Here is a 144,179-nt window from a genome sequence, read left to right as displayed (position 1 = left end):
CTCATCAAGCTATACCAAGCTAATGGGGATTGCATCATCAGCCACTGGGTCTCATTATGGAAAAGGTTTTCTTCTTTGGTTCAGTTCAGTTCATTTCAGTTCAGTTCATTCACGCAGTCGTGTCTGACTCTCTGCGACCCCATGGACTGCAGCACGCCAGGCCTCCCTGTCCATCACCAACTCCCGGAGTTTCCTCAAACTCATGTCCACTGAGTCAGTGATGCCATCCAACCATCTCATCCTCTGTCGTCCCCTTCTCCTGCCCTCAATCTTTCCCAGCATCAGCGTCTTTTCCAATGAGTCAGCTCTTTGCATCCAGTGGCTAAAGTATTGGAGTTTTGATTTTTACAAATTCAGCAGCTTCCGCAAGTGATTTTGCTGCTTCTGTGTTTTCCTTATAACCGCATCACCCTTCACAGTGCATCACCCCGGGAAGACACGACCCATGGACGTCACTCAGACAGCATTCCACCGAATAAAACGTTTACACAAAACCACATATTCTGTTCACAGAGGCTCCAAGCCTTCCTACACAGACTGACTTGTGTGGGAGTGTGTGTGCTCATTCACACAGTCATGTCCAACTCTTTGCGACCCCATGGAGTGTAGCCCAGCAGGCTCCTCCGTCCATGGAATTCTCGAGAAAAGAATACTGCAGTGGCTTGCCCTTTCCTCCTTCAGGGGATCTTCTCCACCCAGAGATCAAGCCCGCATCTCCTGCACTGGCAGGTGGCTCCTTTACCACCTGAGCCACCTGGAAAGCCCCCTTGTATGGGAGAGAGTCCTGAGAAAGTGAAAATGAGAGTCGCTCAGTCCGACTCTGTGACTCCATGCGCTGGGGCACGCCAGGCTTGCCTGTCCATCACCAACTCCCAGAGTCGACTCAAACTCATGTCCAGCCACATATATATATATATATATAATAATTATTATTATTATACATGATTCCAGAGAGAGGCAAATCAAAGATCCACAGACTTCATTTCCAGTTCAAGTGCAAAGGCCAGAAGCAACTGGCAAACCAGGGGGAGAGGTGCCAGTGACACCACCATCGAATACAAAATTATCTCTTCTTTCAGGGAAGGTCAGGCTTTTGTGCGAGCCAGGCCTTCAGCGGATTGCATGAGGCCCACCAGGATAAGGAGCGCAAGCTGCTTTACTCAGTCTATTGATTTAACGTTCATCTCACCCAGCACAACCTCACAGAAATACCCAGAATAGCGTTTGACCAAGTGTCCAGTCACCTCATGGTCCACAGAAGCTGGCACATACTCTTAACCATCACAGGAACGCTGACTGACTAATCACCCATTCTTTCATCATCCAAGGTTGCAGAAGTCAGGCAGTAGGTGATTTCTGAACTTAGGCATTCAGCACTTCTAATCGGCAACTCCGGCAGACTTTACCAGAGCCGAGGCAGTGTCTTAGATGAACATATATAAAGTCATTCAAAGTCTCAAGCCTGCTGAAGTGTGTCTGAAGCAAACACCAATGCACAGAAATCATTATTTCTATTATCGGTTAAACCCACAAAACAAATAAGCCTATCCCACTTTTTGAAAGCATTTCATCCTCTGCCTAAGGTGAAGAAAAATTTCAATTTATATTGCATTCAGGCCATAAACCTGCTAATAACGGTGTGAAAGTGAAATTTTCATAGAAATCGATTTCAAGATGCTGAGAGATCTTCTACAAAACGCCCGTGGCACTGGTCCTTCTAATACTAATTTTGCCATTTTAATAAACGTTTTCTCTGTTAACATTCTTACATCTACCTTTTGATATGAATTATTATTATTATTCTACTATCCTAACTCAAGCAGGAATCAAGATTGCTGGGAGAAATATCAATAACCTCAGATATGCAGATGACACCACCCTTATGGCAGAAAGTGAAGAGGAACTAAAAGAGCTTCTTGATGAAAGTGAAAGAGGAGAGTGAAAAAGCTGGCTTAAAGCTCAACATTCAGAAAATAAGATCATGGCATCTGGTCCCATTATTTCATGGCAAATAGATGGGGAAACAGTGGAAATAGTGACAGACTTTACTTTTTTGGGCTCCAAAATTACTGCAGATGGTGACTGCAGCCATGAAATTAAATGACACTTCCTCCTTGGAAGAAAAGTTATGACAAACCTGGACAGCATATTAAAAAGCAGAGACATTACTTCGCCAACAAAGGTCCATTTGTCGTAGTCAAAGCTATGGTTTTTCCAGTAGTCATGTATGGATGTGAGAGTTGGACTATAAAGAAAGCTGAGCACCAAAGAACTGATGCTTTTGAACCATGGTGCTGGAGAAGACTCTTGGACTGCAAGGAGATCCAACCAGTCCATCCTAAGGGAAATCAGTCCTGAATATTCATTCAAAAGATGGATGCTGAAGCTATAACTGCAATACTTTGGCCACCTGATGCAAAGAACCAACTCATTGGAAAAGACCTTGATGCTAGGAAAGATTCAAGGGGGGAGGAGAAGGGGATGACAGAGGATGAGATGGTTGGATGGCATCACCGACTCAATGGACATGAGCTTGAGTAAGCTCTGGGAGTTGGTGATGGACAGGGAGGCCTTGCATGCTGCGGTTCATGGGGTCGCTAACAGTCGGACACGACTGAGAGACTGAAGTGAACTGATCCTAACGCTCCTTATTGCTTCTGCTTCCGGAGACTTCCCACCTGCACTGCGCTAGGAAAATCAAAGTCAAACTCGTAAGTTCCATGTCTCTGAAGTGTACTATTGTCATCCAGTCACTAAACCAGTATCTGACTCTGTGACCCCACGGACGGCAGCACGCCAGGCCTCCCTGTCCATCACCATCTCCCAGAGCTTGCTCAAACTCATGTCCACTGAGTTGGTGATGCCATCCAACCATCTCATCCTCTGTTATACCCTTCTCCTCCTGCCCTCAATCTTTCCCAGCATCAGGGTCTTTTCCAGTGAGTCAGCTCTTCGCATCAGGTAGCCAAAGTACTGGAGCTTCAGCTTCAGCATCAGTCCTTCCAAAGAATATCCAGGACTGATTTCCTTTATGATGGGCTGGTTGGATCTCCTTGCTGTCCAAGGGACTCTCAAGAGTCTTCTCTGAAGTACTTGGCTTTAACTTGCTTTTCTGATACTTTTGAACACCCAGTTTCACAGGATAGATAAACAGGAGCCTGTGCTTTGCAATGTGGTGCTTAGTGGCTCAGTGGTGTCTGACTCTTTGCAACCCCATGGACTGCAGCCCACCAGGCTCCTCTGTCCATGGGGATCGTCCAGGCATAATAGTGGAGTGGGCTGCCATGCCCTCCACCAGGGGATCTTCCCAACCCAGGGATCAAACCCAGATCTCCCACATTGCAGGCAGATTCTTTACCATCTGGGCCACTGAGGAAGGCCAAGAACACTGGAGTGGGTAGCCTATCCCTTCTCCAGGGGATCTTCCTGACTCAGAAATCGAACCGGGATCTCTTGCATTGCAAGAGGATTCTTTACCAGCTGGGCTACTGGGCAAGCCAAATTGGAGCACAGGTTTAGAAATCACGCAGTGAAGGTTTGAATCCTGGGACCTCGCTGGTGGTCCAGTGGCTAAGAATCTGCCTTGAAGTGCAGGGGACAGAGGTTCAGTCCCTAGTTGGTGAAGTAAGATCTCACAGGTCATGGAGTAATGAAGCCCTCGCACCTCAACTGCTGAGCCTACAAACCACAGCTAGAGTCTGCGCGTCTCAACAAAAGACCTTACATGAGGCGTTGAAGATGGCATGTGTGCCAACTGAGACTGGATGTCGCCAAATGAAATAAAAAGATTTGAATCCCGAAAGACTGTCTACAAAGCAATCTAGGGAAATTTTTGTTTTCAGTGTAGCAAGAGAAAAGAACCTTATTCGTGTCAGCAGACACTTGGTCATGTCCAGAACATCCATCCTGTTTGGTCCAGGCCAAAACATCTTTGATATCTGATCCTGTGCAAAACACCAATAGTGTATCTGGTCCATGACAAACGTTTCTGGATTTGTCTCAGATATCAAGCACAAAATATCAAGGACATTTTGGTGTGGACCAAAGGCCTTAAGGACCTTTTGGGCAGGACCAAATATGACCAAACATCAAGGACCTTTTCCATGGACCAAATGACTCCATGGACTTCTTGGACAGGACCAAACATGAGCAAGTATCCAACAACTTGTGGCATGGATCAACTGACTCCATGGACGTTTTAGACAGGACCACATGTCTTGCAAGGAATTTTAAAGAAATGAAGAAAATGAAATGGAACAGAGGTGATGAAATATGAAGGTAGGCCAAGAAGTTCCTATGTATGTACCCTGTACAAGGAGCTGTCCCATGCATTATCTTGGACTATTCTTGCACTATTCTGCAAAATGATTACCCTTCTCCAACCTGCACAGAGGAAAAAAAACCCTGAAGCTGGAAGAAGGGAGTGACTTGCCTAGAGTCACAGAGCTGGTGAATGCCCAGATCTTCTGACCCTAAATCTCACATCTTTCCCATCAACATAACAACGATTGAGATTGTTATCATAAAGTCTCTATTAGAGTCACTTCCATCATAATGAAATTTCAGACTGAAACTATCAAAAACGATCAGAATACCATGCCTTTTCTCCATCAGATTACAGTTTGTACAACTGAGGTAAGCTTTAGAGAACTCCTGGAGTCACGAAGTCATCGTCTTTTTAAAAGCCGCCAACAGTATCCCACACCGAAAAATAATCACTGACGGTCAGAAGATAGTGGAGCGGGTAGTGTGAAGAGGTCTCAAAACCAGAGTTGATTTTCCTCACCAAATGGTTGGTAAGGAAAGACAGATAGCTCTTAAAACTGTAGCACCACGTTAATGGAAAAAATACGAGAAGCCTAGGACTGTGCCATTTATTTCCTCAGCAATCTGCCTCAACCTTATCTTTGCAGGATCACTGGGGACACTCAAACACCGCTGGGAGTTGGAACTGCCAGCATCAGCTCCCTGGTTTTCTAATTCGATGGGGATTATTAGCTAACGGGCTGTGTGTGCACAGTAATACAGACTTGAAATATGACAGGATATGAAACAGGGTATCGGCACTTCATTGTATCCCTTTTCTCCACATGGTACGGTTGTCCTCTTCCTTAAGTGAGATTTTTTAAGCCATCATACTTTTACTAAAATACAGGTGGTTCTTAAGATAGATATCTAGACGCCTCTAAGAATGACTTTAGCGTTTCACTTTTCAGACAGAAGGGAATGAAAAGCACAAGATATCAGTGAAAATCTAATTCTAGTAACGACTCCAAGTTGCCACGATTTATTCTACCCTGTGTTCAGCCCTTTCTTCCTCTGCACCTTCCCCACCCATAACCAAAGTTCAAACATCCCTGATGCTTTGCAAGACATGGAATCTCTAAGCATGTCATAACTTTTGCTATATGCGATCTGTTTAATAAGGCAGGAAGGCAGGTGAGAATCGTTCCACCGAAACACCCACATCACCATGTGTGAAATAGAGGGCCAATGGGAATTTGTTGTATGACTCAGGGAACTCAAACTGGGGCTCTGTAACAACCTAGAGGGGTGGGATGGGCTGGGAGGTGGGAGGTTCAAGAGGGAGGGGATGGATATATGTTTACCTATGACAGTGACTGCAGCCATGAAATTAAAACATGCTTACTCCTTGGAAGAAAAGTTATGACCAACCTAGATAGCATATTCAAAAGCAGAGACATTAGTTTGCCGACTAAGGTCCACCTAGTCAAGGCTATGGTTTTTCCCTGTGGTCATGTATGGATGCGAGAGTTGGACTGTGAAGAAGGCTGAGTGCCGAAGAATTGATGCTTTTGAACTGCGGTGTTGGAGAAGACTCTTGAGAGTCCCTTGGACTGCAAGGAGATCCAACCAGTGCATTCTGAAGGAGATCAGCCCTGGGATTTCTTTGGAAGGAATGATGCTGAAGCTGAAACTCCAGTACTTTGGCCACCTCATGAGAAGAGTTGACTCATTGGAAAAGACCCTGATGCTGGGAGGGATTGGGGGCAGGAGGAGAAGGGGACGACAGAGGATGAGATGGCTGGATGGCATCCCTGACTCGATGGACGTGAGTCTGAGTGAGCTCCGGGAGTTGGTGCTGGACAGGGAGGCCTGGCGTGCTGCGATTCATGAGGTCGCAAAGAGTCAGACACGACTAAACGACTGAACTGAACTGATGGCTGATTCATGTTTCGGTTTGGCAGAAACCAACACAATTCTGTAAAACAATTATCCTTCAGTAAAAAAAATAAAATTAAAATTAAAAAAAGAAATAGGACTGGAAGGCACTGCGGATACAATCTCAGATTATTTGCAAAGACCAAGAGTAGAAGAAAATATTTCCATACTTTAAACAGAATATTTGAATAAACGAGTCAATCCAGCCCCCGAGCAGAGCAGCGGCTACATTTGTAGCATGTAAATGAGAAGGCGGTTTGATTTTATGCTGTGTAGGTAGGTGGAGAAGGAAATGGCAACCCACTGGAGTGTTCTTGCCTGGAGAATCCCAGGGATGGCGGAGTCTGGCGGGCTGCCATGTATGGGGTGGCACAGAGTCGGACACAACTGAAGCGACTTAGCAGCAGCAGCAGCAGCAGGTAGGTAGATGGAGCCTCAGAGACAAGCATGGTTATGTACATTTTAGGCGTAGATGCAGACGGTAATACGTCATTTGCACACACAAGGCTCAGGGCCCTTTGGGCGTGTGAGATTTAGCCAAGCGTCCCTGCAGTGAGTTAAAATTCTCACCAAGAATGTTCAAACTCTTGCAAACACACAGGAGCCTCAGGCTTTACCCTCATCTATTTACACAGGCATCTTGGTCTCTCCAGAAGAACAAATGGAAAACTCTGAAGTCGCATGCGGATGACCGGCCCGGTTATAGCCACTGATTTTCATAAAACTAGTTGGGCTTAGCAAACAAACCCATGGAGCTTCTAGAAATCACAATTTGATTTATCATCATCTTTTAGAAGATCTCTTCCAGAACATTAAGATTTATTGTCTAACTGATCAGACTGTAATTTCCAGAATGCTATCATCAGCTTAAAACAAACAAACAAACAAAAAAAAAAAACAGCGAAAAAGAAACCGGGTCAACATTCACTCACTTCTAACTCTTTCACATTTTCTTATGAACCATGATCATTCAACAACTCAAGTAGCTACTAGCCTTGGTCCCAGAGTTTGAATTTATTTTATAAAGCTGTAGCCTATCGCTGTTTCCTCACTTGTCAACTTCCATGCAACTCTATTTGCTTTTGGAGAAGGCAATGGCAACCCACTCCAAGTATTTTTGCCTGGGAAATCCCATGGACGGAGGAACCTGGTAGGCTACAGTTCATGGGGTCGTGAGGAGTCGGAAACGACTGAGTGACTTCAATTTCAGTTTTCACTTTCATGCACTGGAGAAGGAAATGGCAACCCACTCCAGTGTGCTTGCCTGGAGAATCCCAGGGACGGGGGAGCCTGGTGGGCTGCCATCTATGGGGTCGCACAGAGTCGGGCACGACTGAAGCGACTTAGCAGCGGCAGCAGCTATTTGCTTTTAACTTTAAAATGTGAATACCATTTTCTTCCGCAAAAAAGGCAGAGGAAAACCAGGCTTTGAAGCCGTCCTGGACTCTCTTTCTATCTGTTAATATACCATCTGCTGTCAATAGCGGGCTTGGGTCTGCTGGCTTTTCCTGCTGCTGCTGCTAAGTCGCTTCAGTCGTGTCCGACTCTGTGTGACCCCATAGACGGCAGCCCACCAGGCTCCCCCATCCCTGGGATTCTCCAGGCAAGAATACTGGAGTGGGGTGCCATTTCCTTCTCCAATGCATGAAAGTGAGAAGTGAAAGTGAAGTCACTGAGTCCTGTCCGACTCAGTAACCCCATGGACTGCAGCGCACCAGGCTCTTCCATCCATGGGATTTTCCAGGCAAGAGGACTGGAGTGGGGTGCCACTGCCTTCTCCAGCTGGCTTTTCCTACCCAAAGGCCAACTCCAAAGTACTGTTTAGGTTTCCCGAGCACTTTCCATAAGCCGGGGATTCAGCGTTCCGGGTGTCCTCTTATTATGATCTTACCATTGCACATTCGAAGACATTCTTTTCCTTTTCATTTTCATCAGGCAACATGTTGCATTGCCAAGTCTTCTCAACCCCAGAACCCAATGACGCCTGTCATCACAAAACACAGCATAAAACTCCCACTCCAATAAGAGAAAAAAGCCAGCTATCGTTCCAAACTACTGCTTCTTTTGAGAAAAAAAAGAAAAAGTATTTATCTTTTTAAAATTATCTTTAGTGTGGAGAACACTGAATATATGGAAATTAAAGACACCCCGAGGAAACCAGAATTGAAAGAGACACGTGTACCCCAATGTTCATCGCAGCACTGTTTATAATAGCCAGGACATGGAAACAACCTAGATGTCCATCAGCCGATGAATGGATAAGAAAGCTGTGGTACATATACACAATGGAGTATTACTCAGCCATTAAAAAGAATACATTTGAATCAGTTCTAATGAGGTGGGTGAAACTGGAGCCTACTATACAGAGTGAAGTAAGCCAGAAAGAAAAATACCAATACAGTATACTAACACATATATATGGAATTTAGAAAAATGGTAATGATAACCCTGCATGCGAGACAGCAAAAGAGACACAGATGTGTAGAACGGACTTTTAGACTCTGTGGGAGAGGGAGAGGGCGGGATGATTTGGGAGAATGGCATTGAAACATGTATACTATCAGGTAAGAAACGAATCGCCAGTCTATCTTTGATATAGGATACAGGATACTTGGGGCTGGTGCACGGGGATGACCCAGAGAGATGATATGGGGTGGGAGGGGGGAGGGGGGTTCAGGATTGGGAACTCATGTACAGCCGTGGCTGATTCATGTCAATGTATGGCAAAACCAATACAGTATTGTAAAGCAAAATAAAGTAAAAATAAAAATTAAAAAAATAAATAAAGACAATGATGTAATGAATGGAAAAGGAAATGGCAACCCACTCCTGTATTCTTGCCTGGAGCATCCCACGGACAGAGGAGCCTGGTGGGCTGCAGTCCATGGGGTCGCAAAGAGTTGGACGTTGACGGAAGCGACTTAGTACGCGTGATATAATGAAATCCCAAGAAGCTTTCTGTCCACTTCCACAATTATCGATATTTTGCCAATCTGTCATCTACCTCTCTGCCCACACCCACCTTCCATGTAGCTACCACTTAAACAACTTTTACTGTCGTTAGTATTACTTGGCTGGACGTGAAGGTTGCAAGATCTTAGTGTCCCAACCACGGAGTGAACTCGTGACCCCTGCCTCGGAAGGCGGATTCTTAACCAATGGACCAGGAGGGGAAATCCCTGTAGTTATCATTTTCACAGTCCTTTTTCTGAGCTACACTACGCATATCTTGAAATACACAAAAATTACCAGCACAGTTTTGATGGATGCACGCACACCATGATCCAGAATTCTAACACCATAGAGAATGCCTTCATCTCTTCAGAAAGCTCTCGCCACTCCGTAGTCAGTCCTTCAACAAAGAGGCACCGCCTGTTGAATTTCTTTTCCCCTGTGGTTAGTTTTGCCTGCTCTAACATCTAAGTACGGCATCAATTCTTCAGTAGGAAGTTTCAGTATCAGCATTTATCGTTCAGTTCAGCTCAGTCCCTTAGTCCTGTCCAACTCTTTGCGACCCCATGAACCGCAACACACAAGGCTTCCCTGTCTATCACCAACTCCCAGAGCTTGCTCAAACTCCTGTCCATCAAGTCGGTGATGCCATCCAACCATCTCATCCTCTGTCGTCCCCTTCTCCTCCTGCCTTCAATCTTTCCCAGCATCAGGGTCTTTTGAAGTGAGTCAGCTCTTTGCATCGGGTGGCCAAAGTACTGGAGTTTCAGCTTCAGCATCAGTCCTTCCAATGAACATTCAGGACTAATTTCCTTTCGGATGGACTGGTTGGATCTCCTTGCAGTCCAAGGGACTCTCAAGAGTCTTCTGCAGCACCACAGTTCAAAAGCATCCACTCTTCAGGGCTCAGCTCTCTTTATAGTCCGACTCTCACATCCATACATGACTAGTGGAAAAAGCATAGCTTTGAGTTTTTATTTGTTTTATCGTTAGGTCTGTGCTTCATCCCAGTTGTAGGATGTTTTCAGCGGTTCGTCCCTTGGGACTGTTGAGCACGACCACACTGTATGATATACAGTAAACATACATATCGATCGGATGACTATGACAAACAGCTCCCCCCTTCTCCTGCTGGGCACCTGGCTTGTCTCCACTTTGGGGCACTTGCAACTAAAGCTCTTATGACGGTTCTTGCATAATCACTTTTCAAGAATAAACACCTGAAAAGAGAACGGCTGGATCAAAAGACAGATACGTAACCCATTTTAGAAGAACCTGCTCAACCTCACTCTGAGGTTGCTGGACATCAGTTTCTCCCACAAAACTGTCGCTGTCATTTTTAAAAAATATTTCAGCCATTCTATTTGCGGTATAAATAGTGTCTTGCTGAGCGTTTCATTTCTCGCATAACCAGTGATGCTGAACACATTTTCATGTGCTTACCAGCCGTTTGTGTATCATCATTTAAAAAAAAAAAGCTTTTAGTTTTGAACTCATGTTAGACTTCCTGAGAAGTTGCAAAAATAATAATTACCTTTTTGCCCTCACCCTGCACTCTCTAATGTTAACAATTTGTTGTTTAGTTGCTCAGTTGTGTCGGACCTTATGCAAACCCATGGACTGTAACCCCCCAGGCTTCTCTGTCCACAGGACTGTCCAGGCAAGAATACTGGAGTGGGTTGCCATGCCCTCCTCCAGGGGATCTTCCCGAGCCAGGGACAGAACCCAGGTCTCCTGCCTTGCAGGTGGATTCTTTACCACTGAACCACCTGGGAAGCCCAATATTGACATTTTACATAAGCCTAAATTATCAACTATAGGGAATTAACATCAATTAAATGTCAATGAAATTAGATCTGATTTGTTGAGATGTATTTGGATAGGTGAAAAACCTATCTGGTTCAAAGCAAAAATTATAGTAAAATTAATGATATTCATTTAATTATATTAAAATTAAATTGTATCGTAGCCTTCTGCCTCCTCAGCCTTCACCTTCACTTCTGACCACTCCTTCTGCGTCCTTTTAATGTTTCCGTATTCAACAAAAAATATTAAACAGAAAGTAGCATACTATATAAACTCTCCTGTTCCTCACTGCTTTATTTTTTTTACCTAACAGCTTTCTGGAGATTTTATATACCAGCGCGTAAAGCACTTTGTCATCCTTTTTCCAACCACATTTCATTGTGAGGCTGTACTCTGGTTGACGGAACTACAAGTCTATTTTAAAGATTCTTTCCATCCTCATATTTGTCAGAGTGATCTTTTTGGATGACGTTGCCAGAATCTCAACACCACCCAGTTCCTTTCAGAATTTCCGAGCCGGAGATCATAACTGAGGACGTTCTGAAGAGGCAAGGACAGTCAGGGTGACCTTGTTGGGTGCTGTCCATCATGTGAGTGTGTGTCTTAGTTGCTTAGTTGTGTCTGACTCTTTGCAACTCCACAGACTGTAGCCCACCAGGCCCCTCTGTCATGGGATTCTCCAGGTAAGAACACTGGAGTGGGTTGCCATTTCCTTCTCCAAAAGGAACTATAGAAAGAAAGAAAGTGAAGTCACTCAGTCGTGTCCAACCCTTTGCGACCCCATGGACTGCAGCCCTCCAGGCTCCGCTGTCCACGGGATTCTCCAGGCAAGAAGACTGGAGTGGGTTGCCATGCCCTCCTCCACGGGATCTTTCCAACCCAGGGGTCGAACCCAGGTCACTTATGTCTCCTGCATTGGCGGGCAGGTTCTTAATCGTCAGTGCCATCTGAAAAAGCTATCTGGGAACTCTCAAGTTGGAACCCCCCAAAGTCATAGCTCCCTCCCAGCAGATGGCCCAAAGGCAGAGAAGATGAAATTCACAGTCAAGGCCTTGCAGGGCTCTTCTGAAATCCACAGGAAATGGAATGCCCCAAGGATGACCCCAGCCCATCTGATAGAGGAACCAGTCCAGACTGGCTCCGATTTCAGAACATTCTAGAAAGACGAGGACCAGCCCTCCTACTTCTGGGACCTGTTGCTGATGTAGTAAGTGCTTCCAAGGATAGAGAATGTCCGCCCCACCCACCGACTCCTCCACATCAGATCTCACCAGGTAACTCAGACCCACACACAGAGGAAGGCCATTCCTTGTCTGCCAGCCAGAACCGAGCCAGAAGGGCCCCCTGAAGACACCCCGTCTCAGACAGCCCCATCCATCTGCTTTGTCTTCTCAAGCTGGCCCCAAACCCTGAGACCCTGCCAAAGCTTTGGAACCTGGTTCATTTTCTCTCCTCATTCTGCTGACCCACGGCTTCCAGGAAATTCCTCAACCTCTCTTCGTCTCCATGAGCTCAGCGTTTGTGTTGTAGGCTGCCCCACGTGGGAGGCGGGAATCTCAGTTCCCCCACCGGGGACTGAACCTCTCTTAGGGCTTTGCTATCACAGTCTCAACCACCAGACTGCCAGGGGAGCCCCTCATCTTTAGAATTAGTGTTAGTCACTCAGTCGTGTCCGACTCCTTGCAAAACCCACGGAGGCCAGGCTCCTCTGTGCATGGGATGTCCCAGGCAAGAATACTGGAGTGGGTTGCCATTTCCTCCTCCAGGGGGTCTTCCCGACCCCAGGGATCAAACCTCGGTCTCCAGCATTGCAGGCAGATTCTATACCACCGAGCCACGAGGCTAAAATATTTCACGGAGCTCCCAGGAAACGCGAACCTCATCACATCCGTCTTTCCTGCTGAAATCGCTACAGGGAGTCCCTACTGCCTTAAGGATAAAACTCCAAGCCTGAGCTGCAGGGAAATATATGGTATCACTCAATGTTTATGAACACTGAAAATGTGTAAAACCCAAAATCGTTACGGAATAAATGTCTCTGTTACAAAAGTATGAAGCTGTGAATAAGGCTGGCAAACAATAGTTCAGGGCAGTGCACACATCTGGGGCATGAGACGAGGCGAATAGAGTCAGGGTGGGGTATACAGTAAGTGGCACTTGTGTGTGTGTGTGTCTGTGTCTGTGTGTCTGTGTGTGTGTGTCTGTGTGTACACGCTGTGTGCTCAGTCCTGGCCAACTCTTTGACCCCATGGACTGTAGCCCGCCAGGCTCCTCTGTCCACGGGATTTCCCAGGCAACTTCCCTGGCGGCTCAGATACTAAAGAGCCACCCATGGCAGGTTGACCATGTCCTCCTCCAGGGGATCTTTCCGACCCAGGCATCGAACCCACGTCTCCAGTGTCTCCTCATTCCCAGGTACATTCTTGACCACTGAGTCACCCGGGAAGCCTCGTCACTGAATTCATAGCATCAGACAAAGGAGAGCCTGTCCCCTCACGTGGGTCCCTGGACATACACCCTTTCACGGCTAACCATCCTTTTGGGTCTATCACTCTGACGCCTGGACCAGGTGTTATTAAAGCAGATATTCACACAACGCTCGGATGCTACAGACGGCATTTTCTGCACGACCAACAGGATGGAACGAAATCCCTACAGGGGCACAGAAAAGTTGTTGTTGCTAAAAGTGAGGAGACGCCAACTTGGAAGTTCAGATGCCATCAACAGCGGGAGAACCGAAACCATTTTTAATTTAAGCTTGATGCAGTGAATTTCAAGCATGGGCGTGATACACAATTCACAAGTTGGTGGGAAGTAAGGCTTCAAATACATTATTTCGCAGAGAGGTCGGGGGAGACGTGGCATTCCTACTGTGTTTCCATTTATTTAGTCAACTTCATCCCCTCCCCCCAGTAAGTATTTGAGTTGAAACAAAAGGAAACATTTTTCAGTCTCGACAGATTAAACCCGTATCTTATTATTCTTTTGTTTCCAACGTGCATAAGAGTGGAACAATTTTGTCCCAGGCAGGCTGGAATGCAAATGGTTTCCTCGGAGAACACAGTGTCTCTGCTAAGTCCTTTGCGTGTGGATGTGGCCTTCGCAGAGGGAAGGAACTGAAAAACTCTACACTGTCAGCTTTTAGTTACTTTGTTCTAAAGACAAGAGCCAGGGAAGGAAGGAAGCAGATGGGGCAGGGTAGAAAGGGAAGAATAAGAAAAAGAGAAAGGACTCGTCCAAAGAAAGGGGGGAGACTGCACTGGGTACCCTGTGAGAATTTCCCACTCTTGTGTATGGTGTTCATAAAGTCAAAATACAGCAGCATCCTGCTGTGGGTGAGGGGAGGCTTAAGAGCAGGGGATATGTATGTATGCATGTATGTATGTATGTGTGTGTGTGTGACGTGTGTGTGTCTGTGTTTGTGTGTATTTCCCAGGTGGCGCCAGTGGTAATGAACCTGCCTGCCAATGCACCAGTCTTAAGACATACGGGTTCGATCCCTGGATTGGGAAGATCCTCCGGAGAAGGGAATGGCAACCCACTCCAGTATTCTTGCCCGGAGAATCCCATGGACAGAGGAGCCTTCCATATCATCGCAGTCAAGTGAAATGAAAGTCACCCAGTTGTGTCCGACTCTTTGTGACCCATAGACTGTATAGTCATGGAATTCTCTAGGCATCTCAGAGGCAGACACAAATGACATGACTTAGCATGCACACACACACACCTATATATACATGTATATACATATATACATACATGATACATAGAGTTATGACTGATTCTCAACGTTGTACAGCGGAAATCAACACAGCATGGGAAAGCAACAATCCTCCAATTAAATATTTAAAAAAAGTAAATTTCGCTTACTTAAAAAAAAAGATATTAATAGCATGCAGGCAAAAACAACATCCTCAGATACAAGTCGTTAAGATTTAGTGAGCACCTCCTCATGACTGTGCAGGAAGCTGGCTTAGGAGGGGTGAGGGAGGGGACAAGCCAGGATTTCCCCCACGAGTCCAGCTGATGGGAAGTGGAGGACAAAGGGGTCTGTTGATGCGGCCAGATGTCCGGAGCCCCGAGCACAGAGGGAGACGGTGGGGAGGGGTCTGAAGGGGAGAACGCTCAGCCTGCTTCGCCAGCATCGCTGCAGGTTGCTGAGACCTTTGCCATTGGCACTACTCGGTGTGACGTCAACCTCCACCCCGCCGTTTTTACCTGAGACCACCTCCAAGGAGATCATGCCTGGGATGTGGGGAGGGGCAGAGGAAGGAGCCCACCGACATGTTTGATTGATTTGCTGGCTCATCATTTATTGTTTCCTCTTAATATTAGACCCTAATTTATCCATCACCCACCTAATCCATTCTTTCACTCTTGATTTCTTCTTTCACTATTCATCTAATTTACTCTTTCACTCTCATTTGCGATCTATGTATTTAGGGCATTCATCAATCTACAGATCTATAATGTGTCTACATACCTATCAACTATCTGATTTATTCTTTCATTATTTATTCTTTCCTACTAGCCTCTATTCTTTCACTATCATTCATCAGCTATTCTATCCATTATCTATCATCCGGTTCCCTCATTTATTCTTTCCTATTAGGCTCCAAGGAAAGCTGAGCACCGAAGAACTGATGCTTTTAAACTGTGGTGTTGGAAAAGACTCTTGAGAGTCCCTTGGACTGCTAGGAGATCCAACCAATCCATCCTAAGGATATGCATCCAGGAGATCAGTCCTGGGTGTTCATTGGAAGGACTGATGCTGAAGCTGAAACTCCAATACTTTGTCCACCTGATGCAAAGAGCTGACTCATATGAAAAGACCCTGATGCTGGGAGGGATTGTGGGCAGGAGGAGAAGGGGACGACGGAGGATGAGATGCTTGGATGGCATCACTGACTCAATGGACATGAGTTTGGGTGGACCCCGGGAGTCGGTGGTGGACAGGGAAGCCTGGCGTGCTGCGGTCCATGGGGTCACACACAGTCAGACACGACTGAGCGACTGAACTGAACTGACGAGGCGCTAATTTATTCTTTGACGACCTGTCTATTATCGATTTATCATTCATCATCTATTCTATCAGCTGTCTCTCCATGAACTATCATCCATCTAATTCACTCTTTCATTACGTATTCTTTCCTATTGGGCTCTAATTTATTCTTTGACTCTCTCTCCATCTATCTATCACTTGTCATCTATTCTATCAGCTATCTGTCTAGGCATTAGCTATCTACCACCTATCTGCTGATCGAATGTATCACTTCACTATTCATTGTTTCCTATGAGGCTCTAGCTTATTCCTTCACTATCTGCCTACCTATTTGTCATCTACCCTATCAGCTCTCTATCCATTATCCGTCTACTATCTTATCTGTCCGATTTATTCTTTCACGATTTATTCTTTCCTACTAGGCTCTAAGTGTGCTATGCCTTCTGTTTCCCGTAGTCCTTTGTACTTCTGAGCAAAGTGCTTGAACACCAAGTAAAGTTCAAAAAACACAGGTCCTGAGTTTGGGCATGAATTCAGAAATACGCACGTGGGACCATCAGACACAGACACAGCTGCCGTTTAACAGCTGGCGTTCTGTTCTAATTGTATCTCCACGGCACGCCGATCGGCTGCTACAAAAGCCAGTCTGTAGACTGAAGGTCCGGAATGTGCAGCTACCAGGGAAAACCACATCCTTTCCTAGCTCACAGGAGGAAGCAACACGCAAGACCAGGGTTGAGGTTTCTCCATTCTAAAGCAATTATCAATGGACGACCTGCTTAAGAAGATGCGGTCCATGTACACAGTCGACTATTACGCTGCATAAAAAAGAGTAAAATCATGACATCTGCTGCAACGCGGATGGACCCACTGATTATCATACCAGTGGACAAATTCAGTTCAGAAAGACAATTATATAACATCAGTCATACGTGGAATCTAACAATAATGCAAATAAAAGTATAAACAAAACACAAGCCCACAGGCACAGGAAATGAACTTACGTTTACCACTGGTGGCTCAGACGGTAAGAAGTCTGCCTGCAGTGCGGGGGACCCAGGTTCGAGAAGATGCCCTGGAGAGGGAAATGGTAACCCACTCCAGTACTCCTGCCTGGAGAATTCCGTGGAAGGAGAAGCCTGGCAGGCTACAGTCCATGGGTTGCAAAGAGTCGGACAAGACTGAGCGACTTCACTTTCGTGTTTACTGCAGGAGAAGGGAGGGATAAATTAGCAGTATGAGATTAATACTGCTGTTAAGTCGCTTCAGTCGTGTTCGACTCTGTGCGACCCCATAGACGGCAGCCCACCAGGCTCCCCCGTCCCTGGGATTCTCCAGGCAAGAATACTGCAGTGGGTTGCCATTGCCTTCTCCAATGCATGAAAGTGAAAAATGAAAGTGAAGTCGCTCAGTCGTGTCCGACTCTTAGCGACCCCATGGACTGCAGCCCACCAGGCTCCTCCGTCCATGGGGTTTTGCACGCAAGAGTAGTGGAGTGGGTTGCTATTGCCTTCTGCGATGAGATTAATAATTACACACTATTTTACATAAAATAAACAACCAAGACCTACTTGTACACCACAGGGAGCTATATTCACTGTCTTATAAAAACCTATCATAGGAAATAATCTAAATAACTATATACAAGTGTGTGTGCGTGCAGGCATGCGTGCTAAGTCTCTTTAAGTCGTACCTGACTCTGTGCAACCCTACAGACTGTAGCTTGCCAGGCTCCCCTGTCCATGGGATTCTCCAGGGAAGAGTACTGGAGTGGGTTGCCATTCCCTTCTCCAGGGGATCTTTCCAACCCAGGGATCAAACCCGTGTCTCTTTTGCTTCCTGCATTGGCAGGCAGGTTCTTTACCACTGGCTCCACCTGGGAAGCCCTGTGTGTGTGTGTGTGTGTGTGTGTGTGTGTTACTAACTCAGTCGTGTCTGACTCTTTGCGACCCCATGGACTATAGCCCACCAGGCTCCTCTGTCCATGGGGTTGCTCCAGGCAGGAATACTGGAGTGGGTTGCCAGTCCCTTCTCCAGGGGACCTTCCTGCGCCAGGGATTGAACATCTTCATTAGCAGGTGGATCCTTTCCCATATGAGTCACCAAGGAAGGAAGGCTGGTGTCTTGCAGTCCATGGGATATCAAAGGGTCGGACATGACTAAGCAACTAAGCAACTAAATACAGTCATATGCATACATATACATATATACACACATATACAGGATATACCTAGAACTATATAGATATACACAAATCCCTCTACTATACACCTGAAACACAGTTCAGTTCAGTTCAATCGCTCAGTCGTGTCTGACTCTTTGCAACCCCATGAATCGCAGCACGCCGGGCCTCCCTGTCCATCACCAACTCCCGGAGTTCACTCAGACTCACATCCATCGAGTCGGTGATGCCATCCAGTCATCTCATCCTCTGTCATCCCCTTCTCCTCCTGCCCTTAATCCCTCCTAGCATCAGGGTCTTTTCCAATGAGTCAACTCTTCGCATGAGGTGGCCAAAGTACTGGAGTTTCAGCTTCAGCATCATTCCCTCCAAAGAAATCCCAGGGCTGATCTTCTTTAGAATGGACTGGCTGGATCTCCTTGCAGTCCAAGGGACTCTCAAGAGTCTTCATCAATTACACTTAAAATTTATTTTAAAACTGTCTATTCTAGGAGTTTCTCCCTAAACCTTTTCTCAAGTCACGGGAAGACGCTACTGCAAGTCTGCTCATAAAAGACAAATCATGCTAACAGAAGCAAATAAACAGCCTTGGGGAAAAACTGAGAACCAGTCTATCATAGATAAGCGTGCCTGCTGGCTGAGTCAGACACATCATAGGAAACAAGGGCACGTTTTCTGATGACAGAATTTCTCTCAATTGCTTTCATGTGATTAAAATACCTGCATCCCATAATGTCCTGCAAAGACCACTGTGAATTTCAATCTCTTAATAGCTAAAATAAAGCGAAGAATCACTCTCAGGACCCATGTCGAGTGTCCTCAGCGTGAACACCTTTTTCATCTCCATTTGATCCTCACAGAGAGTGCTTACCGGGCATATCAATCAATAATAAGATACTTAGAGGCACCTTCTGTAGGAGACCTACCCCAGCTTCTATGACTCTCTCAGGTTAGACTTTGGCCAGCTTGATTTCTTCTTCTGCATTACGGAAAAATAAAGATCTTTCAGCCTAAATATCACTTTACTGAATGAAAAGGGAAAGTCGCTCAGCCGTGTCCGACTCTTTGTGACCCCAAGGACCATACAGTCTAGGGAATTTTCCAGGCCAGAATCCTGGAGTGGGTAGCCTTTTCCTTCCCCAGGGGATCTTCCCAACCCAGGGATCAAACCCAGGTCTCCCTCATTGCAGGCGGATTCTTTACCAGCTGAGTCACAAGGGAAAGCCCAGGAATACTGGAGTGGGTAGCCTTTCCCTTCTCCACACAATCTTCCTGACCTAGGAATCGAACCGGGGTCTCCTTCATTGCAGGCAGAATCTCTACCAACTGAGCTATTCTTTAAAAGTCATATGTCCATAGGATCCCACCCTCACACTCCAAATTCTGGACACAATGGTTTTGTCCGTCTCTGCCCCTCACCACACACACACACACACACACACACACACGCCATTCTTCTCCCTCTTCATGTTTTTTTGGTCCACACCATGCAACCTGTGGGATCTTAGTTCTCTAACCAGGGATTGAACCCATCCCGCCTGCAATAGAAACTCAAAGTCTTAACCACTGGACCCCCAGGGAAGTCCCTCCCTCCTACTGACTAGCTATGGCCCGAGGCCTGAGACCACATAATGAGCTGCACCCTGTGAAATAAGAGGAGGGCACAATGGTAGAGAGAAAGGACTCGAGACGAGAAAATCAGAGTGTACAAACCAAAGAGCGACCAGGACAGACCAGTGGGATTTGTTGTTGCTGTTGTTCAGCTGCCCAGTCGTGTCTGACTCTTCGGGACCTCATGGACTGCAGCACACCAGGCCTCCTGTCCTTCACCAACTCCCAGAGCTTACTCAAACTCATATCCATCAAGTCAGTGAGGCCATCCAACCATCTCATCCTCTGTCGTCCCCTTCTCCCGCCTTCAATCTTGCCCAGCATCAGGGTCTTTTCCAGTGAGTCAGTTCTTCACATCAGGTGGCCAAAGCACTGGAGTTTCAGCTTCATCATCAGTCCTTCCAATGAATATTCAGGATTGATGTCCTTTAGGATGGACTGCTTTGACCTCAAGTGACCATTTGGCTTTTTATTTCCAGGAATCTAAAGAAAAGCCAAGTTTCCGCACTGGAGTTAAGTGGCACTTGACGGAGCTGTAGATCCATGCCTTCGTTTCCTCACTGTGCCTGTTCAACCAGACTCAGGAAACCAAACACAAAGCCAGGGTCCTTGCACTGAAGACCAAGAACCAAGGGAAGAGGGCTTGGCGTGGCCACTGGCCCATGCTGACCATGTTAAACCCAGTCTCAGGAAATGGAAATCCACCCAGACGCTCCAGACAGAGAGGGCCATCAATAGTACTGCATTAAAGGGACCCAACTGGGTATGTATGTGTGTAAGACCATGCACCATTTAATTTAATATGACCACATTTACATTTAATGGATGTGACCGAATGTCGGACATTTGCTTAAACAAGGCAATTGACAAATTCCCTCCAGTAAACCAGGCAAATACTGAAGCTTCAGCGTCCCCTTCTTTTTCTTCTTCTTCTTTTTTTTTTTTTTTTTTGCTTTTGGTTGTGCTGCTTGGCGTGTGGGATCTTAGTTCTCAGACTACGGATGGGAACTCGTGGCCCCTTGCAGCGGAAGCCCGGAGTTTCAACCACTGGACCAACCGGGGAACTACCGCCCGCGTTTTCTTTTAAGAGCTACGTCACACCAGCACGTTTGCGCTTGAAAGAAGCAGAAAAGACAATCTCTTCCCCAAACTGCTTCCATTTCAGAACGTACCTCCAGCCTTATCAGAGAAAGATGATCACGTGCATACTCGTGACATCACAAAGTAGATTTACCAGCATTGGGGTGTTTCTGAAGAATTTAAAGGGATACAACAGGGAGCCAGGCACTGAAATTTTTCTCTAAAAACAGTGCAACAAAGGAGGAATGCATTTAAGGTTCTTGCCGCCTGTGGGCAGAGCCCAGAAGGAGATGTGATTATCAGGCATACCAAGGACCTGCTTTTAGAGCAGAAATAGGTGGACAAGAATGTTTTTTTAAGTCGTGATGCCATCGTGACTTGTGGGTTTCTACCATGTAATTCTTTCAAGGGAATCAAAATAGTTTAACCTTCCAAAGAGCCCTCAAGGGAGATGGGTAAGACAGAGATCTGAAGGGAATGCATGACTTAAAAGTCACAGAGTGTTAGTCACTCAGTCGTGTCTGACTCTCTGCAACCCCATGGACTGTAGCCCACCAGGCTCCTCTGCCCATGGGATCTTCCAGACAAGAATACTGGAGTGGGTTGCCATTTCCTCCTCCAAGGGATCTTCCTGACCCAGGGATCGAACCTGAGTCTCTTGTATTGCAGGCAGATTCTTTACTGCCACCGGGAAGCCCAGATTTGCACAGAGTGCTCAATTTAAAAGTGCTTCTTTCCTTCAATTCCTTCCCTCCCTCCCTCTCACTCCCATTTCCTTTCCCCGTTCTAAAACCACTGCAACAATAAAGTTCCTACAAGACGCATATGCATTCTGGAACCTTTCAAACTACAGAAGGCAACAGTAACACCAGTACTGAAACTGAAAGGACACACACCTCAAGCTTAAAACCAGGGGAGAGAAGTTAGAGGAGGGGCTACGTGGGGATTTTGGCCAGAGACAGTACCCCAGGATGTGGGAAATCTCATATTTATTTCTTCATGTGGGTGAATGCTACAGACGGTTTTCGTACAACGTAATTCATTGAACTGTATGACTAAAATGTGTGAGTTTATTGATTGTATTTGAAGTGTCAGTAGGGAGGTAAATCTTAAAAGTAAATGTAGAAATGCCTACTAGTGAGATAAGCCCACGTTTAGCTCCTCGTAGTGGCGTCTGTGGCCGCTGCTACATGCATTCACTGGCTTTAAAATCCTGAAAGGTACAAGTAACCTAGATATCTATCGACAGAGGACTGGATAAAGAAGCCATGGGGCATGTGTACAGTGGAATGTTAATCAGTCACGAAAAAAAATGAAATAATGCCACTTGTCGCAACATGGAGGAACCTGCAGTCATACTGTGTGAAGTTAAGTCAGACAGAGAAAGAAAAATATCTCTGACGTCGCTTATACCTGGAATCTTAAAAAAAAGGGTCCAAATGAACTTATCTACAAAACAGAAAGAGACTCAACAATCTCATGGTTACCAAAGGGGAAGGTGGGGAGGGGATAAATGAGGCGTCTAGGATTAACAGATACACGTGACTACATATAAAATAGATGAGCAATAAGGACCCACTATATAGCACAGAGAACGATACTCAATATTGTATAATAATCTCTAAGGGGAAAAACCTGGGGAAAAAAAAATCACTGTGCTGTCCATCTGAAACTAATACAACATAATCAACGCTACAGTTTTTTTTAAAAACAAAATTCTTCAAAGAATGATTCCCTGCTGTCCTCTATGAATCCAGTACACCGAAAGTATGTCAGCTTCAACCTCTGTGTTTGGTTGAGAAAATTCAACATTTCAGAAGACAAGTCCTCAGGTTGACTATTCCGTCTTTCTTCCACTGGATCGGACCACAGCTGAAAACTGCTGGTGAAAGATACGTGCAATTTGACACTAGATTCCAAAACTGCAACCCCTTTGTTGCAAAGGTGTTAAGGGAGCAAATGAAGGCAGAAGGCATAGCAGCTGTCTTGAGACTTTCCCGGTGGTCCAGTGGTTAAGACTGTGCCTTGCACTGCGGGGGACACAGGTTCCGTCCCTGCTCAGGGTACTGGATTCCACTTGTTGTACAGTGCAGACAATGAATAAACAAATAAAACCTTAAAAAAAAAAAGAAAGAAAGAAAGCATAAGAGATGTTTCATTGGTGTGGTGGTGGCGGTTTAGTCCTGTTAGACTCTTGTGACCCCATGGACCATAGCCCACCAGGCTCCTCTGTCCATGGGATTGCCCAGGCAGGGATACTGGAGTGGGTTGCCATTTCCTTCTCTAGGAGATCTTACCCACCCAGGGATTGAACCCAGGTCTCGTGCATTGCAGGTGGATTCTCTACCAAGTGAGCCACCAGGGAAGTCCCATTAGTTTCATTAGTAAGGAATCATATACTCAAGGTTTTTGGTTGCTAGCTCTTCCCTGTTCTCATATTATTTACTAGCTTACATGCTCTTGAATAACCTACTACTAAATCGTCCAGGTGGAAATAGTGGTAAAGAACCTCCCAGCCAATGCAGGAGACGTAAGACACACGGGTTCCGTCCCTGGGTCGGAAAGATCCCCTGGAGAAGGCAATGGCACCCCACTCCAGTACTCTTGCCTGGAAAATCCCATGGACAGAGGAGCCTGGTGGGCTACAGTCCACGGGGTCACAAAGAGTCAGACATGACTGAATAGACTCAGCACAAAACCGTCCATGCAGAAAATATAAAGAAAAAAAGTGTGGCTCTCATTGATAGAATCAGCAGACGTAGGCGACAATTTAGGCAGATGGTCTATTTTAGCTCAGGTGTGAATCTGTACCGCACCGAAAGCACTTCTGAAGGTGAATGCGTCTCCCTCCTTCGCTGTGGATTCCAGGGTAGTAGACGTCCTCTATGCTGGGGGAAAGAGGTCCCGTTGCAGGATAAAAAGAGGATATCTGAACTTGTAGAGAGGTTACGTGGCCTCGTTCTGTGAGCTTAGGATGGGGAAAAGAAAGTGTCCAAGCTTGAAGGAATTTACCAACTGGGAGGACTGATCACAGAAGCCAATTTCACATCCCAATTAAGACACAACAGAAGTCTTTCCAAGCTGAGAGAAGCAGACGGCGTGGGTATAGTACCAAGATGAGTAGGCTTCAGACATACATGAGATTGATTAAAATCTGACTTGCAGGCCCTCAGTACCGTGATCCTCTTCACTGGCCTCCTGGCTTGCTCTGTAGGATTCTTATTTCCACGAAAGGAAATATTTCCTCTGCATCTTAGGAAACCGAATCCAGGCCGCTCGGTTGGCGGTTTTATATAATGCTGTCACGCGGGATGCAGAACAGAAGAGATATATTGACTAAAAACTTCCTGCGTGGGTCAGAGAGGCAAAGACTGAAGACAGGGAATAACACAGTATACGGACCATCAGAGATAAATGGCCTTTCAGATATGCAGGTTTTGGAAGCTATCTTCTTAGAAATCTGGAGGTTATGTTGTCAGGTTTTTTTTTTTAATTTTTTATTGAAATGGAGTTGATTTATAAAACAAGGCTGTGTTCATTTCAGCTGTACAGCAAACGGACTCAGTTACCCATCTGTATTACCCTTCTAACTACACTCCTTTTCCTATTCTTTTCCATTTCCAGTGTCCACGTTTCTTTTGGTATTTCCTTCATGTCCCTCGCTATCTCCTTGCAGTTTTTCTTATTTTCTCATTTTGAGCAATACCGCGGGTTGCATAGTCAGAAGTTCAGAATTTTGAATATTTTTCCTGGTGAATAAACTGTCCTTTTTTTGTGTGTTATGCGTTGTCTTTCTTTGTCTGTATTAACGTTTGCCTTAAAATCGCTTTTCCTTTTAATTATACTTGATTTACAACACTGTGCTAATGTCTGCTTTACAAAGAAGCAATACAGTTTTATATATATATATTTTTTCATATTCTTTATAAAATTTTTCATATTCTTTTCCATAATGATTTTATCACAGGATACTGAAAACAATTCCCTGTGCTATCCAGTAGGTCCTTGGTTTTTAATCCACCCTCTATATAACATTATAGTTTACATCTGCTAATCCCAAATTTCCAACCCTTCCCTCCCCCATGCCCCAATTTCTCAATGTTTAAAAAGAAAACAATATATTCAACTGCTTCAGTACACTGATCCATTATGAATACATCTGGGGCAAAAAACAAACAAACAAACAAAAACCATCTTTCCTACACACGTGACATGTAACTGTCTTTAGACGATGCAATATTCTGCCGTAAGATAATGCAGACAGAAGGATGGAGCAGAAAGTGTATTCACTGGTGCCACTGGCTAACTGCGGGGCCTTAAAAGACCTGTTTGCCCTCTTTGGGATTTTCTTCCTCATCGGGAAATAAAGAGTTCGTCCCCTGGTACAGTTAAGAGTTGCAGATTCTTAAGGCTGCCTACCATGTTCAAGGAGGTGGTATAAGTGAGCGGGCCAAGAGCAATAGAATAGGAGGTCAGAGAGCTTGGGCTGCACTGGGAAATCCGTGCCATTGTCAAATCTGGAAGGCATCTCCTAATAAGACCTCTTTGATTCACAGAATGAACTTTGAGGGCGTGCATGCTAAGTCGCTTCAGTTGTGTACGACTCTTTCTGACTCTGTGGACTGTAGCCCGCCAGGCTCCTCTGTCCATGGGATTCTCCAGGCAAGGTTACTAGAGTGGGTTGCCATGCCCTCCTCCAGGGGATCATCCCAATCCAGGGATCAAACCCACGTCTCAGGTCTCCTGCATTGGCAGGCACGTTCCTTATCACTAGCGTCACCTACATTATATATGCCCAGATAGCAAGGTTTAACATACAAGAGGGACAGCTTGGGTATTCACTTCTGCACAAAGCGTTCAACAACCCTAGTTTTGCTATCATTGCTACTGTTTGACACGGTAGCTTTAGCTGTTCTCCGCAATCAGTTGCAGACAACACAGAGAACTTTATGGGGCAGACAGCTCACTGTCTTCAGAATGGATGCAAAAGCAGACCCAAAGATACATTTTCAAGACAATCTCCTAGAAGCACAGTGAAGAACTGGCTTCATGGAGGAGCAGCTACGCAGCTTCATCAGTAAGCAACCACCAAAAGCCAACCTTATGAACCATGCCTCCAGTGTAGTCAAGACAGAAGGAGCTAGACATGGGTGTTCTCGGTCTTGCTTGCTTGTTACAATCGGTGGTGCAAAGTCAGAATTTACAACGAGAGGATGTCTGAAATGTAAAGACGATGCTTCAAAGATTTTCAGGAACATAGATCTTAATGTGGCTAACTATTCACCGTGTATGGCCATTAACTTTAAGGTTGATGATTTAAGGATGTGTTTTTCTTCTGGGAACTTTCTAAGAGAAATGGTTGCCTGGGGTGGTCATGACAGGTGATTCTTATTTGTATCTTTCTTAATCAAATTACGTTATCCAGGGGAACTCTTGTCGACTTGGCTTTTGGTATACGTCCTTTAGAGAAAAGCTGCCAGATTGATGGTTAAAATCTTAATTGCTGCTCAGGCAATTAACCTAGCCTCTGAAACTCAAAGGACTTTCCAAGATGTAGTGGGATTTACGATGTTTGCATGGTGAGCATATATAAACTTAATGGGGGGGGGGGTGATCAAAGCCTTCCTATTACAAAGGCAGACAAGAAATAAGAAAAGTAGAAAAAGAGAAAGAAGCAGGTTTTGCTTTCAGGGAAAACAGAGATGAATGTTTAAAGCGGTTATGTAAGATACTTTATGTTTTCTCAAAACCATGGAAGCAAATTCTTTTCACTTTCAAATACACACCAATGGTGCGTTTAGTAAAAGTCAAACAAGTCCCCTCTATCTCAGGAGACCTTGAAATCGCCCTTACTGTCACATGGCACTGAGTATACGGTGGTGGATAGTTGCTGGTTCAGCAGTGGCCGTGTCTGACTCTCTGCAACCCCACAGACTGTAGCCCACCAGGCTCCTCTGTGCATGGGATTCTCCAGGAAAAGGACCCTGGGCTGCGCTGTCACTCCCTTCTCCAGGGGACCTTCCCGACCCAGAGACTGAACCGAGGCCTCCTGCATCGTGGGGCAATCTCTTGCATTGCAGGCGGATTCTTTACCAGCTAAGGCACCAGGGAAGCCCGTGACTACATGGTGGATGAAAGTTTTGCTCTCACCCAGGTTTCTCAGCCTCGGCAATACTGACTAGTCTCCAGCACTCCGGAGCCCTCTGCGTTCTTGAATATCACACACCTAAACCTGGAGGCCATGGAATTTTTGGCCCTTAAATGTTCCAGCGCAAGACTTCTTTCAGTCTCTCTCTTTTTTTTTCCCGAAGCAGAGTATCTTTGGGCTGGCTATTTCTTTTCAGTGCTTGGAGGATGGGGAGCATTATTGCTGGGTACCATGGTGAGCAGGCCTCCGTCCACTAGATGGCAGTAGCACCCAGCCCCGCCCCCTCCATCCGCCCCCTCCCCAAAAAATCTCCAGCTATTGCCAGATGTCCTCAGGGGGCAAACTTTCCTTCCTGCATTTAAAAATGTTTTCTCCGGGTGTAAAGTCAAAGAGTGTTGAAGAACTGATGCTTCTGAACTGTGGCATTGGAGAAGATTCTTGAGAGTCCCTTGGACTGCAAGGAGATCCAACCAGTGCATTCTAAAGGAAATCAACCCTGAATATTCATTGGAAGGACTGATGCTGAAGCTAAAGCTCCAATTCTTGGACCATCTGATGCGAAGAGCTGACTCACTGGAAAAGACCCCGATGCTGGGAAAGATTGAAGGCAGGAGAAAGGGCTGACAGAGGATGAGATGGTTGGATGGCGTCACCGACTCAATGGACATGGGTTTGGGTGAACTCTGGGAGTTGGTGATGGACAGGGAGGCCTGGCGTGCTGCAGTCCACGGGGTCGCAAAGAGTCGGACACGACTGAGCAACTGAAAACTACAAGAAAGGAACACTCTTTCATCTTCACATGACTCAGTTATATCTGAAAACAGACAAGAATGATTAGGTTTCTTTTTTTTCTTCTCTTTTTCAGGTTAAAATCACTGCGAAATATGAAGGCATCCTCCGAGACTGTTCCTTAAAACCGATGAAACAAGGGTCAGATGAATCAATTGGGTTCTCTGCCTGAAGGAGGCTGGGGAGATCGCTGCTCCTCTGCCCTGTTCACTGGGTCACGACTTCTTCGCAACCACAGGGCAGGCAAGTAGCCACAGCATCTGACCACGTGCCTGCCTCTAAGTCACACAACTGCCTTCCGCCAGTATCTGCTCCTACATTCAACACGTGCCTACTTTCATTTCTATGATTTTTTAAAGGAAGATTTAACTCTTTAAAAAAAAAAATCAGAAGCCACAGCCAGAATGCAAAAGTACATACCATTTTCTTCTTTTTCTTCCCAAAGACACTCACATTTTTTTTGGTCAGGGAACCAAATTACATAAATCCTTAGGAAGCACATGGTCTGTGAGAGCATCACACGGTATTGGGTATTATGACACATAACAGCACCAACACGATATTTATCACATTTTAAATAAAATAAACAGTGGAGCCAATGCAAGGTGCCTCTGATGTTGAACAGGTATGTCTTCCTTTCCGGATCCTGACTGGAATTAAAAGATCGTAGGGAGACACAAACAGGTTGAGGTGGACGTGAGCAGAACTGCCACTGAAAATGATACAGCGTTTTGTGTGTGCGTGGCATCTGGAGGGAAACTGGGCCGTGCAGAATTTATCAGGGAATCTTCTATTTTCTTTTTTTTTGAAGATGTCATTCACAGCTCTACTGAAACACTTAGCTCACACAATGTAGGACACCCTGGGGCAATCTGTGGGCAAGGAATTAATTTCTTTCCCTGTGTTAGGAGACCACTGGCGAGCTGTGTGGAAGCCAAGTGTCTGTCTTCTGAAATCATTTCTGAGAGAGTGGCTTGCGGCTGTCAGTCACGGCGCAGCACACCACGGGAGACATCTATTTCATCTGAGGTCCTGCCAGTGGGCGGCGGTGCCGATCAATTTCATGCATCGTTAATGAGAAACGAACACAGCCCGTTGGCGAGAGGGCTATCACTTTCTTGATCCTTTCTAAGCCTTGCTGGGGTCTATGCAAAGCCCACTCTCCGAGGAGCCCTGGTGATTCTTGGCTCTGAACCCCCTGATGTCTCTGAGCAGCCGTCTCTGTATACACAGGAATGGTTTGCCTCTCTGCCGGGTCAAGAGTGAGTATAGCTTTGCCATATTCTCCGTAGTCTGCCTTTGCTCAAGAAGTGGGCTATAATATATCATGGATGCCACGGCGAACTGAGCGAAGTGAACGTCGCTCCGTCGTGTCTGATTCTTTGCGACCCCATGGACTATACAGTCCATGGGATTCTCCAGGCCAGAACACTGGAGTGGGTAGCCTTTCCCTTCTCCAGGGGATCTTCCCAACCCATGGATCGAACCCAGGTCTCCTGCGTTGCAGACAGGTTCTTTACCAGCTGAGCCACCAGGAAAGCCCATCCGTGGTGAAGATGATCATCAAAGCGTTTTCAAATTCTTACTAAATTTCAGAGCTTTTCCAAGGTTGGAAGCATTTCCTTCCATTTCCTTGGTGGAATCAGCTAGCAGCCCCCGAAACGATCAATATGACTGAGAAGGCCCAGAAGATCTCTGAGTGAAAAACTGGTAGGAACTTCCCTGGTGATCCAGCAGCTCGAGTCCAGGCTCCCAGCTCGAGGGGCCAGGGTTTGATCCCTGGTCGGGGAGCTAAATCCCACACACAGCAACAAAGAGTTCCCGTGCCACAGCTAAAGATGTGGTGTAACCGCACGAATGTTTTAAAATGAAGCAATTGCAATGGCCTTTCACGGCGTGAATTACGCACTGCACACCGAGGCAAGGATGACTACGCCCGAACTAGATTTTTCTCAAGTCTGGACTGGAAGACCTTCCCGAATTTCTCAGCCACCCTTGAGGTATTTTCTCCTAAGGCCAACTGCCTCTACCCCATTAGCGTGATGCTGTTCACATCAAAATCTGGGGCTCACATGTTGCACTGAAGAGGAACGTGAATCACCCAGGGTTCCTGCATCTGGTCCCAAACTATTATAATAAGGCTTGCGGCTTTATTGTTTGTATTTCCGGTATTTATTCTACAACGAAGATTCAAGAAACACACAAAACCATACACTTGGCATCTTCCAAGAGTGAAGCTGAGTGTTTTTCCGTGGGCTGTCTATCTTGGGGAAGGTACTGGTAGCATCACTGTTATCCCAGAGTGACAAGGATGAGACAGTCAATGATGGCTGGAGCATCGCAGCTCCAGTAGCCACACCTGGCAGATAGACTTTCGTTGACATCCGTTTCACAGGCCTCGATCTCGCCATCACGCTTTCTGACCTTCTACACTGATGGGTGCGTGGAAATGGCCCCCCAGGGGCTTTCCCTGTGTTCCAAGTTCCATACAACACCTCCCCCACCCTGGATCAACACCTCCCCCACCCCAGATCAACACCTCCCCCACCCCGGATACTGTGTGCTGAGCCTTGTTCATCCAGTGCTCAGCGGTGCTTCCTGCGCATCAGGCATCGTTTTGGCAACTTACATAGGTAACTCGGGCAAGGAGCTCACAACATCTGTGTGAGAAAAGAACCTGAACTCTTCCAAAGAAGGAAACTAAGAACCTGAGGACCCAGAGGTGAAAACGCTTGCTGGACATGCTAATGTCAGTGAGCGGAGAAAGCATCAGTAGACACACTGACACCTTCTGCACAAGACTCACGCACCCAATGTGTACCCACCGACACCGCCCTTCTGACACTGGTAGATAAGGAAGGCAAAACGAGAAGAGGACGACAGAGGGTAGATGCTTGGATGGCAGGACCAACTCGATGGACATCAGTTCAGTTCAGTCGCTCAGTCGTGTCTGACTCTTTGCGACCCCATGGACCGCAGCACGCCAGGCTTCCCTGTCCATCACCAACTCCCGGAGCTTGCTCAAACTCACGTCCATTGAGTCGGTGATGCCATCCAACCATCTCGCCCTCTGTCATCCCCTTCTTCTCCTGCCCTCAATTTTTCCAAGCATCGAGGTCTTTTCCAAGGAGTCCATTCTTCGCATCAGGTAGCCAAAGGATTGGAGTTTGAGCTTCAGCATCAGTCCTTCCAATGAATATTCAGGACTAATTTCCTTTAGGGCTGATGTCTCAACCCTCCTCCACCCCTCACACCAAAAAATATCCTCACAAGCTTAGCAGTCCTTTCAAAACGTTCTAGCACAATGACAAAGAAATCCACCACTCCAAGAAAACAGTCATTTTTTTAAAAAAAAGAAAATACTGGAAACGTGAAACATACATCACAGCGTACCTCAATGATGTTTTCTCCTCCCAAAGAATATTGGAGTTCAAATCAAAATTAAGTACATTAAACTCTGAGTTAAGTATTTTTACAAAGAGCTGCCTTGCATAACCAACTAAAGTAGAATTCAGGAGAGGGTTTTCCGCCGGAGGTCTGCTGAGGGAGTGTTTTCCACACCCACATGGGAGAAATTCTCATCTGAGAATAACATTGTGAAGAAGCAGAAATCAGTCTTTTAGTTACCAATTATAATAGTTAATATGTTTCAAATTTAGGACAACCAAAGTTTAACAAAAATCTCAGGTTGCACCGGTTTTTGTTAACATTGAAAACGCTGAAATTTTGCGAACTGTCGACCTCAAGCTGACCAAAATAAACACTGCCCAAGAAGTTCCCTGGTGGCTCAGAGGTTAAAGCATCTGCCTGCAATGCAGGAGACCTGGGTTCGATCCCTGTGTCGGGAAGATCCCCTGGAGAAGGAAATGGCAACCCACTCCAGTGTTCTTGCCTGGAGAATCCCACGGACAGAGGAGCCTGGTGGGCTACAGTCCACGGGGTAGCAAAGAGTCGGACACGACTCAGCGACTTCACTTCACTCACAGTTTCTAATGGGTTCTTAATTTCATGCTTTCTTTGCTTCTATATATGTATGAATGGGCTTCCCTGCTGGCTCAGTGGTAAAGAATCCGCCTACCAAAGCAGGAGATGCAAGAGACGTGGGTTCAGTCCCTGGGTCGGGAAGATCCCCTGGAGAAGGAAATGGCAACCCACTCCAGTACCCTTGCCTGGAGGACCCCACGGAGAGAGGAGCCTGGTGTGCTGCAGTCCGTGGGGTCACGAAGCGTCAGACACCACTGAGCAATCACAGAAGCAACGTATAAACAGCATCTCTCCTGCTGTTACTAAAACCCAGCTCCTCTAATTACAGTCATGCCCTCGGTTCATATTAACTGCTTCTCGAATTCTTACAGTGTTTATCCTCTTTAGGGCATAATTACCAGTTCATATGTATGGGCTCTGACATTCCAATTTTCAAGCACTTTGTGAATTAAAAGGTTTAAGTGCGTTATACAGCCCAACTTACACCGGTTTTAAAATTAAGTGTTAAAACTGTTTACTGTAATATTGGTATATGATCATTAAATGCTGCTATTTGTTTTAAAAACAGAGAAATCCAGGATGCAAAATTAAAAGCCGTGAATTACAATATTTCTGTTCTCTCTCAGCCTACATCATGCACAAATCATTCTCTTAGGAATTGGACAGAATTAAATATTTTAAAACTCCACTCTGTGCGAGAATTTCACAGATTTTTAACAGAAGGTAAAAGCGCTTTTTTTTTTTTTTTTGCTTCTTGGCAGTTGAAAGGAATATAAAACAACAGACTGCCTTTCTGGGCATGACTCTCTGGATGAGCAAAACACAGGCACATATTGTAGATGAGAAGGGGAAAAAAAAGCAAATTGCATGAATCATGGGTAATATTCAAATACTGAACTACGGAGACTTCATCACTGGAAAATTTAGAGGAAGTGAAAGTTGTGCATTTGATGCGCAATCTTTTTTCTTGTAGCTCAGTAAACACTTCCCGTGGAACTGTGCAGGCACCCAGTTGTGTCTGACACTGCGCCCCATGGACTGCAGCACACCAGCCTTCCCTGTCCATCACCAACACCTGGAGCTTGCTCAAACTCACGTCCATTGAGCCGGTGATGCCATTCAACCATCTGTGGTCCCCTTCTCCTCCTGCCCTCAAACGTTCCCAGCATCAGGGTCTTTTCCAGTGAGTTGGCTCTTCCCATCAAGTGCCCAAAGTACGATGTAAAATATCCCATAGCTTCCATGTGTTTTAATAGAGCATCTCCCTAGGCTTTGGTTTGTTAAACAGGATGAATATTCTGACCTGAACAGGAAGGTTATCTCCTGGCTAGAGTTTATGTCTGAGCAGCAGAGCCCTTCGGAATGAAGTCTACGATTCCTTGCATTGACAGATATTCTGTGCATAGACAGACCTTGTACTTGGTCCTAGAGAAGTCATCTGTTAAGCTTCTCAGGGGGAACTCATTGGTCACACTTTCTCCTTCCCAAGCCCCCCTGTTGCATTATTTGGATGTATAAACTTTTCCACTTCACCATCTCCCCTGTGGTCAGTTCTTTTTGTATGAGGACCTAAGCCACATTCAGTTCAGTTCAGTTCCGTCGCTCAGCCGTGTCCAACTCTTTGTGACCCCATGGACTGCAGAACACCAGGCCTCTCTGTCCATCACCAACTCCCGGAGCTTACTCAAACTCATGTCCATTGAGTCGGTGATGCCATCCAACCATCTCATCCTCTGTCATCCCCTTCTCCTCCTGCCCTCAATATTTCCCAGCATCGAGTGTTTTCAAATGAGTCAGTTCTTCGCATCAGGTGGCCAAAGGATTGGAGTTTCAGCTTCAACATCAGTCCTTCCAAGGAATATTCAGGACTGATCTCCTTCAGGATGGACTGGTTGGATCTCCTGGCAGTCCAAGGGACTCTCAAGAGTCTTCTCCAAGACCACAATTGAAAAGCATCCATTCTTTAGTGCTCAACTTTCTTTATGGTCCAACTCTCACATCCATACATGACCACTGGAAAAACCAGTCTTGACTAGATGGACCTTTATTGGTAAAGTAATGTCTCTACTTTTTAATATGCTGTCTAGGTTGGTCATAACTTTTCACTGATTACTTAGTCCAGGCATAAATAGTCAATGACAGAGTCAGTCGAGGCATAAATAGCCTGTGACCACGGGAACCCAAGGGAAAATAGTCAATAACGGATTGGGGTAAACAGCTGATGACCTATTGGTCCAGGCATACATAGTCAGTGACCGAGTCAGTCCAGGGAAAACAGTCACTGATCAAGTCAGTCGAGCTGATGATAGAGATGACTGTCTGAAGTCTCACCAAAGGGAAGCAAAAAGCCCGTGAATAAATCAGTGCAAGGGCAAGAGCTGATGGTGAATCCAAAGTCAAGGAAGGTTCCCCTGGGTCTGTGGGAAACAAGTGATGACCCACTCACTAGAAAGAAAACAGTTAATGATGACGGCAGTACAGGGAAAAGAGTCAATAACCCATCAGTCCAGGGGTAGTGGATGGCCAAGTCAACTCAGGGGGAAATAAGTGATGACTAAAGGTCCATCTAGGCAAGGCTATGGCTTTTCCAGTAGTCATGTATGGACGTGAGAGTTAGACTATAAAGAAAGCTGAGAAACAGAAGAATGGATGCTTTTGAACTGTGGTGTTGGAGAAGATTCTTGAGAGTCCCGTGGACTGAAAGGAGATCCAACCAGTCCATCCTAAAGGAAATCAGTCCTGAATAATCATTGGAAGCACTGATGCTGAAGCTGAAACTCCAAACTTTTGGCCATTTGATGCTAAGAGCTAACTCATGTGAAAAGACCCTGATGCTGGGAAAGATTGAGGGCAAGAGGAGAAGGGGATGACAGAGGATGAGATGGTTGGATGGCATCACTGACTCAATGGACATGAATTTGGATAAACTCCGGGACTCGCAAAGCGTCGGACACGACTGAGGAACTGAACTGAACTGAACTGAACTAAGTCAGTGTAGGGAAAAGGGCAGATAAACAGGGTCAGCCAAGTGATAAAGAGTCCATGACCGAGGAAGTCCAGGGGTAAATAGCTGATAACCGAATCGGCTCAGGGGCAAATCAGTCTATGAAACACAATAAATCATGAAATAAATTCATGGACAGTCTGGATGACAAAATTAGAAATTATCTGCCCCCAATAGAGGATAACAATAATAGCATCAGTCCAAAACACCAAACGAAAACAAGACAAAACCACAGTTGAGAAAATGACAATGTTTCTCTCAGTCCAGGGAAGACCGGCGGCAACAGAATGACCGCAGGGAACGCAATCCAAGACTGAGTCAGTCCAGCAGAAGGAGTCAATAACCAAGTCAGTCCAAGAATAAATAATTGATGACAGGAGCCAGTTGAGGAAAGCGGCATTCAATACAGAGTTGGCCCAGGGCTCCCTATCATGACCACATGACAGGGTGATCCGTCATCCCAGGAAAAAACAGACAACGGTCAAGTGACTGCAGGGAAACCAGTTGACCGCATGGCAGGCAGTGAATGCCTTGGTCCGGGAAAAGCAGCTATGCTTGAGAAAAGTATTAAGGATGCCACTGATGAGGACAAAAGAGCTCACAGGTGTGTGGACCAAACCCCATCAGGGTCGAGAGCCCAAGGCTTCCAGGTGGTCCCCTCCTGTGAAGCTGCGGTCCAGCTCTACACTCAGCATGACCAAGGCCTCGCTGAACTCACACTCTCTCCAGCAGACATTTGCCTTGCCTGTTCCAGAACCTCACACAGGATGGAATCCACAGTGGACATTGGACCCAGGCGCCTTTCTTACCACCAAAGATTTTACATAGATTTAGCCAAAGAATTGATGCTTTTGAACTGGGGTGTTGGAGAAGACTCTTGAGAGTCCCTTGGACTACAAGGAGATCCAACCAGTCCATTCTAAAGGAGATCAGTCCTGAGTGTACATTGGAAGGACTGATGCTGAAGCTGAAACTCCAATCCTTTGGCCACCTGATGCAAAGAACTGATGCACTGGAAAAGACCCTGATGCTGGGAAAGATTGAGGGCAGGAGGAGCAGGGGACGACAGAGGATGAGATGGTTGGATGGCATCACCGACTCGATGGACATGAGTTTGAGCAAACTCTGGGAGAAGGTGATGGACAGGGAAGCCTGGTGTGCTGTAGTCCACGGGGTAGCAAAGAGTCGGACATGACTGAGTGACTGAACTGAACTGAACTGATCCTGTCATAGGATAAGGAGTCTGTTACAAATAGGAACCATCTGTGCTGAAACCTATGAGCATCAAATTAATACAACCATTCCGGTGCAACACTCTTCAAGAATGGAGGAATTCATCTTGCCCAGCACATTTATGTTATAGCTGACCATTTTCTTCTGTATCACCAGAGAACGCAACACACAGCCTGGCACTCTGTGGATATTCAGGAAAGACTGTTCATCTACTAACAGCAATCTCAAGTCCATTAATTTACTTGTCAGGAATCCATCGTGGTTTTAACAAAACAAAACATAATCCAAAAGAAAGGTCCTTTTACCCCATGTTCCCTACCCCTGCCAACAAAATCTACTGCCTACTGCATTTTCGGCATTATGGAAAGTTGTAAATTCTTTCCTGCTGTTTTTCTTCTCCTCTTTGCACCGACTCCCAAATCCTTTTGTTAGCATCCCTCCCCTATCACTTGTCTATTTTGTATTACTCTCATGCCTAAGGCACAAATCACATGGATGAGACCTCTTCAGAGGGTGAGAAAATTCAATAGTCTTTCTTTTTGCTGAGGTTTTTTGGGTATCAAATCACTGGGAAGTATTGTCTCGGGTTTTGTCCTTAAATGAATATGAATTCAACTGTCTGTGAATGACCTGCATGTATACAAGTTTCTTAAAATATAATTTAGCAGTTTATAAAATATAATTTATACACGTGGACATCTGCGCTCAGTCGCTTCAGTCGTGCCTGACTCTTTGCGACCCCACGGACTGTAGCCCGCCAGGCTCCTCTGTCCATGGGATTCTCCAGGCAAGAATCCTGGAGTGAGTTACCATGCCCTCCTCCAGGGCATCTTTCTGACCCAGGCACTGAACCCATGTCTCCTGCATCTCCTGCACTGGCAGGAGTGTCTTTACCATTAGCGCCACTTGGGAAGCTCCCATGATTAATACAAGCTTCTTCGAATATAATTTTACAACTTGTTGGGTACAAAACGTAGGCTCAGAAAGTGTTTCTTCTTCTCCAGTTGAGCAACAAAGATGCTTTCTCTTAACGCTTTGTTTCCAAAACAAAGTGACATAAAAATTGGAAAAAATGGGAAATTCCCTGATGACCCAGAGGGTAGAAGTCTGTGCTTTCACTGCCGAGGGTCTTGGTCCAATCCCTGGTAGGGGAACTAAGATCCCACAAGCTGCATGGTGTGGCAAGAAAAAACGAAACCCAAAATTGGAAAAATGTATGAGCTACATGACAGACAAACTTGTGATACAGTGACTCCAGCATTAACAGGTTAGTTGGTTCAATTTTCTTCTAAAAGCATTTATTTTTCATTCTTAAACTCATTTAAATGTGCTTCTAAATGATTGTAGATAAGAATGTAGTTTTTCTCTTTTTTTTCTAAACAGATAGTCCATGATGACAGAACTACTTATCAAAGAAATTAATCAGTTTGCTTCTACTAAATTAAACTGCAGCCTTAATTACATATGTATTTAATTGTTATGAATCAAAATTGTGAGTATGTGTATATACACACATATCAGTAATCTCTTTTGTTTAATTACTGTTTATGTGTTTATCCATTTCTTCACTAGTATTAGCTATTTTAATTGACAAAACTATGGTAAATTGGAATTTCTGACAATTAGACCAGCCCCCACACACAAACACACAGGCATCATTGCACAAACATTTTTTCTTCACAATACCATTGGCTGTCAACAAAATGTGAAGAATATTTAATCCTTTTCCTTCTTCCCTCCCCGTGCACTGGGATTTTACTGGGATGCATTCAATTTACATATTTGTGTTTTTATACAATTAAGTATTCAAATCCAGGACAATGGACTAGCTCTCATATATCCAGGCTTTCTTTCGTACGTAATACAAATAAATTCTAAGTCCTTCTTATTAAATTTATGTCTATGAACTAGTCATTTTCAACATCATTAACAGTTGGCAATTTTTCATTGCTTTCCTAAGACATTATTACCAACTGCAGAAAAAAGCACAAACAAGTATTGATTTGTGCATGTAACTTGCATTGATGTTAATTAACCTGATAAGATTGGCTAAATTCTGGTTTGCTTTTATTAGTCTCCAAACAGTCTGCAAAAATAAATAATTGTCTCAATGTAATATTAAAATAAATTTTGTTATCTTCTTCTGTGTCTTATTATTGTAAATTAACCGAGAGTTTAATGACAGTAATGAAAACTGATATCACACTTCTGTACCTAACTCAAACAGCAGTTTTCCAAAATCTCACTATTGGGTTGATGATTGTTATTTTAATACCATTTATCATATTTAAGGAGTTTGTTTTCCGTATCTGTTTTACTTAGGGTTTTCTTTATTTTATTTGTAAGGACTATGTTTTTAATCAAATGCCTATGCAGTTACACGGGTTTTTGTCTTACACTTTTTATTCTCATTAATTATACCGATGAAATTTCTGTACCAGGTCTTAGTTGCATCTTGTGGGATGTAGTTCCCCGACTCGAGATTGAACCCGGGCCCCTGCAATGGGAGTGCAGTCTTAGCCACTGAACCTCCAGGGAAGTCCCTTGATATAGTTCCTGAAGTTTCACATTAATCTCATTCATGAAATACATGGTACTTTATTATCACATATTATTCTTTGGGTCTAGACCTATGTGAGGTCTGCCAACATCTTGTTTTAGATTTTTCACCCGTGTTCATAAAGGACATGATTCTGTCTTGCTGTTTTCAACTATACCATCCAATTCATCAGTGAGTGCCACGCCATGAGTAAGATGAAATCAGACAACTTGCATGCCGACTACTGAAGGGAACCACGTGACGCCTCCTCCCCCAGACACGCCGCTGGGGCAGAATTCATTTGAGCTGAGCACAACTGAGAAGGAGCGGGGAAGAGAAAAGCCCTGGGTCCTCCACTGTTTGCCTAAAAGCAGGACACAGATCTCCAGCGCTATCCGGAAAGACAAAGGTTAATTCCAGAGATAGCTTTAGACACCATCGTGGGCGGGTTGGGGGTGGGGTACTCTCCAGTTACAGTCGTGGGCTTCTCACTGGGCTCACTTGTCTTGCTGCAGACCATGGGTGCTATAGGGTGCGTGGACTTCAGTAGTTGTGGTGCTTGGGCTTAGTAGCCCCTCAGCATGTGGGATCAAAGTTCCCAGGGATCGAACCAGCGTTCCCTGCATGGCAAGGCACATTCTTAACCAGTGGACCACCAGGGGAAGTCCTGCCCCTACAGCGTTTTTTAACTCCCGGATTTGTAAGTCTTCCCTCGTCGCTGTTATTAACTGTTTCCTCTTTACCATTGTTTATCCTTCTGTCCATGGTAATATACCACTTTAGAGGCGTCCCTGGTGGCTCAGTGGTAAAGAATCTGCCTGCAGTTCAGGAGATGCAGGTTCGATCCCTGGGTGGGGAAGAGCCGCTGCAGGAGGGAACGGCAACCCGCTCCAGTATTCTTGCCTGAGAAATCTCACGCACAGAGGAGCCTGACGGGCTACAGTCCACGGAGTTACAAAACGCCGGACACGGTTTATCGACTAAACAACAACAATATACCACTTCACAGTCAACTTTTACAAACATTTCTTCTTCTAGCATATTTCAAATTGTGTGTGACTCTCTCCAGATTCCCAATCCTCGCACAAGTCTTGACAGGTTTCAAAAACCAAGAAAGCAACCCTCTTCTATGCGTCTCTCCGTCATGCTATTGGGATTTAACACATTGTAAGTGTCAACAAGTCTTGAAAAAAAAAGGAATATTAGTGATTTTTTTTTTCAGGATGTATTTGTTTCTCCAAGATCCTCATTATAAATCTTTTCCTCTTGAAATTCTCCCAGAGTCACGTTAGCAAGCCCTGTCCCTACCACTGTTCACAGTTATTTTAGTCTTTTTCTGGATGATGAAAGAAGTTGGACATGTCCATTTCTCAGTTACTATAGTTTCAAGTTAAAGATGAGCAACACAGGAACTGTAAAGAAATTATGCCCTTTAAATGGTATTCAGTGTTTTCTTTCATTGAAATGATACTTTTTAACAAGCTGTTCTTGTTTACTCATAACCACTTTGGTATATAAGAACATTTGTGTTTTAAGCCCAGCTGAATAAAATGAGCAGAGATTTTAAAATATATATATATATATATTTTATATTCAGAGCATTAGATCCAAGCCACATGTTTCCAAGCACACAGAACACATGGCCTTACCACAAGAGATCAATGTCTCCACTTGGAAAGTTACCTTAGCAACCAAGGCCCAACAAGCAACAATCAACAGGTCACTCACAACTTTCCAAAATAACCACCACGGCCACTTACAGGAGTACATCTAAAAACCAGGAGGTGTAGAAAAGCAAAAAGGAGCATTTATTTGGGGATTAAAAAAAAAAAATTTCAAGGTGCTGTCTGTAAGTCTGAATTTTTATTTGCAAAGTCACTCCTCTCAACCCCACAGTGACTTCACCTAACTATAACCAAGGTGCGGGCATCTGGCCCAAACCGTGACCCAGAATTACAATTTTTAGATGAACCCAAAGATGCCGTCCATGTCAAGCTCCCCAGCTGAGGTTCAAGGTCATCTCGGTTTCAGCAACACGATTTCAGCAGCAGTTCTCAAACTCGATCGTTTCGGGACCCCTTGATATCGTTAGGAGCGGGTTCAGAAATTAACAGCTCGTGTGGTCTGCGTGCATGCGTGCTAAGTCGCTTCAGTCATGTCTGACTAACTTTGCCAGTTTCTGGACTAGAGCCCCCCACCCAACTCCCCGCCCCAGGCTCCTCTGTCCATGGGATCTCCCAGGCAAGAATATGGGAGTGCGATGCCCTACCTCCAGGGGAATCTTTCCAACCCAGGGAGTGAACTCATGTCTCCTGTGTCCCCTGCACTGGCAGCCTTATTCTTTCTGCTGAGACACTGGGTAAGCTCCCCATGTGGTTTGCTGCTAAGTTGCTTCAGTCGTGTCCGACTCTGTGCGACCCCATAGAGGGCAGTCCACCAGGCTTCCCTGTCCCTGGGATTCTCCAGGCAAGAACACTGGAGTGGGTTCCATGTGGTTTAGTATGGTGCAAATTGAAACGGAGACATTCCTATACAGTATTTACCAAGTAATGCTCTGTCGAAACACAAATAACATACTTGTGGAAAATAAACAGATTTTACCAAACAAACTGAAGACAAGCATCTTCTGGCTGTTGCTGACCTTGTGAGCACCTGGCTTCTGAGCAGACACTTGGATTCTAGTGGGCATCCCTGCACTCAATCTGTTGTCATACACTGCTTTATTTTGAGGCTCAGAATAAAATGCAATCTTGCATGGACGTATAGTTGGAAAAGCTTTTTCTCTTCAGAGTACTGTGGACATTCCTCTCTGATGCAATTAAACGTCTAAATTCTCAGACACCCAAATTCCAAAAATGGGTCGTTTCTTACAGACGGCTTGAAATCTGGAATCTGTAGGATTAATGATCTTTTCATATCCTGCTTCATTCTAAACCATGGCTCTGTCTTGCATTTTGAATGGATCTTTCAGCAGAAATGGATTTTTTTTTAACAGAATGCACAGTTCATTTACAAAACAGTGCTTCAGAATGCCATGCAGCAAATGTAAATATATTCACACGTTGTATCACGGAGCATTAAAGATCACACTTGTTAAAAGCACCAGGAAGCTCCTCCAAAGAGTCTGTAAGGATTGAGAAGCTGTCAAACCTTATCACTGAGAATGACTGATGTCTGCTGTTATCCTTGGGGTGACCAGCTCACGTTGGTCACTTCCAAAAATGTCTTCGACATTTCTGTGGTGGTCGAGTGGTTAAGAATCGCCCTTGCACAGCAAAGGGTCACGGGTTTGATCCCTGGTCTGGCAACATCCCACATGAGACTAAGCCTGTGCGCCACACACCTACTGAAACCCACTGGACCTAGAGCCCCGTTCCTCAACAAGAGAAGCCACTCTGATAAGAAGTCTGCACACCATGACTTGAGTAGCACTCCCCCCCCAAAACTTGAGAAGGGCCATGCATAGCAACAAAGACCCAGTGGAGCCAAAAACAAGCAAACAAACAAAAAAAAAGTCTTCTAAATCCTGAAGTCTCTCTAGTAGTTAAGAGAAAATGGCATTTCATGGAAAAAAAAAAAAGTGTCCAGCTTTTGTCTAGTTTAGCACACAACTCAAATAACAGCACAAGTGCCTCCTTTCACAAAAGAATAAGTAAATAATTAAACATGATTTCCTGCTATCAGGACCTGAAACATTTCCCCTTCTGTCATACAGAAGGTGGAGAAAACGTATACCCCAGAACAGAGGATTAAATTCGTTTCTTACTCCACCGAGGACATGCTTAAGGCAAACAGTGTTGAAAGCTGCCTACAGAAGCAGAAAGAATAAAACGGTAAGTAACACGGTCTTAATATCACTAACTGATTTATGCTAAGGTACCCACAACAGGAAGCAAGTCAGAACTGGACATGGAACAACAGACTGGTTCCAAATAGGGAAAGGAGTACGTCAAGGCTGTGTATTGTCACCCTGCTTATTTAACTTCTATGCAGAGTACATCATGAGAAACGCTGGGCTGGAAGAAACACAAGCTGGAATCAAGATTGCCGGGAGAAATATCAATAACCTCAGATATGCAGATGACACCACCCTTATGGGTGAAGAGGAACTAAAAAGCCTCTTGATGAAAGTGAAAGTGGACAGTGAAAAAGTTGGCTTAAAGCTCAACATTCAGAAAACGAAGATCATGGCATCCGGTCCCATCGCTTCATGGGAAATAGATGGGAAAACTGGAAACAGTGTCAGACTTCATTTTGGGGGGCTCCAAAATCACTGCAGTTGGTGATTGCAGCCATGAAATTAAAAGACGCTTACTCCTTGGAAGAAAAGTTATGACCAACCTAGATACCATATTCAAAAGCAGAGACATTACTTTGCCGACTAAGGTCCGTCTAGTCAAGGCTATGATTTTTCCAGGGGTCATGTATGGATGTGAGAGTTGGACTGTGAAGAAGGCTGAGCGCTGAAGAATTGATGCTTTTGAACTGTGGTGTTGGAGAAGAGTCTTGAGAGTCCCTTGGACTGCAAGGAGATCCAACCAGTCCATTCTGAAGGAGATCAGCCCTGGGATTTCTTTGGAAGGCATGATGCTAAAGCTAAAACTCCAGTACTTTGGTCACCTCATGCGAAGAGTTGACTCATTGGAAAAGACTCTGATGCTGGGAGGGATTGGGGACAGGAGAAGAAGGGGACGACAGAGGATGAGATGGCATCACTGACTCCATGGACATGAGTCTGAGTGAACTCCGGGAGTTGGTGATGGACAGGGAGGCCTGGCGTGCTGCGATTCATGGGGTCACAAAGAGTCAGACACGACTGAGCGACTGAACTGAACTGAACCCACAACTTTTGGCGCGGTCATTTAAAAAAAAAAATCAACCCAGTGAAAACATGTAAATATTATCTTCGTGTTCTCAGCGAAAGAGTTCTAAGTTAACCACCAGGAAGTTTTGAAGACTCCGAGGTGTGCTCAGATGGTAAAGAATCTGCCTGCAATGCAAGAGACCTGGGCTCGATCCCTGGGTGGGAAAAATTGCCCGTTCATGGGGTTGCAAAGCGTCAGACACAAATGGGCAAGTAACACTACTACTAGGGGTCCGTGAAGGACAATGTGTTCTAAGTCGCTTCAGCCGCATCCGACTCTCTGCGACCCCATGGACTGTAGCCCACCAGGCTCCTCTGTCCATGGGATGCTCCAGGCAAGAATACTGGAGCAGGTTGCCATGCCCTTCTCCAGGGGATCTTCCCAACCCAGGAATCGAACCCAGGCCTCTTACGTCTCCTGCTTTCGCAGGCAGGTTCTTTACCACTAGCACCACAAAGACTTCTAGGGGTCCACGAAGGACAATAAGAACCTCCAAGTTACTATCTTGGGACGGCCCAGTTCCCACTAATATTTTTGACTGCATGAGGTATGCTTTTTCTTTTCCCTTGCAAAGTATTACCTCCTAAGTGCTCTTACATTGGACAGATTGTTTTTAAAGGCCCACGTCTGATGTTTGGAAAGATCTCTTGATCAACGCCTGGTCTCCTACTACTTATGAAGGGTTTGCCTTTGCAAAACCGGCTACGGTCCCTTCAAGCCACGAGAGCGTCTTGAAAAATGAACTCTGTCGTTGCCCTGCACTGTCGTCTTCCCGTCTCCGGAATGAACACAGTCGCAGTGTTAGGGCCTGCAGCATCTCCAGACTGATCGCCCAGTGATTGACCAGGGAGCCGTGCTACCTAGAAAGACCACTTGCCTGGAGAAACTGAATGAAGTCCGGCTCAGGCAACACCGGAATGAGGAAGCAGCATGCGTGTTAATCCGTCACTGGCTGCCTTCAGGAGGACCAGCGGTGCCAGGAGAACACTTAGAACTGAGTCTTGAAAAAAGAAAAAGAGAACCAGGTTCTAAGGATGAATCCCAGAGGGGAGGCAGAAGAGGTTCAGAAAAAGAGAAATTGAAAACCTCTACTAGCCTCTTTGATCTTCCTTTTGTGTTTTGACGAGCAGTCACCTAACAAACTAGATCACACAGACCCAAGTGGCAATCAATGCTGAAAAGATCGGGGGTTTTTTCTACATTTTTGCCCCAGCATGAGTGTCACCAGCCGACATACTCATCAATTTCCCCCTCTCTTGACCTTACAGCAGATAGACCCCCAAGGAACCCTCCCAACCTGCAGCGTAGTAATACATGGTAAAGCTTAGCAGAACCACGGAAGAGAGAAGCTGGATTCTAAACAACCTTGGAGAGCAAACCTTTTCTAGGTGGTCCCTTTGTCCTGACCCAAGAACGGCACAGTCTCTACCTCGAGAATCAGCCCAGAGAAGAGTCAGGTTCTCTTTGGAACCACAGTGGGTACTTTCTTACACATACACTTATGCTTTTGAGAATTTCAAGAAGTGAGAGTTGGACCATAAAGAAGGCTGAGTGTTGAAGAATTGATGCTTTTCAACTGTGGTGCTGGAGAAGACACTTGAGAGTCCCTTGGACAAGAAGGAGATCAAACCATTCAGTCCTAAAGGAAATCAACCCTGAATATTCATCAGCAGCATTAATGCTGAAGCTGGAGCGCCAATCCTTTGGCAACCTGATGTGACGAGCTGACTGATTGGAAAAGACCCTGATGCTGGGAAAGACTGAAAGCGAAAGGAGAAGGGGGAAGCAGAAGCTGAGAAGGTTACATGGCATCACTGACTCAATGGACATGAGTCTGAGCAAACTCTGGGAGCTGGTGAAGGACAGGGAAGCCTGGAGTGCTGTGGTCCATGGGGTTGCGAAGAGTCGGACAAGACTCAGCAACTGAACAGCAAATGCTCTTTGCGATGCACACATATGCACACATAATTTTATCACTATCAGGAAATTCTTAGGCGGTTTAAAAAACTTCAAATGGGTAAGAAGCCTTAGATGAAGGGCATGAAGCTGACATTTATTCTAAAGTTGGAAGTCCCTAGAACATTCTCCTAGCATCTGTTTTTTTTTTTTTTTTTTCCTTTTTCTAGCCGCCATGCACAACATGCAGGATCTTGGTTCCCTGACCAAGGATTGAACCTGTGACCCCTTGGAGCGGAAGTGCAGAGTCTTAACCACTGCACCGCCAGGAGAGGGCATCTCTCATAGCATCTGTCACTGAACATGCTGGGAGGTCCCAGCCCTTCCTGGGTGTATTAAATGTTACTATTAACTCCTGATACAAGGATACCTATGAGTTATGCTCTGAACATGTCAACGTTGGGGCGCAAACTTAGCTCCTGCAGGTGATTCTTGAAATCTCATCCTTCAAGCCCTAAAGGCTGTCGGTTGACAACTGTTTAGTGAAACGCTCGCCACAGAGGCAGGGCTCTGGCAGGCCCTCCCGACCCACAACGTGGGATGCTCTAGCAAGAAACACACAAGGATGAAGATGCAAGCCTCATCGTAGCAGTGTGGGGGTGGGGGTGAGTGAAAAGACTAGCTGTAACCAAGTCCTGGCGTGCTGCAGTCCATGGGGCGCAAAAAGTCAGACACAGCATAGCAGCTGACCAATAACAACAGCAACAAACCCAGTCCTCAATTGTGGAGTATCAGTCAGAAGCTCTACAGAGTTTGAGGACAGGAGGCTTTTGAATAAGGTACATCACTCCCTTGCACAAACTGGGTCTAGCCTGAATGGCCCAAGGCAGCCTTGAGGCTATGGCTAATTTCTAGGTCTGCCTCTTCTGGGGGAAGTTGAGTTCCAAGGCTTGAGGCCTCCAGGGACACACGATCTGGGGTCTACAGTGAAAAGAAAGTGAAAGTGTCCGTGGCTCATTTCTGCCTGATTCTCTGTGACCCCATCGACTGTAGCTCACTGGACTCCTCTGTCCATGGGAATCTTCACGCAAAAATACCGCAGTCCAGCGCCATTCCCTTCTCCAGAGTATCTTTCCGACCCAGGATCAAACCTGGGTCTCCTGCACTGCAGGTGGGTTCTTTACCGTCTACAGCGTTTGCTTGAAGGATGAAGGATGTTTGACTTTTTTTTTTTTCCATAGCAAGAAGTATTCTCCCATCCAAGTATTAACCAGGTCTGACCCTGAAGCTAGTAGCTTCAAGGATCAGAAGAGATCGGGTACATACAGGGTGATGGGGAGTTTGGGGGAGAAAAGATACATGTATAGGTATAGCTCAGTCTCTTTGCTATCTCACTAAAACCATCACAACATTGTTAATGAGCTATATACCCCAATACAAAATAGAAAGCTTTTCTTTAAAAAAAAAAGCAGCATTCTGATGAGGATTACAGGAAGCTCAACGTGAAAGCCATGAATGATAAGCCCTATAAACAGAAGGGCAGGGACTGTAGCTTCTAGCTAAGGAATTCTCTCATAAGCAGTCTTTTCTCTTAACACATTTTCCATAGCCTGTCCACACGGACAGAGAGCAAGAACATATTTATGTACCTAACTGGACCTGTTACTGTCCACCACTCTTGTAAAAGATTATAAACAGCCGGGGGAAGGGGCATATCCGATATTTACTGTGTTTACTTCCTTCATCCGTCAAGCTAACATCCTGTAGACCGGTGGCTCAGAGGGCAAAGAGTCTGCCTGCAATGCGGAAGACCCAGGTTTCATCCCTGGGTCGGGAAGTTCCCCTGGAGAAGGACATAGCAACCCACTCCAGTATTCTTGGCTGGAGAATCCCATGGACAGAAGAGCCTGGTGGGCTACATACAGTCCATGAAGTAGCAAAGAGTCGGACACGACTACAGACGCGCGTTACCATAAAAACACGCCAGTATGTTACAAGACAGGACTCTTGAAAACGCCAACGGAGCTCAGGTTAACCATGCTGAAGTGCCAACCACCCTATTGACAGTCTGTAAATAACTGGATGAGAAAGAGTGGAGATGAGGAATCAGAACAACTCCCGGCAGTGAGTCAAGTGCCACATCAAGTGGGAATCAATACAGAAGACGGTATCGACAGGTGATTGGGATATAACACTCAACTGACCCTCAGAGAGTGGCGAAGACTAATCAATGTGGGCCACGTTCCAGGAAAACAAAGGTGGGCTTCCGTACTGGATACCGGCTTCTCCGGTGGCTCAGCTGGTAAAGTATCTGTCTCCAGTGCAGGAGACCCAGGGTTCGATCCCTAGGTGGGGAAGATCCCTTGGAGAAAGGAACAGCAACCCACTCCAGTATTCTGCCTGGAGAATCTCATGGATAGACGAGCCTGGTGGGCTACAGTCTGGGGTCATAAAGAGTCAGACATAACTGAGTGATGAACACTTTCCTTGCGCATGCTGTCTGCAGTTTCAGGGGCAGGATATGCCAGTAAATAATAAAAATAGGCGAAATGTTAACAAAATGCTACAAAGCACATAAAGCTTTCACAGGAGAGCCAGAAAGACAGAACCTAACGTATTTACGAAGTAACTAACACGGTGATTTCATTTAAAAGGCCAATTAAGCGAGTGGGAACGAACCACTGTATCTTTCAACAGGCTTCACTAAGGATGCAAGTACGCTATTCCATGGTAATGTGCACACTGCATGCTCAGCCACCCCAGCTGCATCTGACTCTTTGTGACCTCATGAACTGTAGCCCACCAGGCTCCTCTGTCCGTGGAATTCTCCAGGCAAGAATACTGGAGTGGGTTGCTATTCCCTCCTCCAGGGGATCTTCCTGGCCCAGGGATCAAACCCACGTCTCCTGCATCTGCAGGCAGATTCTTTTACCGTAGAGCCCACCACAGCCATGATTATCATCTCAGAAGTTGGTTTACCTTCCGAGCTTTCCAAACACTGAGTTTCAATATGCCGCTCTTCCTTTTGGTGGAGATGCATTCAGGATTATATAGCTTGGTCAGCGCCTAGTCTCACAGGATCAGCCATGACAAATGATTTTGTAGCTAGCATACAGCTGACTTGTAAGTCTTATCCGATACACTTGTTAATGGCAATTTTAATGGCGCAGTCACTCCAATCAAGAGAACATCAAAACGATCACGGTACAGAAAGAGATGGACAAGTGTGCTGGCTACGGCTTGTCTACACTGTCATTCCGCAAAAGACCAAAGGGCTGACTTCGTAGAAAATGCTTTTGATCCAAGAAGTGAGCAGGCTTCATGCATTTTTTATTCAGGAATAACTAAAAGCTCGTACTCTCTCTTCACAAAGTCACTTAGGGAATCATCTAACTCAGTCAAAACGGATTCACTTCACCTTCGAGCTTTAAAACTGGTTCAAGTTTCTCATTAAGGCTGTTGTGACTCTCCTTCATCAGATTCCGCCATAATAAAAATCTCCATCATGCTAGTCTCCCCCTTTCTCTAGCCACTGTCTGTCTTTACTCTTTCCCCGGCCTGGAATTCTACCAGAGTGGCATAGATAAAAACACTTCCCTATTTTAATGATTAGAATATAATGCTCATTCTCTTACAATTCAGAATTTCCTTACTTTAAGCCTCACTCATCTACAAGGTCCAGACTTTATGACTTTGAAATCCAGGCCCACCACAGGCTCACTTTTCCAACCTTGCAAATGTGTATTTAGTCACTCAGTCACATCTGACTCTGCGACCGCATGGACTGTAGCCCACCAGGCTTATTTGTCCGTGGAGGTCCCCAGGCAAGAATGCTGGAGTGGGTGGCCATTTCCTTCTCCAGGGGATCTTCCCGACCCAGGGATCAAACCCAGGTCTCCTGCATTGCAGGAAGTTTCTTTACCATCTGAGCCACAAGGAAGACCAACATTCGGTCCCCATTTTTACTTTCAGGAATCCCAGCTGGCAAACCAGATAACAAATTCCCTTCTGAGTGTACTATGCCTTCCTTAATGCTCTCCTTCAGGACTTTTTCAGACACAGAAGACGTGTATTTCATTTTTCAGACACAGAAGACGTGTATTTCATCAACAGAATGCCATCTAATGAGCCCGTGAGTAGAAGGGCCCAACAATGAATTCTGATCTTCCCCTCTGATTTCAGCACTGTGTGAGTGGACAGCTCCACGATCCACCTTTGATCATCTCCAGCCATCTCCAAGGTTCCTCCTACGCCCCCTTAACACCACAGGAGTTTCAGACCCTCAGGTCAACACCCTGGGGACCACCCTGGAAACTAACAGGATGTGGGAATCAGCAGATAAGCACCCCCAAGTTCATATCCTTGCTTAACAGAAGATTTTGCCAGAAACAGCCTTTTTGTAAGAGGCTGTCAACCATGACCTCTTTCTCTCTGATTCCGTTTTCAAAGGTAAATGGCAGTATGATTGGCTAGAAAGATAGACTTTAATGTCCTACTGGCCTTTCTTTTTATCAAGAAATACAAGAGAAGTGTGCTTGATAAATGCCTTTTCTGTAAGCGGTGTTTCAAAAGTCAACAGCTGAAGATCTGGGGGCCTGTATTCTGAGATCAGTTAAGTAGGAAAGCCAGCTCCACTGTAATTTTACCTGAACAAGTGAGTGAAACAGAAACGGAAATTGCCATCAAACACAGAAGATTGCTTTCGTGCAATTTCTCTGTTTTATGTTCAAAACCGTTTATTTTCAGAAACACTGTCTTGCCTTTTCCTCTCTGAGGGAATCAAATTCCCAACTTGCGCTGGAGTCTCTCTTTGCTGACACGGCCTTAGAATTAAACTCGAACCGTGCCTTGCTGCTTCAAAGCACCCACCTCCCGCTCCGGTGAAATTCCTGGAGAGACCCAGGGGCGTCCTTTAGAACAGACAACACCAAAGGGACTTCACAGTTTCTCCGAGACACTTGGAGGACACACGACGCACTGACATCACACGTGTCTACCCAGACCGCTTCATCTTCTATTCCTTTCGTTAGGGAGGCCCACAGGTAGGAAAACCATTATTACAAGAAAGAGAGCCTTCAGAGGTCGATGCCTACAGTCATGTGAGGAGGCTAGATAAAAAGCCAGACAAAAATCACCCCACACAAAGAACCCCTGCAGTGACCTACGCTGATGTTCACTTGGCACCCCTTTGATGGAGCCAGTTGCAGAGAAAAGCAACTCAGCTGTAAAAACTTGCCCTGAATCCTGTCCTTTCTCCAAAAACATGTGAGCAACTGCCTTCCCATTGCTGCAGCCTCCTCCGGGGTAGTATCAGAGAGCCCCCTCAGACCTTATGTCTACACACAGTCAGGTGAAATCAGCTGGTCACGGACCCCTGTTTTCCAGCTCCCGCAATCCTCCACCCACGTCTCTGGTCTCACTGACTGACATGTCTGCTCAGCTTTTCGAATATATCAGAGGAGGGGAAGGAATAAAACAGAAGAAAAACTAGAGGACTTTCCTGGCAGTCCAGCGGTTACAACTCTGGGCTTCCAATGCAGGGCTTCCAATGCAGGGCGCGCAGGTTCGATCCCTGGTCAGGGAAGTAAGAGCTCACATGTCTGAGAGGGGGGTTCATGTTTGGGGAAGCATGCACACCCCTGGTGGATTCATGTCAATGTATGACAAAACCAATACAGTATTGTAAAGTAAAATAAAGTAAAAATAAAAATTGGAAAAAAAAATACAAATAAAACAAAGCATTTAAAGGAGATGTATGTTATGTGAAAGCATTTTTTAAGAAGAATAAAAACTAACAACACTGAGGTTACTGCAGAACTGATTCTCAGTTATTAATGGAAAAAAAAAAACATTAATTTTTTTAAAATTCTTGGAGAGGGCATTAAATGGATTATTCCCATTTGCCCCCAGTAGACATAGTGAGAGTGAGAGCAAAAATCACTCAGTCGTGTCCGACTCTTTGCGGCCCCATGGACCATTCAGTCCAGGGAATTCTCCAGGCCAGAACACTGGAGTGCGTAGCCTTTCCCTTCTCCAGGGCATCTTCCCAACCCAGGGATCAAACCAAGGTCTCCCCCAATGCAGGTTGATTCTTTACCAGCTGAGCCACAAGGGAAGCCCAAGAATACTGGAGTGGATAGCCTATGCCCTCTGCAGCACATCTTCCTGATCCAGGAATTGAACTGGGGTTCTCCTGCATTGCAGGCAGATTCTTTACAAACTGAGCTACCAAAGGCAGGCAGAGAGTGGAAAACAGGATAGAGAGAAAAGCAGTGGATTCAGATGTCCCCTGCTTGGAGGCTGTTAGCTTGAGGAGTTGGAGACAGATAACCAGAAGTGAGGGACCTCACGTGTCAGTTTGGGGAGTATATTTCCCCTTCTCTGGTGGGTCCTCTACAGGCAGAGAGGCAAATAAACAGAGAGGACTGTACTGGGATGACTTGGAAGGAGGTACGTAGAGCTGCATGGTGAATATATGACTGGTCTGAGCTCCTTTGCCATATATGGTCTGTCCCTTGTCTGTCTGCGTAATTCAGCGTCTCAAGTTCATTTGCAAAGACGCATCACTTAAAAATGATGACTTGTTAAGATTACTAATGCATGAAACAGAAAGAGACTGTTAAACCATAGAAAACAGACTTGTGGTTGCTAAGGAATGGGGGTGCAGGGGAGGGCAACAGACTGGGCCTTTAGGGTTAGCAGAAGCTTCCTAGCTGGGACAGTGCAGTAAAGAATCTGGCTGTCAACAGAGGAGATGCGAGAGACGTAGGTTCGATCCCTGGGTTGGGAAGATTCCCCGGGAGAAGGCAAAGGCTACCCACTTCAGTATTCTGGCCTAGAGAATTCCGCGGAATGTACAGTCCATGGGGTCGCAAAAATTCAGACACAACTGAGTAACTGAAGTGAACTGAACTGAACTGAACACAGTCTTGACAGGTGTATCGAATATGTTTGCAAAGCTCCCAGCTTCAATATTTAGTGAAGATGGCAAAATTCAACAATGAATTAGTTATCGTTAATGACCTAAAAACATTCGATGAGCCCATCATGTAATTAAAGATAAGAGCATCATCGGATAATTGTCTTGCTTGAGGGAGAGGTCGTTTTTTTTTTTTTATTGAGCATTATTGATGCACTGCACCTACGTCTTTCCCTTCTTTTGATTTTCTGAGCATCTTGAAAGACGTAAAGTCTATTTTTAGAGAAGGAATCTTGCAGACAATGATCGAAGTGTAAAGGCATGCAAATTCACTTTAATCACCTGCCTGTTTGTGCTTGTCAGCAGCCACTTCCAAGCTTTCACTGATTAGCAAAGGATCCCAAATTATTATTTCATCTACGATCACAATGATTATGAGCCATGGCTTCCAGCTCTGAGACGGTATGAACTTTCACCTCTCGTCCACTCCTCTGGAATTAAACCACATAGTATAGCCCAAATTTGCATTGACCCCACCTCATTTTGGAGAAGGAAAGGGCAACCCACTCCAGTATTCTTGCCCACGGACAGAGAAGCTTGGCAGGCTAGAGTCCCTGAGGTCACAAAGAGTCACACGTGACTTAAAAAACTGGCTATAGTCCATAGGGTCACAAAGACTCGGACACAACTTAAAAAACTAAACACCCATCTCATTTAAATTAATCTCCATCAACTCTTTCCTTGATGAAATCACAAGCCACTCTCTCAAGGGATACAAGACAGGACGAGGCCTGAAACTGGCAAATAAGGTCTGTGATGTGCTGAGAAGCACCTCCCTTGATTTCTACCCCTGACCAGATGCACCTGCTTCAAAGCACTGTCGCACATGTTCGCTTTCAAAATTCATGCTTGCTGTCTGAAATCGGAATGCTCAAAACACCGAAGACAGGGTCTCCAGACAATCATCTCAAAGTAATTACAAGAGGAGATGGAAGTGGCAGCGTATTGCTGCGTGAGGTGTAGAAAAGATGAGAGATGTTATTTCACACTCAGGAGGAACAGATATCCTCAATATAATAGCCTCAACAATGCGGCGTGCGACTAAAGAACTCAGACATCGGTATCAACTGAATGTGATCTAAGTGACACTCGTATAGCAAGGGGTGGGCTCCTTGCCCTGAAAAACAAACAAACAAGAAATCTCCCATATTAAAAGAAATCCTTGATTCAGCTACAGGCAGAAAGAGGAAGGCTGGGACCCTAACGCCTCGTAAACACTTAACGACCTTTACCCAATGAATGAAAAATGAATAAAAGAATGCATGCCTGCATGAAGAGCTACAATGAAAACAAAAGGGGAAAAAAAGGAAAAAGATGAATAAAGGCAGTTGAATGAGTCCCTTTGGAGGTAAGAAGAAGGGGAATGGACATTGGTTACACTTGTTCACTTCTTTTAGCAGAATTTAAAAACCCTTCCAGGGATGTCCCTGGTGGTCCAGTGGCCTAACACTCCAGGCTCCCAATGCAGGGGACCTGGGTCCAATCCCTGGTCAGGGTGGTACATCCCACATGGCGTTAACTAAGTGTTCGAGTGCTGCAACTAAATTAAGACCCCGCATGCCACAAGGAAGGTCAAGGATTTGATATGCTTGGAGCAGCCAAATAGATAGTTTTAAGAAATGAAAATCTTTCCATAAGCTTTCAGGGTCCTGTGTGGTACATAATCACAATTTTATATTCCCCTGATCATTTTCGGGGCTTCCCAGGTGGCTCAGTGCCAAGCAGGAGACATACGTTCAACCCCAGAGTCGGGAAGATCCCCGGGAGAAGGAAATAGCAACCCACTCCAGTATTCTTGCCTGGAGAATCCCATGGACAGAGGAGCCTGGCGGGCTACAGTCCACGGGGTTGCAAAAGTCAGACACGACTGAGAACTACACGGCAACAGCAAATTGTGTTCTTCCTGACAAAGGGTGTTTCACACCAGCTCCACGGATGGCACCCAGAGGAGTCTCGGATGAGAAGCTGCCACTCCCTAGACTTCCAACAAGTAACTGACATCACAACATCCATTTTCTCGTTTGCAAAATTTACACAGCAAGATCCACCTGCAGGGCGGCCATCAGGAAGAAGGACAATTTCAATCAAGCCCCTTAACACACAGTAGGCTTGCCAAGTAAAAATGGCTAACGTCATTCAACCCATCTGAATAAATTTCCCCTTCAACTGACCCAGGTGATTTTATGAATCTTGACACCTCCTCTAAGAACATATCCTATCTTCTTTGCTTGAATAAGCAAGCAAGCGTGGGTACTCCCGACCCCATGGACAACAGCCCGCCAGGCTCCTCTGTCCATGGGGATTCTCCAGGCAAGAATACCGGAGTGGGTTGCCATCTCTTTCTCCAGGGGATCTTCCCAACCCAGGGATCGAGCCCTCATATATTGCATCTCCTTCATTGGCAAGGCGGATTCTTTACCGCCAGCAGCTCCTGGGAGAGCCTGGTTTATTCAGAGTGCGCTTCTCTTTGAAGTCTTTGTGTTTTCCCCCTTATCCAAATGCAAAGCGTACTCCTGAGACCATGCCTGAACCAGTTTCCTAATATAAGAAACATATATTGTCTCCATTGAATAGACTAGGCTATTTGTTAGCTTGTGATATTGACAACTCACGTTGTTTCTTAAGAGGAAAATTCAGGGCATAATGTGTTTCCGTTTTTTCCATGCAACTGTAGTTTCTGAAAACTTGAACGCTTCTTAGTATTCTCAAGATTTGTTTCAACGGAAGGATGTATTAAGACACAAAAATATCAGTTGAAGAATAAGATATCCCAGGTGACCCAGCAACTTGATTTATAACAGTAGGCTTTCAGACATCTCCTTTAAAAATATATATATTATTTCATGTGAAAATTTCAGAGGTTCAATAGAATCATTGATCAGGAACTGGCCTGTATACTGGAATAATATGAGATTATTGATTCCAAAAATGATAAAGCATGATTTTTAGCCAACTATTGATGGCACTGCTCGAAACGGGGACAGCAATTCCATTTACCCATCGTCAGATTGTCTCTCGAGCAGGTCTTAAATGTGATGGATGAGTCTACTGCAGCGAGCATCTCGCCATGAAAATGTGTTTATATTACTCTAATTTTCCACAATTCAGACTTTAAGGGGGATTTTAAAAAATCACTTGGAAATTTCAGTGCAAAGATACAAAACTAGGCTCAGGAGATTGTCTTGATTGAGGTTCTAATGAGGAGTGAAGAGCTGTACGTGAGAATTCTAGTGATAAGAGAATCCAGAAACACATATGACTTGTGAATCTCTTTTTAAAAATCTTTATTTGGGATCTTTGCTGCCACAAGCAGGATCTAGTTCCAGGACCAGGGATCAAACTGGGAGCCCCTTGCATTGGGAGCTCAGAGTCTTCGCCACTGGACCACCAGGGAAATCTCGTGACTTGTATATTCTTTGAATGAGCTCTTAGGATTGACTCAGATGGTCAAGAATTTACCTGCCATGCAGGAGACCAGGGTTCAGTCCCTGGGTGAGGAAGATTCCCTTGGAGAAGGAAATGGCAACCCACTCCAGTATTCTTGCCTGGAGAGTCCCATGGACAAAGCACGGGGTTGCAAAGAGTCGGGCATGACTGAGCAAACAACACTTTAACTTTCTAGGATTGAGCAGGCGATTCCATCATTAATCCCACCACACTGGAGAATCAAGTTGGAACCATCTTTATCCATACTTGGATGGGTTTTTTCACCCCTCACCCTATGTGGGTGTGTGTGCAGTGAGTTGTGTCCAACTCCTAGTGACCCCATGGCCTACAGCATGCCAGGCTCATCTGTCCATTCCAGGCAAGCACACTGGAGTGGCTTGCCATTCCCTTTTCCAGGGGATCTTTCCTATCCAGGGATCAACCCGTGTCTCCTGCATTGCCTGTGTTGGCAGGAAGGTTCTTTTCCCATTGAGCCATCAGGGAAGCCCCACTCTACAGCATAAAACATTTAATCCCTGTTCAGTGGGTTTGACCACCAACACTGTTCTCCTCGCAGCTGAATGTAGAAACAGGTAGGCTTCTAATTCATTAGTTTCTAATACAAATGATGCTCTCACTTCAGTTCAAAATAGATTTGCTCTCTTCTTTGCTAGATGAGCTAATTCAAGAAATTCATAATTTGAGTGAATTGCTGTTTCTGCCAGCACTGTTTGTTGGCGAAAGCTACATTTAAATGCTGAAAATCCACTGGTGAGTAAAACTTCAACTATTGAGATCCCAGGTCAAATGGATTCAGAATATGCCTCAGTGATGGAATACTTAAAGGGTGTTTTCCTTACTGAAATATTCCAGCTTCTAAGAAACAGTCATCATTTGAGTGGTGTCCAGAATTTGTCTTTTTTTTTGGTGAAATGTTCTGACTAAGGGGCAGTATTATAAAAATGAAATGTGGGCTTTCTTGGTGGGTGAATAGTAAAGAATCTTGCCTGCCAAGGCAGGAGACATAGGTTCGATACCTGGTCCTGGAAGATCCCAAAAGCCAAGGAGCAACTGAGGCTGTGTGCAAAAGCCATGCTTTTGAGTGTGTGATTTAGAGCCTGGGAACTGCAATTACTGAAGCCCAAACGGTGTACAGCCTCTTCTCTGCAACAAGAGAAGCTGCCACAACAGGAAGCCTGCTACCCGGAACTAGAGACAGCCCATGTTCAGCAAGAGACCCAGCTCAGTTCAGTTCAGCTCAGTTACTCAGTTGTGTCCAACTCTGCGATCCTGTGGACTGCAGCACGCCAGGCCTCCCTGTCCATCACCAGCCCCCAGAGTTTGCTGAAACTCAAGTCCATCATGTAGGTGATGCCATCCAACCATCTCATTCTCTGTTATTCCCCTTCTCCTCCTGCCCTCAATCTTTCCCAGCATCAGGGTCTTTCCCAATGAGTCAGCTCTTTGCATCAGGTAGCCAGAGTATTGGAGTGTCAGCTTCAGCACCAGTCCATCCAATGAATATTCAGAACTGATTTCCTTTAGGATGGACTGGTTGGATCTCCTTGCAGTCCAAGGGACTCTCAAGAGTCTACTCCAACATCACAGTTCAAAAGCATCAGTTCTTTGGTGCTCAGTTTCCTTTACGTCCAGCTCTCACATCCATACATGACCACTGGGAAAAACCATAGCTTTGACTAGACGGACCTTTGTTGGTAAAGTAATGTCTCTGTTTTTTAATATGCTGTCTAAGTTGGTCATTTCGCCTTTTCATACTGTTCATAGGGTTCTCAAGGCAAGAATACTGCAGTAGTTTGCCATTCCCTTCTCCAGTGGACCACATTCTGTCAGACCTCTCCACCATGACCCCTCTGTCTTGGGTGGCCCCACAGGGCATGGCTTGGTTTCACTGAGTTAGACAAGGCTGTTGTCCATGTGATTAGATTGACTAGTTTTCTGTGATTATGGTTTCAGTGTGTCTGCCCTCTGATGCCCTCTCGCAACACCAACCGTCTTGCTTGGGTTTCTCTTACCTTGGACAAGGGGTATCTCCTCACTGCCACCCCTCCTGACCTTGAACATGGAGTAGCTCCTCTCTGCCCTCCTGCACCCGTGCAGCCACTGCTCCTTGGACGTGGGGTTGCTCCTCTCAGCTGCCGCCCCTGGCCTCAGGCAGGGGGTAGCTCGTCTTGGCCGCCACCCCTGGCCTCGGATGTGGGGTAGCTCCTCTCGGCCACTCCTGCGCCATTGCCAACATCTGCCAGATCATGGAAGAAGCAAAGGAGTTCCAGAAAAACATCTATTTCTGCTTTATTGACTATGCCAAAGCCTTTGACTGTGTGGATCACAAGAAACTGTGGAAAATTCTGAAAGAGATGGGAATACCAGACCACCTGACCTGCCTCTTGAGCCATCTGCATGCAGGTCAGGAAGCAACAGTTAGAACTGGGACATGGAACAACAGACTGGTTCCAAATAGGAAAAGGAGAATGTCAAGGCTGTATATTGTCATCCTACTTATTTAACTTCTATGCAGAGTACATCATGAAAAACGCTGGGCTGGAAGAAGCACAAGCTGGAATCAAGATTGCCAGGAGAAATATCAATAACCTCAGATATGCAGATGACACCACCCTTATGGCAGAAAGTGAAGAGGAACTAAAACACCTCTTGATGAAAGTGAAAGTGGATAGTGAAAAAGTTGGCTTAACGCTCAACATTCAGAAAATGAAGATCATGGCATCTGGTCCCATCACTTCATGGGAAATAGATGGGGAAACAGTGGCAACAGTGTCAGACTTTATTTTTGGGGGCTCCAAAATCACTGCAGATGGTGACTGCAGCCATGAAATTAAAAGATGCTTACTCCTTGGAAGGAAAGTTATGACCAACCTAGATAGCATATTCAAAAGCAGAGACACTACTTTGCCAACAAAGGTCCACCTAGTCAAGGCTGTGGTTTTTCCTGTGGTCATGTATGGATGTGAGAGTTGGACTGTGAAGAAAGCTGAACGCCAAAGAATTGATGCTTTTGAACTGTGGTGTTGGAGAAGACTCTTGAGAGTCCCTTGGACTGCAACCAGTCCAGGAGATCCAACCAGTCCATTCTAAAGGAGATCAGTCCTAGGTGTTCTTTGGAGGGAATGATGCTAAAGCTGAAACTCCAATACTCTGGCAACCTCATGCGAAGAGTTGACTCATTGGAAAAGACTTTGATGCTGGGAGGGATTGGGGGCAGGAGGAGAAGGGGACAACAGTGGATGAGATGGCTGGATGGCATCACTGACTCAATGGATGTTAGTTTGAGTGAACTCTGGGAGTTGGTGATGGACAGGGAGGTCTGGCATGCTGCAATTCATGGGGTCGCAAAGAGTTGGACACGACTGAGTGACTGAACTGAACTGAGCTAGGTTGTTCATAGCTTTTCTTCCAAGGAGCAAGTGTCTTTTAATTTCAAGGCTTCACCCACCATCTGCAGTGATTTCAGAGCCCCCCAAAATAAAGTCTCTCACTGTTTCCACAGCACTGCCACAAATAAATAAATTTAAAAATAATAATAAAAGTAAAATAAGATGCAATTTTCAAGCACTTTTATAAAGAGCAATTTGCTTCAGGAATTACGCAACCTCATAAACACAGCAAGAAAAGGACCTTAGAGAGAAAATGTCTGCCCTTTTGTCTAGCTCAAAGTTTCTGAACAAAACTAAGGAATTCACCAGTGGGAAATAGCTCCACATGACAAAGTCACATTATTCGTTAAGTGCTGAGGAAGGGTAACAACTTGCAAATGAAGTGCTCTTTACCTGTCTCCTCATTCATGGAAAGAGAATCACACTACACACAACACTTAAGCGTCCTAATAAAGACAAGGTCAATCTTCTACCGCTAAATAATAATCACTCATACCCTGTGTGCACACTTGGAATGAGTTTGATCCCTGGGTTGAACAACAACAACAACAAATAGACTAAGTAAATGAAAAAAACAATAGTGAAATATATATAGAATCTCAGTGTCAATGGGTGGGTCAGATTACTGATTCTAAACATAGGTGAAGTGAAGTTGCTCAGTCGTGTCCAACTCTTTGCAACCCCATGGACTGTAGGCCTACCAGGCTCCCCTGTTCATGCGATTTTCCAGGCAATAGTACTGGAGTGGATTGCCATTTCCTTCTCCACCGGATCTTCCCAACCCAGGGATCGAAGCCGGGTCTCCCGCATTGCAGACAGACGCTTTACCGTCTGAGCCACCATAAGTCAGCGTAAGAGAGGATGAAGGTCAAACTTCTAAAGACACTGAAGCAGCTTCGAGAAAGAAGGTCATTTTTCAGTGTACTCAATTTTTGCCTGGGAACCAACAAAAACAAATACTTCTGATGAAATATGTTAAAATCACTGTTGATCCGGGATATAAAATAAGTTTCAATCTGGACACGGAACTAGATCCCACGTGCCATACCTATGAGCTCGAAGGCTGGAGCTATGCCGTGACAAAGACCCAGCTGGGTCATATAAATAAACCCTGGGTCAGGAAGATCCCTGGGAGCAGGGCATGGCAACCCACTCCAGTATTCTTGCCTGGAGAATCCCCATGGACAGAGGAGCCTGGTGAGCTACAGTTCATGGGGTCACAAAGAGTCAAACACGACTGAGTGATGAACACTTTCTCTTAACACCTTCTGGTAACCCAGTGGTTAAGACTTGCGCTCCCAAAGCAGGAGGGCCAGATTCGACTCCTGTTTGGAGAACTACATCCCACACGCCAGAGCTAAAGAGCCTGCATGCTGCAGCTAAGAACTGGCAGAGCCAAATAAAAAAAAAAAAAACAATCTTTAAACATATTAAGAAATAAAATAATAATCTGCAATCATCTAGCTTAAGGATACATGTTTTGTAAGGGGAATTTTAAGAAGCTATATACCATCTATTTGACCCATCTGGAAGTTGCTTTATAACTTGCAGATGGAATTTCTGGTTCAATATAGTGACTGAAAGTGTTGGTCAGTCAGTCCAATCTGAATACTGGAGTGGGTTGCCTTTCCCTTCTCCAGGGGATCTACCCAACCCAGGGATTGAACCCAGGTCTCCCACATTGCAGGCAGATTCTTTACCAGCTGAGCTATCAGGGAAGCAAATATATATATATATATATATATGAATTTAAAAATAAAATAATAACCTCCAATCATCTACTTTAAGGATACATATTTTGTAAGGGGAATTTTAGGAAGCTATATGCCATCTATCTGACCCATCTGGAAGTTGCCTTATAACTTGCAGATGGAATTTCTGGTTCAACATGGTGACTGAGAGTGTTGGTCCATCAGTCCACTCTGACACTTTGTGGCCCTGTGGACTGTAGCCCGGCAGGCTCCTCTGTCCATGGAATTCTCCAGGCAAGAATAGCGGAGTGGGTTGCCTCTTCCTTCTCCAGGGGATCTCCTTGACCCAGGGATCAAACCCAGGTCTCCCGCATTGCAGGCAGACTCTTTACCATCTGAGCCATCAGGGAAGCTGCAAAAAAATTTTTTTGGCCAGGTCTTGGCAGGCTGGATTCTGCTTTCTCTGACCAGGGCTCAAACCCACAGCTCCTGCAGTGCAAGCATCCCTGGGCCACCAGGGAAGTCCTGGGGACTGCAGCCACATCTTTGACTATTTACATCCTCATACGTTACAGTCATGTTTTAAAACACAAAACAAATGCCCGCACCATGGTAGTATCAGAAGATGAAAGGGTACAACCAGCTTCCCGGAACACTTAACATTGTTCAATGGAACTGAGACTCTCCAGGTGGGAAATTGACCAGGGAACCTTCGAATGTGATGTGTGTGGGACCCAAAGGCAGTTGGCAGCTGAAATCAAGGCTGGAGGGGGCAGGACATGGAGGTTTACCAGATAGCCGCTCAGCCCAATGTGGTTATCAACCAGCTGCAGTATCTGTTTTGGGCAGAGACCCCTGACCTGCCTCCTAAATAGTGAGAGATTTCCATGGAGAAGCTCTTTATGCAGCTGAGGGATACAAGAAGAGAAGAACAAAAACCAAGGTGATATGGGGACCCTCTATGGATACAGAAAAACAAATTGAGGGATGGTTTCCCATGGAGTGACGCACACAGGTTCCTCACTTGCCTTTTGCCTCTGCTGTGATCTTAAGGGTGCCGCTGTGACCTCCATGGGCCCCCAGGGGAAAATCTGTATCTGTGGATAGGACTGGTCACGCCCACATTTTGACAGAAGTCCCTTAGACACGGAGTCACACTCTGCAAAAGAGCACTCACTGCAGCCACCTGCAATGAACCGAATTATTACCCAGGAATAGAAACAGGGAAATGGAGCTTGGGAGGAAAACCAGCAAGCAGCCTGCAATATGCCGAAGGCATTCTCAAGATGCCCAAGAACAACTGAGAACGCACAAAACGGGGAGGGCTTCCCTGGTGGTCCAGCGGCTAAACGAGACCCAGCACAGCCGAAAGTAAATAAATAATGCTTAAAAAAAATTCAAAATCGGTATAACAGAAGAAATAAAGAAAATCCTCTAAAAAGCTAAAAGGGCTTCCCCGGTAGCTCAGTTGGTAAAGAATCCGCCTGCAATGCAGGAGACCTGGGTTCAATTCCTGGGTTGGGAAGATCCCCTGGAGAAGAGGTAGGCTACCCACTCCAGTATTCTTGGGCTTCCCTTGTGGCTCAGCTGGTAAAAAAAATCCACCTGCAATGGGGGAAACCTCGGTTCAATCCCTGGGTTGGGAAGATGCCCTGGAGAAGGGAAAGGCTACCCACTCCAGTGTTCTGGCCTGGAGAATTCCGTGGACTATATAGTCCATGTGGTCACAAAGAGATGGACACGATTGAGTTGGACACAGACTTTCACTTTCAGAAAACCCAATTAGTATTTTCAGGGAGACTCACAAGAAAGAGACATAATGGTATTTGAAAAACTGGAAGAGTGAATGATAGTTGCTAGATCCTTCACAGAAAGCCTCATAACAGAAGGTAGACAGATGTACAATGCATAGGATAAAACTGAGTAAATTCTCCCAGAACATGAAAAAGAACATAGATATATGTATAACTGAATCACTTCTGCTCTACGGTGGAATTTAACATGACACTGTAAATAAACTTTACTTCGATAAAACAAAGTTATAAAAAATATATTTCAGAACACTGTAAATAAACTTTACTTCAATAAAGCAAATTTATAAAAATATAGTTCAGAACATAATGCAAACCTGACAAAGAAATAGAAAGTAAATTGGAGAGGCAGAGGAGACACGAAGGAAGTAACACTGCAAGCTCGCAGGATTTCCAGATGAGGGAATCAAGAAACCCAGAGAAGGAGAGAGAGAGGCCATAAATCAAACCTTAGAATAATTTCATCACTTGGAGAAGAAATGATTGTGACTTTTGGACTGAAGGAGAAGAAGGCAGGTAAATGAATCAACAGCGGCAACCACAGCACATTCTGAGGAACCAACACCCACAACCACAAGGATGGAGATTAAAAGGCGGAAAGCTTAGAAACAGAGAGTAGGAGAAGACAGTATTTCTTAAAAAACATGTCTCATCACTTCCCAGGGGACTCAAACACATAAAGCTCTGACTGCAAAGTTCTGAAGGAAACCGTCTGCACCAGAGTCTTACAACCAAACTCTGAAACAGTGATCAGAACTTGCCCCCAAAAACTCAAGTGCTCGTAATGTTTAGTACACATGGCCCCTCTTTCTCATAAAAACACATCCTTGGGATACGTCTGAGCAAAAAAACAAAACTTACGTACAGGGGGAGACAAGACATTCAAAGGACAGTAGCATGGATATTGGGTGAAGTTTTTAGCAGCATAAATGCACGACTGGTCCCTGGATACACCACGGACGGATCTTATCAACACCAAGTTGAGTGGAAGTGGCCAGGCACATACACACTCAGGGACATACAAGGAGTTTCTGCTCTACAGTGTCAAGTCACACAACAGCAGAGGAATTCACTGAGACACCAGTCAGCAGAGCTGGGGGGGGGGAGCCACGAGCTGTCGGGACCTGTTCAGAATGGACATGGACAAAGCTTTTGGGAACATAGTCACTTTCTACCTTCTTATCGTGGTGGTGCTGACCCAAGTCTGTTCATTTGGTAGAAACTCATCAAGCTGGACACTTAAGTGTGCGTTGTTCTGTGCGTTCAGCAACTAGGACAACTCTGCTCAAATACAAGTCAAGAAAATGACTGCCGGGGGTCGGGGTGGGACAGGAAGGCACTGGGAGTTTGGGACTGGCGGATGCAAACGATTATATATAGGGCGGATAAACACGGAACTATACTGAAAACTCTGGGAGGGATAGTAATGGACTCTGCTGATTCAGTGTTAAAGAGTTCACCTGCCAATGCAGAGACTCGAGTTCGATCCCCTGGGTCGGGAAGATCCCCTGGAGAAGGGCATGGCAACCCACTCCAGTGTTCTTGCCTGGAGAATCCCATGGACTACAGTCCACGGCATCACAAAGACTCAGATACAACTGAGCGCACAGCAGGCATGCGAACCATCATGGGGGAAAATATGAACAAGAATGTGTATATATATATATATGTGTGTATACCTGCATCTCCTTGCTGTACAGCAGAAATTAACACAACACTGAATATCAACTCCAATTTAAAGAAATAAAATGACTGCCTCTCAGGTTTCATAAAATCTCATGCAGTTGTCAGGGTTCATGGTACATATTTCACAGTGAGAAAATGAACCAAGCTGGCATGAAGGAGATGGCAAATTCATGTCGGGCGTTTCTCATCACCAGTCTATAGGTTTAAAGCTGACTTTTTGATAATGAAGGTGAGCTGAAAACATGCCAACAGTTTAGCTAAGAGTGTAAGATGGCAAAGTCGTGTGGATCTCACCCCTGGTCTATTAGGACCATGGGACACTTACCTGCAACCTGAAATAAGCACATTCAGGGGAAAAAAAAAAAAAAAGGCAGGGGAGGGGGGGAATAAGCTTTTTAGATTGACAGGACCAAATCCTTTTTTTTTTTTTTTGACCACTCACCAGCATGGGAGGAGACGGTCAAACAAGACTGTTGAACAAGAAAGGGGGGTTGGAGGTGAGCCCACTGGACCACAGGACAGGTAACTTTCCTGACCTCTTCAAGAGACATTAGAAACCCTTCTTTAAAAAGTTATATATAAAAAGTCAGTCACTCAGTCATCGGACTCTTTGCAACCCTATGGACTGCAGCACGCCACGCCTCCCTGTCCATCACTATCTCCCGGAGCTTGCTCAAACTCATGTCCATTGAGTCGGCGATGCCATCCAACCATCTCATCCTCTGTCGACCCCTTCTCCTCCTGCCCTCAATCTTTCCCAGCATCAGGGTCTTTTCCAGTAAGTCATCTCTTTGCATCAGGTGGCCAAAGTATTGGAGCTCCATCTTCAGCGTCAGTCCTTCCAGTGAATTTTCGGGATTGATTTTCTTTAGGATGGACTGGTTTGACCTTCTTGCTGTCCAAGGGACTCTCACAAGTCTTCTCCAACACCACAGTTCGAAAGCATCAGTTCTTCCACACTCAGCCTTCTCTATGGTTCAAAATCTCAAATCCATACATGACTAACTGGAAAAGTCGTAGCTCTGATTATATGGACCTTTGTTCGCAAAGCGATGTCTCTGCTTTTTAATATGCTGTCTAGGGAACATCACGATGGCAGGTCTACCGAGTGCCCTTCAGCGAAGTTTCATGTACAGAAGCAGAGAGTGATGAATGGGGAACACAAGAGACTACCCCAAGTATGGTTCCTTGGCATAAGGACTTTTTGAGCTGAGTATTGTGTGAAACAGCAGGAAGGGGAGAAGCTCAGCAAACAGCGCAGAAATGAATCTTTTGAAAGGGAAGTTTACCTTTATAAAGGAAATCATCTGTAAGGGTGATCCCCCAACTCTGCACTGTGAAACAGAATGAACGGACATCAGAACAGAATCTTATCAGACAAAGAGTAAGTTAAACCTTCGTAACAAACGTTATCCCTGTTTAGTACAATTTCCATGGTCACCCCACCACGACTACCCTGCCATACACACACACAAGCACACGCACGCACACACACACACACGCAAGCACACACACACACTTCTCTGTCTCTATCTTCAGCTGAGATGGTATCTAAGCTGGTGAATGACTCTCTATCAGGGAGTTTACTCATGTTCACTGGGTATCTCCCACATAGACATGAGGTAGACATATTAATAAACTGTGTTTCTCCTGTGGATCTGTCTTTTATTACGATGGAGCTCAGCCAGGAGCTCAGAAGGGTAGAAGGAAAATTATATTTCCTTTTCTGATTAAGCAGGCTTGCGCGAGAGGTCTGTCCCTCGCCAAGCTCAAAGTCTCCTCTAAAGTAAATAAAATACATCACACTGTGAATGTACCTTGATAGCTAGACCTGAGGTCATTGTGAGCAGATGCTTTTTAATCCCATTCTGAAACAATGAAGCTGCATTTCTGTTTTATACACAACATAAAAAGTATATATATATGTGTGTGTATATATATATATACACATACACACACACACAGCATACAAGATATTTACTCATCCCAGGGAAATACAGAAATTCAGAACTAAGAAAACCGTAGAGGATAAAGAGAGATGAGTGGATATGGAGATTCAAAACAGATTCTCAAAGCGGGAGCGAGCTCCCAAGAAAAGAAATGAAAACACAAAAGTGACACGGTTGTACAGCCAGCCTCGGGCCAGGACACAGAAGAAAGCTACCCACACAAAACTAGTCCCTTCTCCAGCCATCTTAGGGGCTTCCCCAGCACATCAGCTGGTAAAGAATCTGCCTGCAATGCAGGAGACCCTGGTTCTATTCCTGGGTTGGAAAGATCCCCTGCAGAAGGGATAGGCTATCCATGCCAATATTCGTGGGCTTTCCTGGTGGCTCAGCTGGTAAAGAATCCACCTGCAATGCAGGAGACCTGGGTTCGATCCCTGGGTTGGGAAGATGCCTTGGAGAAGGAAGCTACCCACTCCAGTATTCTGGCCTGGAGAATTCCATGGATGGCCTAGTCCATGGGGTCGCAGAGAGTCGGAAATGACTGAGCAACTTTCACTTTCACTTCCTCCAGCGGTCCAGTGGTTAAGAATCCGCCTTGCAATGCAGGGGGGCTTGGGTTCGATCCCTGGTCGGGGAACTAAGATCCCACACACCTTAGAGCAACTAGGCCAGGTTGCTGTAACTATTGAGACTTCGAGGCACAACTAGGGAGTCCAGGCACCGCAAGCAAAGCTCTCGCACGATGCAAGGATCCCGAGTGCTCTAAGTAAGACTCAACACAGTGAAATAAATTTTTTTTTAAATAGCCATGTTTTAAATTCAAAGCTATACCTTTGTGAATAAGTTCATACCCTCATATACATACAGAGAATTTAGCTCTGAGGAAGCAGGAATTTACGTCACTCTGTGCAAGGCTGTACTACCTCCCCCTCCACCAGAAAGTCGCTCAGTCGTGTCTGACTCTTTGCGACCCCATGGACTGTAGCCCACCGGGCTTCTCTGTCCACGGAATTCTCCAGGAAGTATACTGGAGTGAGTTGCCACTGCCTTCTCCAGAGGATCTTCCCAATCGAGAGATCAAACCCGGGTCTCCTGAATTGCAGGCAGATGCTTTACCATCTGAGCCACCAGGGAAACCCTCATTCACCTAGTAAGTGCTCAGTAAATATAAGTTGATCAATTCAGTTCAGTCGCTCAGTCATGTCCGACTCTTTGCAACCCCATGAATTGCAGCACGCCAGGCCTCCCTGTCCATCACCATCTCCCAGAGTTCATCCAAACTCATGTCCATTGAGTCGGTGATGTTGTCCAGCCATCTCATCCTTTGTTGCCCCCTTCTCCTCCTGCTCCCAATCCCTCCCAGCATCAGGGTCTTTTCCAATGAGTCAACTTTTCGCATGAGGTGGCCAAACTACTGGAGTTTCAGCTTCAGCATCATTCCTTCCAAAGAATACCCAGGACTGATCTCCTTCAGAATGGACTGGTTGGATCTCCTTGCAGTCCAAGGAATACTCAAGAGTCTTCTCCATCACCACAATTCAAAAGCATCAATTCTTCAGGCTCAGCCTTCTTCACAGTCCAACTCTCACATCCATACACGACCACTGGAAAAACCATGGCCTTGACTAGACGGACCTTTGTTGGCAAAGTAATGTCTCTGCTTTTGAATATGCTGTCTAGGTTGGTCATAACTTTCCTTCCAAGGAGTAAGCGTCTTTTAATTTCATGGCTGCAATCACCATCTGCAGTGATTTTGGAGCCCCCAAAAAATAAAGTCTGACACTGTTTCCCCATCTATTTCCCATGAAGTGATGGGACCAGATGCCATGATCTTCGTTTTCTGAATGTTGAGCTTTAAGCCAACTTTTTTGCTCTCCACTTTCACTTTCATCAAGAGGCTTTTTAGTTCCTCTTCACTTTCTGCTACAAGGGTGGTGTCATCTGTATATCTGAGGTTATTAATATTTCTCCCGGCAATCTTGATTCCAGCTTATGCTTCTTAGAGCCCAGCGTTTCTCATAATGTAATCTGCATATAAGTTAAATAAGCAGGGTGACAACATACAGCCTTGACATACTCCTTTTCCTATTTGGAACCAGTCTGTTGTTCCATGTCCAGTTCTAACTATTGCTTCCTGACCTGCATATAGGTTTCTCAAGAGGCAGGTCAAGTGGTTTGGTATTCCCATCTCTTTCAGAAGTTTCCACAGTTTATTGTGATCCACACAGTCAAAGGCTTGGGCATAGTCAATAAAGCAGAAATAGTTGCTTTTCTGGAACTCTCTTCCCTTTTCCATGATCCAGCGCATGTTGGCAATTTGATCTCTGGTTCCTCTGCCTTTTCTAAAACCAGCTTGAACATCTGGAAGTTCACAGTTCACGTATTGCTGAAGCCTGGCTTGGAGAATTTTGAGCATGACTTTACTAGCATGGGAGATGAGTGCAATTGTGCAGTAGTTTGAGCATTCTTTGGCACTGCCTTTCTTTGGGATTGGAATGAAAACTGACCTTTTCCAGTCCTGTGGCCACTGCTGTTTTCCAAATTCGCTGGCATATTGAGTACAGCACTTTCACAGCATCATCTTTCAGGATCTGAAATAGCTCAACTGGAATTCCATCACCTCCACTAGCTCTGTTCGTAGTGATCCATTCTAAGGCCCACTTGACTTCACATTCCGGGACATCTGGCTCTAGATGAGTGATCACACCATTGTGGTTATCTGGGTCATGAAGCTCATTTTCGTACAGTTATTCTGTGTATTCTTGCCACCTCTTCTTAATATCTTCTGCTTCTCTTAGGTCCATACCATTTCTGTCCTTTATCGAGCACATCTTTGCATGAAATGTTCCCTTGATATCTCTAATTCTCTTGAAGAGATCTCTAGTCTTTCTCATTCTGTTCTTTTCCTCTATTTCTTTGCATTGATCGCTGAGGAAGGCTTTCTTATCTCTTCTTGCTATTCTTTGGAACTTTGCACTCATATGCTTATATCTTTCCTTTTCTTCTTTGCTTTTCATGTCTCTTCTTTTCACAGCTATTTGTAAGGCCTCCCCAGACAGCCATTTTGCTTTTTTGCATTTCTTTTCCATGGGGATGGTCTTGACCCCTGTCTCCTATACAATGTCACGAACCTCCGTCCATAGTTCATCCGGCACGTCCATAGTTCATCCGGCACTCTATCTATCAGATCTAGGCCCTTAAATCTATTCCTCACTTCCACTATATAATCATAAGGGATTTGATTGAGGTCATACCTGAATGGTCTAATGATAGAATGCAGCAAATCCTATTCTCACCAGTTTCTGCATTTTTACCAGGCAGTTCCTAAAGTTCTACAAGCCCCAAGAGCTTGAGATTAAGAGCTCTAGAACATGACATACAAAAACAGCCCCTTTGTCATACAACTTCTTTTGAGCTAAAAGAATTAAGAATTCTTTTTTCACTCGCTGGCAATGGAGAATCAGCAGACTTAGCATTAAGGAAAGAAAAAAAAAAAAAACACGTTACCAACCTCTAACTGCTTCAAAACCGAGTGTATGAGTTTCCTCTTTTGTAAAGGAAATGTGTGTTTGTAAAGGAACATCCCATTTGCAGAGAAGTCCCTCATGAGAGGCACTCCCTGAGACAATTCTTATCACCCACCCATGGGGAGAACACGTACTAATATTTTTAAAGGTTTTTTTAATGTAGACCATTTTTAAAGTCTTTATTGACTTCGTTACAGTATCGCCTCTGTTTTATTACCCTTTGTTGGTTTTGTGGCATGCAGGACCTGAGTTCCCCAACCAGGGATTGAACCTACACCCACCCCCCCATTGGAAGGCAAAGTCTTAACCACCAGACCTCCAGAGAAGTCCCGAGAGAACCCTTATTATCATTCATTTTCTCCTTTGCACCCATGAAGTCATTTCATGAGACCTTGCAAGATGCATTTCTTGCATCAAGATTACTCTCTTTAGGAACATGCATATATTGAATTTCAACATTAATAAAATGCGTAGAACTCTTTTGGGTCAGTGTGTGTTATTAGGATGCGTGGGAAAGCCAGGTCAAGCGTTCACCTCTTCTGCAGGTAACCTGGGGTGGGGGGGTAATTACTGCCGTGAATGACTAATATTTTTAAAGGAACTAATAGCAAATATTATGGCCCAGAACACAACACACAACATATCTGCGGCCAGTCCAAGCACACATCTCCTCAAGACACGGAGAGCCAGGACCCCAGGCCACTCCCATCTCATTCTGTCTGAACACCTCAGGCTGCCCGTGGAGACCATGGGCTCTTCGCCTGGGAGCTGGACCCGAAAAACGCAACCTCAGAATATGATTGCAAAGATGCAGTCTGGAGGGAGAAGGAGGTTGGTCCCTTTGAGGTTCTTTCCTAGGAACGAGTGAATTCTATGTGGAAAATGTAAAAAGATACTGCATGTAGGCACATATGGATTAAAACTTAGTTTATCTACAGGGAGTGTTCCAGGAATTCTTCTCTTTGCCGTCAACTCACTGGAAAAGACCCTGATGCTGGCAAAGATTGAGGGCAGGAAAACAGGGTGACAGAGGATGAGACGTCTGGATGGCATCATCGACTCGATGGACATGAGTTGGAGCAAGCTCCAGGAGCTGGTGACGGACAGGGAGGCCTGGCGTGCTGCGGTTCATGGGGTCACAAAGACTGGGACACGACTGAGCGGCTGAACAACAACAGATTTAAAGAGAGAGCCTCCAAATGGAGAAAAACTTCCTCAACGGCCCATTTCTTGGAAAGCTGCTTAAAGCAAATGGTTTTAAAGATGATCCGCTCAGAGCCTGAATTTTCTGTGAGAGTTGACAAAAATGCAGACATTGAATGAACAGACACTGCTGTTCACCGTACCATATAAACCTAAATCAGATCTAATACATGCACACGCGTGTACAAAGCATACACAGAATGTATCACATCACTGCACACCCAAAACCACTCTAATGTCATATATGCGCTGTTATATAATAATATGGAGATGAAAATGGCGCCCCACTCCAGTATTCTGGCCTGGAGAAGCCCATGGACAGAGGAGCCTGGCTGGCTACAGTCCACGGTAATATACATTATATAATAATATATTACACCTAGCATTTCAATAATTTATAACATTATAAATATACATTATATAAAACATTATACTAATATATCCTCTAACATGTCAACTTACTATACCATATCAGTATATGATCTCTATTTCAATGTATTATATTTTAGTATCTATGTATATTATATAGTATATATATTAAATATCTATGTATATATCTCAATACCTTCCCCCAAAGTTCTTAAGACTGACAGTTTCCACATGTGGCCAAATTATCCTGCATTTTTCTCTGTACATAGAACCAATATCTCTTCCTCCGCTAGTGGGCTAATGGAAGTCCCAGAGATGAAGAGAAAAATCTAATAAAAAATGTCTTCTTTTAATTCTATTCTTAGTAGTTCTGTAGTAGAGAAAAACTTCCAATCCTCTCTGAGGCTTAAGAAAGGTTTGGCCTCCACTGACCTCATTTCCCCAGCTCATTTTCCTTCTGGGTTTTGAACAAGCAGAGCTGATACTTTATACAAAACAAAACACAAAAGACCCAATTTATTCACCCTCTTTGTTCTAAGGACATTCAATGCACCTCCAGGCAAGTTTACAAAATTCATGGATCCTTGAGGCAGAGCTTCCACGACAAAAATGAAGGTGATGTTTCTTTTTTAAAGAGGAGAAAATAAAAGCCACCAAAATCATACAATTAGGAAAATTATGCACATGTGTTACAATTCAGGCAGGATGAATGAAAAGGCTGAATTCATGTACACATTTTCAAGGTGGCTTTAGCAAGGAGGTAGAAAAGTCTTTCTCCTTGTGCCTTCCTGTGTCCACAGCTGAGGTCTGAAACTCTTCGCTGGTGGGCTTTATGGATGGTCCTTTGTATACTGAGAGATACCTACAGATTGAAAAGTCAGGGAAAGCCCAGAGCTAAGACGTGGGTGTCAGACAGTTTTCTCACAGTCTCAACTCACTCCAGTAAAATCTGCATATGGCCCTTAAGTATGAAGAGATGAGGAAACGACTAAGTTTCCATCACCACAACCACCACCCCTCAATCAGACCTGGCTGAGTGGTGGCTCAGATGGTAAAGAATCCACCTGCAATTCAGGAGACCTGGGTTCAATTCCTGGGGTCGGGAAGATCCCCTGGAGAAGGGAATGGCAACCCACTCCAGTATTCTGGCCTGGAGAATCCCATGGACAGGAGAGCCTGGTGGCCTACAGTCCGCGGAGTCGCAAAGGGTCTGAACACGACTGAAGCGACTTAACACGCACGCAAGATGACAGCTCAGGTTCCAGGCTTTGTCTCCAGACAGATGTTCTTTCCTTCCTGAGTTCCCTCGGGGCTCAGCAGCTCACCGTCCAGAGTGGCTGCAATCGCTGAAGACCGAGACATCCTTTGTTTACTGATACAGCAGGCAACTTTCCACTTCTCCAGTGTTATGTTGCTACAGCAACGGAAGCAAACGCAAAACCGACCTACGTCAGTCAGAAGGAGAACGGTCATGTCAACACTGATGCTTCTCTGACGCACACCTTGATAGTGAGACCAACATTCAGCTGGCCTGATATCACACTCTTTATCTTTCCATCTTCCCTGAGCAAGCCCAGCCCCCTGTATCTGCCCCTTCATTCCCAAACACCTCCCTTTACCAACATTCTCCCTACCGTAAATCCAACCCCTTTGCTTAAAAGTTTGCAGAGAAAAAGAAAAACAGGCAAATGTCTCACGTCAGTCCCCATCTTCGTTTCCTTCATCAGGGTTAAGATGAAAACCTCACACTCCATCACCTTCTCTCCTTCACCGCCGTCCTGGATGGTACCGCAACTGATAAGATTCCGCTATGCAATTTTATGCCGGTCTTCCAAGTGAATCACAGCCCCGTAATTCCCTGGTCTGAACAGCACTCTCTTATCCCTTCTGTCCTTTATTCATGCTGTTTCCCCCACAACGTTTGTGAACACAGCAGAGACATCTGAGATAAACCTACAGGATCAATGGAAGGTGAAGGCGAAGTCACTCAGTTGTGTCCAACTCTTTGCGACCCCGTGGACTGTAGCCTGCCAGGCTCCTCCGTCCATGGGATTCTCCAGGCAAGAATACTGGAGTGGGTTGCCATTTCCTTCTCCAGGGGATCTTCCCGACCCAGGGATCGAACCCAGGTCTCCCGCGTTGGAGGTAGACGCTTCAACCTCTGAGCCACCAGGGAATGACATGTGTCTCATTTCCCCAGCAGACTTGTCCCCTGACTTAGAATATAATTCAAGCTCCTTACCAAGACGCCCACGAACCCTCATAAAGTGGTACCCACTCCCTCACTGGGGATAACCCCCGTGATCATCCTGGCCATCTTCCCTTCAGCCATTGCATCCTAGAGAGAGGACCCCTCTTCCAGCAAAGCAGACAACTACAGCAGCACCAATAATTGTTTGTCTAATTGGTCTGCGTATCTACTAGGGGATACACTGGAAATTCTCACTGCTCCCAGGAACACCCCTGCTCTTAAGAGATTCTTCTCCCATCATAACTTGGTCAAAGAGGAAATGGACACTCTATGTGCCACCAATTCTAGAAGCCCTTGCCACCCAGCAGAGCATGCTTGGGTACCAGGAGAGTTTTACTAAAGGCTACTTACTGGGTTATCTCACTTTACTTACAGAATCTTAAAGATATACACTACTTACATGCTATGATATATAAAACAGATGAGCAACAAGGTCCTACGCTATAGAAAGTGACAGTCGCACAGTCGTGTCTGACTCTTTGCGACCCCATGGGATTCTCCAGGCCAGGATACTGGAGTGGGTAGCCTTTCCCTGCTCCAGGGGATCTTCCTGACTCAGGGATCGAACCCAGGTCTCCTGCATTGCAGGCAGATTCTTTACCAGCTGAGCTACCAGAGAAGGCCCACTGTATAGCAAAGGGGACTATACTCAATCAACTGTAATAAACCATAAAGAAAAACAATATGAAAAATAATATATATATATATTCTTTACCATATGGGGCTGCCCTGCTGGCTCAGAGGTAAAGAAGCTGCCTGCAGTGTGGGAGCTGCAGGAGACGTGGGGTCAACTCTTGCATCAGAAGATCCCCTGGAGGAGGGCATGGCAACCCACTCCAGCATTCTTGCCTGGAGAATCCCATGGACAGAGGAGCCTGGTGGGCTCCAGTCCATGAGGTTGCAAAGACTTAGACACGACTGAGGGACTCAGCAAGCTTTGTATCATATATATAATAGGAATATATTCATATATATGTATGCTCAGTCAGTCACTTGCTTACTGATACCCACCTGAAATAAAAATATTCTGAAGTCAGAAACTGATGCTGTCAAAATTTTTCTTTCAACTCTCTCCCCAGTGACTCAGCAGTCATAAAACATGTTTTGGAGGTTATCTTCGACCCCTGTCTTTCCTCGTTTTTCCTCCTTAGCTACACTTCTGAACTGTGGTGCTGGAGAAGACTCTTCAGGGTCCCTTGGACTGCAAGAGGATCAAACCAGTCCATCCTAAAGGAAATCAGTCCTGAATATTCACTGGAAGGACTGATGCTGAAGATGAAACTCCAGTCCTTTGGCCACCTGATGCAAAGACCTGACTCACTGGAAAAGACCCTGATGCTGGGAAAGATTGAAGATGGGAGGAGAAGGGGCCAACAGAAGATGAGATGGTTGGATGACATCACCGATTCAAAGGATGTGAACTTGGGCTAACTCTGGGACACGGCCCTGGACAGGGAAGCCTGACATGCTGCAGTCCATGGGGCTACAAAGAGTCGGACGTTACTTAGTGACTGAATGACAACAAAGCCATCTTATTCACCCCTTACCCTTACAGTGTAGACTAGAGAATTATTCAAATGCAAATCCACTGCTTTTTTTTTTTTTTTTTTTTTTTTGCTTTTGCTAGTTTAGCTTGTGGATGTTTAGTGATGAGGCTGCAGTGAGCTGAGGGTTACATCTGCTTTGTCCTGACTTCCCAATGAATAAGTGAAATGCGGCTAGAAGATTTTCCTCTGCCAGGGTGCATTTCAATCTGCCATGCTCCCGGGATCCAGATTTAATGTGAAGATGCTTCTGTAGGAACAGGGCAATCAAACTGTCTCCCAGGTTGGGACTGAAAAGGTTCTTACACTGCTACCTCGGTTCAAGAATTGCAAAGGAATAAATAAACAATAAATGGTTTTGTAGTACCAAGAGGACCCACAGCCAGCAGACACGGGAAATAATTCTTATCACACCAAACTCGAAGCAAAAGAACTCCCGTAGCACAAAGCATGTGGCTCTGGAGACATAGCAAGTTCCAAATACGTTTCTCCTAAAATTTATCTCAGGCTACTTTGTAATATCTTAAGACAGCAGATTCACAGGTTGGAAGTGTCCTTGGGGAGGGGGGTGGGAATATGATGTCGTAAATTACAACAATTCCTAGATTTTTGTAAATTGAGTCTTATCTTGCTTTTATCTTGTGCTTGCGTTATGTAGGGTGCCGTCACTTCTACAGCAGAGCAATAAATTGTACCACTGAAAACCAGACTTTTCAGCAGCACAGTGATTAATTCAGAACTTCAGAGGCTGAAGTGACTCCAGTCTAAGACCGCAACTCCCAGCTCTAACTGCAAACAAGATAGATGATCTTCTAGGTCTCAAAACTTCCTCCCTCACACAACACAGTGGGCCCTTCAGGGGTGAAAATTTGGGCCAAAATGGGGCCAATTAGAATCCACCTTCTGGCACCAGAAGTTTGGACCCTAAGAGGATCGCTTCAAATATGAAATGGTGTCTGGAAACATGAGACAGGTACCTGGCAGCTAGGGGGAAAGAGACAAACCATCACACACACACAAAAAGAATGTGACAAACGGCCATTTGTTAAAAGATAAGGCTTTCAGGAAAAGACAAAACTGTGACTCTCGTGCAGATATAAAATGAATATGTATTAAAGACTTCCTTTTACTCCTGCGATAGGAGAGAAGCAGGCAGATGTGACCATGTGTGGAAAAGAAAAATATCAACAACGCACGCGGAGTAAAAGGACTGAATTTGAAATGAAGCCAAGCCTCCCCGCTCCCCCCACTGGAAGAAGGAACCTCTAACTACAGTCAGCTAGCCACAATTCAAAACGAGACACAAAACATCCATAAGACAATCAGCAGCGCTGGAAATGAGACAGCCTCCAGTCTGTTGGAGGAAACGCAGAGATTTTTATGGAAGTACATCTGGTATTCTCCTGCCTTCAACACACAACTCCCCTATCTCTGCAGGGGTGCAAAGTCCCCCCTCCTAAAAAAAATGTGTCTCTTTGAAAATGAGGATTAATTGTAGGGCTTTCCTGACGGTGCAGGCGGTAAAGAATCTGCCTGCCAATTCAGGAGACCCAAGTCCTATCCCTGGGTCCTAAAGATTCCCTGGAGAAGGGCATGGCAACCCACTCCAGTGCTCTTGGCTGGAGACTCCCATGGACAGAGGAGCCTGGAGGACTACAGTCCATGGGGTTGCAAGAGTCAGACATGACTTACTGACTATTTCAACATATTGCAACCAGATGACTCAGCAATGCAAGAGACACAGGAGACACGAGTTCGATCCCTGGGTTGGGAAGATCCCTTGGAGGAGGAAATGGCGACCCACTCCAGTATTCTTGCTTGGAGAATTCCATGGACAGAGGAGCCTGGCAGGCTACAGTCCATGGCGTTGCAAAGAGTCGGACGATTAATTAATGCTTAGTAATTTCAAGAAACAGAAGACAGGAACTTTTTCTTTTCACCTCCTCTTGGCTGCCTAAAGAATTTACACATAGGGCTTCTTTCTGGAACACACAGCATCACCAGAGATGTCTGCAAAGACCACGGACCAGGTGTGGTGCGGGGAACTCAGCAGGATGTAGAGATCAGAGTCCACCGCGGGGCCCACAGTCTCCGCTGGCCCCGCACACACTCATTTACAATCCATCTGCTTTTCCATCTCCATGTCAACTGCTTTCTTCCCTTTTGAAACACCAGCCCACTCCCCCCAGCATCCTCTTTTGCCTTTAGCTGAAGATGGTATTCAAGGAGAAGGCTTCAGTTATTTTGGAAACCAACTCAGTTTCCCCAGGTTCCCCCCCAGGTATATACATGGGATTAAAATTTTATGTGCTTATCTTTCTGTTCATGTGTCTTCAGTCAACTGAATTCTTACACCAACCTAGACGGCATATTAAAAAGTAGAGACATGACTTTGCCAACAAAGGTCTGTCTAGTCAAGGCTATGGTTTTTGCAGTAGTCATGTATGGATGTGAGAGCTGGACCATAAAGAAAGCTGACCGCGAAAGAATTGATGTTTTGAACTGTGGTCTTGGAGAAGACTCTTGAGAATGCCTTGGACCACAAGGAGATCCAAGCAGTCCATCCTAAAGGAAATCAGTCCTGAATATTCATTGGAAGGACTGATGCAGAAGTGAAACTCCAATCCTTTGGCCACCTGATGCAAAGAGCTGGCTCACTGGAAAAGACCCTGATGCTGAGAGAGATTGAAGGCAGGAGGAGAAGGGGATGACAGAGGATGAGATGGTTGGATGGCATCACCGACTCGATGGACATGAGTTTGAGTAAACTCCGGGAGTTGGTGATAGACAGGGAGGCCTGGTGTGCTGCAGTCCATGGGGTCGCAAAGAGTCAGACATGACTGAGCAACTGAACTGAACCAGCCAGAAGAACCCAGAGGAGCAGACGCAAGCAACTGTCTTCCTCCCCGACACCCCTAACGCTACACGTTTTAATCTGATCGCTTGTTCAGGGTCTACACTGAATTTATAGACCATATGCTATTTATACCATGAAGTCTGATTTAATCCCCTCACCTAGGAGGTCACCATTTGACTTCCTGCTCACTGCCACAGACAGACATCCACCATTCTCTGTATTACTGGTCACACTGCAGTTTGAATTATGGGGTCTTATGTGTCTGTATTTGCCTTCCCTTGGTCTATACCAGAGTCTGTAGCAATTCGGGGTGTGGGGTGGTTTGCATAAAAGACAGAATCCAATGCAGCTCTGTGGATTGAATGAATGGACGTTCCTTGTGCTTGTTTGAAGTTCTCCGTCGCTCCCAGGGCTACTGGAGTTCTGAGGCGTATTGTTACAGTTGTTACATCTGTAGCCATCAACGCCTGCTGGCATATCTGCTCTGCTGTTTTTTGTTGTTCAGTCACTCAGTCGTGTCTGACTCTTTGTGACCCCATGGACTGCAGCACGCCAGGCCTCCCTGTCCATCACCAACTCCCAGAGCTTGCTCCAACACATGTCCATCGAATCAGTGATGCCATCCAACCAGCTCATCCTCTGTCATCCCCGTCCCCTCCCACCGTCAATCTTTCCCAACATCAGGGTTTTTTCCAGTGAGTCAGCTCTTCGCATCAGGGGGCCAAAGGATTGGAGTTTCAGCTTCAGCCTCAGTTCTATTTATGGTATAAATAGCATATGGTATATAAATGAACACCAGAACTGCTCTCCCTTAGGATGGACTGGTTAGATCTCCTTGCAGTCCAAGGAACTCTCAAGAGTCTTCTCCAGCACCACAGTTCAAAAGCATCAATCCTTCAGCACTCAGGTTTCCTTATAGTCCAACTCTCACATCCATACATGACTAATGGTAAAACCACAGGTTTGACTAGATGGACCTTTGTCGGCAAAGTGATGTGTCTGCTTTTTAAAATGCTGTCTAGGTTGATCATAGCTTTTCTTCCAAGGAGCAAGTGTCTTTTAACTTCATGGCTGCAGTCAACGTCTGCAGTGATTATGGAGCCCAAGAAAATAAAGCCAGCCACTGTTTCCCCTGTTTCCCCATCTGTTTGCCATGAAGTGATGGGACCGGATGTTATGATCTTCATTTTCTGAATGTTGAGTTTTAAGCCAGCTTTTTCACCCTCTTCTTTAGAAACTCTCTATTGTGTTGACTGCAATACTGATTGATTTATGTTTTGCATGCCCCATTGCTGTCGTGTCCGACCCTTTGTGACCCCATGGCCGGTAACCCTCCAGGCTTCTCTGTCCGTGGGATTCTCCAGGCAAGAATACGGTGGGTTGCCATCTCCTTCTCCAGGGGACCCAGGGATCCAACCTGCATCTCTTGCGTCTCCTGCATTGACAGGCAAATTCTTCACCACTAGTGGCACCTGGGAAGCATTTTTTTTTTTTTTTGCTAAGAGGCAGGTGGGATCTTTCCTCCCCAACCAGGGATTGAACCGGCACCCCTTGCATTGGAACGTGGACAAGAGAAACCTCGGCAGTGAGAACCCCGAGACCCACCCAGTAGAGAAGAACCCCTGCTCGCCGCAACTAGAGAAAAGTCTGCACTGCAACGAAGACCCAGCGCAGCCAAGAATAAATAAATGATAAAAATGAATAATTTTTTAATAGAAAGAAAAAAAAATATTGAGCGGGATAGTTGGCAGATCTATCAGTTACCTGCAGGTTACAAAGAGATACGAAACAGCTCACCGATAAATGAACAGGCTAAGAGCCAGCAGTCTTTAATTTCGGGGAGTGGGGCATGGAGGTGGGCAGGAGAGCTGATGCATACTTTTTCATTAAAGTGCATTTTTTTATTTCCCCTCAAGATCAGGTGGAGAAGGAAATGGCAACCCACTCCAGTGTTCTTGCCTGGAGAATCCCAGGGATGGGGGAGCCTGGTGGGCTGCCGTCTGTGGGGTCGCACAGAGTCGGACACGACTGACGTGACTTAGCAGCAGCAGCAGCAGCAAGATCAGGTGGGAAGCGGGAGGACGAGCTTATGCCTGTTTTCTGATATCTTTGCCCGAACCCGTCTCATTCCTCAAGAGACCCTGCTCTGCGACCCCCTTTCCTGTTCTCTGAAGAAGGCTGTGGCATTCTTGTAATACATTCTGTTCATTTTGTCAAGCACACGTAAGAGGATTTCTATTCTTTGCAAAACAAACGTGCCTTTGATAACACTCAAATTATCAGGAGAAAGAAAAAAAAAAGAGAAAACACCATAAACGCTTGCTGATGTGACTCTAACCCTTTGTCTGCCCCTCCTTTTCCAAAATCGTTTTGTTCAAAGATGTCGGGCAGGGACTTCCCTGGTGGTCCAGTGGCTAAGACTCTGCGCTTCCAGTGCATGGGGGGCGGGGGCCCAGGTTAGCTCCCTGGTCAGGGAACTCAGATCCCACACACTTGCAATGAAGACAAAGCACAGCCAAGTAAATAAAAATATACTGTTTAAAAAAAAAAAAGTGAGTGAAGTTGCTCAGTCGTGGCCAACTCTCTGCGACCCCATGGACTGTAGCCTACCAGGCTCCTCTGTCCATGGGATTTTCCAGGCAATAGTACTGGAGTGGATTGCCATTTCCTTCTCCACGGAATCTTCCCAACCCAGGGATTGAACCTGGGTCTCCTGCATCGTAGACAGACGTTTTAACCTCTGCACCACCAGGGAAGTCCTAAATAAACAAATATTGTGTTTGTTTTTTTGCTTTTTTTTAAAGACTTAGGGTACTCTGGATAGACAGTCAGCAAGGTCGACTTACTTCCCGAGGATGTTGATGCTGGTGTGTAGTCCAGAAATGCATACAAAAAGATGGATAGTCAAAAGAAGGCAAGGGTCTTAGATGATCGTGATTGCAACAAGTGGTTGGGGCTCATGACATCATCATCGTTACCCAGGAATCCTTTCGTGAAAGGCAGGTCTGGTAACATGTGACCAGCATCTCTACTGAGCAACCACAGATTAAAGCTAAGTACATGACTGTTCCACCCCAGCTGGAGTTCCCATCCTGTAAATTGCATCCCTTATGGGTTCTCTGAAAGTGAAAGTGCTGGTCGCTAAGTCATGTCTGATTCTTTTGAGAACCCATGGACTATAGCCCGCCAGGCTCCTGGGACCATGGGATTCTCCAGCCAAGAATACTGGACTGGGTTGCCATGCCCTTCTCCAGGGGATCTTCCCGACCTAGGGATGGAACCTGGGTCTCCTGCATTGCAGGCAGATATATTACCATCCGAGGCACCAGGGAAGCCCCTAAGGGTTCTCTGCCTGGCCTCAAATCTTTAGAGATTTTGTCCGGTCCTGCCTAGATCTGGTCCCCAGTCGCAGGGTCTGGCCTGCAAGAAGACCCTCAATCCCTTCATGATCACCTCCAAGGACTCAGGCTGCCCTGGGATGGTCCCCATCAGGCACAACTGTTCCTCTTTAGTCTTTATGTCACCTGGAAGCGACTCTGTGTCCACATAGGAGTTCTGCCACAGTTCCCCAGAAATTACCTTGCTTTGTGTTTGTACGAGCCCCAGCAGGCTTCCCTGAGATAAGTCACCGTCATTCAGACTCAACCTTCCTAACAAACTCATCAGCGCTGTATGAAAACAAAATATTATTTAAATACATGTTGACCGCACTATGCAAACAGATTTCTACACAAGTCCCAGGTAAAACGCTGTTTCTCACCCTGCTGCTGCTGCTGCTAAGTCGCTTCAGTCGTGTCCGACTCTGTGCGACCCCAGAGACGGCAGCCCACCAGGTTCCCCCATCCCTGGGATTCTCCAGGCAAGAACACTGGAGTGGGTTGCCATTGCCTTCTCCAATGCATGAAAGTGAAAAGTGAAAGTGAAGTCACTCAGTGGTGTCTGACTCTCATGGACTGCAGCCCACCAGGCTCCTCCATCCAGGGGACTTTCCAGCAAGAATACTGGAGTGGGGTGCCATTGCTTCTCTGGTTTCTCACCCTACTGCCTCAAAAACACTTCCTTTCTCACGTTATGTTTCAAATTTTAAACATCTGTGAATTCCACCTTGCTTTCTAGAGCTCTTAATTTCTTTGTACTAATAATTCATAATCTTTCAAAGAGTGATTTAGCTACCTTTCTTCTTTTCTCGTACACAGAGTACATGAAAATTAACGACTAAAATAGATGAAACGGTCTCTTGTTAAGAAAATTATAAATGTTTAAGTCACCTGAATTTTTAAATATTTCCACAATAATAAGGAGCTCAGCAGAGAACGTTCAACACAAAAGTCTCCACTTTTGAGCTACAGTAAAAATTCTGGGACATCCTTGGTGTCTCAGGGATAAGGAATCCGCTTGCCAATGCAGGAGGCACGGTTCAATCCCTGATTTAGGAAGATGCAGGCAGCTAAGCCCGTGCGTCATCACTACCAAGTCTGTGCTCCAGAGCCCAGGAGCTGCAAATACTGAGCCCACACGCCCTGCCCTGCTCGGCAACAAGAGAATCCAGTGCAACACGGAGCCCACGCAGCAAAGAAGACCTAGCACAGCCCAAAATAAAGTACCTAAATAATAAATTTGGAAAATAGTTGCTCAGTTTCATAGACTCAGAGCCGGAGAAGGCAATGGCACCCCACTCCAGTACTCTTGCCTGGAAAATCCCATGGATGGAGGAGCCTGGTGGGCTGCAGTCCATGGGGTCGCTAAGAGTCAGACACAACTGAGCGACTTCACTTTCACTTTTCACTTTCATGCATTGGAGAAGGAAATGGCAACCCACTCCAGCGTTCTTGCCTGGAGAATCCCAGGGATGGGGGAGACTGGTAGGCTGCTGTCTCTGGGGTCGCACAGAGTTGGACACGAGTGAAGTGACTTAGCAGCTTAGCAGCTAGACTCAGAGCCGAAAGCTTCTGTGGAGCCCTGCACCAAGGTCACAGGACCAAAAATCTCTGGAACTGACCAAGCCCCATAGCAACAGTTGCCGTGAGCCTCCAGATCTAAATAAACCTGTTTCCTCACCCCATATTAGGTAAAATACCCACCCTATTACCCACCCTACAGCATCCTAACCAATCACCTAATGCCACCCACCCTTCCAGTACAAATTTCTGTCTTGAGGCTATAAAAATTGGCTACTAGCCCACAAAAAGGGTCGGCTCTCCCATGAGCCAGCCTCCTATTCTAAGAGCATCTTCATGCTAAGAAAATTTACTCTCCTCTCATTCTGCACCATGCCTGGAAATTCTGTTCCAACCCACGCACAGACCATCACAGATTCTGGATAAATACACAGATGCACTGTCCTGGAAATTCTTTCTTTTCCCTGGCTATGAACCATTTCTTTTCATATAAAATCTTAGTTTCAGGAGGATGAAGACAAACTACCGGCTCACTAGGAATCATTATAATACTATGGGAAAGAAAAAAGTTCATTTATGGCAAAGAGAAAAAGTCTTTCAAATTTTTACTTACAAGGAAAGAGTTGAATTTTAAAAGTTTCCTTGTGAATTTGGATCAAAACATGTTTGTTTCCACAACTAGACTGACCATGATGAATAAAAAATGATACCACCTACTATCAGTACATAGTATCAACAGATGTCTATCAGAATCATTGGAAATATGTATTGAGAAATGGAATGAAAAAGTGTCTGACTCTTTGCAACCCCATGGACTGTAGCCCATCAGGCACCTCTGTCCATGGAATGCTCCAGAGAACACTGGAGGGGATTGCCATGCCCTCCTCCAGGGAATGAAACCTGGGTCTCCTGCATTGCAGGCAGATTCTTGACCACCTGAGGCAATGTCAACGTTTCCTCCCGTATCAGTAAACAAAGTTTGTCACCGTCACCAGCAATTGCAGCCACCAAAGATGGTGAACTGGTTTGCCGAAAGAGAACTCGGAAAGTGAAAACTCGGAGGAAGCTCAGGAAGTGGAAAGACAGGATATTGGCCGAACATCAGGTTGCAAGGAAAAGTCAATTCTGACTCCAAGTTGGAACTATTTCTGTGACTTGTTTTTTTTTTTTTTTTGCTTTTGTTATTATAATCGTGCATTACAGCCAGATTCTGAGAATCCTGCCCCTCTGCCTGTTTAGCTAGAGTACTTTTGTTCAGGACCCTGTCCACCTGTGAATGGCTACAGGAGGGAAGAAATTAACCCACTTCCTGACTGAGGCTGGCCATTCTAGGAGATATTTGCAAGACTGATGGCCTTTTTGTTTCCTCACCTCCCCACATCTCTGTCCTATAAAAGAACCTGGCATCTAGACCCTGGGAATATGGTTATTTTGACACATTAGTCTGCCATCTTCTCAATTTGCTAGCTCTGCGAATAAAGTCCTATTCCTTGCCTCAACAGTCCGTTTCTGATTCACTGCCCTGTCGTGCAGGGAGCTGAGTGAGCTAGGACTCACTCACAATAGCTGAAGCGCATATCAAAGGAATGACTTCAGTGAGCCCAGATTCTTGAATCTTCTCATACTCAGAAAAGAGCAAAATTCCTTACCTTGGGATATCTGGTTCTGCCCTTTGTTGCAAAACTTCTATATAATCCAGCTCCTCCTTTGCCTCCTTGGAGCAGTTCTCTCAGGGTCTCTTGAGATGCTGCCTCCCGGGCTTGAAGTCCTAAAAAGTTCCCACCGAATAAAACAATCGTCAACTTTTAGGTGGTACATATTTTTTTTAGTCAACAGGATCAACAATGTTAAGTGTGCACGCCCATGTATGCAACAAATCCATCCTAGGAAGGTAGGCAGACAAAGGTTCAAACAGATGTGCAAACATTCTCCTCACAGTTTTGATTAAAACAGAAAACACAAGGTTTAGAAACATTCTAAATAGTCATCAATTTCTTGTTGCTCAATCGCTAAGTTGTGTCCGACTCTTTGCGACACCGTGGACTGCAGCACACTAGGCTTCCCTGCCCTTCACTTTCTCCTGGAGCTTGCTCAAACTCATGTCCATCGAGTCAGTGATGCCATCCAACCATCTCATCCTCAGCTGCCCCCTTCTCCTCCTGCCTTCAATCTTTCCCAGCATCAGGGTCTTTTCCAATGAGTCGGCACTTCGCATCATGAATAGGTCTGGCTAAAGAGATGATAGTACAGTTTATACAATTAAATACTAGTAGTCTACTTCAAATGGTAAGACACAGGATGAACAGACAGGTGGACAGATAAAGAGAAAGGAGGGAGGGAAGAAGGAAGGAATAAATCATCCTTGATCTTATCACCCTTGATCTCTTCTCATAGGGGAAGAAACGCAAACTCAAGTTTTATGTTTATTAGCACTGACCTTGATCAGGGCACAAATCATGAGCTACATTTTTGTAATGCCAGGAACAGCTCACTTCTACACTAATAACTGTCATCAGGACTTGGAGTTATGACGTATCTATCATCCCTGAGAAACTCAGGGAAAAGGGAGATTACTGTAGGTCCTCGGGGTCATCTGTATGTGATTCATCATCTCATAATGACAGGTTTCTCATCTAACTCACAAGTGGGTAGGCTCTCGACGCAGGAGAAGCTGCATCAAGACACACCGTGCCCTTTCGTCTCTCACACCTGGCTTCGGTCCAGCTCAGCAAATCTGTATTCCACGTAACCCAAGCGACACGCCTAAAGAGAAGAGCATCCGAGAAAACGCTCTCATCTCCTGGAACAAGCACCTGTGAATGTTGGTCTGTGTTTCCACTTTATAAGCGATCCTACAGTTCCAAACACGGGCCATTTGCCTGCCTGACATTCTTGGAAATATCTTACTCCAAATTCTCTCCAGAGTGATTTTTTCCCCCTCTCCTTTCTTTCACTGAACAGATGGATAGAAACATGAATTTTATCCTATAATGTCAAATCGTGTTTGCCCAACATTTGTGAAACTTGCTGCCTGGGAAACTTGACGAGAACATTTTGGAGTAAAACCAGACATGTGACAACAGAATGGGCCTCTCTCATTCTGCAATTCATGCTGATAAACACGTTATTATGCATTAAACTAAAACTGCCCAGGATCAAATTAAAAAAAAAAAAAAGTGGAGATGTCTCAGCTATTAAATCCTCTGCTCTCTTCCAGGATTCCTAATTTAGAGGAAGTACAAGCAATAAAAACACCCAAATCAGAAATCATTAGCTCTGTTATCACAGTAAAAGTTCTCTAAGATGACCCTGAGTTAATAAACTTCTCCGACTAATCAGCAGAGCCCATTCCTTCTGTGAAACACTCTGACCAACTTCTTAACACATTAAACTCCTATGGTAGCAAACAGCCTAGACTGTGGGCTATGTAAATATATAAATACATATTTGAGTATAAACACACAGACATATTCACATATTTGTTATTTATTTATTCACTTTTATACTTATATATTGTTTTATGGACTTCCCAGGTGGCACTGGTGGTCAAGAATCCAACAGGCCAGTGTAGGAGACACAAAAGACACAGGATGGACCCCTGGGTCAGGAAGATCCCCTAGAGAAGGAAATGGCAACCCATTCCAGTTGCCTGGGAAATTCCATGGACAGAGGAGCCTGACGGGCTACAGCTCTTGGGTTTGCAAAGGGTCGGACGTGACTGAGTGTCTGAGCACACAGGCACACACACACACATTGCTTTACACGTTATATAGTGAGTAGTATTAGTCGTGTCCAACTCTGCGACCCCATGGACTGTAGCCCACCAGGCTCCTCTGTCCATGGGATTCTCCAAGCAAGAACACTGGAGTGGGTTGCCATTCCCTTCTCTTACATGTTATATATAAGTACATAAACAGTTTATAAATAATTGTATACATACATATATATGCATATATCTCATTAGTTTGATGAACCCAAGCTTCCTTTTCCAGATTCTAGACACCATTCCAGGATGGATCATTCCCAGCAATCTGTCCAGAGCAATATTCCTATCCTCCATGGCCTACTGCACTCCCTATTGGTTCAGAAAAGTGGCAGAAACTCATTCTCCCCTCCCCGCTCGTCCACACTGACCTAATCTTACACCTAGTGATCCATCCCGTTCCCCTCGGCACACTGCAAGGAGAAACTGGATCACTTCCCTACAGAGGCAACATGGCAAATCACGGATTTCCTGGAAATGCGTTTATATTAAACCTCTTTTCCTTCTTAGCATGAAATCAATACATTATGTGTCTCCATCAAGTTAAATATACTGTTTGAAGTGTGCAGACATTTCTTATACGATTCCTCATTCTAACTGACTATTGATTAACTGAATGATTATGTCTTGATCTCTTTAAATAAGAAACGAGCGAATGCATGAGAACCCTTCGGAAAATGCGGTTAAGAACTACTTTACCTTTGTTGACACACCTGCTGGTCCACTAACTATAACAAAAGCCCCAGATTTCTAGTGAAAGTGAAAGTGAAATTCGCTCAGTCATGTCTGGCTCTTTGGGGCCCCATGGACTATACAATCCATGGAATCCTCCAGGCCGGAATCCCGGAGTGGGGAGCCATTCCCTTCTCCAGGGGATCTTCCCCACCCAAGTCTCCCACACTGCAGGTCGATTCTTTACCAGCTGAGCCACAAGGGAAGCCCGAGAGGACTGGAGTGGGTAGCCTATCCCTTCTCCAGCGGATCTTCCTGACCCAGGAATCGAACCGGGGCACCTTTCTAGTAAAGGTTAGATTAAAGACCAGTGGGTGTCCTACCCATCCCTGCTAGAGCTGCAGATGGCTGGGTCCTCCCACCTGAAGTACAGAGAATACACAGCCCGTGTGCCCCACAAGGACAGCGTGTGAACACGGTGGTGCAGGTTCCCAAACTCACTGTGACCCCGCCCCAGAGGCAGGCAGCTCCCCCCTGGGCAGCGTTAGTAAATAAGGCAGGGGCAGGGGGATGCGGTGTGGAAGGGGGACACAGAAGTGCCTGTTCCTCAGTGGAGACAAGGCTTCCCTGAGGGGCTCAGTTCACCTGCAATGGAGCAGACACGGGAGACCCAGGTTCGATCCCTGAGTGGGGAAGGTCCCCTGGAGAAGGAAAGTGGCAACCCACTCCAGTATTCGTGCCTGGAGCATGCCGTGGACAGAGGAGCCTGGTGGGCTACAGTCCACGGGGTCACAGAGAGTCAGACACAACTGAAAGACTGGGCAACACGCAATGGGGACGGGCAGGCGGTCACATCTCTACAGCCTACTCAGTGGCTGAACCCTGAGTGTATTAGGTACGGTAGGAAATACTATTGAGATAGCCACATGGACACGCCTGGAGATTATCACACTAACTGAAGTCAGACAAAGAAAACCCCTTATGATACCACTTTTACATGGAATCCAAAATATGGCACAAATGAACCTATCTAGGAAATAGAAAGAGACTCGCAGACATAGAGAACAGATGTACGGTTACCAGAGAAGAGAGAGGGAGAGATAAATTAGGAGGCTGGGGTTAACAGATACTATCTATAAAATAGGTAACCAACACGCAACTGCTGTATAGCACGGGGGGCTATATCCAGTATTCTATAATAATGTACAAAGGAAAAGAACCTGAAAAAGAACAGATATATATGTATAACTGAATCACTTTGCTGTAACACCTGAAACTAACACAAGATTATAAATCAACTATACTTCAACTTAAAAAAAAAAAAACCCTATTAAATAAATTAGAGTATTTATATGTAATGAACTATAAATGCCATCAAATTTTGGAAAAAAGTGAAGTGTTTAGCTATGAACGAAGAAGTTTTAAACAACATTGCCCCCTCAAATAACATTTAACATTTTTTTTCCTAATTCAAAGAATTTGCATTCTTGAATGAAAAATCAATATATTAGATACCAGTTGTCTCAAGAAATATTCAGGGACTTCCCTGGTGACCTAACAGCTAAGACTCCTCACTGCTGGGCTGCCCTTGTGGTCCAGTGGTTAAGAATCCACCTGCACTCTGATTAGAGGCCCCAAGGTTACAGCTGCTACCAGCAGCCTTGCTCCTAAGCTTCCAGTGTTCCCCACTGATCCCTGTTCCGGGAAGATTCCACATGTCTTGGGGCAACTGGGCCACAACTACTGAGCCCAGATGACCTAGAGCCAGTGCTTTGCAACAACAGCAGCTACCACGATGAGAAGCCCTGCAACCACAAGTGGAGAAAACCCACCCACAGTAACCAAGACCCGGCTCACCCTAAATAAAGACTCCCCGCTTCCTATGCAGGGGGCGCGGGTTTGATCCCAGGCTGGTAAACTAAGATCTTCCATGTTGCATGGTGCAGCCAAAAAAAAAAAAAAGAAGAAAGAAAGAGTGGTATTTCAATCATGCTATATGCGCCCTTAAAACTTGAAAGTATTGATAAATACATTGAGAAGCACCATTGTCATATTATTTCTGAGTCAATCTGATGCTGCTGCTCTTCAAACTATTCAATGGATTAATTCAACGAACACAACCTTTCTTTGCCACACTGCAGGCACCATTCCAGAATGGACTACTCTCCCTGATCTACCCAGAAAAAATATTCCTGGTACGTCCGAGATCTACTATCTTGAGGGGGTGGAAAAGTGAAGGCCGGAGGAGAAGGGGACGACAGAGGATGAGATGGCTGGATGGCATCACCGGCTCAATGGACAAGAGTTTGAGTAAGCTCCAGGAGTTGGTAATGGACAGGGAGGCCTGGCGTGCTGCAGTCCATGGGGTCGCAGAACCGGACATAACTCAGCCACTAAGCTGAACTGAACTGAAAAGGGAAAGAAAACTCATTCTTTTTCACCCTTGTCCACACTGATGTAACCTTTGTTTTTGTTTAATCACTCAGTCCTGTCCAACTCTTTGTCAGCTGCCAGGCCCCTCTGTCCATGGGATTTCTCAGGCAAGAATACTGGAGCAGGTTGCCATTTCCTGCTCCAGGGCATCGTCCCAAACCAGGAGTTGAACCCACTGCAGGTGAATATTTACCACTGAGTCCCTGGGAAGCCCCCTAACCGAACCGTGAAGTGAAGTGAAGCTGCTCAGTCATGTCTGACTCTTTGCGACCCCATGGACCGCAGCCCACCAGGCTCCTCTGTCCATGGGATTTTCCAGGCAAGAGTACTGGAGTGAGGTGCCACTTCCTTCTCCAGGGGATCTTCCCGACCCGGGGATCGAATCCAGGTCTCCCTCATTGTAGCCAGACGCTTTTACCGTCTGAGCCACCAGGGAAGTCTGCATCAATAAATTCCATTCCCCTTAGCACATCGGATAGACAAATTCAGTCACTTTCCTATCAACGCAACACAACAGATTTAGGAATTTCTAAAACTATCACGTTTGTATTATACAGCTTCTCTTTTTTCTATTTAGCATGAGATCAATAAATAGCCAACCCCAGGGCTGTGTGGAGTGGGGCAAAATAAATCGCCTCAGTAACTCCAGACAGAAGCCTGGAATCTTAACATTCAGTTAAGCTCTTTACCTGTAGATGGCAAGCACTGCTTGATTTGGAAAAGCCATTTCCGCTTGTCTATTTCTCCCTCTTTGCTGGGGTAGGGGTGATGAACACGAAAGCACTCCCCACTCGGAAGTGGGAATACCTGACCAAAGCAATGTTATCTGTGTGTTCTGTGACCGTCAAGGGGTCAGGAAACTTACCGCCTTTGTGGGATCCTTGTGGGAAAGTGCATTTGCCCTCTGATTAGGGGACCCAAGGTTACAGCTGCTACCAGCAGCCTTGCTCCTAAGAGTCCACTGTTCCTCACTGGAAATTATAACACAGAGAATGGGGTTTCAGCTATTTGTGTGTGTGCAGTTTTATCTTGCCGGGCAATGGGACGATCTGTTCATTAACAGGAAGGTAAGCACCTGCCAACGAGGGAGACGCAGGAGACACGGGTTCCATCCCTGGGTCGGGAAGATCCCCTGGAGGAGGGCATGGCAACCCACTCCAGGATGCCTGCCTGGAGAATCCCATGGACACAGGAGCCTGGAGGGCTACAGTCCGTGGAGTCGCAAAGAGTGGGACACGACTGAGCATGCACACAGAGAAGAAACTGGCAAGGAAAGAAGAAAGGTTTTTTTAATCTGAATTGAAAATTTAATTATATATATAAATATTTCATGTGCGGGTACTCAGTCACTCAGTCTTGTCCGACTCTTTGTGACCCATGGACAGTAGCCCACCAGGCCCCTCCATCCATGGGATTCTCCAGGCAAGAATACTGGAGTGGGTTGCCATTTCCTCCTCCAGGGGATCTTCCCGACCCAGGGATCAAACTTGCATCTCCTGTGTCTCCTGCATTGGCAGGCAGATTCTTTACCACTAGTGCCCCCCCCAGCCCCGCCCCGGGAAGCATTTAAACAAAAATAATCTGTGTTGACCATAAATAATATTTTTATATATTTTGAGAAATAATTTGTAACTATATGTATAAAAATGTCTTTTATGTTAACCAAAATGAGTTGAGGGCTTCCCTGGTGGCTCAGCTGGTAAAAGAATCTGCCTGCAATGTGGCAGACCTGGGTTCGATCCCTGGGACGGGAAGAGCCCCCGGAGAAGGGAATGGCTACCCACTCCAGTGTTACGGCCTGGAGAATTCCATGCACTGTCCATGGGGTCACAAAGAGTCAGGCACGACTGAGCGACTTTCACGAAACGAGTTTAAAAGATGACGTAGAAGACAGAGTGTCAGTTGTGTTTCTTGAACATACGCACGCTCCCACGCATGGCTTTGGGGATCTTTAATAAGATGGCCCCATGTTTGGACCTCCCTGGTGGCCCAGTGGTTAAGAATCCACCTGCCAATGCAGAGAACACAAGTCCGATCCTTGGTCCCTGGTTCGGGAAGACTTCACATGCCACGGGGCAACTAACCCCATGTATACCACAACTACTGAAGCCTGTGTGTTCTCAAGCCCAGGAACTGCAACAAAGAGCAGCCCCCATTAACCACAACTAGCAAAAGCTCTCAAGCAGCAAGACCCAGTGCAATCAAAACTAAATCGATGCGTGAAAACGTCTCCTTCTTCCACTTTGAGCCCCAACTACCACTTCCCTCTGCTACTCCTGCTAAACCACTCTGGCCAGTAAACGGGAAGGTAACTAAAATATTACTCTCCAGGCTCTTCTGTCCATGGGATTCTCCAGGCAAGAATACCGGAATGGGTAGCCATTTCCTTCTCCGGAGGATCTTCCTGACCCAGGGATTGAACCCTGGTCTCCTGCATTGCAGGTAGATTCTTTACAGTCTGAGCCAACAGGGAAGCCCCAACTGAAACATGCATTGGACCGTTATAACTCTGCGATTGGTATTCTCTATTCTCTCTGAATAGAATCAATCTACTCTGGTTGACCAGATGTCCCTGGAAATAATGCCTCCTGGGAGGCAGTGATCATATGTTATCTCACAGGGTTATCTTCAATTCCCACACATCTTTGCTTCACTAAATTACAGATTCATCACCACCGAGATATTCCTGAAACTCCAGGCTCACAGTCCCACCCCATTGGTTTAACCCTTCAGGCAGCACTTTTTACAGCCCCAGAGTTCAGCAAAATGCCTCGAGGCCAATGTCATAAACTAGGAGGGTAAGACAGAGCTACTTGTTTTTTTGTTGCTAAGACGACTTTGACTCTTTGCAACCCCATGGACTGTAGCCCGCCAGGCGTCTTTGTACATGGGATTTCTCAAGCAAGAATACTAGAGTGGGTTGCCATTTCCTTCTCCAGGGAATCTTCCCAATCTAGGGATCGAACCCATGTCTCCTGCCTTGCAGGCAGATTCTCTACCACTGGGCCACCAGTGAAGGACCAAAGCTATAGCTTCTTCAAATCCCAATCCTGGGAACTTCCCTGGTGGTCCAGGGGCTAAGACTCTGTGCTCCGAATATAGGGGGCCAGGGTTTGATCCCTAGTCCGGGGACTAGATGCAACCTTCCGCAGCTAAGAGTTTGCATGCCACAAATAAAAGACCCCACATACTGCAGCCACACTGGGTGCCGCCAAATAAAGTAAAAACAGTCCAATCCGGGATTTTCCAACCATTGCACTTTCCAACCCCTTGATATCTGGGACTGGACAATTCTTTGACATGGAGGCTGGTGGTGGGCACCGTAGGATATTTAGCAACACTGCTGACCTCTACCCACTGGATGACCATACGACCACCTCTCTCCAATTGTCACAGCCAAACACATCTTCAGATCTTGCCAAAGAGCAGCCCTAGAAGACCTGTACACTTCACGTCCTCTGAACGTTCACAGAGAACAACAAGTTGGCAAAGGCTCTGAAAAATCCTGGGCTTCCCTGGTAGCTCAGAGGTTACAGCGTCTGCCTGCAATGCAGGACGCCAGGGTTCAATCCCTGAGTTGGGAAGATCCCCTGGAGAAGGAAATGGCGAACCACTCCAGTACTCTTGCCTAGAAAATCCCATGAATGGAGGAGCCTGGTAGGCTACAGTCCATGGGGTCGCAAAGAGTCAGACACAACTGTTCACTTTCACGTCACTAAAAAATCCTATGACGAAGAAAGAAGTCAGATCGACCGTATTCTCCTGTGGATTTAGACATTTGCATATCTCACAAACTGTGCTGCTGGAGAAGACTCTTGAGAGTCCCTCGGACTGCAAGGAGATCAAACAGTCCATCCTAAATGAAATCAACTCTGACTATTCATTAGAAGGACTGATGCTGAAGCTGAAGCTCCACTACTTTGGCCACCCAATGTGAAGACCCGATTCATTGGAAAAGACCCTGATGCTGGGAAAGATTGAAGGCAAAAGGAGACGAGGGCGGCAGAGGATGAGATGGTTAGACAGCACCACTGACTCAATGGACATGAATCAGAGCAAACTCCAAGAGACAGCGGAGGACAGAAGAACCTGGCATGCTGCAGTCCATGGGGTTGCAAAGAGTCGAACATGACTTAGCAAATGAACAACAAACCTCACAAAGCTAACCTTGAACAGAAGAACCACTGTTCCATGAAATCTTCTTATTAACCCCACTTTAAGTACATGAGGCAAGCACCTGACCTAATTGAGGCACTTGTGAAAATATTCCCCATAATCAAATGTCTATTTAAAACCTTTCAATTATTTGCTTATGAATATGAATGGCCACCTAATAGACACACAGGTGTAATGGAGATTGGCACTCTAAAATTACTTCAATTAACCTAGGACTTATTATTTGCTGGTATATGTTTTCTGGAAATAAAATTTTCTGGTAATATATAGTGTTCCAAACGGAACTCCTGCGTGTCGGTGATGTACCATTTGTTCAATTATTTACCAAATTCATTTCAGTTCAGTCGCTCAGTCGCATCTGAGTCTTTGCGACCCCATGAACGGCAGCACGCCAGGCTTCCCTGTCCATCACCAACTGCCAGAATTTGCTCAAACTCATGTCCATCGAGTCGGTGATGCCATCCAGCCATCTCATCCTCTGTCGTCCCCTTCTCCTCCTGCCTTCAGTCTTTCCCAGCATCAGGGTTACTACTTGATAATTTTTATAGGTGAAATATTGAAAAGAGCATGAGCTTTAAAGTTAGCTTTGCATCCAAAGCATAAAACATCCCTCACAAACGCAGCTGTGTTAGAAAAATTATGCAAGCCTTTTGAAATAACAATGTTACTATTCAATAACCCAGAGAATTGTTGTGGGGCTTCCCCTTGTGGCTCAGCTGGTAAAGAACCCACCTGCAATGCTGGAGACCTGGGTTCGATCCCTGGGTTGGAAAGGATTTTTGTGCGATCATGGACACCAGTTCCAATGTGTATGGGGTGTCCCCACAGTTATCAAGTAATTCTTGGACACAGGCTGGATGTCCTACAACTCAACTCAATTCTGACACAACCTGGAGATACAGTCAGATCCAGAGGTTAAAGGCTCAGTCCTACAAGACTGAAGCAATTTAACACACACAGACACACACACACGCACACACAGACACACACAGACACACACACACAGACACACACACACACACACACACAGACACACACACACACACACACACACCTACAAGACTGCCCCAAGCTCCATAAACTTCAGAAGCCAATCGCAAGTCCAGAGTTTCACTGGTGATTCTGACCAACCGACTCTGTATCAGAATTTCCCACAAACCCCACCCCGGGTGTGACTGATCTGGAGCAGCTCACAGAACTCAAGAGAAAACTTTTACTTACTACATCACTGGCTCATTACGAAAGACACAACTCAGGAACAGCCACCTGGGAGAGGCCCACAGGGCAGGGTCTGAGAGGAGAGGACTCTTTGCCGGATGCCACTGGCCCCAACTGCCCTCAGGGTCACCTACCCGGAAATTCCCCCATCCCCCGGTTTTACTTTTTTCTTATTTTTTTTCTTTCCTGGAGGCTTTATTATGTAGGCATGATTGACAAGACCATTGACCACTGGGCATTAAGTCAACCTCCCGCCCCCTCGCCCCTCCTCGGAGGTCAGGAGGGGGATGGGACTGAAAGTTCAGACCCTTGGCTCATCCTGATTGGTTCCCATAGCAACCAGCCCCCAGTCTCCAGTGCATTACAAAAGTCACTCCATTAACATGAAAACACCTTGAGAGCTCTCCTCAGGAAATTCCAAGGGTCTTAGGAGCTCTGTGGCAGGAATCGACAGCTAAAGGCCAGGCGTATATATCATCTTATAAATCCCAATATTAAAACATGCTTCTGGGGTGATAAGTAAATTTGTCTTTCACCATGAAGATGGTCAATAAAGTGTTGATTTCTGTTCAAGACTCAATCTGACCACCTACTCACTGGGGAGAGTGAATTCTATCCTGAGATCTTTTTTTTTTTTTTTACAAGTTTGTGGATTAAAAAAGCAGAAATTTTGGGGGGGTTGGGGGGCATGAGATGAATCGGGAGATTGGGATCGACATGTATACATCAGTTCAGTTCAGTTCAGTCGCTCAGTGTCCGACTCTTCGCGACCCCATGAATCGCAGCACGCCAGGCCTCCCTGTCCATCACCAACTCCTGGAGGTCACTCAGCACATACACGGCTGTGTGTAAATCAGATAACTAATGAGAACCTACTGCATAGCACAAGCATGTCTACTCCTTCCAGGGGGCTTCCAGGGGGCGCTGGTGGCAGAGAACCCGCCTGCCAGGGCAGGAGATGGAAGACACACAGGTTCCATCGCTGGGTTGGGAAGATTCGCTGGAGGAGAGCATGGCAGCCCGCTCCAGCATTCTTGCTTGGAGGATTCCATGGACAGAGGAGCCTCGTGGGCTACAGTTCAAGGGGTGGCAAAGAGTCAGACACGACTGAAGCAACTTAGCACGCATACATGTGCTCTACTCAACACTCTTTGACGACCTAAATGGGAAGGAAACCTAAAAAACAGTGGATATTTGTATACATGGGGCTGATTCCCTTTGCCATACAGTAGGAACTCACACAACATCCTAAAGCAACTATAAGAAAAATTATTAAAAACGCAGAGTTTCACTAGAAAAGGTATTCTTGCAAGTTTATGGGCTTCCCTGTTAGCTCAGTCGGTAAAGAATCTGCCTGAAATGCAGGAGACCTGGGTTCCATTCCTGGGTCAGGAAGACCCCCTGGAGAAAGAAATTGCAACCCACTCCAGTACTCTTGCCTGGAGAGTCCCAGGGTCAGAGGAGCCCAGTGGCTACAGTCCATAGGGTCGCAAAGAGTCAGACACAACTGAACTGACGCAGGCATGCAAAGAAAAGATTAGGCAATAGAACATGCTGTCTTTCTCAAAATCAATTCTGACCTTGTATACTTTCCCAGGGTATTGAAAACCGCAGTTGAGGAAGGAAGGGGCTGCTGAAGGTCTTGAAACTTGCCCATACCCTCATGCCGGGGTCAGCAAACTTGACCTATAAAGGGGGAGATGGCAATAATTTAGTCTTAGTGGCTCATAAGGTCTTTGTTACGACTACATATCTTTGATGTGGTGTACAAAAGTGAGCAGAGATGATACATCAAGGAAAGCGTATTCCAATAAACTGTTATTTACAAAAGCCCGCGGTGGACAGGATTCCGTCCCTGAGCTGTTATTTTCCACTTTACTGCCCTGCAGTGCCGAATGCTGATAAGAAATTAATGAACAGGTAATAAATCTGCAGAAATGCAATAGCGCTTGTACCTACTTGCTAGATGCGTTTCAGTTTTGCAATAATACTAATAATTGATTATAAAAGAGCACCAAGGTAAAACTCCATCTGGGGAAGTGACTGAATAATCACCTGTTAAAAGTGTGTATCAGGGAAAATACAGGGCTCCTGAATTCTTTTCAAAGTGAAACATGATCATTGCTTGTCCAAAACACAGGTCACAGAATATTATTATCTTCTGGGTCAACCTGTCTAGGGGAATATTGATTACATTATAATCAGCAAAATGTTCTTATTCAGCACTTTTCTGGCAATACAGCAGACCTGGGCTCGATCCCTGGGTTGGGAGGATCCCCTGGAGGAGGAAATGGCAACCCACTGCAGTATTCTTGCCTGGAGAATCCCATGGACAGAGGAGCCTGGTAGGCTACAGTGCATGGTGTTGGACAAGGTAAAAGTGAAAGTCATTCAGTCGTGTCCAACTCTTTGCGACCCCATGGACTGCACAGGCTAGAATACTGGAGTGGGTAGCCTTTCCCTTCTCCAGGGGATCTTCCTAATCTAGGGATCAAACCCAGGTCTCTCGCATTGCAAGCAGATTCTTTACCAGCTGAGCCACAAGGGAAGCGTAGGGTCACAAAGAGTTGGACACAACTGAGCGACTAGCCCTTCCAAGTTACAACCATTTCATCCACGACATAAATCTCTGCAATAATTCCCCCCAAAATTAAGTTCCATCTATCTTTTCTAATCAACTCACTTTTTTTTCCTTCAAATTCCAGACATCATCAGGCATCCAGTACACATGTCTGCCAGAATCTGTTTTTAAAAGGACTTTATTTGACTAGACAATTTCCTTCAAGGATGATTGCTGAGAAAACCATCAACAATAATATTATTTTCCTTGCGACGCAGACTTGAGATGAAGATGGATTTCTGGTCTATTTCTTTGCTTCTTTCTTTTTTATTTTTCCCCTCAATCCTCTTTCCCTCCCTCTGTCCCCTTCTTTCTCTTTTTCATTTTTCTGTCTTCCTCTTTCTCTTCCTTCCGCCTTCCTTCCATCCCATTCTCCCTTTCTGTTTGAAGGCTTTGATTTGCCACAGACTGCATCACTGCGGAGCCTGTAGGTTATTGCATTTTCAGCTGGACAATCCCTGCGTGACCATTCCAGCCGATGTGATTGCCTCCCTTCCCTGTTCCCAGTGGATCCCTCATGCCAGCTCTGCGTGCACACCTCGCACCTCTTGGCTCTTTTCCTAGAGTGTCTCCATCAGGAGGTCTCCTATCTTTGGGCTACTGGAACCGAGAGACGTGTTAGGGGTCCAAATGCCCTTCCCACGTGGCGCCTCCACCCCCAATATATCCTCAAGCCCCAAACTATGCAGGCGATGACTGAAGAGGGGTAAATCCACTTGCCCAGCTCCCTGGCCTTTAGGCAAACACATACAAAAAATCCCCTAAGATGCTGTTTACATCCAAGCATGCTACAGAGATCAGGCTGAAGGTGGGACTTGGCAGAAATCACCCACTTTTGTCTCCCCTCCTTCCTGCCCTGCCTTCTCCTCCTGTGGCTGGCTTCCCTTCCTTGGAATCCTGAGATTCCTCATCCCGGGTCAGCCTGTGGGGAACCTGAACTAAGCCTCTGTGCTGTAGCAGGCACGGTCAATCACAAATACCGTTGGCCACCTGATGCGGAGAACTGACTCACTGGAAAAGATCCTGATGCTGGGAAAGATTGAAGGCGGGAGGAGAAGGGGACAACTGAGGATGAGACGGTTGGATGGCATCACCGACTCGATGGACATGAGTTTGAGCAAGCTCAGGGAGTTGGTGACGGACAGAGAGGCCTGGCGTGCTGCAGTCCGTGGGGTCGCAAAGAGTCTGACTCAAGGGAGCAACTGAACAACAAAAAGGGCCCCTGCCATCTGCCTCTACAAGGATTAAATCAGGTGCTGCAGCCGCTGACTTTTCAACAGCCCCTGCAAGGAGCTCAGGGTGGAGAGCAGACAGGAGGCATCTGTGCTCTGGGAAGAAGTGGCAAGACAGGTCTTCAGAGAGTTAGAGATTTTCAGAAGCTGATTTTATGCATCCAATTCTGCGTCTCTTCACATCTAGAAATGCACTAAAATCCTTCCTGATGATGTCTGCTCCTCAGGACGAGCAATAACCCTCACAAGACGAGCAGAAACCTTCTGGGAAAAAAGAAAATATGTGCTCGATTGCATGTACTATCCCTTCACTAAAATCACGTATCTACTGGCCTTCCCCCTTGCCTCTTTGGAGCAGTCTCTCAGAGCTATCTAGGGTGCTCTATCTCGAGCTATAGTCCTCATTTTGCCCCCAAATAAAATCTGACACATAACTCACGGTGTCCTTTTTTTTTTAAAAGCTGACAGCACCATGCTAGTTCTCAGGAGCTGGCTTGCACCTCCATATACCAGGAGCTTACGCTGGCATTATTTGGACCACCCCCTGGCATTGTAACCTTACACAAACACCTCCAGCTAATGCACCCCACAATTGCAAAACAGAACCAAAGGCTAGGTCTGGAACAATGCTCACTGTAATCGTTTGCACTTGCTCTGACTTTCCAGATTGGCTTCCAGCCATCTCATGGGAAAGGTGACGTGGGTTTTTTACAAGTCTTGTAAGAATTCTCTGCACCGATCATTCTGAATCACAAGATACTTCCATCTGGTTCTGACCGGCGACTGACATGGGGGAAAAGGGTAGCGCCTCCATTGATTAATACGATCACCTCTGCTCTCAGGTCAATACTGTCTGAACTGGCTGAAAAATACAATTTTTATCTATTTAGGCAGCATCGATCAGGCCCTACTAAATTGATTCAGAATGATGATACGGAATAATTTATGAAACAAAAATGTCAGTGTGCGGAATAGCCGAGAGAAAGAAACCGAGCTTAGTCACGGAGGCCTGTGCTCAGCTCAGCCCAGCTCTGCAGGAGTTGATGAGCTTGGGGAGTGAGATATCGTATGTGATGGTATCTTCTGCTGGAATGAGAGGAAAGTGACTTAAGAAAGATCCCAGGGAGGCTGCAGCATAAACGTCTTAGACTCTTAAACAGGAGGGATATGCATGTGGAAAAGGCTGGAAAGATAATTAAAAGACGCTTGCTCCTTGGAAGGAAGGTTATGACCAACCTAGACAGCATATTAAAAAGCAGAGATATTACGCCAACAAAGGTCTGTCTAGTCAAGGCTATGGTTTTTCCAGTGGTCATGTATGGATGTGAGTTGGACTGTGAAGAAGGCTGAGCACCGAAGAATGGATGCTTTTGAACTGTGATGTTGGAGAAGACTCTTGAGAGTCCCTTGGACTGCAAGGAGATCCAACCAGTCCATCCTAAAGGAGATCAGTCCTGGGTGTTCACTGGAAGGACTGATGCTGAAGCTGAAACTCCAATCCTTTGGCCACCTGATGCGAAGAGCTGACTCATGTGAAAAGACCCCGATGCTGGGAAAGATTGAAGGCAAGAGGAGAAGGGGACGACAGAGGATGAGATGGTTGGATGGCATCACTGACTCAATGGACATGGGTTTGGGTGGACTCCTGGAGTTGGTGATGGACAGGGAGGCCTGGTGTGCTGAGGTTCACGGGGTCGCAAAGAGTCGGACACGACTGAGCGACTGAAGTAACTAATACTGGAGTGGGTTGCCATTTCCTCCTCTGGGGGATCTTCCCAACCCGGGACCAAAACCGCATCTATGGCATTGGCTGGTGAATTCTTTACTGCCAGAGTCACCTGGGAAGCCCTATGGAGTGCTAATTGCTGGCAAAATGGCAGGCTGCTAGTATCAAAATGCTCTCCTTGTGGTCAACTCTGCCTCACGTCTACATCTGCTCCTGTTCAGGCTGCGAGTGATAATTCAGAGTCACAGTGATCCTCTTTCTGTGGGTCAGTGATGAAGCCTGAGCATGCTTAGTCCATTTTATTTTCCATTCCTCGCCTCCTCCAATGTTTCTCACGTCTTAGCTATCTGCTGCTGCTGCTGCTGCTGCTAAGTCACTTCAGTCGTGTCCGACTCCATGTGACCCCATAGACGGCAGCCCACCAGGCTCGCCCGTCCCTGGGATTCTCCAGGCAAGAACACTGGAGTGGGGTGCCATTTCCTTCTCCAGTGCATGAAAGTGAAAAGTCAAAGTGAAGTCACTCAGTCGTGTCCGACTCCCAGTGACCCCATGGACTGCAGCCCACCAGGCTCCTCCGTCCATGGGATTTTCCAGGCAAGAGTCCTGGAGTGGGGTGCCATTGCCTTCTCCGTTAGCTATCTGAGTGTAGGATTATTAAAGACTTCAGGAGCCAGACGGTTTCGAAGGAGTGTTACTCTGAAAGAAAATGTAATCCGTTGTACCCCGATGTGAAAAGCAACACTTCAAAACTTCTAGAAGTACATATATTAAAATGCTATGACTTTGAATAGCAAGAGTTTTCATCACCTGGACAAAGCATGCAAATCAAGAAGAAAATGATTAACACGTTGATACCTTCAAAACTACAACAAAATTCTTCAGCGATAGCTTTGTTGTGCAGTCGTTCAGTCGTGCCTGACTCTTTGCAACCCCACGGACTGCAGCCCACCAGGCTCCTCTGTCCATGGGAGTCTCCAGGCAAGAATCCTGGAGTGGGTTGCCATGCCCTCCTCCAGGGGATCTTCCCCATCCAGGGATCGAACCCACGTCTCCTATAGCTGCTTCATGGCAGGCGGATTCATTACCACTGAGCCACCAGGGAAACCCATTCTACAACCATAACATTGGCAAATATTAAAAAGTGTGCCGATCCCAAATGCCAGGAGTTTGTGCACACTCTACAACGGAGACCATTATAGGTATATACCTGCCCTCTGAGCTAAAAAATTCATTCCTAATTATGCAAGTTAAAGAAACACTCATATCTGTCTGTTCAGGAAGGTTCCTTAAGGCATTTCCTATCACAGGAGAAACGTGGAAGCAACTCAATTTTCCATTCAGGGGATACACACAAAATCATAGGTTGGATATTCACGCAATGAAAGACTTGTGTAGGAGATGAAATGAGCCAACCACAGAGAGATGAACGGACAACAGTCTCTAACAAAAATAGCAGGGGATGGTAAAAATCAGAAGGATACAGACAATATAATAGCGTTTATGTCAAATTGTAAATTATGCAAAAGAAGTCTATGTGTTGTTTCTGGATACCTAATTCACAGCATCACTTTAAAGACAAATGACAAAAAATAAACATCAGATTGAGGATCTAGATTTTTTGGGGGGGGGCAGGGTAGATGTAGGATGGAAATCAACGGGGAAAATAATAAAGAACATGGCAACCATGTCCATAAGTGTCCATTATTTCAGATGCTAGATACTCACTCGATATATGGATGGATGGATGGATGATGAATTGATAGGTTGATAGGTAAATAATTGACATTAGCTTCCTTATAATTCTCTGAGAACAGCTAGTCATTATTTGTCAGAAAGTCACTATGTATAAACTGTCTGCCAGACAATACTTATTTAGTGAAAATGATCAAGCCACTTCATTTTCTTAAGGTATGGAAGACTACCCTCGGCCCTGTATGAGTGCCACTAAACTGCACACCAGCCTCTGAGAATTATATCCACGTCTGCCCAGTTAAATGTGTTCTTGGTAGGAAAAAATAGAAACAAATCTTATGTTACTTTAGGATGAGTATAACTGGGAACTTGAGTTTTTTTAAATACATGTTTAAATCTTTTTTTTTAATTACTATCATTCTTATTGCTATTTTTATTTTTTGACCCGTACTTTGTGGCATGTGGAATCTCAGTTCCCTAACCGGGGATCAAACCTTTGATCCCTTCATCAGAAGTGCACAGTCTCAACTACTGGACCACTGGAAAAGAAAGCCCTGGAAAGTTGATTTTAATACCAAAATTAAAAATAAAACTCCTGTGGAACCTGGGTCACCATTTTCTTCTCACTCCTCCTTAGCAGTTAATCTCTGTTAGCAAAGATCAGAGAGAGCTGGTTTACTCAGAATTCAGCTTTGGGAATTTATTTTCATACATATGGCTCAGGATACGCAGTTCGCCAGTGCAAGCTACGGCTGTATTTTGTTTTCTCCTTTGTTTTACAAGACCATTTCCAACAACTGAAGTCCTATAGTGTCTCTCTGTTTTTTTCTTTGACTGCACTGCTCAGCATGTGGGATATTAGTTACCTGACTACGGGCTGAACCCATGGCCCCCTGCCCCAGTGGAAGCATGGAGTCTTAACCACTAGACCACCACCGAAGTCTCTCCAGTGTCTCTATGAAAGGAAATACAAAGCTGAAGTATATTCGTACAGAGAAATGTGTATACAAGAGAGATTTTTCAAAAGAGAGGAAGCAATTAACCTTCTGCCCTGTAAGATCGTATTTGCAAATTATTTTCCAGAATCTTAATAAAGAAGGCCGATCACCTCTCGGGTATTAAGAGAAATCAAATCCTATAATCCTCAACCTCTATAATCTCATCAACACTCAGAATTATTAACCGGGCAGTAAATCCTCCAGAGTTGCAACATTTGGAAATTTTCGAACCCATCAGTTCAGTTCAGCTGCTCAGAAGTGTCCGACTCTGCAACCCCATGGACTGCAGCACACCAGGCCTTCCTGTCCATCACCAACTCCCAGAGTTTGCTCAAACGCATGTCTGTTGAGTCGCTGATGCCATCCAACCATCTCATCCTCTGTCGTCCCCTTCTCCTCCTGCCCTCAATCCTTCCCAGCATCAGGGTCTTTTCCAATGAGTCAGTTCTTCAAATCAGGTGGCCAAAGGATTGGAGCTTCAGCTTCAGCATCAGTCCTTCCAATGAATATTCAGGACTGATTTCCTTTAGGATTGACTGGTTTGTCTCCTTGCTGTCCAAGGGACTCTCAAGAGTCTCCTCCAACACCACAGTTCAGAAGCATCGATTCTTATAACCCATACTTGCTTAATCTTAAACATTTTCCAAAAGTCGCTCCCCACAAAACAGCAAGGAGCTGCAGATTATAAAGCGTATTCATCATCACAGCTGATTCTATTAAGCAAATTGGGTTTCCATCCTGAGCGACTGGCCTGTGGCCCTCGATGTAAATGCAGTTTGAGCGTCATGTTTTATTTACATACCTGACATTTTGACTGATACACACAAAGCTTTCTGTCACTCATGAAAGTTTATAAAATTTACTCTAAAGTCTGAGGCTTACTGAATCTTCAGGACGTGATGCATGCATAATAAATGTAACAAGGTGAAAAGAGAAGAAACCTACGGTCAGGTTGCAGTTTGCTTGACTCTCTTACAATGGAAGAAAAATGAAACCGAGAACTACCATTCTAAGTAAGATACAAGTGAGAGTTTCATGTCCGGCACTGGTGTGGATAATTGTTCCATTGGATAAGCTTTATAATATGAGCATTAGACTATTAGGAAAGAAATACACAGCTACTCAGTCCTCCTTGTGGGTACAAACACATAACTGTGTTGCTACATACACATGTATCGTTCAGTTCAGTTCAGTTAGTTCAGTTCAGTCGCTCAGCTCAGTCGTGTCCGACTCTTTGCGACCCCATGAATTGCAGCACGCCAGACCTCCCTGTCCATCACCAACTCCCAGAGTTCACTCAGACTCACATCCATCGAGTCGGTGATGCCATCCGGCCATCTCATCCTTGGTTGTCCCCTTCTCCTCCTGCCCCCAATCCCTCCCAGCATCAAAGTCTTTTCCAATGAGTCAACTCTTCCCATGAGGTGGCCAAAGTACTGGAGCTTCAGCTTTAGCATCATTCCTTCCAAAGAAATTCCAGGGTTGATCTCCAGAAGTGGGCATATCTTCTTTTTAGAAAATGTATCACCTCCTCCCCCCAGAAAGAGAGGACCAACTCCTCTCACCCAAGAGGAGAGTGGACCACAAGATGAGTCTGCCTTAGCAGACCTTCGTAAAACAGCCTGTATCTTGCGTTTTCCCCACCTACATCCTTTGCTGTTCAGTGGCTAAGTCGTGTCTGACTCTTCGAGACCCCATGGACCACAGCACGCCAGGCTTCCCTGTCCCACACTATCTCCTGGAGTTTGCTCAAACTCGTGTCCATTGAGTTGGTGACGCTATCCAACCATCTCATCCTCTGTCGCCCCCTTCTCCTCCTGTCCTCAATCTTTCCCAGCATCACAGTCTTTTCCAATGAAACGGCTCTTTGCATCAGGTGGCCAAAGGATTGGAGTTTCAGCTTCAGCATCAGTCCATCCAATGAACACCCAGGACAGATCTCCTTTAGGATAGACTCCTTGGATCTCCTTCGACTCCTTTATGTTGGATGTCCTTGCAGTCCAAGGGGCTCTCAAGAGTCTTCTCCAGCACCACAGCTTGACCCATTCCTAGTCTCCATGTTTTGTCATCCCTTGAAGCCCAAGCTGTCTTTAAAAGGGTGTGTAAGCCCCTGAGTTTAACTGTTTCTTTTCATTTCACTACTATTTCTATGCACACAAATATGCATAAAAATTGTGCACCTTTTTCCTGTTCCTCTTTCTTCAGATAGTTTAATTCACACACTTTCAGGCAATGAATTTAAGAGGGGAGACAGAAAGTTTTTCTTCCCCAAAACTGAAATCAGAGAAGAAAATTAAACCTAGGTGCTTGCTTCCAAGTAGTTTCAGGATTGCATTTTCTTTTCTGTGCAGGAGTAAATGCAGAATTCATAGTTGAGGAAAAAAAACAAACATAAGGTCTAAGACATCCAGGTTAATGAAGAAAATCTAATTACTAGGAGTTCAAAATAACAAAAGCAATTGCTAATGGAATACAATGACCTGGGTTTTTTAAAGACCAGGCAATAAAAGAAGGTCAGACATGTGAAGGGAGCTTGCAGGATTATCAAATGTTGTCTCATATAATAGCCTCAGAGCGAGCTTACTCTTAACCAAATTTACATAAGCATCAAGATCCAAGAGAGAGGAAAAGCTCCTAATAGCTTCAGTTTAGTTCAGTCGCTCAGTCATGTCTGATTCTTTGCGACCCCATGGAATGCAGCACGCCAGGCCTCCCTGTCCATCACCAACTCCCAGAGCTTATTCAAACTCACGTCCATTGAGTCAGTGATGCCATCCAAGCATCTCATCTCCTTAATAGCTTAGGGTCAGTACTCAAATGGTTGACATTATTTGAACAAAATGATGAGAGTTAGACACCAATATCTCCCCTTTTCCTGGCTTCTTCCAAAGTTAGCTCTCTTTTTTCTTCTTTTATTTTTGCTTTCTTTCTTTATCAAATTTTATTTTTATTTTTGCCCATGCCATGTGGCATGAAGGATCCTAGTTCCCAAGGATCAAACCTGGGCCCCCTTCAAGGGAAGCTCAGAGTCTTAGCCACGGGACCACCAGATGCATCCTCCAAAGGGTGCTTCACGCCACCTTGCTTTTACAAAAGGCCGACTCTAATATCTGTTTCTGCCAGACCAAAGAAATCCAAACAAGCTTTTCAATCTTCAAGAAGCAAAAAGTGAGGCTCTTGTTTAGAGTGTGTTTGGTGGCAGGCAGAGTGCAGAGCCCCAGCAGATAGAGCGGCCCCTCCCCAGGGACCCACCCTCAGCATCTGAGCATCAGCCATCAGAGCATCTCTGCTGGGTCCTGAGTTATTTGTGCCCCTGTAAGCCAGCCACGTCCTAAGGTAATTCCTTCTTCACTTTGCGGTATTTCCAAACGGCGTCCAAGGAGCGTGCCGCTTTTATAGGTCAGGGGCCTGGGGTGACTGTGAGCTGTCCCTCACCCTCCTTGCCTCAAAGACTCCTGTGGGAAGCACATCTGTGCTGACCGCAGATGCATCAAGAAAAAGTCCACAGTCTGTTACACTGGATGCATGGGCCAAGATCAGGTAGGGCGCCCAACACTGTTCTGGGCAATGATGCATTAAAAAAATAAGAATCTCAGGATTGGCAGGGCTCCGAAGCTTAGAAAGAAAGGGAAGGGGGTTGATTGATTATGCAGTGCCAGACGTGGTCAATATTGATTGGAAGGACTGAAGCTGAAGCTCCAATTCTTGGGCCACCTGATGCGAAGAACTGACTCATTAGAAAAGACCCTGATGCTGGGAAAGGTTGAGGACAGCAGGAGAAGGGGACGACATAGGATGAGATGGTTGGATGGCATCACCGACTCGGTGGACGTGAGTTTGAGCAAGCTCTGGGAGTTGGGGCTGCAGTCCATGCGGTCGCAAAGAGTCGGACATGACTGAGCAACTGGACAAGAACAGACGTCGTCAAGCTCCCAGGTATTATCACGAAGCTGTTGCTGGAGAACCACACCCCTGCCCTCCTTCCAGGTAGACCTAGAGAAAAGCAGAACTAATCACCATCTCTAGCTGTGTTTACACGGCTTCTTTCCCTTAGTCTCCAACTCCACTGTCATGCAAAACGCTTTGCATTTTGTCACAAATATCCACTGATTCATCCTGTGCTCCGTAACCGTAACAGCAAAAGTCTCTGATGACAGGCAGGGTCAAAGGGACCCGTGTAGCCACCATCCACTCGACTCTGCAGACTTAAAGTCCAGAAGGCAGTCTTCCCTGTTGATGGCCATGTCGATCTTTGCTTCCATCTCCTGTCCTTTGTTTTCCAGTTCTCATGACAGTGACATCAGCTTTGGGGTTGGCTCCCTGGCTGTGTGACCCCATAATCAGTATCATGCTCTGTCATCACTAAAAAAAATTTTTCTAGTTGGAGTATCATTGCTTTACAATGTTGTATTCATACCTGCTGTACCATGAAGTGAATCAGCTATAGTGAAAGTAAAAGTCACTCAGTCCTTTCTGACTCTTTGTGACCCCATGAACTGTACAGTCCATGGAATTCTCCAGGCCGGAACACTGGAGTGGGCAGCCTTTCCCTTCTCCAGGGGACCTTCCCAGTCCAGGGATCAAGCCCAGGTCTTCCGCATTGCAGGCGGATTCTTTACCAGCTGGGCCACAAGGGAAGCCCGAGAATACTGGCGTGGGTAGCCTATCCCTTCTCCAGTGGCATTTCCTGACCCAGGAATTGAAGCGGTGTCTCTTGCATTGCAGGCCGCTTCTTTACCAACTGAAACCCAGGGAATTGGCTCTAAGTATACATATATCCCCTCCCTCTTGATTCACAGCTCACCCCACCCATCTAGGTCCTCACAGAGCACGGAGCTGACCTCCCTGCAGCTTCCCACTAGCTGTCTATTCTACACAATGCGTGTAAGTCAACGCTACTCGATTGGTCTCGATTTGTCCCACCCACGCTGAAATTCTTACCGTCATCTCCGCACTTGCGTCTTGTAAGCGAAATGTGATGGGAGGAGACGAAATACACACCATGCGGTCCACGTCCATCACTGCCTGTTCACACGATACTCGGTGAGTAGAGATTTCCACTGGACTGATCATGTGATGCAGGCAAGAAGCGCAGTGATGGCAAGGTGGGCAGGGGATGTCTGCAATTGAGTAAGGGGAGGCAGACGGGGGCTTACAGCCCCTACGGCCATGCTTTCCATGAGTCCGGGGAGACTAACAGCCCTGCCATGATTTCCATCCACAACTTGCTTCAAACAACAATGGAAGCAGTGAGATTATAAGACACAGAGGCAAGGAAGGAACCCATCTAGGCCATCCTGTCTTGCACTGGCCAGTCGCTCAGGCTGAAAACGACGACCCAGAAGGAAAGATACAGAGAGGCCGGCCCAGAATTCCTTCCTCTGTATCCTGGTGGTGGTGGTGGTGGTGCTTTGGTTGCTAAGTCGTGTCTGACTCTTTACAACCCCATGGACTGTATAGCCCACCAGGCTCCTCTGTCCATGGGATTTCTCAGGCGAGCGGACTGGAGTGGGTTGCCGTTCCCTTCTCCAGGGGATCTTCCCGACCCGGGATCGAAGCTGTGTCTCCTGCACTGCAGTCAGAGTCTTTGCTGCTAAGCCATCAGGGAAGCCCTTTATCCTTTCTACTCAGCAGTAATAGTGGGAGAAATAGTGGTATAGAGTGTTGGCTGAATGTGCACAAAGAAAGAAGCAAAACGGACTTCCCTGGTGGTTCAGGGGTTAAGAATCCACCATGCAACAGAGGGGACGAGGGTTTGATCCCGGGTTGGGGAACTAAGCTCCCATATGCCAGGTAGCGACCAAGCCTGCAATGACTAATCCTGAGTAGCACGACCGGAGAATCCACGCTCCACAACAAAACACCCCATGCGACGCCACAGAGGTCCCAAGAGCCGCAACTGACACCAGCCAAACAAATGCATAGAGAGAAAGAAACAACATAAAAACGGCTGCTGTTGGGACATGCAGTGTTTCTACCGTTCTGATAAAATACATATGCACGTGCCAGCTATGAAATATACACTGGGCAATTTCAGCGGCTCTGTATGTAAGTTAAATGCTATTAACATTTGCATTTAAAAACTGGCATTGTACAACATGAAAATGAATGGTAATATTCGTGCTAATAATTTTCCTGTACTTAGAACAACATTAAATAGGAAATACAAAACACCACGACAAGTCAAAAACACAGACTGCGGAACAAAAGAAGCAGCTTTCGATCTCAAGCCTCTAACAGCATTATTTTCCCTGCTTCTTGAAAAGGGCTCCACAAATGATGTATAGCAAGACTCTGGTGGCTCAGACAGTAAAGAATCTGCCTACAATGCGGGAGTCCCAGGTTCGATCCCTGGGGTCGGGAAGATGCCCTGGAGAAGGGAATGGCAACCCACTCTAGTGTTCTTGTCTGTGAAATCCCATGGACAGGGGAGCCTGGCGGGCTACAGTCCAGTTCAGTTCCATTCCGTTCAGTTGCTCAGTCGTGTCCGACTCTTTATGACCCCATGAACCGCAGCACGCCAGGCCTCCCTGTCCATCACCAACTCCCAGAGTTCACTCAGACTCACATCCATTGAGTCGGTGATGCCATCCAGCCATCTCATCCTCGGTCGTCCCCTTCTCCTCCTGCCCCCAATCCCTCCCAGCATCAGAGTCTTCTCCAATGAGTCAACTCTTCGCATGAGGTGGCCAAAGCACTGGAGCTTCAGCTTCAGCTTCAGCATCATTCCCTCCACAGAAACCCCAGGGCTAATCTCCTTCAGAATGGACTGGCTGGATCTTCATGGGGTCGCAAAGAGCCAAATACAACTGGGCACACACACTACAAATTATGTAGCCAACTCTGGATATGTGTTCTTCACATATCCCCTTCAAGCTTCTAGAAGAATCTAGACATGATAACGAAAATTATTCCACTTTCTGTATTGGCAGCTTCTGTTTTTTTTTCACTTGGATACTCAAAATCTTGCAGGCGAACATTGTACAATTATGTTTTACCTGCCAAAGGAGTCACTTTAACAAGATGGACTTGGAAAAGGAGGGATGGGTCTTATTTTGAGGAGTCAGTCTTGTAGGAAAGTATGTATTTGCGACAACATTAATTTTCTCCAGTCCTCATCCCCATCAGGCTAACTAGCAAGCATCCTTGACAGAGTTTTTGCCTGTTGTTGACATCAAGTTCTCAAATTTGGCTGCACATTAAAATAACCTGGGCAGTGACTTCCCTGGGGGTCCAGTGGCTAAGACACTACACTCCCAATGCAACGGCTCAGGGTTCAATTCCCGAGCAGGGAACTGGATCCCACATGCCACAACTAAAATATTCCACGTGCCTTAACGAAGACCTGGCACAGACATATTGGAAAAAAAAAAATCACCGGGCTCACCTCTAACATAAAAGTGATCCCAGGTCTCACGCTTTACCGGAGAGAAAGCATTCCAAGTACTATAGAAATCCTGCCTTCAACCAAGGTCAAGACCAACTGCCCAGATCTATGACAGTGCTTTGCAACTCTGTCTGAACAAAAGAAAACCCCAGGCATCACACTGCAATTCCAGACTCCTAGCCAAATTCATTGAGTTCTAAAAGATGAGAATTCTGTACACGTCACAAGCACCCCCCAATTTATTCTTAGAATCAAGTGCATTGAAGAAGCAATGTTTTAAGGTGGATTGTGTGTGTGTGCTCATGTGGGTTCAGTTGCTCAGTCGCATCTGACTCTTTCAGTCACGTCCAAGTCTTTGCGAACCCACAGATTATAGCCCTCCAGGCTCCTCTGTCCATGGGATTCTCCAGGCAAGAATACTGGAATGGGTTGCCATTTCCTTCTCCAGGGGATCTTCCCAACCCTGGGGATCAAACCCACGTCTCCTGCATTGGCAGGTTGATTCTTGAACACTGTGCCACCTGGGAAGCCCAAGATGAATGGAGAAGGAAGAAAAAAAAAAAAAAAAGGATCAGCCATGAAGTTGATAGAAATGATAGAAGAGTCTTTAGGAATCATGTTGTTTTCTAAATATGCCAACCCTCCGGCATTAGCTATCTGTATCTGTTCAGCAAATTAACATAAGCTTAGCGACTTAACCCTGTACACATTTATTATTATGTCTTGGTTCCTGGGCATCAGGAATCCGGGCACTGCTTGGGTGGGCCTTCCCCTCAAGGCTGCTCCCAAGGAGTCGGCCACAGCTGAGCTCTCATCTGAGGATCCAGTCGGGGAAGGACAGACTTCTAAGCTCCCGTGGTGGCTGACAGAATTCAGTTCCTTGTGAGTCTGAGCACCGAGGCCGTCAGTTTCTTTCCACGTGGGTCCCTGGAACATGGCAGCTTACTTATACAGAGGCAGCAAAGGAGAGGGGCAGTGAGCAACAGGGGACCTACAGTATGTTTTTAGGTCTTCCCAGGTGGTGCTGGTGGTAAAGAACCTATCTGCCAGTGCAGGAGACATAGGAGATGCTGGTTAGGTCCCTGGGGTGGGAAGATTCCCCTGGAGGACGAAATGGCAACCCACTCCAGTATTCCTGCCTGGAGAATCCCATGGACAGAGGAGCCTGGCGGGCTACGGTCCTTGGGGTGGCCAAGAGTTGGACACGACTGAGTCAGCACACACAGCCCAATCTAGCATAATCACAGAAGCAGCAGCAAGTATATGTGTCCAGCGTTGTATTCTGTTGATTGGAAGTAAGTCACAGAGCGTGTGTACACAGAAGAGAGAAGGGTATAGATCCTAGGAGGAGGGTTTTGGAAGCTAGCTTCAGTCAGTTCAGTTCAGTTCAGTCACTCAGTCGTGTCCGACTCTTTGCGACCCCATGAATTGCAGCACACCAGGCGTCTCTGTCCATCACCAACTCCCGGACTTCACTCAGACTCATGTCCATCGAGTCAGTGATGCCATCTAGCCATCTCATCCTGGGTCGTCCCCTTCTCCTCCTGCCCCCAATCCCTCCCAGCATCAGAGTCTTGCCTAATAATACGTCAGACTGGTGAGAAAAGGGAACGCTCTTGAACTACTGGTAGGAATGTAAATTGATAGAGTCACTATGGAAGTCGGTATGGAAACTCCTTAAAAAACTAGGAATAAAACCACCACATGACCCAACAATCCCACTCCCAGGCATATACCCTGAGGAACCAAAATGGAAAAAGACGCATGTACCCCATTTTTCACTGCAGCACTATTTACAATAGCCAGAACATGGAAGCAACCTAGATGTCCATCGCCAGATGAATGGATAAAGACGTTGTGGTATACAGACACAAGGGAATATTACTCAGCCATAAAAAGGAACACGTTTGAGTTAGTTCTGATGACGTGGATGAACACAGAACCTATTATACAGAGTGAAGGGAGTCAGAAAAAGATAAATATCGTGTTCTAACGCATATATATGGAATCTAGAAAAATGGTACTGAAGAATTTATTTACAGTGGAGAAACAGACATAGAGGACAGACTTATGGACACGGGGAGGGGGAGGAGAGGGTGAGATGTATGGAGAGAGTAACACGGAAACTTCCATTACCATATGTAAAACAGACAGCCAACGGGAATTTGGTATTTGGCTCTGAAAACTCAAACAGGAGCTCTGTGTCAAGCTGGGGGTGGGGAGGCAGATGGGAGGGACCTTCAAAAGGGAGGGGCTATACGTATACCTATGGCTGGTTCATGTGAGGTATGACAGAAAATAGCAAAATTCTGCAAAGCAATTATCCTTCAATAAAAAAATTAATTAAAAAGAAAAAAAAAAAAGAGTGGGCATGCAGATGTGGTCCATACAGACGATGGAATACTAGTCAGCCATGAAAAAGAATGAAATAATGCCATCTGCAGCAACGTGGATGGACCCAGAGGTTGCCATACTGGGTGAAATAAGTCAGACAGAGGAAGACCAATACATGATATCACATATATATGGAATCTAAAAAAAAAAAAGGTACAAGTGAACCCCTCTACAAGACAGAAAGAGAGTCACTTTTATAGAATAGAGACTTATGGTTACCAGAGGGTAAGGAGTGGGGAGGGATAAATTGGGAGATTGTATCCAACTCTTTGCAGCCTCATGGACCGCAGCCTGCCCGGTTCCTCTGCTCATGGAATTGTCCAGGCAAGAATACTAGAGTGGGTTGCCATTTCCTCCTCCAGGGGATCTTCCCAATGCAGGGATTGAACAGACATCTCTGTGTGTCCTGCATTTACACGTGACTTCTTTACCACTAACACCACCTGGAAAGCCCCAGGATAGACATATACGTACTGCTGCTGCTGCTGCTGCTGCTAAGTCGCTTCAGTCGTGTCCGACTCTGTGTGACCCCAGAGACGGCAGCCCACCAGGCTCCCCTGTCCCTGGGATTCTCCAGGCAAGAACACTGGAGTGGGTTGCCATTTCCTTCTCCAATGCACGAAAGTGAAAAGTGAAAGGGAAGTCGCTCAGTCGTGTCCGACTAGTAGCGACCCCGTGGACTGCAGCCTACCAGGCTCCTCTGTTTGTGGGATTTTCCAGGCAAGAGTACTGGAGCGGGGTGCCATTGCCTTCTCTGCGTATACGTACTATCACCTACAAAAGAGGAAACTGATAAGGATCTCCTGAAAAGCACAGGAAACTCTACTCTGTACTCTGTAATGACCTATATGAGAAAAAAATCTAAAACAGAGTCAATATATGTATATGCATAAGCGAGTCACTTTGCTGTACACCTGAAACCATACAACACTCTAAATCGACTGTACTCTGAGAAAAGTATTTTGTTAATGGTATATACTTGATAATGTTGCTACGACAGTGATTTGAATGACTACATGCCACCAGTTTGGCCAAATGGCTGGGAGATAATAGTTCCATAAATAAAAGGTTAGCATTGCCTTTAAGTCCATAACACACGTGGCTATGCTATAATCAAGGCCCATTCTCTCTTTTAGCCAGTCTTAGTAAACAAAGAAACATGTCTTCCACTTTAATACATGACTACAATGAATGTGGAAGTTGCTCAGTCATGTCCGACTCTTTGCAACCCCATGGGCTATACAGTCCATGGAATTCTCCAGGCCAGAATCCTGCAGTGGGCAGCCTTTCCCTTCTCCAGCGGATCTTCCCAACCCAGGGATCCAACCCAAAGAAACATCTGTAGGAGACAGTGGAAGAGCAAGCTACTTTTTAAAATGCAACCTTAAAAATAATTGGTGCAAAAAATTTTTTTAATTAAAAAAAAAATGCTCTGTGTGAAATGAACAGCTATGAGTCCCTTCACATGACTGCTGCGGGGGCTCAAAAGAGAGCTGTTTTCACATTAGAGAGAAGGCATCATGCCAGGCCTCACCACACAACAGGCAGATAACTGCCATGCCCCAAACACTGTAATGTGCTACCTTAACTGTAATTAACTCTTTGCATGAATACTGGAGTGGGTTGCTGAAAGGTTGTTGCTGAACCACAAAAGATACCGGGATTCTTGGCCTCCAGACGAGAGGAATTTAGTCTGGGGTCAGAGACGAGGCTTGATCGCTCAGAGCTTTTGTGTCATAAAGTTTTATTAAGGTATAGAAGAGAAAGAGAAAGCTTCTGATATAGACATCAGAAGGCGGCAGAGACAGTGCCCCCCTGCTTGTCTTTAGCTGGATGTTATATAGCTACTGCTGCTGCTGCTAAGTCACTTCAGTCGTGTCCGACTCTGCTACGAGAAGTCTGCTAATTAAAGAAAGGAAATGTCTCAAAACTCAGAGAATGGCACCAGGCCCCTCACCCACAACATGCATTTGGGGATAACATGGGCTCCAAGTGAGTCATCCCGGGCCATAAAATGATTGACCTGAATCTTGAAGAAAGGAAGATTTCCAGGCAAATATATCGTTTCGTGAACATAGATTAGGAGAACCATGTAGGAATAAAACATACTGGTTTGTCAAGTTGGTTCTGAGTCTCAGGTAGAATTAACTTAAGACAAGAGTCTACGGTAAATGTATAGTTCAGTAACATAGCTTCAGACAGACATTTCCATAAGAAAAACGCATCGGTGAGCTCAAGGTTTGAGACAAGTTCAGGTGGAACCAGCAGCTGTCGTCCTGGCAACACAGAATTTTAAGAGAACCCTCTCTTTAAATTTGTACCGACAAGGGGAAAAATATAACAGATCTGTTTCCTCCTGCCACTTAAGAGAGAGAGAAAAAATGTCTGACACGTGCAGCCTGTTTCCTCTGTTTGGAGACCCCTGGCCTTCCTGCCTGTTACCCTCTCATTGCCATGCCCTCCTCCAGGGGATCTTCCCGACCCAGGGATCGAACCCGCATCTCTTTCGCCTCTCGCGTGGGCAGGAGGCTTCTTTACCACTAGTACCACCTCGGAAGTGCGATTAACTGTTTAAGAGACTGACAAATAAGACACCAAGGAGCTCGTAGGTAAAGAGGGTCACTTCAGGCTGAAACATTCCACATCGAGGTCATCTAACTAAGGAAAGGGCGGTAAATAAAACGCATCGCTATTGGAAAGTCTATAAACAGCAAGTTATTCAAGATATCGATGGGCGAGTCCCTTATTTGGCTCAGAGCAGTAGCGTTCTGCTTGTTCTGAAAAATGATACTGGGCTCCTCCATGGTTTTCTTTGGGTCTGAAACTGACGGCTAGAATCACTCCACGGGGTGGTTGGATACCCTTTCCCCTGCATGCTGGTTTAGTGGTCAAGACGGATGACGCTACGTGTGTTGAGAACGCGAGAAGGACTTCCTTGGTAGCTCAAAGGTTAAGAATCCACCTGCCGACTCAAGGGGGACGCTGGTTTGATTCCTGGTCCGGGAAGATGCCACGTGCCATGGGGCAAGTAAGACTGTGCCCCAGGACTATTGAAGCCCCAGAGACTGGCACCTGTGCATGGCAACAAGAGAAGCCACTGCAATGAGAAGCCCGCCTACAGCAGCTAGAGAGTGGCCCCCGCTCGCAGCCAGAGAAAGCCTGTGCATGGCAACAAAGACCCACCGCAGTCGAAACAGAAAACACATCTTAAAAAAAAAAAAAAGAAATGCATGGAAAGGTTAATTGCTCACATGGTGAGGCTTTGCTAGGGAGGACAGGGCAAGCTCCCAAGAGAAGATACAGGAAGGCTTGAAGCGGGGAGCAGGGAAGAGGCAAGACAGTTTCTAGGAGGTTAGGGGCTGAGCCTGGGGTGAGGGGTCCTGAACACAGGTTGTTGCCTGCAGAGTGTAAACCCCATCATCAGCCTGCCCAGGTGTGGACAGGAGGGGACGGGGAGAGGAGGACTTGAAAATGGTCAGTGGCCTGATGTCAATGGTCGAGTCAACTCTTCATCAAAGTGCTTTCTCTATTTTATCTTGGCTGCACCGTGCAACATGTGGGATCTTAGTTCCCTGACCAGGCGTCAAACCCACGCCCTGTGCAGTGGAAGCGTGGAGCCTTCACCACTGGGCCACCAGGAGAGTCCCTCAGAGCACCTCCTTCATGCAGGTTAAGTAACCGAGTCACACCGATTTACCTGGGATCAAAAGTCAAACCAACCTCGAAACAAGCCAGAATCAGACTTGACTACCTGATGGTTTCATTGGAAGGACAGGTGCTGAAGCTGAAGCTCCAGTGCTTTGGCCACCTAATGCAATGAGCCAACTCATTGGAAAAGACCCTGATGCTGGGGAAAGATTGAGGGCAGGAGGAGAAGGGGACGACAGAGGATGAGATGGTTGGACAGCATCACCGACTCGATGGACATGAATTTGAGCAAACTCTGGGAGTTGGTAATGGACAGGGAGGCCTGGCGTGCTGCATTCCATGAGGTGGCAAAGAGTCGGATATGACTGAGTGACTGAACAACAATTAACAACCTGGGCCCCAGCTTAAGCTTGTGCCAACTTTCCATTCAGGGAAGATCAGGAGAATAACAAAGCGCTGCTGTTTATCTCCCCTGCGCGTGAGATCTTGAAATGCACGTTCAAGGGCTGAGAGATCTTTGAAAGAGACTCGCACAACGCCGACCACATCAGAGGAGATGGAGGGACTGGAAATCCAAGAATGAGGACTCAACCTATTATAAGAAATACGCCGTCATCTCCAGCTTCTTGTGGTTATATCTCACATTATACACAAGCTTTCTATGTAAGGATTTCTTTTTTCTTTTTCTTTTTTTTAAGGCATTTTTTAGGACGTCCCTGGTGGTAAAGAATCTGCCTGCCAGTGCAGAAGACATGGGTTCGATCCTCAGGAAAATGCCATGGAGCAACTAAGCCCGAGCACCACACTATTACCCGAGCCTCTGCTCCCGGGTCAGGAAGCCACAGGTACTGAGTCCAGATGCCGCAACCACTGAAGCCGGTGTACCTGAGAGGCCTTGCTCTGAGCAAGCCACTCAGGGAGAAGCCCACCCACCATAATTTGCAGGCCCTGTTCACTGCAGCTAGAGAAAGCTCAGGCAGCATGAAGACGCAGCACAGCCAATAAGTAAATAAAATCGCGCGCGCACCCCCCCCCCACACACACACACAGACACAGATACATATTTCCATGATCCAATGGATGTTGGCAATCTGATCTCCAGTTCCTCTGTCTTTTCTAAATCGAGCTTGCACGTCTGGAATTTTTCAGTTCACGTACTGTTGACACATAAATCTGTCTAAAAACTTCAGTGTTGTTTTTTTTTTTAAACAGAACTTCCCTGATGGTCCAGGGGTTAACAGTCCATACTTCCAACACAAGGGTGTGCGTTCAATCCCTGGTCGCGGAACTACGATCCCAGACGCCTTGCAGTATGGCCAGAAAAATGAAAAAAATAAAAACAAAACTTTTTTAAAAAAGAGGCATTTTTACGCCTCAAATTAAGCACGTGTATTCTCTATAAGAATGCCTTGATAAGTAGCTTTTGTGTACCAACGCTGCAGGCTTCCACGACTCTAGGGGAGACAGTTTCAAAGCTCCAAATTAGTATACTATTATTATTATTTAATAAACAATGATCCTTTTCAGCTCTTCCTCTCAAAGACAGCTGGCTTGCCTTCCAGACAGTGGGATGCTTCCAGAGACAAGGGTCCTTCACTGAAGAGTTTGCCTCGCAGAAGCAGTAAATAGAGGTCAAGGACAGACACCAGCCAAGGACTTTACTATCTGAGACGCCTCTTACCACCAGCTTACAGCGTCTTTTAATACGGGGACGAGAGACCTTCAATTGTCATTCCCCACAGCTCATTCATCTTGTGTCGTCGTGAAAGCCAATTAGGCAACAGAAGTGTGAGCGACTTCACTGGCAGATCCCCTCTCTTGTCATTAAATCTCCTTCTAAAGTGTTTAAAGGACCCTTTGAATGTAGCGCCAAGGGAAAAAAGCAGCAGGCTACGCTTCCACCATCTGAGAAATTGCTTTACAACACTTTCATCCCAGCAGACACGCACTCGAGACAGTTCAGGCACTGGGTTTGGCACTTAAAATACATATTGTACTTTGAGTCGCTCAATGGGGTCCGACTCTTTGCAACCTTGTGGACTGCACGTAGCCCGCCAGGCTCCTCTGTCCACGGGATTCTCCAGGCAAGAACACTGGAGTGGGTTGTCATTTCCTCCTCCAGGGGATCTTCCCGACCCAGGGATCAAAGCCAGGTCTCCCACATTGCAAGAGGTTTCTTTGCCAGCTGAGCCACCAGGGAAGCCCAAGAATACCGGAGTTGGTAGCCTATTCCTTCTGCAGAGGATCTTCCCAACCCAGGGATTAAACCCAAGTCTCCTGCATCGCGGGTGGATTCTTTACCATCTGAGCCACCAGCGAAGCCCAGGGAAAATAAATATATACTGATGAATAAGCAGGAAGATAAACACGCAAGCTCAAAAAGATACACTTAGTTTATACTAAAGGAACATGCGTGATGCTAACAGGAGCAACTGCCGACTCAGACCTCTCCAGGGATGAAATTCAGCTCATCATCACTTAGCCCTTAAGGCTCTTCCTTCACTGATATCCCCTTAAGACCCTTCCTTCATCGATATCTCCTGAAGGTTTGCTTATTTCATTTACTATGGATGGACATTTGAGTGGGTTTCTTCTTTAAAAGTGAAAGTCGCTCAGTCTTGTCCCACTCTTTGCGACCCTGTGGACTATACAGTCCATGGAATCCTCCAGGCCAGAATCCTGGAGTGGGTAGCCTTTCCCTCCTCCAGGGGATCTTCCCAACCCAGAGATCGAACCCAGGTCTCCTGCATTGCAGGCGGATTCTTTACCACATGAGCCACCAGGGAAGCCCAAGAATACTGGAGTGGGTAGCCCATCCCTTCTCCAGGGGATCTTGAGGGGATTATAAACAGTGCTGTTAAAAAAGTGCACGGTGATGACCCAGAGAGATGTTATGGGGAGGGAGGTGGGAGGGGGGTTCATGTTTGGGAACGCATGTACACCTGTGGTGGATTCATGTCAATGTATGGAATAAAAATTGTTTCTAAAAAAAAGAGTTATTTTCCATGTCAATGTGGATGAAACATGGATTTCTACGCATGGAACTGCTCAGTTTAGGGTATACATTTTCCTTTAGTGGGGACGGCTGAGCAGTTTTCCTACCTGACCAATTTGTACTACCTGACCAATTTGTACACCGTGAGAGAGTTCCCATTGCTCCACACCTTTGCCAGCACTGATGTTATCTGTGTTTTTTGTTTGTTTGTTTTAGATTCTGGTGGTTATACATTGCCATCACACCATGTTTTCAATCTGCCTTATCCTGATGACTAACAAACTTCAGAAGTTTTTCACGTTTATTGGTTATTTAGATACTCTTTGGGCTTCCCTTGTGGCCCAGCTGGTAAAGAATCTGCCTGCAATGTGGGAGACCTAGGTTTCATCCCTGGGTTGGAAAGATCCCTGGAGAAGGGAAAGGCTACTCACTCCAGTATTCTGGCCTGGAGAATGCCATGGACTGTATAGTCCACAGGGTCGCAAAGAGTCAGACATGACTGAGTGAGTTTCTTAGACACTCTTCTTATTTTTATTATTACTGCTTTTATTTTGGGGTGTACCGTGCAGCTTTCAGGATCTTACTTCCCTGATCAGGGATTGAACTGCAGGCCCGTGGCAGTCAGTGTAAGTCCTGAGTCCTAAGCACTGGACAGCTGAAGGGATTCCCTAAACAGTCTGTTTGGAAAGTGTCTATTCGGGAACTTCCCTGGGAGTCCAGTGGTTAAGACTCTGTGCTTCCACTGCATGGGACACTGGTCAGTCTCTGGTTACAGAACTTAAGATCCCAGGCAGTATACTCAAAAAAAAAAAAAAAAAAAAAAGAAAAGTGTCTATTCAGGCCCAAATTTCAATAGAGTCTTCCACACTTTTGATACTGACATATATTGTTTCTACATCCAGCACATATATATATATACATGCACACATGTTATATATATATATATTAATTTATATATTTCTCACTCTTTCTTCTTTAAAGGGTTTTAAGGGGCTTCTTTAAGTGAGCTTCCTTTAAGGGGCTTCCCTGATGGCTCAGCTGGTAAAGAATCCGCCTGCAATGTGGGAGACCTGGGTTCGATCCCTGGGTTGGGAAGATGCCCTGGAGAAAGGAAAGGCTACCCACTCCAGTACTGTGGCCTGGAGAATTCCATGAACTGTATAGTCTATAGGGCTGCAAAGAGATGGACAGGACTGAGCGAGTTTCACTTCACTTCACTCCTTCAGTGTTGTCTTTTGAGGAACAAAAACTCTAAATATTTTTAGCTTTGATTGTGGTGTAATTTGAGCCTCCCCGCCCATGAGTACTCAAAAACACTCATCTTAGCCACAGTCTTCAATGAGCGCATCCACTAGCGTTTCCAACAAATTGCACCTCGTGTATTGGTTTGCTTACATCATCACACAGGGAACCTGATCTCCACCCCAAAACGACTGTCTGTCTTCTTTATCACAGTAGGAGCATAATAACTCCTGGGTTTAACTTTTAATACATGTGAAGACCTAAACAACGCTCGCTGTTAGCATAAAAAGCAAATCAGCGGGAAGTTTACAATATTGGAAATCAGAGGACAATTAGATACCAAATGAATATCTTCTCCATTAACTAAAGGTAGTTTTTGTTCAATAGATACATCCCAGATTTACCTGGATTACTCATCAGACTGATGCATCCAGATGCAGTCAATTTGCCTTTCTTCACACACCTATCTGGGTATGCTCCTAGGAAAGTATAATTAGGAAGATGGTGGCTCTTAAAATGGTTTCCCAGGTGGCTCTGTGGTAAAGAATACACCTGCCAGTGTGGGAGATGGGAACTCATAACCTGGCTTGGGGAAGATCCCCTGGAGAAGGAAAGGGCAACCCACTCTGGTATTCTTGCCTGGGAAATCCCGAGGACAGAGGAGGGTGGTGCGGGGGAGGGGAGGCTACAGAGAAGCCTGTGGGGGTGGGGGGCGGGGGTAGCAGGGGAGGGGGAGGGGGGCTACCGTCCACAAGGTTGCAAAGAGTCAGACATGACCAAGCAAACGCAGAAATAACAGCAAGCTCTTGAAATGCCAGATCAAGGAAGGCCTTCAGCTTGGCTTTTCACCATCGGGATGCTCGAGAGCTCAGTTGACAGGGAGAGTACCCAGCTGTGCAGTAGTGAAGAGAGAAAATTAAAAAATGAAGGATGATATCATCTTGGGTAGGGTAAAAATAAGGACTGAGGATAGTACCGATGCTGCTGAGGGCAAGGATCTGGGTGGGAAAACATGATGGGCATAAAAACGGGATGAAACCAAGCACCCCCCACAACAGAGGCTCAGAGCCTTAAGCAATGGACCACCAGGGAAGCCTGATAAAGACAAAGCAACTGACAACAGAAAAGAATGACTGCTGACTACTAGCCCTCATCACTTCCCCAGAGCAGGCGTCCAAGAGGGGTGGCCAGTCAGGCCTTACAGAAGAGGGGTGATCGCCCAGGGGTTACAGAGTCGGCGAATGCAGAAAAGAAGGGCTGGCTTGCATCAGAGGACGATAAACTCTGGTAACTGACAGGAAAGAGAGGGAGAAACTTCAGGAGAAGGTGAGGTTTATGGTTTTACAAACATCTCATACTCTCCAACTTTTGATCTTGGCATATCCCCTGGAGAACAGCTGTGGCCGGCTCTGCCTGGATTAGCCTTCACCAAGAAAAGAGTCAGGCAGAGATGTGAGAGCTGGACCATAAAGAAGGCTGAGCACAGAAGAATGGATGCTTTCCAACTGTGGTGCCGGAGAAGACCCGTGAGAGTCCGCTGGACTGCAAGGAGATCCAACCAGTCCATCCTAAAGGAAATCCACCCTGAAGATTCACTGGAAGGACGGATGCTGAAACTCCAATACTCTGGCCACCCAAAGCGAAGAAGCGGAAAAGAAAATACTGAGGGCAGGAGGAGGAAGGGGGCAACAGAGGATGAGACGGTTGGATGGCATCACTGACATGAGTTTGAGCAAGCTCCAGGAGATGGTGAGGGACAGTGAGGCCTGGCGTGCTGCAGTCCATGGGGTCACAAATAGCCAGACATGACTGAGCAACTGACTGACAGTATCTCCTCTCTGGGCATGGTTTGGCTTCTCCCTCCTCTTCTGGAATATCTGTCCACGGGGGAGAGATTCCAGATGCTCATAGTGGGGTCCACCTATCTCCTGCCTCTCAAGGGTCTAGTCCTTGCTCTGGCTCCCAAGGCACATTCTGAGACAGAGAAGGACCCTGAGGCGTTCCTGGGCACCACGTCTTTCTGGGTCCCCCCCAAATTATTTTGATTCTAGCAAATACCCTTCATTCATGTAGAAGACAGATGGGCTCCAGGTTAGGCATTGACAGACAGCCTGCTGCTTGCATTTGCTGAGACAAGAGATAGCTGGGCTCCGGTTGGGGCATTCACAGTTAGCCTCCTAACGGCCCCTGGGAAACGTAAGTAACAACAGAAGCAGGCTAAACAGCCAGGCTTTGTCTCTTGCAGAGACCTCGAAGTAAGAGACGTGGCAAAGACAAAGAGGGGCAAAACGCTGTCTGATTAAGCAAAGGGTTAAGGGATCTCCGTTCCCCTCCCCTTTGGGGACAAAGGAGACACTACCGACATGTGGAAAGGCTCCTTGTGGGTCAAAAGTTAGGGGCCAAGGCCAGCCCATAATGAGTCACGCTCCTCCCAGAAGCCTTCACTGCAACGTCCATCTTGGCTGAGGGGTGCATGGGCACCCAGCAGAGGGTCCCAGGGTGGGTCGGGTGTGGACAGGGAAACCAGATACTTAGCCGGAAGGAAGACAAAGACCGGAAGAACTGACCTATATAGATAAACGATGTAACCACCTCTTTGCACTCTGGATCACGAGGGCGGATGCCCACACCTTTTCTCTCTGGGTATGCGCCTCTCTGCCTTGCTCTCAACTAAGCCAACTGCTTCTCTGTGTGGTCTCCCACTTGTTGCTGTGCTGAAGAATCAACGTTGCACCTGCCTCGACAGTTTTGGCCTCCGTGATAAACGCATTTTTCACCGGGGAGCAGAGATCCAGGGAGAAACAGCTTCGAGCCTCTAAGCCCTTGCTGGTCTGGTGACTAGGATTCCTGGTTTTTATCCAGGCTGCCCAGGTTCGATTCCCTGGGCAGGGGACTCAAGATCTGGCTTCGGGCCACTGCTCACCTCCTAAGACTGAACCTACCTGAGTTTCTCTGAGTTCCAAAGGGCAGATCAAAGCCGTGGCTAATCAGGGAAGGGAAGGGATGGGAGACCAAGAAGGAACAAAAAGCCAAGAGCAGCCCTGACGCATCGTCCTGGTTCCCCATCAAGGGATACACACGACAATACCTTTGAGCTGTTTTGCAGATACTGAAACCCCTCCAGGCGGGACAGGTTGACGACGACTGGGGGTATGCTGTCCAGACGCGTGCAGACCCCAGAACAGCTGGAACTGAAGGTTGATGATGCTGACTCCTAGTTACCTCACCAGCAAGCCGTCAAAGGAAAGTCCACCAGCTGATCACGCCCTCTTTGAACCACTACTGCTGTGGCCACGCGTTCTGAGAAACAGCCTCACTCAGAAGGACGGTGCAGATGGTGGAGTGCAGTTGCTCACACCGGTGGGCCCCAGGCAGAGTCTCCTCTTAGCCAAGGACCGAGACCCGTTTTTGTGAAAACCCGATATATCCTAAGTGTACATGCCCAAACCCACCTCCCCAGACTCCCTGAAACTAGTCTGAACAAAGGAAAAGAAAGATACAAGCAAAGTTAACGTGTGATTCGTGTGCCTTAAGCCTAGGTAGTTAACAGTGGACAATTATCAATAGGCCTGTGATCATACCCCAATAAGCATGATAGAATGTATGATTCTATTTGGTTACACAGATAATTGGGGTATTCTTTTAGGTGACTGAGAGTCTAGATACAAGGCCTGGGGCTCTTTCATTCGGGGGCTTGGTTTTCCAGTTGGTATTTCGCTTCCATAGATGGGCATAGAGCTCAAAGTCCACAGTCTGGTCCAAGATGGGGTCCTGCCTTCAAGACAGAGGCTGTTCTGTCTGTTTCCTCCTACATTACGATAAAACTTCTGTCTTCTCCAAGTAGGCACACACAGCTTTTTCAAGGCAGGAGCCCACTGTATCCCCCATTGCCTGGCCAAACAATAAAAGCCACACTTTTCTCTCCTTCAACCGAAACTCTCTGACGTTTGATTTGGCACTGGTGTACAGAAAGGCTGAGCTTTCGGCATCCATTTCTGGCCAGTTTTGACCAATGCTAGGCATCAGTGAAGGGCTTCCTTGGTGGCCCGTAGGTAAAGAATTGTCCTGTATTGCAGGAGACCCAGGTTCGATCCCTGGGTTGGGGGAAGATCCCCTGGACAAGAGAATGGCAACCCACTGCAGTATTGCTGCCTGGAGAATCTCATGGACAGAGGAGCCTGGAGGGCTTCAGCCCAGGGGGTCACAAGCGTCAGACATGAGTGAGTGACTAAAACACCTCCACCAGGCACCAGGGAAACTGCTCCTAAAGCTCATCTTCCATTTTCACCAGGGAAGAAGCCCTTTGGCGTGCCCACTCAACACTGCAGGTAGCTGCCCTCTTGGTTCCCGCAAAACGACCCCTCTTTCTGTCGGGGATATAGGAAGCTCTTAAACAGAAGTGCCGGCCCAAGTAATAGACAAAAATAGTTCAAACCCAAGTGCTTCATAACAGCTTTGCAAGAGGCTTGAAACGTTTTCAATTATATAGTCGTGCAGGTTTCCCGAGAAGTGGGGCAATTTGTACGCGAGCTATTATTCTCTGATGTCAGATTATAGTACAAGCAAAGCAATTAGCTTGAAAGGGTTTAGGAGGACCAGCGTGGAACAGAGGTGGATATCCAGAGACAGGAAGGCAGTCTTCAGGATTCACAGGCAAAGTCCAAGGGCAACAATCAATAGCCTGTACTTGGGTCAATGATGGATGGATTTGCATAATTGTAGCCTCAAATCTTGCCTGGAAAATCCCATGGACAGAGGAGCCTGGCAGGCTGCAGTCCATGGGGTCGCTACTAGTCGGACACGACTGAGTGACTTCCCTTTCACTTTTCACTTTCATGCATTGGAGAAGGAAATGGCAACCCACTCCAGTCTTCTTGCCTGGAAATCCCAGGGACAGGGGAGCCTGGTGGGCTGCCGTCTATGAGGTCGCACAGAGTCAGACACGACTGAAGCTACTTAGCAGCAGCAGCAGCAGCCTCAAATCTTAGGTTCCCAGGTGAGCCCTGTGGTTGAGTTCTGTGTTTCCTAGGAATGAAGCTGCTGACCAAACCCCCAACCCCACCCCACCCCACCCCACCCCCGAGCCATGGACAATCCAAGAGCTATGAGCTGTTTTCCCCAGAGGTCTGGTATTATTCTGAGGACTTCCCTGGTCCTCCAGTGGCTAAGACTTTGAGCTCCCCATGCAAAGAGCCAGGGTTCAATCCCTGGTCAGGGAGCTAGATCCCACGTTGCTGTTCAGTTGCTCAGTTACGTCCAACTCTTTGCGACCCCATGGGCTGCAGCAGGCCAGGCCTCCCTGTCCACCACCAACTCCTGGAGTTCACTCAAACTCGAGTCCATTGAGTCGGTGATGCCATCCAGCCATCTCATCCTCTGTCGTCCCCTTGTCCTCCCACCTTCAATCTTCCCCGGCATCAGGGTCTTTTCTAATGAGCCAGCTGTTCGCATCAAGTGGCCAAAGGATTGGAGTTTCAGCTTCAGCACCCGTCCTTCGTATACTCAGGGTTGATTTCCTTTAGGATGGACTGGCTTGATCTACTCGCTGTCCAAGGGACTCTCAAGAATTGTCTCCAGCACCACAGTCTGAAGGCATCAATTCTCAGGCACTCCACCTTGTTTATGGTCCAGCTGTCATATCCATACATGACTGTTGGAAAAAACCATAGCTTTGACTAGATGGACCTCTCTTGGCAAAGGGATGTCTCCGCTTTTTAATACATTGTCTAGGTTTGTCATTGCTTTTCTTCCAAGGAGCAAGTGTCTTTTAATTTCATGGCTGCAGCCACCATCTGCAGTGATTTTGAAGTCCAAGAAAATAAAACCTGTCGCTCTTTTCACTTTCTCCCCTTCTATTTGCCATGAAGCGATGGGACCACATGCCATGATCTTAGCTTTCTGAAAGTTGAGTTTTAAGCCAGCTCTTTCACACTCCTCTCTCACTTTTCACCAAGAGGCTCTTTAGTTCCTCTTTGCTTTCTGCCATTAGAGGCACACATCTGCATATCTGAGGTTATTGCTGACTGTGGCTCAGATCATGAGCTCCTTTTTGCAAAATTCAGGCTCAAATCGAAGACGGCATGGAAAACCACTACACCATTCAGCTATGACCTAAATCAAATCCCTTATGGTTGATTATATAGTGCAGGTGACAAATAGATTCAAGGGATTAGATCTGGTAGACAAAGTGCCTAAAGAACCGTGGACGAAGGTTCGTAACATTGTACAGGAGGCGATAACCAAAATCATCCCCAAGAAAAAGAAATACAAAATGTTGAAATGGTTGTCTGAGGAGGACTTACAAATAGCTGAGAATTTAGGAGAAGCAAAAGGCAAAGGAGCAAGAGAAAGATAAACCCAACTGAATGCAGACTTCCAGAGAACAGCAAGGAGAGATGAGAAAGCCTTTTTAAGTGAACAGTGCAAAGAAACAGAGGAAAACAATAGAATGGGAAAGACCAGAGGTCTCTTCAAGAAAATTAGAGATACCAAGGGAACGTTTCATGCAAGGAGGGGCTCGATAAAGGACAGCTCTCACGTGCTGCAACTGAAAGGTCCTGCATGCCCCAAATAAGAAGACTTGGAGCAGCCAAATAAATAAAATAAATCTCAAAGAGAGCAAATTGTCATTTCACATATACGCATACTTTGGGACTTTTAGTGAAGCTATTTAAACCAGCACTCACTTAAGTCATTTCTGATAACCATTATATTCATGCTTTAAAAGAGAGAAAGTGAAGTCGCTCAGTCGTGTCTGACTCTTTGCAACCCCATGGACTGTAGCCCAGAAGGCTCCTCCACCCATGGAATTTTCCAGGTAAGAATACTGGAGTGGGTTGCCATTTCCTTCTTCAGGGGATGTTCCCGAGCCGGGGATTGAACCTGGGTCTCCCACATTGCAGGCAGATGCTTTACCATCTGAGCCATCAGGGAAGCCCATTCATGCTTTGAACACATTCAAAATCCACTTGACTTTCAAGCTTATCGTATCATATTGATTTTACCCCTTAATCTTTACTAAGGGTAAATGAAGACTGTTGAAGATGAGTAATGTAAATCTGGGGCAGGGGGCGGGGTGGGGAACAACTAGCCAAGTCTTAAGATTCACATCAGCTTGTGCTTTTTGTGTGGATAGATCTTTATCAAATGTCAGATGTTTATCAAATGCTCAGTGAAATCAATTCGGTAAAGTAGCAGCATTCTCCTTCGTAGAAACCAAGCAGGAGGGAAAGATGAGATGTTTAGCATACTGATGGTTAGGACATTTGAAAAGAGATGGGAAAAGACCAATGTTCCTATGAAAGAAAGCGCTGTTTTGAGGAACCTAAGTAAGACAGGGCTTCTGAGGGGGCTGCCGTGGTAAAGAATCCAGCTGCCAAGCAGGAGATGCGGGTTCGATCCCTGTGTTGACAAGATCTCTTGGAGGAGCGAAGGTATTGTTGCCTGGAGAATTCCATGGACAGAGGAGCCTGGCGGGCTACAGCCCATGGGGTTGCAAAGAGAAGGACACGACTTAGCAACTGAACACAAGTAAGACGGAGGAGTTAGGCAATTGGAATTCACTCAGCGTTGAAAGGAGTTAGATTTAAATGTTATGTTTTTACCGGTTAAATCAAGCCCTTTATAAAAACTTTGAAGGTCAAGCGATATTACATGAAAAAGACACGGACAGCTTCTGGGCACTGAAGGTGCATATTCCCAGGTGTTCCGCCTACCTGTCTGCAGGGCATCTGGGCCCTCCTTTTTGTCTGTTCCCAGGTACCATCCACCCATCTTCACTGGGGGTGTCAATGAATGATGTCAGCAAACACATCCTTCACCCTTCGTCAAGGCCCTTTTCTGCGCAGCCATCATCTTCTTTTGTATCTCCCCATTGACTTGTTCACCTCTCTGCCTTTGGGTTACAGAGAGCCGTGTCTAACCCACAGAGACGTTCCTTTAAGTAAAAACAAGGAAGAGGGGACTTCCCTACTGGTCCAGTGGCTAAAACGCCAAGCAGGGGGCCCGGTTTGATCCCCGGCTGGGTGACGCTAGTGGTGAAGAACCTGCCTGCCAAGGCAGGAGGCAGTAAGACCCAGGGGTTCGATCCCTGGGTTGGGAAGATCCCCTGGAGAAGGAAGCGGCAACCCTCTCCAGTATTCTGGCCTGGGAAGTCCCAGTGGACAGAGGAGCCTGGCGGGCTAGAGTCCACGGGGTCACAAAGAGTCAGACACAACTCAAGCGACTTTGCACGCACACAAAGAGAACTAGAGTCCATATTCCACAACTCAAGAGTTTACACGCCGCAGTGCTCAAAGATCCTATGTGCTGTAGCTAAGACCCGGCACAGCCAAACAAATCAATATTTTTTAAAAATTCAAGGAAGAAATCTCTTTGGATCATTTTTGCTGCCTCCTCCATCCCCAAGGTCGACTTCCCGGCAATGGGGAACTGGGGTATCACTCACCAGACGTCAAATTGAGACCAAGTTCCTTGTCACAAGCAAGTGCCCCCGTTAAACACTCAAGAGTTCCAAACACTGACAAATCCCATCCAAGAGAAGCCCTATTGTGTCCTGGAATTGGCAGAACATTCATCAGGAAGGCTGTTTCTAACCCCACCCTCTCATCATCCTCATTGAAACAGGACTCTGAGGGAACGTAGGAAAGAATAAAGACCAGAAAAGCATATTCCATGACATGAAGACATGGCTTTTGAGGGCCTCCGAGCTGTTTATGGACTTTCCAGGTACCTCAACTGGTAAATAGGCCTGAAGGGCAGGAGACCTGGGTTCGATCCCTGGGTCACGAAGATCCCCTGGAGGAGGGCATGGCAATCCATTCCAGTATTCTTGCCTGGAGAATCCCTTGGACAGAGAGAAGTTTGGCAGGATACAGTCCATGGGGTCGCCAAGAATCAGACACGACTGAGTGATTAAACCAGCCCTCAAGGCACAGACGCCGGGTCATGAAATGAAGGGGAATGACAGAAAAGACAAATTGTATCTTATGTCATCATCTTAGCATTCTTGTGAAGTGAAGTTGCTCAGTCATGTCTGACTCTGCGAGTCCGTGGCCGGCAGCCTCCCAGGCTCCTCCATCCCTGGGATTCTCCAGGCAAGAATACTGGAGTGGGTTGCCATTTCCTTCTCCAGGGGAACCTTCCCAACCCAGGGATCGAACCCAGGTCTCCCACATTGCAAGTGGATGCTTTACCCTCTGAGCCACCAGGGAAGCCCATTCTTTGCACAACTGTGCAGAACTAGCATCCTTTAAGGGATCATTAAATCGTCTCTCTCTCCAAGGTGATGCAATCATTTAATTTACATCAACAAACGCTTTGAGTCAGCTAAACTTTTTTCCTGAGTTTGACACAAATAATTCAAGCATTTTCAACCTGTATTTCTGTTCAAAGAAATAGTTCTCTTTATGTCAAATCAGATTTCTTGAAAAAGAAAGCCAGTTTCTTTGTCCAGATGACACAATCCTAGCTGATTTTATACTTTTTTTCCCTTTATCTTTTTAAAAATGACCATTATTTTAAAATGAGATGGGTACAATACCATGCTGGGAAACGAATGCTGTCAATAGACATTATTATCACAAAACAGGAATGTAAGAAAAACAGTTGACAGTGAGATCTACAGCTTGCTTTAAAATAGCAGCGACAAAATAGTTCAAAGCTTATGCTGTTTGTTACTGGATGTTTGGTGGGAAAACGTTTTATCTGCCCCAAACTATGCAGCTTGGGCTTATTTCTATTGTGTTTGTTGTCAGATTTTTCTCCACTGGATTTCTCAAAATTCAAAAGAGGATTATACTACATTTATAATTGTACCTATAAATATACTAGCTGAAAGCTTTTTTTTTTTCCTCCCTTGGGGGATAAAAGACACCACTTGGAGGATATTCTCTGCATAAATTCATATTTTTTCCTAGTTTTCTACTGAGATCAACTCTTTCATCTTTCCATCAAGCCTGTCTTCATTTTCCCCTTTTGGTCATGATCCTAATTTTACCTGAGTCCTCAACCATGTGTACTGAAATGACAGCTGTGGTTTAATATTGGAATTCAACCTGTCAAAACAGCTTCACTCCAAAAAAGATGACATTTCTGTGTATTGACTTTGGAGAGTCAGCTCTGAGTGCCATTTATTTTTTAATCTAGTGATATTGGGAGTGTTTATAAATGCAAGATTTTTTTTTCCTCTTTTTTTCTTTTTGGCTTCACTATGCAAGCCTGTTGGATCTTAGTTCCCTGACCAGGGATCAAACCTGCGCCCATACATTGGAAGGAGAAGACTTAACTATTGGAGCACCAGGGAAGTTTCCTCAAGATGCTTTTAACTATAGTCCCTTCTTGCTCAGTCATAACCAGGAACTGTGTACCAGAGGTCTCAGGGTTTGTGATATGATGAAACCCATTGTGGTCATATATTAAACAAGAAAGGACTCAACTACTTAAGAACTCATAATGTCAAGAGCTTTGATAACCTCCCAGGAAAAGATACTTTAAAACAGGATTCATGTCAATGTATGGCAAAACCAATACAGTATTGTAAAGTAAAATAAAGTAAAAATAAGAATTAAAAAAAAAAGTTCAAAGAAAAAAAAAACAGGATTTATTTTTTTAAAAGATTTAAAAAATATATGGACCGTTTTTAAAGTCTTTATTGAATTTGTTACAACATTGTGTCTCTTTTTATGTTTCTGGTCTGTGAGGCATGTGTGACCTTAGCTCCGTGACCAGGGATCAAACCAGCATCCTCTCCACTGGAAGACGAAGTCCCAACCAGTGGACTGCGAGGGAAGTTCCCCAAATCGAATTTCTCATGGGTGGTAACCTCTGAGACCAGCCAGAGATTTTGGAATGTCCACTTATGCCCTGCAAGTTCAGTTCAGTTCAGTCGCTCAGTCATGTCCAACTCTGTGACCCCATGAATTGCAAGTTACATGCAACTAAATGCTGACCTTACACGTATCATCCACGGAAAGCATTAGAGAGTGTTCTCTTCCTTCACAGTTTCCCCCAAAGATACTGCAGTCCCAATAAACTAGGTCACAGGACAGGCTCTAACCACTCTAAAATCTCACAGGTGTAGGGACTTCCCTGGTGATCCGGCGGTTAAGACTTTGCCTTCCAGAGCAAGGAGTGTGAGTTCCGTCCCTGGTCGGGGCGCTAAGATGTCATGTACCTTGCAGCCAAAGAATTAAAAAAAAAAAAACACAAAAGAAGAAATATTGTAACAAAACTAATAAAGACTTCTAAAATGGGTCATATTAAAAAAAATCTTAAAATCTCAGTGGTGCAAAACGCTTACTTCTTCCTCATTCTCTCTCCCCAGTGTGGATGCAGACAGGTTCAGCTCATTCTCGTGACTCACAGACCTGACTAAGGGAGGCTCTGCAATCTTACGATGCCTCTGTCCCAGAATGGGGCTCGGTAGCAGCAGGTTGACTAGAGAGGCAGGCAGAGGTGAGGAGCTCTGCCCAGAAGTGGTGTCTATCACCTCTCTCTCGTGTTCCATCACGAGAAGTCTGCACTAGTCACCTGGGCAAATCTACCTCCAAAGGCATGGACTTCTCCCTCCAGAAGTAGAGGAGAAGCCACATGCAGGAATATTTATAATGCCTATCCCGGTGCTGGGAAAGACAGAAGGCAAAAGGAAAAGAGGGCAACAGAGGATGAGATGGTTGGATGGCATCACCAACTCGATGCACGTGAGTATGAGTGAACTCTGAGAGTTGGTGATGGACAGGGAGGCCTGGAGTGCTGCAATTCATGGGGTCGCAAAGACTTGGACACAACTGAGCAACTGAACACCAACACTTGAGGGGAAGGAGAATTCAGCATGCCTGAACCACAACAGCAAAAATAAAACATGAGTACCCCTGATGCTGGGAGGGATTGGGGGCAGGAGGAGAAGGGGACGACAGAGGATGAGATGGTTGGATGGCATCACCGACTCAATGGACATGAGTTTGAGTAAACTCCTAGAGTTGGTGATGGACAGGGAGGCCTGGCGTGCTGCAATTCATGGGGTTGCAAAGAGTCGGACACCAGTGAGAGACTGAACTGAACTGAACTGACCCCGAAGTCCCTTACTTCAGGGCAAGGGTGGGATGATTTGAGAGACTATCATTGAACATGTATATATGCAAATAGATGACCAGGGCCAGTTGGATGCACGAAGTGGGGTACCCAAAGCTGGTGCTCTGGGACAAGCTAGAGGGATGGCGTGGGGAGCGAGGTGGGAGGGGGGTTCAGGATGGAGGGAACACAGGTATCCCCGTGGCCGATGCATGTTGATGCATGACAAAAAAAAATCATCACAATATTGTAATTATTCTCCAATTAAAATAAATTATTTTAAACAACAGCAGCAATAACAAAGGATCATTCACCTCTGAATTAATAGAATTCACTTATACAAAGAGATGCTGAAGCATGCAAAATGGCCCTAGCTGAATCTCGGCAATGCCCTCTACCATTCGGCATAACAATATTTAGGGAAGGGTGGAAATGAGTCTGAAGTGATCTTCATTAATTAAATGCATCAGATCCAGCATTTCAGGAAAGCTCTGGAGTGACGGCGGCGACTTTATAAGGGAGACAGTGGGAGAAAGCCAAAAATAATGAATCTCACTTTCCATCTCCTTGAGAAACTGTGCACCGACTCATATTTGTTTTAAGAACATCACATTTTGTGACTGCCGCCAGGAAGGTGAGACAAGAGAGGGACAAAAATCTAGGCGTGCGTTGCTGTGTCGGTTTCTTACAGTTTCCCATCTCCATCTCTTTTTCTTAGTGGACACAGCGTGATTTGTTTCATGCAGAAAGTTCTCATCCCAACGGCGATGTTTTTTCCTGCCCAGTTGTGTTGAGATTGGGTACTGTGGTGAGTGAACCAATATAACGCTTGCGGGATTATACACGTGGACAAGATCTCTTCAGAAGATGGAACTCAGCTGGACACAGATTATAGGATCTGTTGTCAGAGGATAAAGAGTGTTTTGACCATCTCGTTTAATGTCATGTAATACTCTCTCAAAAGTACAGCATGGTGGCTGGTTCAGCAGCACATATACTAAAATTGGAAGGATACAAAGAAGATTAGCATGGCCCCTGGGCAAGCATGGTATGGAAATTCTTGAAACGTTACATTAAAAAGAAAAAAGTTACAGCATGAAACATCTCCCCCCAAAACGTTTTCAAATTATAATAGCAACTGCGTTTTTTTTTTTTTTTTTTTTAACGCCATGGGATCTCAGCATTGTTACTGAAAACAAAAGAAACAAAGTAGCAAAACATGGCAGGCAAGGTTTGCTTAACCGGACTCGAAATATTAGCATTTTGAGAGGAACATGTTCATTTGCAAAATGTACTCGCTTTGTATGGGATCGTGACATTGTGAGCAGATGATGCAAATTAAGATCACCTGGTTAATCCTGTTGGTACTTATAATCCTTTGGTGCAAAAGGTCAGCATCTTCTGCTGTGGTTTTTTGATGTTGAGGGTCCAAGGTGGTATGCAGGGTTGAGGTATTACAAATTGACACTTTGTAGCACAAATCCCCTGAGAAGGCAATGGCACCCCACTCCAGTACTCTTGCCTGGAAAATGCTATGGACGGAGGAGCCTGGTAGGCTGCAGTCCATGGGGTGGCTAAGAGTCGGGCACGACTGAGCAACTTCACTTTCACTTTTTACTTTCATGCATTGGAGAAGGAAATGGCAACCCACTCAGTGTTCTTGCCTGGAGAATCCCAGGGACAGAGGAGCCTAGTGGGCTGCTGGCTATGGGGTCTCACAGAGTCGGACATGACTGAAGTGACTTAGCAGCAGCAGCAGCAGCAGCAGCGCAAATCCCTAAAGAGGTATCAGTTTATAGGTTTATTAGACAGGTTTTTTCTATATATCAAGGGCTTCCCTTGTGGCTTAGCTGGTAAAGAATCTGCCTGCAATGCAAGAGACCTGGGTTCAATCCCTGGGTCAGGAAGATCCACTGGCAAATGGATAGGCTAGCCACTCTAGTATTCTTGGGCTTTCCTTGTGGCTCAGCTGGTAAAGAATCCGCGTGTAATGAGGGAGACCTGGGTTCGATCCCTGCATTGAGAAAATCCCCTGGAGAAGGGAAAGGCTACCCACTCCAGTATGCTGGCCTGGAGAATTCCATGGACTACACAGTCCCTGGAGTCGCAACGAGTCGGACACAACTGAGCGACTTTTACTTTTTCACTTCTATTTCACAAACAGGTTTTCCCATGTGTCAAAGCGCATATGCCTAGGGTTATGCAGTAGATGCTTACGGAGATATTAACCAAAACCAAAAAAAAAAAAACTATGTGGAAAGAGAGGAAAAGCTGCTTTACTTGCTTTAGCTGTCACTATTAAGGAATGCTTGAAGGAAACATGCCTTCCTGAGCTTGAAGACTAAGGGACACACTGGTACGTGGGTGGATTTCACGTTAATTTCTAATTTTTTTTTAAAATATAGAGCATCATTTGACTCAAGATGGATCCTAGAGACTGTCATACCGATGGAAGTAAGTCAGAAAGAGAAAAAGAAGTATCGTGTCCTAATGCATATACGCAGAAACTACAAAAATGGTTCTGATGATCCTCTGTGATTTGCAGAAATAGAATCAGCGAGGGGAGGACCACACAGATGGACACCAAGATGGGGAAGAGCGTGTGGGAGGGATCGGGGTTGACACATACGCACTCGGATAACCAATGAGGACCCGCTGTGTGGCACAGGGAACTCTCACTGAACGAATACACACTCTGTGCTGACTTAAACGGGAAGGAAATCCAAAAAAAAAAAAAAAAAAAAAAACCAAACAGGGGATATATGGATATGGACTGGACGGACGGCTGACTCACTCGGCTGTACAGTAGAAAGTAATGCAACTACACTTCAAGAAAAATTAACAATAAGAGAGAAATAACGAGGAGTTATTCTGTTCTGCCAACAGAAACGACACAGCTAACTTGAAAGGACTGATGATACGCGCTCATCAACGTGGCATGTTTTCCAACGTACTTTAGGTACTGAATCTCTCAGTTAACGACTGAGCCCACAGCACATTGGTGTGACCGGACCAATGCCCCCTAACGACTAGGCCCAGTGAAAACTCGTAAAGTTAGGTGAATTCCTATATTATGGTTTCTGGGATCTCTGGTTTTGCAAAAGCTGAAACCACGTGTATGATCAGGCCAGGAGAGGAATACTTACAACACGCATTTTTCACTGCAGTTTTCCTGAAGCATTATTGTTTCAAAGACTGGGCAACTTTTGAAATATATCTCCAACTCCCAGTCTCTTTTCAGCCAATATGACGATGTCTTTCATTCAGGTTTTTTTTTTTTCTTAATTGCATGCATTCCTTAGTATCTATGTTCACTGACTGACCTTCCCGAAAAAAAAAAAAAGTTCTTTTATGTGTATTTTGGAGTATATACAGTCAGTGACCAACCCTACTGTAAAATACCTTTCATAAGATTAAAAACGATCTTTGTGATAGGCTATGCAAACCTGAAGTGACTCGTCAACTTTCCTGAGTTCTTATCAATTTTACTGCCCTATTTCAGAAGCTTTTCATTTCGTCTCACAGCTTTTCAAGGGCTACGGCCAAAGGATAACTTCCTGCCTCTATTGGCAACGCACTCGGTTTCAAGAGGTAAACCCGTTTCTTGAAATTACTTAGTATACTTGGTGGAATCGATAAAAGTCTGTGTTCCTAATGCTGTCTTCTTTCTTGATGGCAAAAGAATACAGAAGATATCAGTTCAGTTCAGTTTAGTCACTCAGTCGTGTCTGACTCTTTGTGACCCCATGAATTGCAGCATGCCAGCCTCCCTGTCCACCACCAACTCCCAGAGTTTACTCAAACTCACATCCACTGAGTCAGTGATGCCATTCAGCCATCTCATCCTCTGTTGTCCCCTTCTCCTCCTGCCCCCAATCCCTCCCAGCATCAGGGTCTTTTCCAGTGAGTCAACTCTTCGCATGAGGTGGCCAAAGTACTGGAGTTTCAGCTTTAGCATCATTCCTTCCAAAGAAATCCCAGGGCTCATCTCCTTCAGAATGGACTGGTTGGATCTGCTTGTAGTCCAAGGGATTGTCAAGCATCTTCTCCAACACCACAGTTCAAAAGCATCCATTCTTCGGCGCTCAGCTTTCTTCACAGTCCAACTCTCACATCTGTTAGTTCCATAATATGCATTTCCCAATATTAAGAAAGTGTATTAACTGTCTGACAACTAATAATAGTCAGCACTCAAGTAAGTGGTCCTAAAGGACATCAACCCTGCATATTCACTGAAGGGATTGATGCTGAAGCTGAAGCTCCAGTACTTTGGCCACCCGCTGGGAGGAGCCAACTCTTGATCTGAAGACTCAGAAAGCAAAGGAGACACACACAGTACTTAAGGCACAAGGACAGTTATTCAAGACAAGGACGGACCTGAAGTCAGCCTAGAGAGCACCTGGATGCCTCGGTGAAAGAACAGAGGAGACCAGACTGAATGACCGGAAGGTGGCCGGATTCCACCCGCACCTCCCGCCCTGCCTCTTCCCATCAATTCCTGTTGTCGACATTGAGACAGAAACTTCTCGCTTATTTAGAAAGAATTGAAAAAGTTTCTTCACCGTGTGTTTGTCCCGCTCAACCCCGCTTTTTACATCATCCCAATGGGAAGCAGAACACGCTTTCAATGCCTGCCTGTCGTCACCACCGCCTCCCTACTTAACCCCTGGTCCTTTACAGCCTCTCTCTAAAGCTCTGACAAAATGCATCTCCAAGCTCACTGTAGGGATTTCCCTGGTGGTCCAGTAGCTAGGACTCCAAGCTCCCAATGCAGGAGGCCCAAGTGAGACCCCTCGTACTACAACCAAGAGTTTGTATGACTTGATGGAAGATCCTGCCTGCCTCAACAAAGAGCCAGTGTAGACAGATACATAACAAAATTAAAAAGTCACCCTTAACTAGCTAATCCTCCAATCCAGTTGGCCCTCCCGAGCATTCTCTCTTTCTTCTGTTCACCTCTGCCTTCTGTATTCTTTTTTTTTTTCCCTCCTGTGGATTCAGACTCAGCATCTTTGGAGTCCTGGCCTGCTTCTTCCCTCCGAAGGGTTCTTTAAACTTCTTTTCATCTTCTACTTGCTCCATGGAAATCACGTGTCCCCTGCTTCTCATTCAATATTTTACTCACCCGTGCACTTCATCACGGGGCTACAAAGGTACTGGGCGACCCGGGCTTTTACGCAGAGACTCTGAGAAAGAACGGCTTCTGGGTTCATTGTGGTGGTTGGCAGAATTCAGTTCCTTGCGGTTGTAGGACTGAGCTCCTGGTTTCCCTGCTGGCTGTACTGTGGAGTTGCTCCGAGTTTCTAGAGACTGACTCGCATCTTGACCACGCTGCCTGCTCCATCATCACACCAGCAACAGCACCACGTGTCCTTCTCACGCTTCAGCTCCCCGTGGCATCTGTTTCCAGCACATCTCCCCTTCTTGTCCGCTTCTAAGCGCTCCTGAGATTCCACTGGGCCCACCTTTATAAATCAGGACAATCGCCCTACTTAAGGTCAGCTGACAGACTTCCCTGGTGACCCAGTGGTTAAGACTCCATGCTCCCAATGCAAGGGGGTCAATCCCTGGTCAGGGCAACTAGATCCTGTAAGCCGGAACGAGAGTTCACAGGCTGCAGCTAAAGATCCCGCAGGACAGAAAGGTCTAGCACAGCCGAACTGAAATGCAAAGGCCAGGTGACGAGTAACCTTAGTCACATCCACAGAGCCCCTTTTGCTCTGTAACGTAACATAACCATGGGAGTGATACCAAGGCTGCAAGGTCATGAAGTGAAGTGCAAGCCGCTCAGTCGTGCCCAACTCTTTGTAACCCCATGAACTATACAGTCCATGGAATTCTCCAGGCCAGAATACTGGAGTGGGTAGCTTTTCCCTTCTCCAGGGGATCTTCCCGACCCAGGGATCGAACCCAGGTCTCCCTGCATTTCAGGCAGATTCTTTACCAGCTGAGCCACAAGAGGAAACCCAAGAAGACTGGAGTGGGTAGCCTATGCTTTCTCCAGGGGATCTTCCCAACCCAGGGAACGAACCTGGGTCTCCTTCACTGCAGGGAGATTCTTTACTGTCAGCCACTAGGGAAGCCCAAGTAGCTGTCTGCCTTATTGGAACAGCAAGCAGGCATAAATCACATCAAACGGTCTATCTCTCTGCAGTCTCATTTTCCTTTGTTTCCATAATTCACATCGTTCTTTATCGGTGTTCATACTCATTTTCCCAGACGAATGAGTGTCTGGATAAAATAAATATTTGCTATTGCTATTTGTTATTAAATGTCCAAGGTGCAATTGAGTTTGATTTCTTCTTCATTTTGGGGAGGCAAGCGAAAGACGGAATTTTAATCTCAGTCATGTATCTTCCAGTGAGTTATATCTGTAAAGGGACATGAATCTTAGACTTAAGTAGTTTATGGTGATGAATAGTGTATCACTCAACAGTTGCCATTTTCTCTGTATTCCATTTGCCTTGTGCATTTAAAAAATGGGATTTAATTACAAAATGTCTGGAATTACGATACAGATTGTTCTCTACCAATGTCCTCCAGTGATTAATATTTAACTTTTATATGAATGCTTTTTCTAGTCTCAGCAATGAGCATTATTTCAGCTCTTAGACTCCATGAATGATACATCTTCTTTTAACTGTTAATTAAATGCCATTTTTCCATGGAAAAAGATGTGTACTGTAATCCCACTGCTAAAAATGCATAATCATGTTATCATTTGCAAATATAGAAGCAAGTGTAAAAGGGCAAAAAACAGATGAATAAATAAATGTATTAATTTATTTATTAGTCATTATATTCATTTATCCAGATTTCATTTTTCTTCTGTGCCTCCCAAGCAGCCACGTTCCATGTGGTTGGATACTATTATAATTTAATCAACCGTATACATTTTACTGGCTACTAGGAGTCTTAAAAAGTTAATAGTTAAGATATGGAGCCCACTTTAAGATCTTAAGGGCTTATAGTATAAATGTAAAACAGACTCATGAAAAGTCAGAAAGCAAAATAAGTTCCAAAGAGTAGGCACTCTGTTAGCACACAGGAGAGGAATCCCAGTAACCAAGAATGGCCCAGTCATGAATGGCTCTGTGGCTTAAAATGCAGCTGGAATTTGAGGGGGTAGGAGGGACCGGGAGGCTGGACTCGACATATAGACACACGTGGGTGTTGTTTAGTCGCTAAGTCTTGTCTGACTCTTTTTGATCCCAAGGACTATAGCCCACCAGGCTCCTCTGCCCAAAGGATTTCCCAGGCAAGAATACTGGGGTGGGTGCCCATTCCCTTCTCCAGGGGCTCTTCCCAGCCCAGCGATCGAACCTGGGTCTCCTGTATTCCATGCAGATTCTGTACCATCTGATTTAGCAGTAACACTACCCAGAGATCAAACACACATCTCCTCCACGGGCAGGCGGATTCTTTACTAGCTGAGCCTCCAGGGACACCCGGTGTATACACTATTATGTATAAACTAGATGACTCATGAGAACCTCCTGGATAGCACCGGGAAGGCTACTCAAGGCTTTGGGGTGATCTAAATGAGAAGGAAATCCAAAACAGAGGGGATATGTGTATACGAACGGCTGATTCATTTTGTTGTACAGTTAATAGTAACAACACTGTAAAGCAACTAAACTCCTGTGTGTGTGTGTGTGTGTGTGTGTAGCTGGAATTTCAATAAATGACAAAAAGCAGAGGGGACTAGAGAAGAAACCTGGAAAGGTGTGACTTTGCAGAGGAAGCTTGCAGATTCTGAAATTCTAATTATGCGACTAGGGGCCAAAAACCGAAGTTGAATTCTAGGCAACCAAAATCATGGGATATGGGTAAGGGAAAGACCTGCCTTGAATCTATTTATGTAAGAATAGCCATTTAATTTTACCGTTAAACTGTAAAATGCTTATAAGTCAATGGCTAGTAAACTGTGCATAATACAGAATCCACTGACAGAAAACCGGTACATTGAATTATAAAGTTTAGTGAAAATACAGCCTTAACTCCCATGGATTTTGGCCCGTTTCCTGCATTACTCACTATCTTGGATTTCTGTTAAAAAAAAAAAATGGAAAAGTCATAATCTGATTTTTTAATAACAGCAGAAGTTGGGTAGTGAGCAAAGAATACGAGCTCCCTGTCTTTAAAATCTTTCTCTTTCTAGGTGTGTGTTACTGTAGACCATTTTAAAAGTCTGTATTCAATTTGTTACAATATTGTTTCTGGTTTATGTATTGGTTTTTCAGCATCAAAGCATGTGGGACTTGAGGTCCCAGACCCGGGATCAAACACACCCCCCGTGCAGCGGAAGGTGAAGTCTTAACCACAGGGCTGCCAGGGAAGTCCCGTGACTTCATTTCTAAGCATTGCTGGAAGAGGCAGTAAGTATTCTCTTAGATTCCGCAGTGATTCCCTTACAGCTCACATCCCCCTTTAAGTGTGCCACACCCCCCTTTAAGTGTGCCACACCCCCCTTTAAGTGTGCCACACCCCCTATGTCTTGCACTTTGCACCTCCACACAAACCAGTGCTGTGGGACCGTTTTCAAAGCCCGCAGTGGCTAGGATGCTGTGTGGTTTAGAGTGTAGTGGGGAAGGACTGGAGTGTGGTGAAGGATCGAACCATCTCGACAGGGACAGAATGAAGGGATAGAATAGGTGATCCAATAGTTAATCCCACTAGTGGACTATAAGCTTAAAAAAGCAAAAAACGGGAGGCCCTTGAGTTATAAACAAAGCTGAGCACCGAAGAACTGATGCCTTTGAACTGTGGTGTTGGAGAAGACACTTGCGAGTCCCTTGGACTGCAAGGAGATCCAACCAGTCCATCCTAAAGGAAATCAGTCCTGAATACTCACTGGAAGGACAGATGTTGAAGCTGAAACTCCAATACTCTGGCCACCTGATGCAAAGAGCTGACTCATTGGAAAAGACCCCGATGCTGGGAAAGATTGAAGGCGGGAGGAGAAGGGGACAACAGAGGATGAGATGGTTGGATGGCATCACCGACTCAGTGGACATGAGTTTGAGTAGGCTCCAAGAGATGGTGATGGACAGGGAGGCCTAGAGTGCTGCAATCCATGGGGTCGCAAAGAGTGGAACACGACTGAGCGACTGAACTGAACTGTGAGTTACTGATAACTCAACAAAACAGGGTTGCTTCACCACAAAACCAAGCAGGCTTGCTTAGCAAAAAAAGCCCGTGACAGAAGTGTGGGACCTGCCCCCAAACAATAAAACCGCGGTGGCATGAGGCCCACATCTTGTCCAGAGCATTCAGTAAAGTTAATGTCCCTAGGACACGCTCTCTGAACACCTAAACAGCAAAAATTTGCAGACCTAGCTTGATAGTGCAGGGACAAGAAAACTCCCCTGCTCAACCTGGAGGAGGAGCTGATGAGGGAGGCATGAGATCTACTCAGGAATGAGGGAAAAGATGGTCTTCTCCCCCTCCCCACATTTCTTTGATTATAAAACTTGGAGCCGGGTAAGTTCTCAGGGTGTAGCATTTCTTGCCTGCCTGCCTGTAAGCCTCAGAAGCATCCTTTTCTAATAAACCACGTCTCACCTACTGTTTTGCCCTCACTGAATTCTTTTCTCTGCTGACATAAAGGACCCTGGTGCCGGAGCTCCTCGGTGTCCCCCTGAAATGATAGCAATTGATTTCAGTCTTTCTCTCTTCCCACTGGGCTCAGAGGGGATTAATTTCACAGCCTCCTGAGACGTTTTTATAGCAAGAGTTGCCGATGCTTCTGGTCTTTTAGCCTCTGTCTAGGGCCTCTCTTGCTATCTGCCCAGCGATGGCTGGGTGACCCATCTTGCACGTTTATGCCATTTCTCAGCACAGGGTTGCCTTACTGAAGCCGTCCTCCACCAGCTTCTTGCATAGGCACGTACTGCACGGAAAGGAGGTGAGAGACAGACTGTGACAGAAAATGACAGCTCTGGCCCCAGAGAAGCGGCGCCGCCCAAGGGGTCCAGGTAGAAACAGACCAAAAGCAATGGAAGGAAGATGCTCTGTAGAGCAAACAGGTATTTCCAACCTCATTCTATATTCACTGTGTCCATACCGTCATCACTCCCAAGTGATGGAATGTGTTAGGAAGCATTGAACAGAGAAAAAAAACAGCATTCTGTCCCCGGCATCTCAAAACTCTGGTTTTCAAGGCCATTTTTCCGCCATCGAAACACAGGGCTTGTGCGATCCTAGCTCCCCAACCAGGAATTGAACCTGGGCTATGGCAGAGAAAGCACTCAGTTCTAACCACCGGACTCCCAGGGAAATCCCTTCAGGGTCAGAACCAGGAATTGAACCTGGGCTATGGCAGAGAAAGCACTCAGTTCTAACCACCGGACTCCCAGGGAAATCCCTTCAGGGTCAGAACCAGGAATTGAACCTGGGCTATGGCAGAGAACGTGCTGAGTTCTAACCACTGGACTCCCAGGGAAGTCCCCTCAAGATCATTTCTGAGACCACATTTATGTGAATATCTTCCAGTACCAGCAGTTTTGTTTTTTAATTTTAATTTTTTTAAATTTTACTTTACAATACTGTATTGCTTTTGCCATACATTGATGTGAATCCGCTAAGGGTGTACATGAGTTCCCAATCCTGAACCCTTCCTCCCACCTCCTTCTCCATATCATCTTTCTGGGTCATCCCAGTGCACCAGCCCCAAGCACCCTGTATCCTGTATCGAACCTAGACTGGCGTGTTTTTTTTTTTTAACTTATTTTATACTAGAGTGTAGTTGATTAACAATGTTGTGTTAGTTTCAGGTAACAGCAAAGACGTTTGGTTATACACACAGAATGATTGCATGTACTCTTTTTCAAAGTCTTCTCCTATTTAGGTTATTATAGAATATTCAGCAGAGTTCCCTGTGCCACACACTATGTGCTTGTTGATTATCTCTTTTAAATATAGCATTGCAGTACCAGTGGTTCCATTCACCATATCTGAAGCCAAGGAGACCTGCTTAATGGCTTAAAAAAAATAAATAAATAAAGCATTGAGCTTTTGACAAGAGATAAAACTAGGAG

General features: G+C 45.8%; 1 non-coding gene across 1 annotated transcript; it reads left to right on the top strand.

The window, feature by feature from the left end:
• Positions 1–134,113: 134,113 nt before the first annotated feature.
• LOC138431549 (U6 spliceosomal RNA) lies at positions 134,114–134,220 on the top strand. Its single transcript, XR_011253725.1, has one exon. It is a non-coding gene; the product is annotated as a U6 spliceosomal RNA (small nuclear RNA).
• The last annotated feature ends 9,959 nt before the right edge of the window (positions 134,221–144,179 follow it).

Source organism: Ovis canadensis, chromosome Y (genome assembly GCF_042477335.2).
Source record: "Ovis canadensis isolate MfBH-ARS-UI-01 breed Bighorn chromosome Y, ARS-UI_OviCan_v2, whole genome shotgun sequence".
Taxonomy (NCBI): domain Eukaryota; kingdom Metazoa; phylum Chordata; class Mammalia; order Artiodactyla; family Bovidae; genus Ovis; species Ovis canadensis.
Note: the sequence above shows the minus strand (reverse complement) of the source record. Positions and strands in the feature narration are given on the sequence as shown.